The sequence below is a fragment of the Stenella coeruleoalba genome (genome assembly GCF_951394435.1).
Source record: "Stenella coeruleoalba genome assembly, chromosome: 14".
In the NCBI taxonomy this organism is placed as follows: domain Eukaryota; kingdom Metazoa; phylum Chordata; class Mammalia; order Artiodactyla; family Delphinidae; genus Stenella; species Stenella coeruleoalba.
Genome location: NC_137160.1, coordinates 81,820,540 through 81,942,435, shown reverse-complemented (window position 1 = coordinate 81,942,435; position 121,896 = coordinate 81,820,540). Strand labels below are relative to the sequence as shown.

Genomic DNA, 121,896 nt, shown 5'->3' with positions numbered 1-121,896 from the left:
TCTAATGATACTCCATATTTGTATAGAGGGTGCCCATACCTCCGCCAAGAAGCGCTGTAGGCTTAATCAAGGGGTGCCCAAAGTTCCCCGCGCCCCATCCCAGCGCCTTGCACCTTTCCACCGACATTTCTCCTGTAAACCGCCAATAAGGGCTTACCCTTCGCATGTTTGCCAGCTGCGTTAGGAGGCGCCAGATCCGATTCTCTCGGTAGTTCACTCCTGAGCATCTATTTCCTCCGCTTGGCGAGCGCAGGGACCTTTAAAAAATGTCCAACTTCTCTTGCAGGGTTTGTCGCCTAGTAAAGGACTCCACAGACGCGGGCAGAGTGAATGAATGAAAGGCAACGTCTTCCGGTCAGCTCGGGTCTTAAAAGGCTTTGGTCTGGCTGTATTTCCTGTACCTGTGTGTATGTGGATCCTTATCTTTGAGTCCAGGAGTTTAAAAGCTATGCAGTCCGTACAGGTATGGAGCTGCGCTAATTTCTTCCTGAGCCCCCAAATGCCTCCTCCGTATGGCAGGTCCGCTTATGGGGATCTAGAGAGGATCCCCCAAAAAAAGACGTAGTAGAAAAGAAAAAAAATTATATATACACAAAATGTTTTGAATTTGGGTCGGCCACGTAGGTAACGAGGTGGGGTGAGTGAAGGAAGAGGAAGAGGGGTAGCCCGTGGGGGCCGTGGGCAATGGGGGCAGGGATTGAGGTGGGAGGTCGTTTTTGGGGGGTGCCAGGCCCCGGGGGCTTTCACTCCAGCATGCTCGGCTTGCATTTCCGCGCCTCCCGCTGAGGCCAGCCGTGCAAATCTGCACCTCCCTCCCCACCCCCTCCCTCCTTCCCTTCCTCCCTGCCCCGCCATCTCCGGGATGCGCCCGCCGCCTGCAACTCAGCCCTTCCAAAAGTCAGCTCTGCACACAACTCCCGGGCGGCGGCGGCGCCTGCGTGCAGAGGCGCACTCGTGACCCAACAACAAAACAGCGATGCCAGGGCGCTAACGGCGCCCGGTGCCTCCCGGGCGCCCTCCCCGCCCCACACCTCCTCAGGCCACCGCCCCCGCCCACCCCCATCCCGGGCCGAGTGCCCCCCCCAAGCCGGGCCGCGGGCTCGGAGCGCGATCGGCAACAATGTTTACGTTCCGGGGATTATGACGTCGACGCCTCCCCCCACAACTGCTGAAAATGGTTTCCTAGGACTTTGCAAACGGATCTGCTTAAGTGTTGGTGCAAAACTTTGTAGATCTCGGCTCTGGCTAGCTTTATTTATTTATTTTTTGGTTTGTTTTCTTTGGTCTTCCCTCCTTCCCCCCTCCGCCAAAATGCAGGGGGCAGGAGTGTTGACAATTAATTGGTGAACTCTCCTAAAAAAATGGAGGCAGAGAAAGACTCTGGAAGAAGATTGGTGTGTAGCTTTTTTTTTTTTTTTCCAAATCTGTATCTGGTATATGATAGATCTATTTTTTTTGTTGTTGTTTCTTGCTGCCTTTTCTTTCCTTTTCTGTATTTTGCAAGAGGACCGGAAAAAAATATAATAAATTGCATGCAAAAGGAAGCAAGCAGCTTACTCCTCCAGTCCCTTGTGAGGCTCAGAGTCTCAGACACTTAAGTGGGGAGGTGGTAGCGGGGAAAGGCGTGGAGGGGGGGCTCAGCGGGCTCGGGTTCGCCCGGAATCTGGGGGGCTGCGGGGCTGGGCGCTCGGCGGTGGAGGGAGGAGGCAGGGGATGCGGGGAGTGGCGGGGGATTCTCCTTAGGAAGTGAGTGTGCGCGCGCGCTTGTGGGGAGATGAGACAGCTGCTGGTGCGTTTTGGGGTCTCCGATGGGAGCTTTGTGGCGGGCCGTCTGCCTCTCCCCCTCCCAAGCCCCGAACCCCCCCTCCCATCTCTTCTTCTTGCACTGGCGGTCGGTCGGCGGGGGCGGCTGGGGTCTCAGCCCTTCCATTTCAGCTTTCCAGCTTCCCCCGTAGCTCGGGGGCGGCTCCAGTCTTAGAAATGCCGCCGGCCCCCGGTTCCGGCTTCCCGGCTCTGCCGCTGCGGCCGCCAGGGCTGCTGTTAGCGCCGAGCCGGGCGCTGCGGCGGCTCCTCCCGGGGCCTACAAATGCCCCGCCAGCCCGTGCGCCGAGCCCCCCTCGCGGGTTACATAACCAGGCTCCCGGCCGAGTGGGCAAAACCTAACACCTCTCGGGGGTGGGGGGCAAGGGAGACTCCCCCAGATATCCCTTCCATGGCCTCCAAAGATGCAGGAGGGGAGTGCCCTGTTTAGGGCGCAGCTTGACCCTGGGGGCGCTGGCCCCTCTCATTATGCCCATTTTCAGCATCTTTGGCTTTTGCGCAAAGTTGCTCCGGTCGCAGTGGTGGGGTGCAGGGGGCGCGCGGCTCCTGCACCTGTTCGAGCTGGGCCCAGGGTGAGAGGCGACCCCCACTTCCCCCAGTAATGTCCCGGGCTCTCTGGTTTGGGTCCCTGCAGCGCCCGATTGACCGCCAGAGATACGACGAGAACGAGGACTTGTCGGACGTGGAGGAGATCGTCAGCGTCCGCGGCTTCAGCCTGGAGGAGAAGCTGCGCAGCCAGCTGTACCAGGGGGACTTCGTGCACGCCATGGAGGGCAAAGGTGAGGCGCCCCCTCCTCGGGCAGTCCTCCGCGGCGCGGCCCGAGCGCACGTGGGGAGGGAGCTGCCGGTGGCTGGGTTCGTATTTCGCGCCCGCGTCCCCCATTCCAGGGGATCCGGTGACGAAACGAGGCCGAGCACTGGGGGGGTGGGGTGGGCTGGGTGGCGAGGGAGGAGGGCAGGCGGGAACCGGGGCCGGGCGTGGGCCTAGGCCCGGCCCGCGCCCACCACCAGCCCCAGGGTGGGTAGAGCCAGGGGGCCGGCGGACTGAGGGACCTGGGGACCGACGGGCAGACAGATGGAGGGCGGGTGCGCCGCGTTCTACCCCTCCCGGAGCCGGCCCAGCTCCTTGCGCTGCACGAGGTGCAGCCGATGGGCTGGAGCGGGGCTGGGGCACCCCAAGGGTATTGGGGTGGGGGACCCCCAGGCCTGTAGTCTCTCAAACCCCGTGACATTTCGGGCCCTGCCAGTTAGGACCTGGCGCTGGGGACGCCCCCGGTCACTTAGTGACACCTCCTCAGGCCTGGGGTCTGCTGAGCTCCATCACCTTGTGAGCCCTGCTAGATGGGAGCAGGGTGGGTGACCTGGAGGTGTTGGCTGGATCCCGCTTAAGCCTGAGGTCTCTAGCCCTGCATCCTTGATGCTTGAAGTGGGGACTGTGGGTAAGGGGGTTATCGCCCCATCAGGCTTCAGGCTGCCCCCTGGCAGTTTGAGGTGAAGAGTTGGGGCACCCCCCTGGGAAACAGGGTCTCTTCCCAGGGCTGAGGCCTTGAGAGCTCTGTCCCTCTTGTGGGCCCTGCCAGTTTAGAGCAGAAGTTGGAGAAGCCTCTGGGGTTTGGGAATGTCACCCTAGCCTGAGACCTTCAGGGCCTACCTCCCTGACCCTGGTACTAGCAAAGTGTCTGGGAGTGTCTTCCAGACTTTGAGTTTATGCTCTGTCTGGCTTGGGTCTAAGGCCTGCAAGGCCCCCGGTTTGGCCTGTGGGATTGGGGTTTTGGATTTGCCCTGCCTACTTAGGCATCTCCCTATGCCCTTCTGGGGTTTGTAAGTTCATTTTTGCCCCTCAGACATTTGGGTTTCCTTTACATTACTCTGTTCCCATTTTGTTTATCCCCTTCCCCCTTGGAAAACCCTCCCATCCCTCAGTGAGCTGATAACTGGGAAGCTCCTCCCGCCTCCAGGTTCCGGTTGAGTGGCTAGGGCTATGGGGTTAGCTCCTAGGAGAGACCGCCTAGCTTTGCATTTTTGAAGTTTCTCTTTTGTGCCCATTGCTTCCTGGAGTGCCGGGCTTCGGTGGTAGGGGGTAGTTGTGCGAGGAGGGAAGAAGAAATTTCTTCCAGCCTGCCAGGTCTTAAGAGAGCCTTGCACCCAGAGGCCAGACAGTTCAGGGGTCTAGTCTCAACTACATTTAAATTTCCTTAGCACAAATGGGGTTTTAATTCCTCTCCTTCCCCATTTTTCTTGAGTTGTTTGGCGGATCGGAGGAGAAAGCAGTATGCAACTCTTCCTGGTCATTGGTGAGGAATTCTCTGCCCAGGATCTCAGTGTTTTCTCAGGCTCATTTGAGGAAGTTGAAGCTGACCCTGGGGGTGGACTCTGGGTGTGTGTGTATGGGGTGGGCTGGGGGTTTCCAGCGAGGGAGAGCCCTTAAATCTGCTGTCCAGGCTCCTTTCAAGAGAGAGGGCTCTAGGGTTTTTGGTTGTTAATTCAGATCTTGCCCCAAAACTCGAGGGAGGAGCTGAGAAACAGAAGGAGCCCTTAGCCTGGATTCAAAATAGAAGCTTCTTAAACTTCTCTGCCTTTAAATCCTTAGGAATCCCCATTCACTGGGAGCTCCTGGGGATCTGAGCTGCTAAGGTCAGGACTTTCCCCGGCTCTGGTTTTGTTCTCTCTCCTCTAAGCAGAGTTGCCTTGGCCTCTCCCTACCCCCACTCCCCCAAGCTGCCCTAGTGAACTGTTCCCTGGGGCAGGGGCTTCAGTGGCCTGGGATCTCCTCTATCTCCCTTCTGACTGGCCAGGGAGGGCTTGTGCCTTTGTGAATTGCTTCAGTTACCTGAGGATTTGGGGATATGAGGATTTATCTCCGCCTCCCTCACCTCCATATTTAGGGATATGGTTGGGTCAGATCCCCTACTTTTGGAACTCAGGAGGATGGAAGCTAAGGCTTCCTTCGTGCTCTAGGGCTTTGGATAAGGATGTTGGGGGTCTACACTAGACAAGCGTCAGTCAGACAGGAAAACTACGCGGTGAGTTTTCTTCAGGCCTCACTATGTCCCCTTCACACAGTCTTCACCTGGGGAGCATGCCTCTTGGTTATCCAGCTGAAGCAAGTGTTCTGATGGCTGCAGCAGAATTTCACTATTAAGGCAGCAAAGCTGTGCCCAGTTCCCTAGTTATTTTGGCACCAGATACACAGTTTCCAGGGAAACCGGCTTTTCCCCCCTCCCCTTCACCATGCAGGATATTACAATAAGATCTTCCCTGATGCTCGGCTACAATGAGAACCCTCCTCCCAGCCTCCTCTCTGGGGCTTCAGATCCTCCCAGGTGGCATTCTTCAATTTTGCAGTTCCTTTACTTTCTGAGCTCAGCTTGGGATGTGTTTCTCCATCCGTCCCTCTCTTGCAGTGATAACTGGGCTGTGTGGGGCTCTTTCATGAGGCTCCCTCCCCAGTTCTCTCCAGCCTTGGGCTGTTCATTGACAAGTTCTGACCCGTGGGGCATGCAGGCAGTGACTGAGTAGGCAGAGGAGCTGATAGTTGGCATGGCTTCTCTTGGGCTTTGCCTAATCCATTTCCTTGTCATTTTCTAGGGAGCTCTTGCCCTTTGGGCTGGTGTCTGCGTCTAGTATAACCCCTGCCCCTTCCTCCATCGTTTTTCTTCCCCTAACCAATGGATCATGGTTCATTTGCTCCTTCATGACTTAACCAACCTGTTTTAATTCCAATCTCCAAACAGATTTCAACTATGAGTACGTGCAGAGAGAAGCTCTCAGAGTTCCCCTGATATTTCGAGAAAAGGATGGCCTGGGAATTAAGTAAGTTGCTGAAACCAATTGCTTCTTCCCCTGTCTCTTTCCCTAACACAGTTTGTAGCTTGGGATGGATTTCTTCCACCCTTTTCTTTACCTCTCATCACTGAGAAGGATTTTTCTTCATTATTTGGGGATTGTATCTCCTTGTTCAAGGCCTGACAGAGGGGAAAAACTCTTTAAAGATGAGTCTGGATTTTCAGAGAATTTGGATGGAGAGGTCACAGGGTACTTAAACAGCGTGGACTTTTTTCCCCCGACCCACCCCAATTACACACAGTGACTTCCTGAAGAGAATTGTGTCCTCCCCCTGAATCAGGAAACTGAGGCAGGGCCTGAGCTGCAAAGGGATTGGCCAGCTTCTGGGCCCAGAGGCAGGACGCCTACATGCATATTTTCTACTCAGACTTGCACTATGTGGGAAACTGGCCCTTTTCTGTGGAGGGTGTGTTTCCTAGGATGCTAGGCCCTCGTCTCCCCTTTCGGCTTGGGCCCCAGCACCTGCCTCCCGTGGTGTCTTGTCTGGTTTACATTCTCTTCAGAGCTTCCATCCGGAGGCTGGCTGGAAGAACAGGTTTCCACCCCTTGGGCAGGGGTGGGGGAGGAAGCTAAGGGCTTCATCACAGCCTCCCTCCCTCCACAGCATCTACTGCCAGTCATTCCTACCAACAGAAATTAAACCTTTGGCATCACTATTAATTAATAGTGAACCTCATCACAGTCATCATAGCCAGTGTCACCAAATCCCTGGAATTGGTGCGATATTTTTTTTTTCCTCTAAACTTAAAAGGGGTCCCTCCCACCCTCCATACAACTCCTTATGGAGAGTATTTTCTAGAAGAGGAGCCACAGAGAGGGCTGCCCACCCTAAAAGAAAGCAAGCGTTTGAATGCCCAACTCTGGCGGCACACTTCAGTCTTCCCCGGACATGTGGCAGGGGGTCGGTGGATGTCCATCCTCTTCTCTGTAGCTGTGCTGAGTTCAGGTGTCAGGGAGAGTGAGGGTCTGGTTTGCCGTTGAGGTGAGGAAGCTGCTGACCGGTTTGGGGGGTGACCCTCCCGCTGAGTTATCCCATTTTGGACTCCCAGCATGAGAACCAGGCAACTCTCTTGGAAAAATGGCCTCCCTCTGCCCCCATTGTTGGGTCTAACCCTGTTATTTCTTCTCATCAAATGTCTGTGTTCCTCTTTTTCGAGGATGCCTGACCCTGATTTCACAGTCCGAGATGTCAAACTCCTAGTGGGTAAGTTGCTGTGTGTGTGCGTGGCCCAGAGATGCTGAATTGGGGGGGCGTGGTAGTGGCAGGGGACGAGGCTTATACCACCTGCCTCTTTGGATATTTAACTGCCTCTGCAAAGAAAGTTCCCATGCGAGGAGGCAGGAGCAGGTGTGAGCTGCAACCATCTCATTCTGGAGAACGGGTCAGATTGCAAAGCCGTAAGAAGCTGTTTTAGAGGGTGTTTGCCAGTGCAGTTGTATGAGGCTGATTTGGACCCTAGCCTCCAGCTTCGGTGTCATCAAGGCAATCTTAGCTCTCTCCTTTGCGTTTGTTTGTGGGTTGCTGGGTAAACACTGGGTGCTGTGTGACCCCTAAAAGACTTTCAGAACTTTCAAGGGGAGGGATCATTCTTCCTGCTTCTTCAGGGTTCCAGACAGGTCTAGGGCAGGGCTTGGCGCTGAGCACCTGCAGAGCTCGGCTGGACTCACTGAGTGCCCCGGACTCCTGACCAGGTAGTGGGCTGCCTTTCAGATTTTACAGGAAGTTGGTCGATACATCCATTCTTTCCAGAAGTGTTTCTCAAGTAGCTCCTACGTGGTACACTAATTCACAGCTGTGAGCAGGACAGACAAGATCCCTGCCCTCTTGGTTGGAGTGACAGGCAACAAAGAAATAAATAGTTTAAAAAAAATTTACGTCTTTTCAGAGGGTGATAAGGGATATGAAGAAGTAAAGCAGGGTAATGGGGTGGAGCTTGCTGGAGCTGTGTTTTGTTTTAGGTGGGGGGTGGTCAGGGAGGGCCTCTGGGTGGAGGTGATGAGGACGTTTGGACAGAGACCTGACTGATGAGAAGCCAGCTGTGGGAAAGAACATTCCAGATGGAGGAATGAACAAGGGCAAAGGGTGGAAGGAGTGAGGGGGGGAAGTAGTAGGAGAGGTGGGAGAAGTTGCAGGGCCAGGCCCACATAGGACCTTCTAGGCCCTGGTGGGGAATTTGGGGTTAACTGCTTGGGTGATGATGGGAGGCCACTGGGGAGTTTTAAAGTGTGGTGAGGTGGGTAGCTTTGTGATCTGATTATTTTCTTGGGGGGGGGGAATTAAAAATATTTTTTAAATTGAGATAGAATTCATATACCATAAAATTCACCATCTAACCATTTTAAAGTGTGCAATTCAGTGGTTCTTTTTTTCTTTTTGGCCACGTTGCATGGCTTGCAGGACCTTAGTTCCCTGACCAGGGATTGAACCTGGGCCACAGCAGTGAAAGTGCTGAGTCCTAACCACTGGACCGCCAGGGAATTCCCCAGTGGTTCCTAATATATTCACAGTGTTGTGCAACCATTACCACGAACTAATTCCAGAACATTTTCATCACCCCCAAAGTGAGCCTTGTACCTCCCAATTCCCCTCTCCTTCCATCCCCTGACAGCCAGTCTGCTTTTTGCCTCTGTGGGTTTGTCTCTTCTGGATTTTCCGTAAAAGTGGAATCATAATATGTGGTCCTTTGTGTGTGGCTTCTTTCACTTGGCCTCATGTTTTCGAGGTTCGTCTATGTTGTAACAAGTCTCAGTACTTTATTACTTTTTAAGGCCGAACAGTATCCCATTATATGGATAGACCACGTTTTGTTTACTCATTCGTCTGTTGATGTACATTTTAGTTGTTTCTACTTCTTGGGTATTATGAATAATGCTGCTATGACTATTCATGTACAAGTTTTAGTGTGAACATACATATTCACTTCTTTGGGGTATATACGTAGGAAGGTAATTGTTGGGTTATAGGGTAACTACATTTAATCTCCTCTGACAGTTACCAAAGTAGCTGCGCCATTTTAAATTCCCATTAGCAACATACGAGGGTTCTAATTTCTCTACATCTTTACCCACACTTGTTATTGTCTGTCTTGTGTGTGTGTGTGTGTGTGTGTGTGTGTGTGTGTGTCTGTCTTTTTTTTTTTGTTTTTTTTTTGCGGTACACAGGCCTCTCACTGTTGTGGCCTCTCATGTTGCGGAGCACAGGCTCCGGACGTGCAGGCTCAGCGGCCATGACTCACGGGCCCAGCCACTCCGCGGCATGTGGAATCCTCCTGGACCGGGGCCCGAACCCGTGTCCCCTGCATCGGCAGGTGGACTCCCAACCACTGCACCACCAGGGAAGTCCCCAGCCTGAATATTGACCCAGAGATGTGTTAACTCAGAAGGGAGAACCAGGGACTTCCTTGGCGGTCCAGTGATTAAGACTTAGCACTTCCACTGCAACGGGCGCGGGTTCCATCCCTGGTTTGGGGAACTAAGATCCCGCATGACATGTGGCGGAAAAAAAGAAAAAGAAGAAGGAGGACCAGTTGGCTATAAGGAGGTGCTGCTGTTGACAGAAGGATCTCAGTTAACTGGTGAGGGCTTGCTCAGGAGATAGATTTTTTTTTTTTAAGCTGGATTCTAGAAATGCTGAAGGAAGTGGACATCAGAACAGAAGGAGGCAGCCTTCCAGCAGTGAGCAGAAGATGGGGTGATGGACCCCGTAAATCAAATCTTGGCACAGGTGACTCTCTCTGGTGCCTCAACCCACCCCCAGCCTTTGTTGTTGGGACTCAGCTCTGCTACTTGGCTGAGTGATTTGGGGCAAGCTACTCCTCAGCTGCAGAATGGAGCTAAGAGCAGAACCTGCCTCAAAGAAGGATCCTGTAAGAGAATGAATGAATGCTTAGCATTATGGCGGATGACGAAATGGTCCCCATTATTATTCTAATGGCAGAATGTGGATCCGATGAAGTTCTCTTTATGGACAAGGATTAAAGCCAGATTCTCAAATCTGGGGATCAGGGAACATCACAGTCTCAGTAATGTTGCCCTCACGCTTTTGAAGAATTTTCAAGCCCTTTGTAGTTTTGTTATTCTCTGGTTGTATCCAGGCTGCCTCTTTCCTTGAGCCTCATTCTTCTCATTGTGAGAGCGAGAGGATTCAATTAGATGGTCCTGACGTCCTTGCCGGCTCTCAGAAAAGTCTAGGATGGCAAAGAAAGCGGGAATAGTGAGACTTCCCTGGTGGTCCAGTGGTTAAGACTCCTTGCTCCCAGTGCAGGGGGCATGGGTTCAATCCCTGGTCGGGGAACTAACTAAGATCCCGCATGTCGCACAATGCAGCCAAAAAATCCGCCCAAAAAGTGGGAATAGTAGTAATACCTGCAGCCTATGTCTCTTGGCATTTCTGTAATGATCGAACGGATTGGTGAATTTTGGTGCTTTGTAAAGGTATAGCACCGTGAGGGATGCCTGTAATGGCAGTTAGCAGCGGGTAGGATTATTCCCACTGAGAGTGCACACAGGCTTCTGGAGAGTGGTGAAGGGGAAGATTTGTCATAGTGACATAAGTGACAAATGTAACTCAATCTGTCCTAAGCAAAACAGAATTCAGCGGTTTACGTAATAGGTTCAGGATGTGACCTTAGGCATTTCTAGATCCAGGTGTGCCAAGAAGATCTCAAGATCTTGGCTCCTACTTTTCATTTTTGCTTCCCTTTTTTTGGCTTCCTCTTTCTGCTTCATTCTCCGGCAAGTTTCTCTCCACATGGCAGCTAAAATGGGGAGCAAAATCCCACACCCAGCCTAGCTGAACCATGTGGACTGAGAGTGGGGAAGGAGTGACTCCCCAGGGTTGCTGGGTGACGTAACCATGTCCCTAACACAAATGGGATTTCTTTTTTGGTTTTCGCCATGCCACATGTCTTGCGGAATCTTAGTTCCCCGACCAGGGATTGAACCCATGCCCTCGGCAGTGAGAGCGTGGAGTCCTAACCACTAGACCACCAGGGAATTCCCACAAATGAAAGTTCTGCTGTGGATGGCAGAGTATGGGGGAGGCTGGACCATCCCTCGTAGTTAGGGGGGGATCTCAGCCTGTCTTCTAGCCTCTTGTCCCCTCCCCAGGCCCTGTATCTTGGGAGGCGACTGTCTGAGAAGCGGGTGGTGCACAGCCAGCTATTAGGGCAGACTCTTCTCTAATCTCCTAAAATTGGGCTTTTTTCTGTCAGCCCTGTTTATCTGCCTGCTGGAAGACCGGCACCTAGCCTCTGTTTTTAGCTCCTCATCTCTAAAGAACCAAAACAAAAAGTGGTGGCACTGTGCGCTTAAAATGAAAGCTTTTTTCTTGAAGTCTAATATGCATACAGAAAAGTGCACATATAGTAATCCTGTTGTGAAAATTTGTATAATTTTAACAAATTGAACACACCAGGGTAATTGGAAGCCCAGGGTCAAACCCCCCTTGAATTCCCATCCAGTCACTCCCTCCACTGTTGTCCTGGCTTCTTCTAATAGTGTGGATGAATTTTGCCTGTTTTCATACTTTGTGTTAGTGGAATCATACAGGGTGTCTGTCCTCTTTTGGTTTTGGCGTTTTACCACTCAACCTTGTGTTTACGAGATTCATCCATATTGTTGTGTGCAGTTGTAGATGATTTATTTTCATTGCTATATAGTTTTCCATTATGTGATTATTTCACAATTGATTTATTCATTCTATTAGTGGGTACTTGGGTAACTGCCAGTTTAAGGTTGTATGCATAGTGCTGCTATGAACATTCTAGGCATGATTGGTGAACAAATGGATGCATTTCTGTTGGGCATATACTTAAGAGGAGAATTGCTTGGGTCAGAATTTACGTATATGTTCAGTTTTAGTAGATCCTGTCAAGTAATTGTCCAGCGGATTGTTCTGGTTCTGATTGCACCATATCCTTACCCAGAGTTGGTGTGTTCATCATGTTCATTGTAGTCATGCCTCCATGCTGATGGGAGTATAGTTCTATTTCACTGTGTTTCACTTGTCATTTTTCTAATGATTGACGAAATTGACCTCCATTTCATATGTTTATTTGCTATTTGGATATCTTCTTTTCTTTTTTTTAACGCGGGCCTCTCACTGTCGTGGCCTCTCCCATTGCGGAGCACAGGCTGCGGACGCACAGGCTCAGCGGCCATGGCTCACGGGCCCAGCCGCTCCGCGGCATGTGGGATCTTCCCGGACCAGGGCACGAACCCGTGTCCCCTGCATAGGCAGGTGGACTCTGAACCACTATGCCACCAGGGAAGCCCCTGGATATCTTCTTTTATGAAATGTTTGATCAAGTCTTTTCTTCATTATTTTAGAGGTTGTTTCTTATTTAAAAAAATTTTTTTTATTGAAGTATAGTTGATTTACGTTGTGTTAGTTTCATGTGTACAGCAAAGTGATTCTGTTATACCTATGTGTGTGTGTGTGTGTGTGTGTGTGTGTGTGTGTGTGTGTATCAGATTCTTTTCCATTATAGGCTATTATAAGATATTGAGTATAGTTCCCTGTGCTATACAGTGGGTTCTTGTTTATTTTATATATAGTACTGTGTATCTATTAATCCCAAATTCCTAATTTATCCCTTCCCCCACATTACCCTTTGATAAGCATAAGATTGTCTTCTATGTCTGTGAGTCTGTTTCTGTTTTGTAAATAAGTTCATTTGTATCATTTTTTTAAGATTCCATGTATAATTGATATAATAATATTTGTCTTTGACTTACTTCACTTACTATAATAATTTCTAGGTCCATCCATGTTGCTGCAAATGGCATTATTTCATTCTTTTTAATGGCTGAGTAATATTCCGTTGTGTGTGCGTATATATTATATATATATATATTACACACACACACACACACCCCCCACATTTTTATCCATTCATTAGCTGATGGACCCTGAGGTTATTTCCATGTCTTGGCTATTGTAAATAGTGCTCCTGTGAACATTGGGGTACATGTATCTTTTCTAAATAGAGCTTTCTGTCTTTCGGGATATATGCCTAGGAGTGGGATTGCTGGATCATATGGTAACTCTATTTTTAGTGTTTGGTTTTTTTTTAAATTAATTTATTTTTTGGCTGTGTTAGGTCTTCGTTGATGCGCGTGGGCTTTCTCTAGTTTCAGCAAGCGGGGCTACTCTTCGTTGCGGTGCACAGGCTTCTCATTCCAGTGACTTCTCTTGTTGCAGAGCATGGGCTCTAGAGCACGTGGGCTTCAGTAGTTGCAGCACGTGGACTCAGTAGTTGTGGCTCGTGGGCTCTAGAGCACAGGCTCAGTAGTTGTGGTGCACAGGCTTGTTGCTCCACGGCATGTGGGATCTTCCTGGACCAGGGCTCAAACCCGTGTCCCCTGCATTGGCAGGCGGATTCTTAACCACTGTGCCACCAGGGAAGTCCCTTTTTTTTTTTAAGATTTTTCTCTTTTTTAAAATAAATAAATAAATAAATAAATTGGCTGCATTGGGTCTTTGTTGCGTGCGGGCTTTCTCAATAGTTGCAGGGAGTGGGGGCTACTCTTCATTGTGGTGCACGGGCTTCTCATTGAGGTGGCTTCTTTTGTTCCGGAGCACGGGCTATAGGTATGCAGTCTTCAGTAGCTGTGGCATATGGGCTCAGTAGTCGTGGCTCCCGGGCTCTAGAGCACAGGCTCAGTAGTTGTGGCACATGGGCTTAGTTGCTCCGCGACATGTGCGGTCCTCCCGGACCAGGGATTGAAACCGTGTCCCCCACATTGGCAGGTGGATTCTTAACCACTGAGCCACCAGGGAAGTTCCTATTTTTAGTATTTTAAGGAACCTCCATATTGTTCTCCACAGTGACTACACCAATTTACATTCCTACCAATGGTGTAGGAGGGTTCCCTTTTCTGCACACCCTCTCCAGCATTTATTATTTATAGACTTTTCGATTCTGGCCATTCTTTCTTTGCAGTATGCGGGCCTCTCACTGTTGTGGCCTCTCCCGTTGCGGAGCACAGGCTCCGGACGCGTAGGCTCAGCGGCCATGGCTCACACAGGCCCAGCTGCTCTGCGGCATGTGGGATCTTCCCGGACCGGGGCACGAACCCGTGTCCCCTGCATAGGCAGGCGGACTCTCAACCACTGTGCCACCAGGGAAGCCCTAATCTCCTCTTCTTATGAGAACACCAGTCTTACTGGATTAGGGGCCACCCTAAAGACCTCATTTTAATTACCTCTTTAAAGACTTTATCTCCAAATACGGTTACTTACTGAGTTACTGGGGGTTAGAAGTTCAACATATAAATTTGGGGGGACACAATTCAGCCCATAACATAAAGGTTCTTTCTGTATTCTGGATGTTAGTACATATTCCAAAATCATCTCCTACTTTTCACACTCTTAAAGATGTCTTTGAACTAACAGACAGTCTTCATTTTAACATAGACCATTTAGCGCTTTCTGGTCCATTAGTTTGTTTTGTGTCTCATAAAATTAAGAAAATTTTGCATACTCTGAGATCACAAAGATATTCATATGTTTTTCTTGAAAAGCTTTGGTGTTTGAACTCTCACATGTACATATGTAGTTCATCTGGAATTGATTTTTGTGCTTGGTATGAGATAGGGGTCAAGATCCTTTCTTTTTCCTATATGGATATCCAGTTGATTAGTACCATTATTGAAGAAACACCCTCTCCCCATGGCACTGCATCAGGTGACTTTGTTGTGAATCAGGTGACTGCATCTGTGTGGGTCTGTTTGATGCTGTAATCTGTGCCCCCCACCCCCTGGATCGCTAGGAGAGTTCATGTAAAAAGACTGGGATATTTTCACATCTATGGGTTGGGAGTTGGGGGGATAGGGAGATTGGGGAAGAGATAATTCTTGCTGTCTCTGAAGGTGCTTTAAACCCTCTGAGAAAACGTATCCATAAAGTACAGTGTCCCCACTCATTGTCTGTTCTTATGTTACTGAGGGTTGGGAGGGCCCATGGCTATGGGGAGACTTGCATATTATCTCTTTACTGTATTTCTGTCTAATGAGGGTACCCAAGCCAACTGATGCTTTCTTTGGCCCCTTTTCTTAAAAAATCTTCATGACAAATCACCTCATTCAGTATTCATTTATTCATCCCATTAGAATAGTAATCACCTATCTTTTACTGTATGTTTACCATATGACCTCATTTTGTCCTCACCAATAATCATAAAGTAAGTGTTATGTTCTGTTTTCCAGATGGGGGATCTGAAGCTCAGAGGGAGCTGCTCACACAGCTAGTGGGCGGTGGAGACAGGATCCAAACCCAGCCCCGGGTGCTTCCGAAGCTCATGCTTTTGCTTTATGACTTCCTACTCTAATCCTAACCCTCCTCCATTCCTTTTTTTTTATAAATTATTTATTTATTTTTGGCACTGGGTCTTTGTTGCTGTGCGGGGGCTCTCTCTAGTTGTGGCAAGCGGGGGCTACTCTTCGTTGCGGTGCGCGGGCTTCTCATTGCGGTGGCTTCTCTTGTTGTGGAGCACGGGCTCTAGGCATGCGGGCTTCAGTAGTTGTGACACACGGGCTTAGTTGCTCTGTGGCATGTGGGATCTTCCCGGACCAGAGCTTGAACATGTGTCCCCTGCATTGGCAGGCGGATTCTTAACCACTGCGCCACCAGTCCATTCATTCTTCACTCACAAATTTACCAGATGTCTGTGTTGTGTCTGGCCCTGCAGGAGGTGCTAAGACTCGTCAGACATGGGCTCTGCCCTTGACTGGTGGTATTTAGGGAGAAGACTAAATTATTACTCCTTAGAAATCAAAGGTAGCTGATTTGTCCCCAGACCTTATTTTTATTTTATTTTTTGGACCCTTTTTTAAAAAAATTTTTATTGGAGTATAGTTGATTTACAAGGTTGTGTTAATTTCAGGTGTACAGCAAAGTGAATCAGTTATATGTATACATATATCCACTCTGTTTTAGATTCTTTTTCTCATATAGGCCATTACAGAGTATTGAGTAGAGTTTCCCTGTGCTATACAGTAGGTCCTTATTAGTTATCTATTTTATATAGAGTAGTGTATATATGCCAATCCCAGTCTCCCAATATATCCTTGCCCCCCCAGACCTTATTATTATTACTAATATTTATTTTTAGTATTTATTTATTTAGGTTGCTCTGGGTCTTAGTTGCAGCAGGCAGGCTCGATAGTTGTGGCATTCAAACTCTTAGTTGTGGCATGAATGTGGGATCTAGTTCCCTGACCAGGGATCAAACCAGGGACCCCTGCATGGGGAGCTCAGAGTCTTAACCACTGCGCCACCAGGGAAGTTCCTAATCTTTTTTTAAAAATTGAAGTATAGTTGACTTAACAATATTGTATTAGTTTCATGTATATAGCAAAGTGATTCATATATATATATACATTTTCCATTATAGGTTATTATAAGATATTGGATATATACACTACCAAATGTAAAATGGATGGCTAGCGGGAACCTGCTGCATATCACAGGGAGATCAGCTCCATGCTTTGTGACGACCTAGAGGGGTGGGATAGGGAGGGTGTGAGCGAGGCTCAAGAGGGAGGGAATATGAGGATATATGTATACTTATAGCTGATTCACTTTGTTGTACAGCAGAAACTAATACAGCATTGTAAAGCAATTACACTCCAATGAAGATTAAAAAAAAATAATAAAAAAACACAAAAAGCAAGATATTGGATATATTTCCCTTTGTTATACAGTAAATCCTTTTTGCTTACTATTTTATGTATAGTAGCTTATATCTGTTAATCCCATACTCCTAATTTGTCCCTCCCTCCGTCCTAGACCTTTTAAAGTTGGTTTAAAATCATAGACTTCAAAAAATTTTAGGGAATTCCCTGGAGGTCCAGTGGTTAGGACTCTGCGCTTTCACTGGCGAGGGTGCAGGTTCGATCCCTGGTTGGGGAACTAAGTCCCGCAAGCCGTGTGGTGCTGCCAAAAAAAAATAATAATAATAATAATAAAAAAATTTAAACTTTGGAAGAGTTTTTAGAACTCGCCTAGTCTTGCTTTCCCATTTCACAGGTGAGAAAAACTGAGGCCTGGAGAGAAGTTACTTGTAAGTTGCCCAGACAGTAGATGGCACATCAGATTCAAACATAGGTTTGAATGTCAGCAGTTGGGAAGTGAAGCTTGTAACAGAATCCAAGAGGAAATGTAGACTTGGGTGGGGTTAAAGATGAGTTCAGTTCTAGACACTTTGAATTTGAGCTCAGTAGTGATGTTAAGGTTGGACAGATATGTGGGGGAGGCATCCACCTGACAGGACAGATAGAAATGCTAGGAGGGGAAGGTACATGAGGTCAGGAGAGCTGAGAATCCCAAGGGAGGAGGGTTTCAGAGGGGTTCAGTTATGTTCTCAGGTATGTATTCTCTCTAAGAGAAATACCCGCCTCATTGATTTGTTCTGTTTCCCTTTTCCTAGAAATCTAGTGCTCTGTAATCAAAATCTTGATTTTGATTGTGCTAGGGGCCTAGGGAAACTGTATTTGCTTCTGTCCATTATTTGCCTAATAGGAATCACTCCCCTGTGGGGTAGCTCCTCAGAGTGTAAATAATAGCGTTAACTACTGTTTACTAAGATCTTGTTATAAGCTGAGAATCTGTCCTATATTTTTTTGTCCAATCACATAAAACCCTATTTATCACTAGCCCCATTAAAAAAAAATAAATTTATTTATTTATTTACTTTTGGCCACGTTGAGTCTTCGTTGCTGCTCATGGGCTTTTCTCTAGTTGCGGCGAGCAGGGGCTATTCTTCGTTACAGCTGAGGGCTTCTCGTCGCGGTGGCTTCTCTTGCTGCGGAGTGCGGGCTCTAGGCACATGGGCTTCAGTAGTTGCGGCGCATGGGCTTAGTTGCTCCGCAGCATGTGGGATCTTCCCAGACCAGGGATCAAACCCGTGCCCCCTGCATTAGGCAGGTGGATTCTTAACCACTGTGCCACCAGGGAAGTCCTTGTCTTGGGGATAATTTTAAAAGTTGAGGGGGTCAGAAGATATTAGTGCTTAGGGAAAGCCTGCAGACCTTTGCAAGCATCCTCTTATTTCACAAAGAGGAAACTGAGGCCTAGATCTGGGAAGCGATTTGTCTCAAGTTGTGCAGTGACTCAGCCCTGTGTCCTCTCTTTCCTGTACCCTTGCACCTTCAATTTGGGACAGCGTTTTCACTAGGATCCCCACTTTTAAGTTTACAAAGTGCTTCCAATAATTGTGTTAAGCCACTAGGGCGGGTCCTATTATCCCCACTTTGCAGGTGAGGAAACAGAGGCCCAGAGCGGTTCAGGGATGTACCTAAGGCCTCACTCCACTGAAGTAGTGGAGCAGTATTTGAACGATGGCCAGTGCTCTTGATAATAAACTCTGGCTCTATGAGGTGGTTGAGGAGATATTCCCAAGGAGCAGAAAAAAACCAGTCCAGAAGCTTGAAGATGATAGAGAACGTTCCAGAACTATGACGTGGGACACTTGTGTGCAGTCTCTGAAGAGCGGGCTCAGTGGGGGTTTGGAGTCAGTGCCCGTGCATGCTTTATGTTGGCCTTCAAGGTGACTTTCCACAGCCTCCTTCCGGCTCTGAGCCCGTGGCTCTTGGAACTGACTGATGGAGCCTTCAAAGCAAGGGCCATGGGGCCACGGATTAATTTCTGCAGCTGGAATTTGTTGGATGTGTGTGTAGCCTGTGAGCTCAGAGAACCCATGAGGAGGGGAGGGGCTGCTGCTGAGCAGGTGGCCTACTTAGGAACTCCAGGCACCGCTCTGATGTGGAAAATTTCTCCTGTAACCCCTTGACTTCAGGAGCCTGAGTTTCAGCGCTGTGGATCCCTTGCAGGCTCCAAAAGGCACCTTGTCCCGTCCCCTGCCCTAGGGGTGGCTGCTCCCCAGGACTTGGAGTACCACATTCCCTTCTTAGCACCCATCTGTCCCTTCTGTCCCTTTGGGCCACTTGCCTCCCGCTCGGAGACCCAGCGCTTATGCCCAGCTCCCCTTTGCCGCCAGTGGCAGACCGGACTGGAACCTGAGAAGATGGAGGCCCGGTGCTTAATCTCCCAGCTCAGCCTGGAAGGGACTGGCAGGCCTCAAGCGTCCCCAGTGACCCCTTGGGCGAGCGTCTCCATCTCTTCCCTCTTCCTTCCTTCTCCTCTGCCCAGTTCATATTTAAGGGATATGATCTGAGTGTTTAAGAACTAGACTACACAACATTGTAAAGCAACTATACGCCAATAAAAAGTACCTAGAAGAAAAACTAGGCTAAAAATCAGTGTGTTGGCCCTGGAAGAGGACCTAAAAATGACCTAACCCAGTGGTTTTCAAAGGGAAATCTCAGGAATCCAGTTCTGAACTCCTACCCCCTTCCCACTTCAGCCTGAGCTGCTTGTTTTTATTTATGTATTTGGCTCTCATCAAAGCTTCTGTTTGAAGGAAGAGATCTGCGGCAATGAAAAAAAAAATTATAAAGGCCGACTTCTTCCTGCCTTTTCATGTGAGGCAGCTGAGGCCTAGAGCAGGGGCAGTCAGGGTTGCTGGGACTAGGGCTCAGTCCAGGGCTCTTGGCGCTGTCCCAGGGCCCTTGAGGCTCCCACTGCTCATTCTGGGGTCTCCTGTGAGCCATCACTGATGGAGAAACAAGCCAGGCACCTGTGCCTCCAGCCTGGCTCTTCAAGTGAGCATAACGAGCCTGGTTGGGGCTGTGGCTTCAGAGCTGAAATTGGTCTCTCTGAGAAGTCCACATGGGGGAGAAAGAGCTCCCTTTCACTTTCTGTCTGATTGGGACCCTCTTCACTTTGTTTTTTGTTTTGTTTTTCTTGTGGTACGTGGGCCTCCCATTGCTGTGGCCTCTCCTGCCGCGGAACACAGGCTCCGGACGCGCAGGCCCAGCGGCCATGGCTCACGGGCCCAGCCGCTCCACAGCATGTGGGATCTTCCCGGCCCGGGGCACGAACCCATGTCCCTTGCATCGGCAGGCGGACTCTCAACCACTGCGCCACCAGGGAAGCCCCCCTCTTCACTTTGTATTCAGAGCCACATGGATATTTCCATACCTGCTTAGTAGCTGGTGGGTAAATGTGTTGCAGACCCTACCATGTGCCAGACATGGTGTTAGCCTCTCTTACATTGAAGGGCCCGTTTTACAACTAAAGACCGTCCAAGTCTAGAAAGGGTAAGTGAGTCCCTGAAGCCATAGAGCTAGTAACAGCTGGAATTTATAAAAATACTTCTGATTGGAGAGGATTTTGAAAAGTAACAAGAGTAGACAGACGGGGTGGAGTGGTGGTGGTGGGATGAATTGGGAGATTGGGATTGACATGTATACACTCATATGTATAAAGTAGATAACTAAGAGAAAAAAATTCTATTAGATCACAAAATCTAAAAAAAAAAGAATAGACAAAGTATAATGAACTTCTGTGTACCCATCATTCAGCCCCAATACCCATGAATCTGTGGTCTTGCCCCTTCCGTCCCCCCATCCCCTTCCTCTTTTTGTGCAATGTTTGAAGCGTATTGAGACATCATGCCATTTCATCCCCAAAGTTTTCAGTACATAGTTCTAAATGTATATAGTATAGTTGATTTACAAGAGCAGGGGTTTTTAAAAACGTAATCACAATAGCATTATCATACCTAGCCTTTTTTTTTTTTTTTTCCTCAAAAAGCTTCATTGTTCCCATTTGGCCCAAGGCTTGGGAGAGGGCTCCAAGGTGGTTAGAAAGCTGCCCACTGGCTGCATTGAGAGGCTTCAGGCAGAAGCCCTGACACCAGAGGGTCTCTTCAAAGGCTGCTTCAAAGTCTCCTAGTCCTGCTTGAGGGTGAGCGTGTCAAAGAGATCCTGGCCCGGACCAGCCAGCCTGCGGAGGTCAGTCAGGTGGTCACCCATCTTCTTGATGAGTTTCACCTCCTCACTTAGGGAGTGGCTCCGGGGAGTCACAGAGGTGGGGGGCTGCATGGCCAGAACTCAGGGCATACAAATCCAGAAGGGCCTGGTTCAGGTTCTCCATGAGAATGGTGGCTTCCGTAGCGTCCTGGGTTTTACCCCACTCATCTTGGGGTGGCTTCTGCACGCTGGTTTTGCGTTTTCAAGAGGTGCTTGGTGCCCTCGTGCTTTTCCTCTGCCAATTCGTGGAAAAAGTGGCCCACGCCCTCCAGAGTCACCCCCTGGCACATCGTCACCGTTGAAATAGAAGCCCAGAGAGAGGTAGGTGTAGGAGGCCCTCAGATGCATGTTTACCAGGCGGTTGATGGCAGCCTCCACTGCGGTGGAATATTTCTGACGCATCCGGGAGCTCACAGTTGATCGGTAATAAGGAGCTAAGCGCAAAAAATGATGTTGGCTGGTCCTGGAGGCCCCTGATGCCTGAGTGGTTCGTTCTGAAGGTTACCACTGGAAAAATGGCTGGAGGGTGGTTGGAGGCTGGGGAAATGGGCGTCCCTGGGTCTTTTCCTTCCAAACATTGTTGAAGCAAGAGACGGATGCTCAGGACCATGGAGTGCACTCTCACACCTAGTCTTTTAAAAACTAGGAACCTTAAAAACTAAGGAATTTAAAAAATTCCTTAAAATGAGTAAATATCCATATACATTGTTCAAATTTCCAGTTGTTTCATATATAGCATAAATGTTACTTTCTTTTTTAAAAATATTTATTTATTTATTTAGGCTGCACCAGGTTTTTAGTTGTGGCATGCGGACTTCTTAGTTGCATGCATGCTGTCTAGTTCCCCGACCAGGGATCCAGCCTGGGCCCCCTGCATTGGGAGTGCGGAGTCTTACTCACTGGACCACCAGGGAAGTCCCTACTTTGTTTTTAAAGTGGTCTTTATTTATTTATGGCTGCATTGGGTCTTCGTTGCTGCGCGCGGGCTTTTTCAGTTGCGGTGCGCGTGGGCTACTCTTGGTTGCGGTGCGCGGGCTTCTCACTGCGGTGGCTTCTCTTGTTGCGGAGCACGGGCTCTAGGCGCGCAGGCTTCAGTAGTTGTGGCTCATGGGCTCTAGAGCGCAGGCTCAGTAGTTGCGGCGCACGGGCTTAGTTGCTCCGCGGCATGTGGGATCTTCCTGGACCAGGGATCCAACCTATGTCCCCTGCGTTGGCAGGCGGATTCTTAACCACTCTGCCTCCAGGGATATCCCCCTACTTTTTTTTTTTTAACAGTTGTATGAGTCAGAGTGTAAATAAGGGTCTTGCATTGTGATTGGTTGAGGTGCCTTTTCAGTCTCTTATTAATAATCTCTGGGCTCTCCCTCTATCTCCCATTGGATTGTTTGACCTGTAGAATTTTTCATTGCCTGGATTTTGCCTTGGAGTAGCTTAACATGCTCTTCCATTCTCTGTTGTTTCTGTAAATTGGTAGTTGGATATAGATGCTTGATCAGATTCACAGTCTGTCTCTCTCACTCATTCATTCATTAGTTCATTCATTTTATTCTGACTGCCTCATAGATCCATCAGGAGGCACATGTTAGGTTCTCTCTCTCCCTCTCTCTCTCTCTCTCTCTCTCTCTGTTGTTAGCAGTCATTGATGTCTATTTCCATTATTTTATCAGGGGCTGCAAAGTGGTGATGGTCTAATTAATTCTGTCATTCCTCCCCCCGCCCACCCCCATTTTTGGGGGGGGGGGGCCATGCCATGCTGCATGCAGGAATCTTAGTTCCCCAGTCAGGGATCTGATTAAACTTGTGCTTCCTGCAGTGGAAGCACAGCGTAACCTTTTTTTAAAAAATATTTATTTATTTATTTATTTGGCTACTCTGGGTCTTAATTGCGGCACGCGGGATATTTAGTTGCGGCATGCAGGCTCTTAGTTGCCGCATGCAGGATCTAGTTCCCTGACTAGGGATCGAACCTGGGGCCCCAGTATTGGGAACGTGGAATCTTAACCACTGGACCGCCAGGGAAGTCCCTCCTTTGCCATTTATTGGCTGGAATATATTTATGGAGAGAAACTTTTCCTCAACTGCTGTTTGCTTCAGAGCTGGCCTTTATCTCAGATTCGTCAGACTCCTAAGCCAACGGTCACTTCAATCCGTATTGTTCTGCTTCCCTAGGAAGTGTGCTAATGTTCCTGCATTTCTCATCCTCACCTGTGGGCTGGAACCCAGTGGGGTTGAATCGGGTTACTGGTGCACTTGCGTTTCCCTGGAGGTTTATGGAGCCCAGGCACCCAGAAGAACCGACTTCCCTTCCTCCTCCCTCTATTCCCACTCCAACTCCTCCCACCAGCTGAGGCTTCCAGGACACCTGGGGAGCCGGATGGAGCTCCCTGCACACCGAGGAAGCTATTCTTAGAAGCGCTCCAGATACAGCCCCTCGGCCTCTCCCACCCCCAGGCCTCTGCCCTCCTGTCCTGCTCAGCCCCAGCTGCTCCTCACGGCTCTAACCACTCTAAGTCCTGACTTCCCTTTTTGGCTGAGGGTGGGGCAGGCCGAGGTGGGTCAACTGGGGACCTGTACCTGGCTAGGAGCAGAGTGGGGCGAGGGTGCACAGGGAGCCCTGGGGATTGTGTTGGGGAGAGGGGGTCTGGAAACCTTGTTAGTGCTCAAAAAAGTAAAAAACAGGCCTTTTCTACCCACATCCTTCTTCTGTTCAGGAGAAGAATTGCGTTAAAAAAAAATTTATTGAGGTGAAATTTACATAACATAAAATTAATCATTTTCCCGTTTTCTTTTTTTAAAAAAAATATTTATTTATTTTGGCTGCGCCAGGTCTTAGTTGCAGCATGTGGGATCTTCGTTGCGGCCTGCGGGATCTTTAGATGTGGGCATGTGGGATCTTTTAGTTGCGGCATGCAGACTCTTGGTTGCAGCACGTGGGTTCTTTTAGTTGCAGCATGCAGACTCTTAGTTGCGGCATGCAGGATCTAGTTCCCTGATCAAACCCGGGCCCCCTGCGTTGGGAGCGCAGAGTCTTACCCACTGGACCACCAAGGAAGTCCCAAAATTAATCATTTTAAAATGTACAGTTCAGTGGCATTTAATACATTCACAGTGTTATGCAACCATACCGTCTGCTGGTTCTAAAACATTTTCAACACCCCGAAAGGAGATTCACACCCCTTAGCAGTCACTCCCATTCCCTCACTCCCAGCCCCTGGCAACCACTCACTTACTTTCTGTCTCTGTGGATTTGCCTATTCTGGACATTTCATGTGAATGACATCATGCAACATGTGACCATTTGTGTCTGGCTTCTTTCCCTTAGCATCATGTTTTTGAGGTTTATCCATGTGGTAGCATGTATCGCTACGACAGATCTTCCTCGACTTATGATGGGATTACATCCCAATAAACCCATTGTAAATTGTAAGTTGAAAATGCACGTAATACACCTAAGCTACCAAACTTCATAGCCTCACCTCGCCTACCCTAAATGTGCACTTACATTAGCCTACAGTTGGACAAAATGATCTAACACAAAGCCTATTTTTTAATAAAGTGTTGAAAAGCTCATGCAATATATTGAATACTGTACTGAAAATTAAAAAACAAAATGGCTGTAAGTGTTTCGGTTGTTTGTGATTGTGGTTGACTGGGAGCTGCGGCTCCTTGCAGCTGCCCAGCATCACAAGAGAAGATCATATCACTAGCCCGGGAAAAGATCGAAATTCAGTATTCCAAGTACAGTTCTATTGCATGTGTACCGTTTTTGCACCATCTTAAAGTCAGAAAACCTAGGTTGAACCATGGTAAGTCGGGCTCCATCTGTACTCTCCTTTTTATGGCTGAATAATTTATATTTTTTATTAGGTATGTTTTAAGTGGATAGGAGACTTTTGAAAGAAAAAAATATTTTTTAGAAAAACCAACTTTGTTGGTCATTTAGTGCCTAGTGTTTTTGTTTAATAACAGCTTTACTGAGTTATAATCCACATACCATACAATTCACCCATTTAAAGTGTACAAGTCAATGGTTTTTCATTTGTTCACAGAGTTTGTGCAGTCATTGCCACAGTCAATTTTAGAACATTTCCATCGCCCCTCATAACCCGCCCCCCATCCCCCCCATTAGCCATCCTGATTATGTTTTAAGATGGTAAGTGGTCAGTCCTTTTGGACTGACTGGCAGAGATTTAACTGGCTCTGATTTCCCACCATGTCACTTTCTCCACCTGTAATTATAAATGAAATTGGCCAGTTAGGTAACACTTCCTACTTGCAGGCACTTCTCAAGAATGTTTCATGTACATTATCTCATTTAAGTCACAGGACAACCCCATAGGTTGGCTGCCATTTTTGTCCCATGTTACAGATGGGGGGAAACTGAGAGATGCTAAGAGGTCTGAGGTCCAGCTGGGGTTCAAACCCACAAAGTCTTAGCCTAACCACTGTATTGTACTGATGGGGCAGCTGAGCTCCAGGCCTTTAATGCCGACTTGCACCAGCCTCTAGGGCTGTGATTCCCATCACCTACCTGCTCAGCAAATCCCCTTCCTCAGGGGGCTTTGCAGATGGAACCCTGAGCAAGGTGAGGGAGGAGAGACAGGAGGAGAGGCAGGGGAGGTGGAAGGCTGGAGGCCAGCCAGAAAGCGGAGGGAGCTTGGGGGCTTGTTCTCTTCCCCTCCCCCACTCTAACATAGCAGGTTCTCTGACAGGTGGGCTTTCCAGAACAGCTGAGCAGAGCCCACCTGTTCCAGGAGGCCTGGTAAGGAAGGAGCCGGCCCTGCCCAGAGCATGACCAGAATTTCCAGGAAAGTTCAGGGATGCCCCCTGGTGGATTTGCACTCCTGACTCAAAAACAAAGCGGTTCTCCAAGGCTTCCCTGAATCTGTGGGGTGACGAGCCAGCCACTGAAGGCGGGGATCATTTTTCAACCTTAGCCTGTGATCAAGATTCAGTATTGCAGAGGGCAGAGGTGGGGGTTGGGGGTTAAGAATTAAGAACCTGGGTTCTAGCATAAGATGGAATTGGCTTCAAATCCCAGCTCTGCAGCTCGGTAACTGAGCATTTTGGGGCAAGTTAGTTGTGGTGGAGGGAAGCAGATGGACTGGGGAGGGATTCGTTTTAAGATTGGAGAGTGACTTGGTGAGGAAAACTGATAGGACCAGGTAACTGAGCAGACAGGGCGTAGGGTGAGGCATATGGGGGATGCTAGGGCGGGGCAGGTTTAGTTTTACGGGGCCTCCCAAGTAGGATCTGCACCCCCAGCTGGCTGGAGCCACCAGCCTGTGGATTCTGCCCCCAGGTAGCCGGCGGTTGGTGGATGTGATGGACGTGAACACCCAGAAAGGCACGGAGATGAGCATGTCCCAGTTTGTGCGGTACTATGAGACGCCCGAGGCCCAGCGGGACAAGCTGTACAACGTCATCAGCCTTGAGTTCAGCCACACCAAGCTGGAGCACTTGGTCAAGCGTCCCACCGTGGTAGGCGCCCCCCCACCCCCGCCCCGGCTGCAGTCCCCTCCCCGGCCAGCACTTGGTCAAGCGTCCCACCGTGGTAGGCGGCCCCCCCCACTCGGCTGCGGTCCCCTCCCCGGCCACCCTCCGCCTCCTCATCTTGCGCGAGCGAGCCAGCCTGCCAGCCTGCGCTGGCCCAGGGGGAGGGCGGGAGGCGTTTGGAAGCAGGGAGGAGGGTTGAGGTGTGGTGATGGGGTCCAGCTTAAGGGCACTCGGAGCCAGGAAGCGCTGACGGTGGCCTGGCTGGATTTCAGGTAGACCTGGTGGACTGGGTGGATAACATGTGGCCCCAGCACTTGAAGGAGAAGCAGACGGAAGCCACGAATGCCATTGCAGAGATGAAGTACCCGAAAGTGAAGAAGTAAGACTGCCTGGCTGGTGGCGGGACCTGGGAGGGGGTGGCTTTCAGCCTTGTGGGGGGCAGGGGCTGGAAGTGAGCCTGGGCTGAGACCACGGCCCTGCGGGGTCGCTGCTGGGACGTGAGGGCTGGGGGTCCTTGGTGTGGGCAGGTTGGCATCTTGCTTCCCTGGAATGCAGGGGCTCTGCATTCTGCTCCGGGTCTGGATTCTCCATCCAGATAGTTCTTTGGCCTCCCTGCCAGCTCTCCCTGGGGGGATGTGATCTGAAGAGGAGGAAGAGTAATGGGAACCATGTCTGTGTGCATCTGTGTGTGCGTGTGTGTGTGTGCACGTGCGTGTGTGTATGTGTACTTGTCAAACATTCGTTTTCTCCCTCCAAGTGACAGCGTGTCCTGGGAGTGGATTTTTAGGGGTCCGCCACGGACCCTTTACTTTTGACAAGGGCTGGGTAGGGGTCTGGTATTTTTTGCTTCCCGCTGTTGAGACCTGGGACCTCTGATTGAGAAGAACCTTTCCTGAAAAAAGCCAGGGGCCACTTCCTCACCAGACATTCCTTAGAGAGACGGTGCCCTCTAAGCGGGAGGTTGGTGGTGGGCTGGGAAGGTGGCCACATCTAATTGGAGGGACATCACTACATGTGGTGTGACCATCAAGTCCTGAGACTGATTATTTAACATGGGCAGAGGTAGCTACGAGCACCTTCCATGTTCTAGGACTTGCGTGGCGGACCCTTGGGATGAGAAAGTCACCTTGGGGCCCGTACCATCTCAGGCCCTCTGTGTTTCCATCTTCAAAATGAGAAGGAGATGCTGGTGGTCCAGGCAGAACTATTGCTTTGGGCTTCCTAGAAGAGTTGGCTCTGGTGACTCCAAATCCATTAGTACCTCTCTGCTCAGCCCCACTGCCAGGAGTGACCCCAGGAGCTTAAAGGCTGTGAACTTTTCATTCACTCAGCCCTTCATTCAGCGCATATTGAATGCAAACTCTGTGCCAGGCTTTGTAAGGGAGGCCAGCATGCTGGCCCTGGGCTTCTCAAGGTTTTGCTTTCAAGCTCTCTCTCTCTTTAATTACCTCTCAGACATTTTTTTCTACCCTCAAAGCTGAAGCTCCTTACACCCCTTGGATCTGGGCTGCCTCAAAGGGAAAGATTGGGCTCAAGGAGGGGTTGGTAGGAAGGTTTTCAATTCTGTTTTGTTCCGATCCGATCACATCAAAACTTATGGAGCCCTTGGAACAGGGAAGTAAAAGATGAACAGGACTAAAAGCCCCTACCTTCTGGAGAATGTGCCATTAACATGAGGGTAAGGTGCAGCTCTCATCCTAGGCAGAGGGAAACAGGTTCCCAGAAGGAAAATGGGGAGAGAAGGAATCCTTTTGGGCTGCTGGCATCAGGAAATCATCTTGGAGAGGATATTGACCTGGGCTTTAAAGGACAGAGGAGATGGGACGGGAGTTGGGGAGGGATGGCAGTAGGCAAGTGCCAAGGTCCTCGATGGAATCACGGAGGCAGAGCTTGAGGAAAGAGTGTGAGATTCAGATTAGTGAGAGGCAGATCCTGACCCTCGTTGACTGAGTGATTGATTGATTCAGCCTATAAACTGAACATCTGATTGGTGTTGGGCACCGGGAATAGAGCAGGGAGAAAACCAGATGAGCTCCCTGCCCTCATGGAGCTTACAGTCTATTCAGGAGACATGTTAATCCAACAGTCAGAGAAACAAATGGAAATTTGCAGCTGTGATGAGGCCACAAGGCGGAGACCCTCGGTGCTATGGGAGCGTGTACCAGGGGATTCACTGGGTTAGGGAGGGCAGGGCAGGCCACCCTGAGCTGCAGTCTAAAGGGGAGAAGAGCTACTTAAGTGAAGAGGCCTGGGAAGAGCTTTTCTGGCTGTGTGCAGAGAGCCTGGAATGGTGGGGAGGGCTGGGGACAGGACGGGGCTGAAGGACTTGCCAAAGAAAGGCCAGTGGGGCTGGAGCAGATCAAGGGAAGGTCAGTGGTGCAGGATGCGGGGTGGGTCAGGCTGACAGGGCCTGACAGTGTCATAGTAAGATGTCTGTATTTCTCCTAAGAGCAGTCGGAAACCTCTGAGATTTTAAGCAGAGAGAGGTATGTGTTCAGATTTGTATTCTGCAAATTCTGCAGCTGCCGTGTGGATTGAAGGAGGTGGGGGCAGACTGGTATGAGGAACCACTGCATCATCTAGATGAGGGTTAGAGGAGAGCACAGGACAAACAGGGCATGTATTTAGGAAGGTAAAATAGACAGCCTTGGGTGACAGATTTCAATTAATATCTACTTTGTCTCTCTGAGATATTCAGTATTCTACACTTTATTGAAAGATTCCTTTAAATAGTAAGTTCTGTTAATACGTTGAGAATTCTATCTAATTACCAGAAAAAGGCTCACACACAATTTTCTAGAACCACATGTCTTGGACATATTGGTTGGACTATGTGGCAAATAGATTTACAAACCCTGTCAGTGGCCGTGGGAACTTGTTATAGGATTTGAACCTTGTTAGGAAGGAAATTGTCACCTTGGAAGTGGTCCACTTTGTTCGGCTGAAAAGAATGCTGATTTCAGTTAATAAGCAAGGTAAAAATCCCATGATGATGAAGTCCTCTGGGATCATAGAATGGTTCTTTGGAATTTAATTAAAACGACACTTTCTAGAAATCACAGAGCCTCCATGCTGGAGGTGCCTGGAGAGTGGAGACAGCTGAAGGGCCACCTGAACTGAAGGTTTGCAGGGGGGACGAGAGGAGGGTTACAAACCCATGACTGACTTCTCCCTGGTTCCAGGATTTATGTCGTTTGATCATGGTGAGGGGGTTAGGAATTTTAATGGGTTTTGGTTCAGTTATTTAAGACAAGGGGTGGAGACAGTTGTCGAAGGGGTAGTTGCAACTTTGTGGGAGACAAAGATTTCTAAAGAGTATACTAGTGTGGGAATTCCCGGGCTGTCCAGTGGTTAGGGCTTGGTGCTTTCACTGCTGTGGCCCAGGTTCGATCCCTGGTTGGGGAACTGAGATCCCACAAGCCACATGGCGTGGCCGAAAAAAAAAAAAAACAAGAAAAAGAAAGAGAGTATACTAGTTACCTCTTGCTGCATTTACTTTGTATTTTGTGCAAGACACTCTTCTAAGTCGTTGGTAGAATACAGTGAATAAACAAAGTCCCTCTTCTCATGGAGCTTGTATTCTGGCTGGGAGAAGAGACAGGCCAGCAAACAAGTGAATAATATAATTTAGGAGGTGATAAGTGTCATGAAGAAGCAGGATAAAGGGAAAAGATGATGACAGGGTAGGCTGAATATCAGCTGTGCCAATGCATTTCTGCCACGGCCTCCCCCCAACCCTGCCCCTAATTGCTGCCCCACAGAAATGTTTTGGCTGTACAGAATTATTTGTCTTGGAAAATTCCATAATCGTACAAACAGTGACAATGATTTGGAAGTACCCCTGTATTAGTTGTTTACTGCTGCATAACAGATTACCCTAAAACTTCACAACTTAAACAAATTTATGTCTTAGCATCAGCTCACAGCTTCTGTAGGGCAGGAATCTGGGTGTGGCTTAGCTGGGTGATTCTGGCTCAGAGTCCTGAATGAGCTTGTGTCAGAACTTAGACCTGGGGAGTTCCCTGGCTGTCCAGTGGTTAAGACTGTGCTTTCACTGCCGAGGGCCCAGGTTCAATCCCTGGTCGGGAAACTAAGATCTCACAAGCTGTGCGGCACGACAAAACAAAACAAAACCCAAAACTTAGGCCTGGGCCTCAGTTCTTCACTATGTAGGCCTCTTCATAGGGCTGCTTGAGTGTCCTCATGACATGGCAGCTTCCTGCCCTCCGCCAGAAATGGTTTGAGAGAGAGCAAGGAGGAAGCCACAGTGCCTTTTATAACCTAATTTTGGAAGTCACATACTGTTTACTTCTGCCATATTATAGTAGTTAAAAGCAAGTCACGAAGTCTAGCCCACACTCAAGGGAGGGAAATTTGGCCCTGTCTCTGGAAGGGGTGGGGAGCTCTCAAAGACTTTGTGGACAGGTTTTAAAACCTCTGCAATCTCCTGGGTCTATGACATGGGCACACCTTTTTCACTTAGGACCGTTGGGTATTTTAACACATTCCAGAAAGAAATTAGTGAGTCTTTTCTGTTCTCACCTGCTCCTGTAGCCCACTGGGCTTGCAGAAATGAGGTTTGCTGGTGTATTAGAGATATACAGTGGACTGAAAGAGCTCAAAAGCCCAGCCAAAAGGGGATCCCGTGTAAAGCCTACATTTGGCCCCCCAAAATTGAAAATTGACTGCATTTTCTTCCCATGTGCTTTCTGGGGGTACGCAGCTGAACCAGGATGAAGACAGGCACTGGGATGAGCAAGTTTCGGGGCTGCCTCTGTCACTCCCTGAGCTATGGCAAAGCTTTTATCTCCTCTTAGAGACTCAGTTTTCCCTCCACAAAGCGGTGATCCTGTCATCCCTGCCCTGCCTCCCTCCATGATGTGGGGAAGATGGAGCCTGCAGTGGATGTGAAATGTGGTTGGGATAAGATGTTTGTCTACGTGGCCTCCTGTAGACACACAGGGGCTGCAGCTGCCATTGGAATCCTGGCATCCTCTGCTTTTTAATCTACCTTCCCTCGCGTTTGCATAGGGCATCTCTACAGCCGGTATTTAATATTTACCGGCTCACTCTCATCAACCGCGTTTGCTGGCATCATAAATGATCGTCCCTGTGTAATGTATCACATAGAGAAACTGACCTAGAGAGGCTGCTGATGTCACATGTGGGCCACGCCCCGGGCCCTGGTCTCTGGATTCCTGGCTTTTCCCTTCTACCTCGAAAAGAAGAACAAAGAGAGCCAGCCTTTCCTGTGGTGCCATGTATGGCCCCAGGTGCTGTGTTAGACCCTTAGCACCCAGATCTCAATGATACTGGAAGCAGGTTACTATCCCCATTTAACAGACAAGGAAGCTGGAAATCATAGTGGTTCAATGCAGTAATGGATAGAGCAGCTGAGTGTAAGACAGTAGGGGCTGGTGTGGCTCTGGATAACTGGAGAGGCAGCCTTTAAAAAACATTTTTTTTAAACGAGTGCTGGCCAGACCAAGCATATCTAGGGCAGGTGAGTATAAGACAGTAGGCAGACCAAGCATATCTAGGACCTGGTTTGGTCTGTAAGGGCCACCAGTTAGAGGGCCCTGACTAGTTTTAACAAATGAGATGCTGAGATCCAGAGGGGGGAAAGGATTTGGTCCCATGTCACATAGCTGGTTAGAATAATTATAGGGCTGTTGCTGGGCACTGCACTTACACAGATGAATCTGGTGTGGTCCCTACTCACAAGGATCTGGGCATTTGTGACTTAAAAAGTAATATGGGGGAGTTCCCTGGTGGTCTAGTGGTTAGGATTCGGTGCTTTCACTGCGGAGGCCCGGGGAACCAATCCCTGGTCGGGGAACCATCCTGCCTGCTGCGTGGTGCAGCCAAAATAAAAAATAAAAAAAAAAGAGAAAAGTAATATGTCTCCCATGTGGACAGCCTGATCCTGTTGTCAGGGCCTTCTCCTCTCTGAGTTCATTTAATTCAATGACTGGTGCTCAAATCCAAGGTCGGGGATTGTCTTTGTCATTACTATCTTTTCTTTTAAATAGGCAAAGCATACATAAGGTAAAAAATTCAACCAATTCCAGGGAGTTTACAGTTTAACCTCACAGCAGGCCATCAGGGAGGTACTAATGGGTGAGCCATCCAGTAAATGACACAAGGAAGCAACACCCTGGGCCAGGGCGTTGACCACCTTTAAATGGCTTAATGTTCAGTTCCCTAAAATGGAGATTATTAGGTTGTTTTAAGGATAAAATGGTATCATGCCTGTAAGCAGATATTATTATGAGCACTTGATAATTGGAACCTATTAATTAATAATGCTGGGTAGCCCAGGGAATGGGATTTGGCCAAAGAATCGAGAAGTTTGATTTCTGCCCCTGCAGACACCATACCACCATCTCCTGGCCCCCCTTGTGGTTTATGGGGGAAGGGTGGGATGGGAAGAGGGCTGTGGTCCTGATGAGCGTGCCCTGGAGGGGGGACTTCTGATGTGAGCTGGACTGACTTCTTCAGTTAGTGGTTGAGCTTTGGCTGTAACCTGCACACTCTGCTTCTTGAGATCTTGGGATTTACCAGGGACACCTGGGGAGAAGGGCTGAGAAACTCTGAGACAGGCTGCTTGGGTAAGCACCCCACTACGAGGGTAGTGATCAGGGTGAGTCACCACCTCTGAGCCTGTCTTGCTTTCTCATCTGTAAAATGGGTACAGTCCCGCAAATGACCTTACAGGGCTGTTGTGAAGATTGGATTAAGTAATCAAAGTGTTTATCTCAATGAATTGCCACAATAGTTCTATGATGTGGGGTTACACAGCTCCTAAGGGGGCAGGTAGGGGCAGGCGCAGGAAAGAGCATCTTAGATTGCAGAAGAACGTCAGGTCACCTCCCTGCCCCCAGGGCAAGGAAGCTGCTGAGAGAGGGGAAGTGGTTGTCCAAGGTCACAGCTAGTCTGTTTTAGGGCCAGAGCCGCATCCCTGATCTCTGGGCTGCCATACCCGGCATCAGACAAGCCCTCCACCCCCTGGCACTGGTCCTTTCTATAGCTTTGCCCCGAGGGGTGCGTTTCAGGAAGGTGGTTTTGCTGGGTCGTCGCCTTCAGCAGCAGGACGGCGTCCACCCTCCCTGAAAACGGGCGTGCGGGAGTCCCCGAGCGCCTGCCAGTAGAACGGAGGTGGGGAGAGCTACCCTCGTGCCCCCACCCAGCCCGGGCGAGGGGGCGGCCGTGGGCGGCGGCGTCCCCTGGCGCTGGTCGGGCGCGCTTCCCTGTCGCAGCCGCGGCCTCCCTCCGCCTCCCTGGCAGCCGCCGTGCCGCGCGGGTGTTCAGTTTCTGAGCGGGGATGAGCGCAGGCTGCGCCCGGCTCCCCGAGAAAAGAACGAAGCGAGCGAGGGCTCCGCGGTCCTCGACAGGGGCCTGGCAGCACCGTGGAGGGGGCTCGGCTCTGGTCGCCGGGGCCGGACGAGTGTCGAGCCTCAGCCGCCAAAGGGGACGCCCGGGAGCCGCGCTGCAGTCGAGAGTAACCGCGGGCGGGGCTGGGCGGGCGTTCCTGCGCTGCGCCCCGCGGGCCCCGGGCTGCCCGGGAGCCCCTCACTCCTTCGGGGCGCACCGGGGCGGGGTGTGGGTTGCCTCCCTCCCGCGGGCTGCACGGCCGGCGTCACGGAGCCGCTCTTTGTGTCTCCCGGGGCTGCGCGTAAGTGTGTAGCGTGTGTGCACGCGCGCTCGGCGCCTCCAGCCCGGTCACCCGGTGCCAGCTTTCCAGGTCCCCCCGCCAGACCTTTGCCCGAGGGGACGCCGCCTGGGCTGCCGGGGGAGTTTCGCTAAGTTGGAGGGAAAAGGGCGGGGTGGGGCTGCCCCGCCTCCCAGACCCGAGGCAGCGCCCCAAAGTTGGTGCTGCAGGTGCAGCGCCCCCTCCTACCACGCTCCTCCCCAGCCAGCCCCGGCCTTGGGAGGTGGGAAGCCCCCAAAAGCTTAGGTCGCGGGTGCGGGGTTTTCAGGCGCCAACTTGGAGGGTGTCCTACACAGATGCCGCCTGCGCCGTGAGTGGGGGTGTCGAGGGGCGCGGCTTTCCGGGCAGGGGGCGGCCGAGGCGGAAACCAGGCCGGCTGGCCGGCCGCGGTGAGAGCTTAGCGGCCGTGGCACCGAGCCGGGGTGCCCATGTGACTGCGGTGTGCTTTGGAAGAGGAAGCTGTTAGAGGTCAGTGCAAAGGCGTCACGCCAGAGCGAGCGAGAAGCAGGAGTGAGGGGGGAAACGCGGAATGAGTGCGGGGCAGGCGAGGAGGCAGGCGGGGTGACGGCTGCAGGGGCCCGGGACAAAAGCCGCCCCGTCCCAGCTCCCCTGGCCACCCTAAAGCGTGCACTTGCCCGGCAGGAGGGGCGGTCCAGGCCTGGCAGCCAGGAAATGAGGGACATGGGAGGAGGGGCCTTTCATGGAAAGGCGGGGCTGGAAGTGTCTCCCCCAAGCTCCGAGGGGCCTCGGAGGGTGCTGGAGGGTGACTGGGAGGGCAGAGCAGACGCAGGCTCAACTTGGAGAACTTTCCCTTGTACGCAGCAGCCGCAGCTCGCAGGGATTCCGTTTCCGCGTGTGCTGGGGAGGCTGGAACTGCGGCAGGAGATTGGCAGGTTGAAGGTGGACGACCTGTTTGGCCAGGACGACCTGTTTGGGGAGACTTGGGTCCTGGAGCCCAAGAACCCAAGAGCCAAGCTCCTCTCCTTTCTGCTTTGGGCCCCTGGGTGGGTATCCAGCTGCAGACTGAAGGAAGCACCTCGCCTTTCTCCACCCCACAAACACTTAAATTGTTTCCTCCAGACTGTGTTCTGCTCAGGCCTGGAGGAGGTGGAAACCAAGGTTAGATTAAAGAAAGAGAAGAAGAAAACCGAGAGGAAGAGTGGTTTTAGGAAAATGAGGACTAATATTTTGAAGTGGTGCTTGGAGAGAAGAGGCCGGCGTGGTCCATGGGGGTGGGGTGGACTAGGGCTTTAGCAGGCCCCCTACCCCTCCAGTTCCTTGGAGAGAAGAGAATCACCCAGGCCTTCAGAGTGGGGACCTGGCTTGGGTGGGCCGGGAGGAGGCAGCAGGGTGTGGAGGCGGAGCCGGAGCCGGAGCCGGAGCTGGGACTTTAACAACCCCAGCGCCAGCAGCACAGCCCGCGCCTGTCTTCGTGACAGGGCTGCGTCCTGTGCTGTCAACTACACCCCTCCGATGGGGTTGCTAGGCAGCGGGGCTCTGATGTGCAGGAAGGCCTTCTGATTTGTCAGCCTCCTGCAGACACATGGTTAAGGCTCCTTCCAGCCTATCCGGAGGAGGGACGCGGGGCACGCCGCGTGCATACTGCCGAGCCCCGGGTCCACCTGAATGTGAGGTGCAAAAGGCAACCAGAGGGAGGGGGCGCCTGGAACCCTCCAGCCTCCTAACCAGCTCAGCCCACGTCCCCCCTGGCCCCCACCATTATCTCCTCTCAGGCTGCTGGCTCCTCCCTGCCCGACCCCGCCCCATTCCTCTCCTCTTCCCAAACCATGGAAAAGCAAAGTGCAGCGGGGAAAAGCGGTCAGTGGGGTAAGCGTGTGTATGCGGGCCTCCGGAGGTGCGAAGGTGTGGGAGTATGAGCCGTGGGGGACTGCCCCAGCCGTGCTCTTGTGGCTTTTGGGGGAAGGGGTGGGTGAGAGGGAGGGGGCCCTGGCACTGCCGTCTGCCAGGCCGGGACCTGGAAGCCTGTCTGTCCCCCCTCCTCCTAAGCTCTGCTCACCCCTAGGAGGGCAGCAAGTGGAGGGAGGAGGGAGGGGACGGGTGAGTTCCTGTAAGGAAGGGTGGGTTGTCTGGCAGTTGCTAGAGCTTAGAAGGGGGGCTGCTGGCAGGTTTCTTCTCCCGAATGCCCTCCCTCTGTCCAAGCCGCTCAGGGCCGGGCTGTCCCTCTCTAACTCCTTCCCTCCCTGACTCCTTCCCTCCCTCTCTGCCACTCCACCCCCCCCCCCCACCCCGAGGGTCTTTATCGCTTTACTTTTTTTTTTAGCAGCTTTATTGAGGTACAGTTCACATACCATTCATCCACTTAAAGTGTACAATTCAATGTTTTTTAGTATGTTTACAGAGTTGTGCAACCACCATCAATTTTGGTACATTTTTGTCACCCCACAACGAAGACCTGTACCCATTAGCAGTCACTCCCCATTTCCTCCCAATACCCCCAGCCTCTGGCCACCACTAACCTACTCTCTGTCTCTGTAGATCTGCCTAGTCTGGACATTTCATACGTGGAATTATACACTGTGGTCTTTTACGGCTGGTACCCTTGTACTTCCAGCTGCATTGCTTACTTTGCAGTCATTTGCAGTTTGCCTTGCCATTTAACTTTCCCAGGGTCATGCTCCCTTAAGAGTGTTTCATCCTTAATGGCAGGGGTCTTATGCTTTTCTCTAAGTGCCATGCCTAGCTCTGGGCTGGACCACTGGTTGGCTCTCAGTACATGACTGTTGAATGAATGAGGAGATGAATGGGGACTAGTAATTGGCAAGCTATGCAGGTGGTTTACAGCTGAATTCCAGAGGGCCCAGTTGCTGCAGAGGGACCTGGCAGCTTGGGAGAACTGCAGGTATAGGAGCTGGAAGGAGCAGAAATGAAGCCTCTTGCTTGGGTAGGAGGCAGGGGTGGGGCAAGAGTAAAAACCGTCTTCGAGGAAGGAACCAAGTGGCCTGTGGGTTGCCAGCTCTCTCTCTCGGGAACCTGAAAACAAAAATGCCTCTCCCAGCCTTGGGGGCAGGTAGCCAATGCTTGAGATTCGCCACCTGATCACAGGGGCTTCCCCCATGGGGAACTCCGATTAGATTTGGGTCTAAAAAAAAAGAAAATTCCCCAGTGTCAGCGTTTATAAAAGGGCAGCAGGTCAGGCATCTCTGAAGCTGTTTGCTCGCCTCCTGTGATTCAGGCATTGAATTGTTTTTCTGCTTCCCCGCCTCTGTGCTGCAGGTACTGTCTGATGAGCGTGAAAGGTTGTTTCACTGACTTCCACATCGACTTCGGAGGCACTTCCGTTTGGTACCATGTTTTCCGGGGTGGGAAGGTGAGTTGAGTCTCTTCACATCTCTGTACACACCTGGCTGTTTGTGCATGGAGGGGCTTGCTCGCCTTTCTGCTTCTGCCCCCCGCCTCCAGCCAGACCCCACCCTGTGAGGACTTTCTCACTCTCTGTCTTCTTCTGGAGGGAAAGGTCAAGGTCAACTCTTTTGCATCACATCTGGTCACCCTTTCACACCTGCTTACCCAGTCCAGTGTCCTACGCATCTTGGGCCAGATTAGAACTCCAGATGTGGCTCCCAAGAACCTCCAGCATTTCATTTCCCCCAGCTGTAATTTCAGCTCCAGCACTGGGACCTTTTAACTTAAAAGTCTAGTTGCCTGCAAGAACAGTTTACATTAGGGACAGACATCACCCAGAGAAAGGGCGTGAGGCATGTGTTCAGGGTGCTCCTGCTGTGTCTGCTCCTGAGTGCATGCCCACGTGGGGACGTAGGGGTCCCTGCATGGAGGTGGGTGCTCCTTGAGAATACGTGTGTGCTGCCCTGCTCCTCTGGGTCTGCGTGTGCATTTGTCTTAACCGAATGTGTTGGAAGAAATTCCGGGTAGGAAGTCATCCCTCTTGGTTCCAGATGTTTTTCCTCCTTCTCCAGAGCCAGCACAAGCTGGTTTTATTTATTGGGCCATTTTATCCTACAACTTAGGAAATTCCCCTTCTTTTCCTTCCCCCACCTCCCTGACAAGCCCACGGCTCAGGAGAAAGAATGTTCCACTCAGTCCAGGAAGTCTTCCCACCCTGGTGTTTCAGCTGGAACGGAGATTCTCTAAAGGCGGGCAAGGGGTGTCCCAGAAGGGCGGTACAGCCTTCTCTGCCACCCCAGAGACCCTTTGGGCCTGGTCCTGGAAGGGTGTCCGGGGATGTGTCCTCCCCCATCCTCCCTGCTCCCAGGCAGGTGGGGCTGTCTTCTGGGTTGTGGCAGAGCCTGGAAGAAATCAGAGACTTTGGCCTGGATCTTTAACTGATTGCTTCTTTTTCCTTCTAAGATCTTTTGGCTGATTCCTCCAACCTTGCACAATTTGGCACTGTACGAGGAGTGGGTGCTGTCAGGCAAACAGAGCGACATCTTCCTGGGAGACCGTGTGGAGCGATGCCAAAGAATTGAGCTGAAACAGGGCTACACGTTTTTCATCCCTTCCGGTAGGTTCCCGCGAGGCTGGCGCTGGGCTCTTAGCAGCCTCCTGTTGGCCGGGTGGCCTCAGCCAGGCGTTTAGGCCAAGTGATGGGGTTTCTCTGGGCCTCCTTGCCCTTGGCAGTCCCTGAGAGAAGGAGAGAAGCAGGCCTCAGGCTGCAGGGAAAAATAGCCTCTCACATCTTACCTGTTTTTTCCTGCCTGTGGGCTAGAATTCTCTCTTGGGGAGAAAGCCTCCTGAGGGCCCTCCCTCAGGGGAAGTTTGAATGCCTTCCTCCAAGATGTCCTGCTGAGATTTCTGAGGGTGAGGATGAGGGTGGTCCTGTGGGGAGGGGAGGGGCAACTTTATCCTGACGGCTGGGGAGGGGGAAAGGGGGAGTTGGCCCAGGGGAAGAGGGTAGAGGGGAATGCACCCAGAGTGGCAGCTTCCTTCCTGCAGAACAAGATGAAATGTAATTGGGATCAAGGTCAATTTCTGTACTTGGACTTGCCCCTTTAAAAAAAAAAAAATTAACTACAACTATAGCAGAGGGCAATAATTAAGAGCATGGGCCCTGGGGCCAGAAAGCCCCGCCCTAATTCAAATTCCTGCTCTGCTGCTTACAAGCCTGACTTCCTGGAAATGACTTAATCTCAGTGCCTCAATGTTCTCATCTGTAAAATGGAAGACTTCCCAGGTGGTAGTGAGGACTGAGTGAACCGAGACCTATTGGCCTACAGCTCCTGGGAGATGGGCTGAGGGCTTTTGGCCAGTTACAGGCTGAGTCACTAGTGGATGTGGCAGATGACCTGAGAATCTTAGGCTGCATTTCAGTGGAAGTGTTTTACCCAGCATGAGGGAGGTGACAGTCCCACTGTATAGAGTGAGAGGGTCAGGCCACATGTAGGAGACTGTGTTCCTTGTGGGTTGTAATGACTTACCCTCATGGGTAAGTCAACCTCGAAAGAGAGAAGAGTCTGGATACCACATCAAGTGAGGTGAATTTGAAGGAGGAATTGGGTTGTTTTACCCAGGAAGTGAAGGTGTATGGTAATGGCCATCGGCCAGTTGAAGGATCATATCTTGGAAGACAAGGTATAGCCAAGTGGTATTGGAATGAGTTGCTCTGCTAGGCACTGAGCTCCCCATCACTGGAGGTACACAAGTAGAGGCCATATGCCAAGGAGCCTGCAGGGAAATTGCCACTGAGTGGAAGCTTGGATCTTAGGGTCCAAGGCCTCCTTTGAGGCCACTAAGATCCATTGGATGGAGAAACTGGTCACACTTAAGTTGGACTGGAGTTGGCCTTGGGTCTGGACATCGAGTCAGAGTCAACTGAAGGGGGAGCGGTTGTGGTAGCAGTTCCCACCATGGGGATGGGACCTGCACACGCGGGCTCTTCTAGAAAGTTGGGCAGAGATTTCACTATTGGGGAAGTTTGGGATTTGGAGGTGGCGGGGTTTAGTGGGGGTGACTTTGTTGTCAGGGCCCCAGGTGCATCCTTGGAGCTGCTTGACCCCGGGAGGGGAGGGACTGCTGCTTGGGACAGGAGGGAATTGTAGTTGGTGGACAGCATTTATGGAGCACAGCCTGGAAGGAGGTGGTATCCTGCAGCGTGTTCAAGGCCACTGCAGGTGTGGGAAGATTGGCCCTGGTAGATTCAAAGGGAGGCTGGCGTGCGCTTGGCCTTGCTGCCGTCTTTGTGACTTTGGGCTGATCTCTTCCCCTCTCTGGGCCTCAACTGTCCCATCTCTACAGTGGGGGCAGGGTGAGGCTGAACTCTGGGATCCTCAGGCTCCCTCCCAACTCTGTCCCGTGAGTGCAGGCCTCCTTAGCCTCCTTGGAGGACAGGCGTTTTTCTCGCAGGGCCTTTTTCAGAACCGAGAGGTGGCCCATTGCTTTCCCCCGATCTGGGATGGGAAGGGTGTTCATTTTGGTGCCTTAAGCAAGCTGGAAAAGGTCTCAAGAAGCAGCATCTAAGCCCCAGCAGGGGTGTGACTGTGTGTTGAAGGCAGGAAGAGGGGACGTGGATTTGAACTGCAGCTGGTAGGAGTCTATTTAGAATTCAGCAAAGACTTTTGGCCCTAACAGTCTTGAGTGAGACACCAGGATTTTTTTCCTGGATTTTGGGAAGCAAAAAAGGGACAGTTGGAATTTGTCACCTTCTCAAGGGCAGGGTGTACATGTGGTTCCCAGACATTGATTTCATGAAGTTAAAAAAAAAAGGTGGGAACTGATATCAATGTTATTATCTTGTAGTTTTGCTAAATATGGGCACTAATTTAAAAAAACAACCTGTCAGCTACTTTTGCTGATGTTTCATGAAAGGAGGACTATTCCTGACACTAAAAAAGATGGGAGTACATAATTCCAGAATAAAGGACAGTCACTACTTGAAATTTGATGGGTTTGAGTTTATGAGAATCTATGCCATCTTCATTTTTCTTATTTTGTTGTCAACCAGTGAAAAATAAAGGACCAGAGTTTTGGAGTCACTGAACTAGCTGAGCATCTTGGGTCCTCACACCCTCTGAACCAGACACACATCTGAGATTTGTGGTAGCTGGGATGTGGCTTTGGGGAGAGAGCCTTGGGGAATCCCGCCACTGCACATGAGCTTTTGGGTGTGGAAAGTGGAGAATCTAATTCTGGTATTTCCCACCTCTGATCTGGGTTTTCATCTCCACAGTGTGACCTTAGATGTGCCCTACCTCACGCTGGCCTCAAGCTTCCCCATCAGCTCTGTGAAAGCTCGTGGATGCCATTGGGTTAGAAAGATTTTAAGTGTCACAGTATCTTTGTGAGACTTGGTTTATCTTTTTCTTCTTTTGTCTGAGGGTGAAGGGGTTGGGTGCTAGCTATGCTTCAGAGGTGGTGGTTCTTCAGGCCTTGGGCAAGTCTGAGAAACAGTAACTCCTAGCTATTTAACAGTATAAATAGGACCTGATCTCTTGGACCTGAGATGATCTATCTGTGAAATGGGTACAGAGCAGAGATGGGCTGGCAGTGAAGCAGGCTGAGGTGGAGGTGCTCTGGGAAACTGGGGAATTGCTGCTCGGCTCCAGCCAGTTAGGGCTGGAGGGCCTGGTGGGCCCAGCTTCTCATTTTTCTGGAGAGGAAAGCACTTCAGATAGCCTTGTGAAATTTCCCCATTTTTTTTTTAAACTTTATTTATTGTTTTGTTTTTGTTTTTGGCCACATTGGGTCTTTGTTGCTGTGCGCAGGCCTTCTCTAGTTGCGGCGAGCAGGGGCTACAGTTTGTTGCGGTGCACGGGCTTCTCATTGCGGTGGCTTCTCTTGTTGCAGAGCATGGGCTCTAGGCACATGGGGTTCAGTAGTTGCAGCACATGGGATCAGTAGTTGTGGCTCGCTGGCTCAGTAGTTGTGGTGCACAGGCTTAGTTGCCCCGCGGCATGTGGGATCTTCTCGGACCAGGGCTTGAACCCGTGTCCCCTGCATTGGCAGGCAGATTCTTAACCACTGCGCCACCAGGGAAGCCCGAAATTTCCCCATTTTGATAACACAGGTGGGTCAAACTGTACATGCCCCTGGGTCTGATGCAGCCTGTGGCCTGGCAGTTTGGGCCCCTGGTACCAGCTATGAGGTCCCAGAGAGGAGAGGCCATCCTGGCTTCATCCTGGCAGCCACAGTGCCCAGCCCCGGGCCTGGGCCAGCACAGGGAGTTCATGGATGCTCCTGAGGGCCGTGGGCCTCTGTGAGGCACCCCTGAGTTCTGGGACCTTTGGGTTTATCCCTGCAGCAGCCACACAAATGTGGGTCAGGGGCCTTTTCATTCCGAACCCTGAGCGTTTGGGCGTGGGTCAGACACCATGTGCCCCCGCGGCCTTCTCGTCCCTTCATGTCCCAGAGAATACCCGTCAGTTGGTTTTGTGGGTCGCCTGATTTCCTTTTGTGGCTGGATCTGTCCCTTGTCGCGTGGCCTGATAGCCTTTGTTGTCGCCTTCATGTTGTTGGAGACTCTGGCCTGGAAGCAGGAGGCAGATGCCAGCATCCTCGGTGCAGTCACCAGTCTGGGAAAACTTGGCTCTCTCGTGCTTCCTGGGATGCAATGAACGAGTATTGGGAGGGTGGATTCAGATGGGGCTTCTGAATGCTTTATTTCCACTCCCTGGTTCTTCCGGAGGCAATTGTTTATTTAAAAAACTTTTTTTTAAAAAAATCTTTTTATTTTTTTTAATTTTTAAAATTTTTTGGCCGCACTGCACTGCATGTGGGATCTTAGTTCCCCGACCAGGAATGGAACCAGCGCCCCCTGCGGTGGAAGCGCTGAGTCTTAACCACTGCACCACTAGGGAAGTCCTAGAAGCAAGCGTTTAAGTAAGTAACGGAGCGGATGTGAGGAGGGCTGGGGGCAGGGGCTGGGCAGTGACTCTAATCCAGGCCAGGCTGCCTGACCTACCTGCGAGGCACTGGCCTGGGGAGGAGAGGAGAGTGGAGAGAAGCTTCTAGAACCCCTGGAATGTCAGTACAGATTCCCTGCCCCTCTCCTTGCAACAGCACCTCTCACATCAGGGGAATAGATGTAAGTCAAGTGAGTCTGCGTTTCCAGAAGGGAGAGTCCGGGGCTGATGAATGCAGATTCACGAGGGTGCCGTTCTTTCCAAAGCCCTTGTGATGGACGGGACTACCACGAATATCAGCGGCAGTTGCTTCCATGGTTTGAGTTCGTACAAGGGAAGCAGTGGTCTTCTTCATTTCACACGGGCACGTGGAGGCCAGGAGAGGGGACAGGCAGGTGCCCCAGGCCACGTGGTGAGTCAGCACTGGGGACAGTCTCCAACCCGGGCCCCCGGACGTGGGCGTTCATAGGTATTAGGTGGGCATGCGAGGAGCGTAGGAAAGGGACCCAGGAACCTTTGTCCCATTCAGGCTTCACCCCACCATGAGCATGTGCTTGAAACCCGGCTGTCCTAGGTCCCAGTCTTAGGAAATGTTGCTTGAATAATGCTGATGGTGGTAACAACAATAGTAACAGACAGTGTGGCTCCGCTTGGTAGAAACAAAAAAATGTACAGTTGAGAATATCAGCTGGTACACAGCTGAGGCGGAGAGGCTGAAGCAGATGTGGAAAACGGGACTTGTTTTTTTTTTTGGCCTCGCTGCGGGGCCTGCAGGATCTTGGTTCCTGGACCAGGGATAGAACTTGTGCCGCCTGCAGTGGAGGCGCGGAGTCTTAACCACTGGATCGCCAGGGAAGTCCCGGAAACCGGGAAACCGGGACTTTAGAGGCGCAGCCGCACTGCTGCACGGGGCGGGGCGGGGCGGGGGGCAGGGAGGTGGTGGGGAAGGAGCCCAGGTAGCTCCGCAAGGGCACACCTGGCGGGCAGAGCAGCGGCCAGAGCTGTGGGCGGGTAAACGCAGAAGCAGGTTACATAAAGCCTTCGCTCCTGTGCTCCTGGCTGGCGGGTTGCCCCTGCCCTCCCCTGAGCACCACCAGCTCTGTCCCACCGATCGTCCCCAGCAGGGGAGGGCCCGCCGCCCAGAGTGTTGACACAGATGCCAGCAGTGGCCTCGCAGCCTCCGAGCTCTCTTCCCAGGTGGCAGCCCGGCTCCCGGCAGCCGTGGCCACCCGTGGCTGCCCGTGACTCAGGGCTGGCGTGTTCGGCTCACCGAGGAAAGAGGCTGTAACTGCTCCCGCTCGGCGTGGGCGGGGAGGCCTCTATACTTTGCCTCCAAGCGAATGAATTAGCCTCAGGGTTGTGGAGAAGGCTTGGGATCTCAGGTTGCCCCTGTCTGTCCCCTTTCCCCTCTGCTGACCCTCTGTCTTTCACCGTGAGTCCCTTGGCCTCTGCCTGTCCTTGTCTTCGCTTCTGTCTTTCTTGGTTCCCTTTTTGCCTCCCCTCCGTGTTCGCAGGCCTGTCTCCCGGGACTCCCAGGCCTGTGCTAATAAGCCTGTGATGTAGCGGCAGTGCAGCGTGGCAGTTAAAAATGGAGCCGCTGTCACTCACCTGCTGCGACATCATTCAGCAAGTGACTTCCTTCTCGGAGTCTCGGTTTCAGCATCTGTAAATGGGAGTGGGTTATAATGCCACCCCTCCCCTCGCTCTGCACTGTCCAGTATGGTAGCCAGGAGCTGCACGGAGGACTGTTGAGCACTGGACACACACGTTCAATCCATCATTGAAGGAATTAGGCGGCTTGCTTTGTCTCTAGCCTTCATGGACCAAGCGGAGGCCAACTCCCTGGGTCCCAGTCCTTACAAGTGACTTCACTTTTCTGTGGCTCAGCCTTCTCGTCCGTAATTTGGGGGTGAATGTCGCGTGTACCTTGGAGGGATCTTGTGAAGATTAAATGAGAGCAGCCCTGTAAAGCCGTCAGACCAGTGCCTGGCACAGAGGTAGTCCTCGGTTATCCTTCTCATGATTGCAGTGCCAGCCTTCGGGCCAGGAGCTCAGGGAGGTGAAAAAGCCGTGCTCCAAGGTGCTAATAAGCTGCAGTCAGCAGGAGAGAGACTTGGGGCAGAGCAGGAGCAGAGCTTCTGCAGGTGTCATGTGGCAGAGGAGACCTCCTGGAAGTGGGCCTTGGAGGATTTTGATGGCAGGGGGTGGCTTCGGGCAGAGGAGGCATCTGGGTTCTGGCGGGATGTCACGACCCTTAGTTGTGGCCCCGAGCAATCCTTGACACCTCCTGAGATGGACGGTCGCTGGGATGATGAGGAAAAGGCTTAAGGACACATGAGTAGCCTGAGTGAGGGGTTTTCAGCTCCCTGGCCTGCAGGGGAGAGGGACAGGGCCTGCCTCTCTGTTGGCTGCTGCAGCCAGGTCCATTGTAACACTTCATCACCAAGGTCTTCAGGACAAGGGGGTTGGTCTGCAGCTGCCCAGGACCGACTTGAGCTAGCCAGGGGTCACTGCCAGCAGCAGTCAGTGGGGCTGCGGGTCTGGGTCCTCTAGGCCAACCAGGACCTCAGCCCTCTGCGTCAGGCAGCCCGAGCATCCTCCCTCTGGCCCTGGGTGCTCACCTGGGCCTCCTGCGCCCTCCTGCATGTGGGCATAATGGGGGCCCCCAAAGGGCCGGTGGCTGACCCTCTCTGTGCCCTCCCCACCCCAGGCTGGATCCATGCAGTCTACACCCCCGTAGACTCTCTGGTGTTCGGCGGAAACATTCTGCACAGCTTCAACGTGCCCATGCAGCTGCGGATCTACGAGATCGAGGACAGAACGCGGGTGAGGCGGCTTCCTTTTCTTCTCGTGGCCACACCGGCCCCCGAGCTCTGCCTGGTGCTTGGGGCGCATGGGACGGTCATTCCGAAGTCCTTCCTGGTCCCTTGTCCCTCCTGCTCCCTGCCTCAAGCTGGGTCTTGGTCCTGGTTCTGCAGGGCAGGGGGTGCCCGCAAGAGCCCCACCCAGAGCCCCGGGAGTTTCTGTTCACCTCCAGGCTGGTGACAGCCGAAACCCCCTGTTGAAGAGGAAGTATCTCTTGAGAAAGCACCGTGAGGTGTCAGGAACCGTGCCTCTTCCTTCTTCCCACGTGTATGAAGGGATGTGAGGGAGTGGGGGGATTTCATGGTTGTTGTGGTGGTGGTTTGGAGCGGGGGGCGGGGGCTGGACCTTGGAAGGTAGATCAGGTCTTGACCATGTGGGGGCCCCAAATGTGATGTAGGACCCCGAGGGAGCCAGTGTCTGTGAGTCCCCCAGGGACTATCTGAGTTCTGCCTCAATGTCTGCTTGTGGCTGGCAGGGGGGCGGTCCCCTTTTCTCCTTGATGGTTTCTCAGACACTGCATCCCACCCCCAGCCCCATGCCCTAGGAGCAGGGGCCAAGGCTCAGATACCTGACAATGGGCCCTCTGCCGTGCTCTGTTCCGTTCCATGAGGTTCCTCTGAAAAGCACTGGCTCTTCCTTGCTGGAACTTGACCCAGCGTCCCCAGGCATTTGAGACAGGTCTGAGAGTGGGAAACTGGCGAAAACAGGGCCTACTTCTTCTTTTCTCTTATAGTTCTTCAAATATTTCTTCTCTTTCTTTTTTTTTATTGAGATATAATCCACATACACAAAGTGCACAATTCAGTGGCATTGAGCACATTCACGGTGTTGTGCAGCCATCATTTCTAATTCTAAGACATTCTCATCACCCCAAAAAGAAACCCCATACTCAGTAGCAGTCGCTCCCCATTCCCCCCTCCCCAGCCTCTGGCAGTCACTGGTCTGCTTTCTGTCTCTGTGGATTTGCCTGTTCTGGATATTTTATGTAAATGGAATCATATAAAATGTCCTTTTGGTCTGGCTTCTTTCACTTAACATCGTGTCTTCAAGTTCATCTACGTTGTGGTATTTGTCAGTGCTTTGTTCCTTTTTATGGCTTAATCATATTCCATTGTATGGATAGACCACACCTGGTCTTCTTGGGCTTTGCCTTGGAGTTGACTTTTTTCCCAGAGAGGGTTGTCATGCCCGGACCCTAAGGAAACATCTCATAGAAGCAGATGCTCTGTGCCCAGGGTTCATGGCTTTCTTGGTCTTGTTTCCAGGCCTTGGTCTGCATGGAATCACATACATGAGTCAAAGTCTTAGCCAGTGTGTATGCATCTGACCTTTTTAATAGCCCCAGTGTTGAGGGACCTCTTCCAAGAGTTTCCTGGGGACCACTTTGAACCATATTCAGTGGGCAGGTAGGTGTGTTAACAAGGTCAAATGCACATTCTTCAGATAGGCTAGTTTGCTGCTGGGATGCCCAGATCCGCGGAGACTGGGTCTTGCTTTGTGGATTTTTGTGCCTCTCTTTTCTGTTGCCTGCCTACCATCCCTTTCCCTGTCTGGTGGGGAGGCCAATCCCTGCCCTGGTCTGGGGGATGCTGCCCTGTGGCGTTCTAGAGAAAGGCACCATTTGGGTATGAGTGGTCATCTTATCATCTGGGTCAAGTGTTGTCTGGGACTCTGGCCAACTGTTCTTTGGCCAGCCCTGAAGAATGGGCCAGTTTGTGTGTGAGCAGACAAGTAGGTGTGGGATAGAAAAGGAGAAAAAAGTCAAGCCCACAACTTTCCAGGCAATTCCTGAAAGCCAGAGTCAGGCTGGGATTTCTAAAGGCTTCAGCAACTCACTTGGCAGCCGTCCCCCTCCCCCAGGGAATCTGGATCATACATCTCAGTGGATTTGGGCCCCATCATTCCGTTAGGAGCCCGGATCCCCTCCCCTGTCTGTGGGAGGTGGGAGGGAGGGTAATGGAGTAGAACCCCGAGCACCATGCTGAGCTGCCATGGAATATCACACCCACGTGGAGATGAGTGTGGCAGCTCCCCCTCCCCCAAGGCCCACTGTCCCTGTTGTCTCAGTGGGCACCCCATCTGGTTTCCTGAAGCAGGTGGACGGGCGGGGGGCAGGCGGGCAGGCAGGCTGGGCAGGAACCAGCGGCAGGCTGTTTAATCTGCTTTGATTTCTGGTCTTTGGAGAGGGCTTGGCTACAAGGCCCAATTGTTTATGTCTTAGGAGCCAAGGCAGACAAAAGATGCTGGGAAGAGAGAGCACTGGAAGCCAGATAAAATGCCAGGGCTCCATGTCAGCTCGCTACAACTTAATTCTTTATATCCCTGCGAGCTTTCTTAAGAAGGTTATGGCCATTTAAAAATAGCTTTTCAAGAGTCCTAAAACATGGCTTTGCTTGGAAACCAAATGCTGAGGGTGGGACAGAGGAAACTGTCAGTCTCTAAGCCCCATGGTGTGGGTTTGTTTTAGAAAGATAATTTGCTTTTGTGGCCCAAGGTGGGGGACCTCCCCATAGAGACCAGGGGAACCCCAGTGTTCTCCTATGTGTAGGAAGCATGTCTTGCTCTCATGATTTGAATTTTTCTGGGCTGCATGATAGGTGACTTTACCCTGCTGTCCATAAGGCAAGCACGCACAGGTGCAGGCATTCTGGGACTGGGGGGTTTTTCATTTCCTGACCCCCTTTTGTAGATTAAATCTTTCCCCTCTCATTCTAAAGATAAGCAGAGGGGTGAAGAGCTACACCAGAGAATGGTTGTGTTGCATGTTTATTATTTGAAGATAACATCTCGACAACTCTCACTACCTATTTTTAACTCCAGTTAGCTTGATAAGGGATAGGAATGGTCCAATTGATCATTAAACTGCCATCTCTCTTATATTTATCTTTTTTTTTTTTTTTTCCTAATGGCTCTAGTGAAAGCAGCCTTCTCAGGAAAGGTAATGCCAACATGCCCTATTCCCTCTCAGCCAGTGAATCTATTTGGAAATTGCAAATAATTTACCCTTCCTCTCACCTTTCCCCTACCATTGGATTTTTTTTTCTTCCATTGACTTTTTTTTTTTTTTTTCCAGGAGAAAAACAAATTTTAAGACACTTCCCACCCACCCTGATATTTTAGTTTTTCAAGTCCTTGAGACCTGGGAGTTGTAGATGCACCAAAACATCTTTGGTTCTGATCTCCTAAGGTCACTCAGCTCCAAGAGGAAGGGCTTAGGCCAGGTGCCACTCCAATGAACCTTGGGGAACTCAAACTGACCCCTTGAGACCCACTGATAGATTGATTACCCACCCCCAGGCTGGGAGCATGGCCTGCTTTCTGACTGCCTTGCCTTTCGGTGAACAACTCAATTTGATGAGGCTCTGAAGCTGTCAACAAATAATGTTGAGCAATCGTGTGTTTAATGTTCCCAGGCATGTGGCTGAAACCTTTTGAAGGCGAAGGGTGGAAGGCGACAACCTGTTTGTAAGTCAATTCTTTGCAAGTTTTGTTCCCTGTGGTGCTCTCTTGGAAAAAAAAAAAAATTAAAAAAAATAAAACGAAAAAGAATTTGAATTCCTTCATCAGCATTTGTTTTCACCCAGCTGGTTTCCCTTGGGTTCAGCAACAATGAGGGGAGACTTATCTTCCTCTCCTGAACTACAGCCAAAAAAAAAAAAATTTTTTTTTTTCCTAACCTAGAAAGATTCTCAGGCGCCATGGTGCCCATCAGGGCAGATTGGCTCAGACGGTTTCCCAAATTTGAAAAGTCAAAAGTAACTTGAGTGTTTTACCAATCAAGTCGGGAGATGTGAGTGAGGGTCTGAGAAGAGGCAGGCCTGCCTGTCCTCAGCCTGCTCTGTAGGTTTTGATGATTTGTTTCAAAATTGCTTGGCCCTTGTTCTGGAGTGGGGGTGGGGCTGAGAACTGCCCCCTCCCCAAACTCTCTGCCTCAGGCCAAAGAGCCTTTTTCTCCTTTTCAAACTCTGGAGGACCCTGATTCAATGACTGGAAAAAGATGAATACTCTCCCAGCGATAAAACTGGGGTTCTCGGGAAAGTAGCTGGAGCCAAGGAAACCGCTCGATGATGTTCCCAACTCCATGCATCCCCCCGAGGAGCTCAAAAGCATGTGGCGGCCAGGATCTCATTCCAAAGCGCACCATCCACCAGAGGCAGGGAGGTCAAATGGACCCGGGACGCAGATGGGAGACGCGAGGCACCCCCAGTGTGGGAAAAAGGACTCGCAGCTGGAAACTGAGTCAGTGGGGCCTGGGGTGGATGGGGAACTGGAGCTGAGACTCTCAGAGGGCAGGTTGGGGGTCTTTTCCAGGTGGGCACTGAGAGACACAGGAAAATAGTATTTTAGGGCAGATGGAGCACCTCGGTGAGCTTGTATTCAATTCGCCTTCCTCCCAGATGTAGAATGTCACCTGTTGGTTGTGAGCAAAGCAAGGTGGGAGAGTGTGCTTCCTTGACATCCAACTCCCTGAGTTCCTGGAGGACAGGAGAGGTGAGGAGGGGTATCTGGCTCCTGCACAGGTCCCTCAAGGCAGACCCACCCTTGGTGAGAGGGTCCAGGAGTGAGTGTGGACATGTGGGATCCATGTGTGGCCTCGCAGAAGAGGGCCCAGACATGGGAGACAGGGACCACCTCCCACCACCCGTGCCTGCTTGGGATGTAGTTTCTGAAAGGCTGTTCCTGTGCCAGGGCCATCAGTGGTATTTCTTCCTCCCCATGTCTTGCTGCCATCTCATCGGTGTAGACCCCGTGCTGCCACCCATCAGAATCCCCCTGGGGCTGGGCCTTTTCACAGCTCTGATGCACAAAGCTCTCTGCACCTATACCTCCTCCCCTGTAAGAAACAGCCAGAAGGGGATCTCCAGCTGGACTGCTGCTCCAGACCCGGGGTTGTGTTCCCCAGTGTTAGGATGGTCCAGAGTCACACCAGGAACTTGTGTCAGAGGGAGTCATCTGTGGAGATACAGGCTGGAAGTGCCAGGTGTTGTGGGGGAGGAGCAGGAGGTGGACCCCTCTGAGGCCCCACCCCTGTGGTAGGAGAGGCCACGCCCCTCCATCCTCATTGGTCCGCCTCCTGTGGCCTCCCTCTTTGGGTACTGGATATGCTTGACTGCCTGTCTCTGCAAATGGGTAAGGTTTGGGGTTTGATTTCTGTTTTTCAAGGTGGGAGGGAGGGGTAGTAGAGTCAATGCAAGAATTTTGGAGAACCAGCAAGGAGCCTGTACCTGTTGTAGCTAGAATCAGGCAGGGGCTCGCATCCGCAGGTACCGCACCCTCTGTCAGCAGGTCAGGGGACAACTCTTTTTCTCTGCATCTCACAGAAGCACAAAGTGGACCCCGTACAGCTTTCCCTGTGCAAAGCTCAGGGACCTTTGAAATGATGCTCTTACATAGGCCTCTTCACCCGCTCTTCCTCCTCATTTGTGCATGCTGGTATCTTGCCCCTTCCAGCACTTCCCTCCAGCCCACCCCCCATTTTTCCTTCCCATCATTTGTGCTCTTGCTAAGATTATGAAAATAACTCCCACCCCCAGGAACTTTCCCCTCCCCCAACCCCAGTGCCGTTCTCTCCCTCCTTTCCCCTCTGCCGTCCAGAAACTGACCTGTGCACCTGGATCTTTGCTTTCAGGTGCAGCCCAAATTCCGTTACCCCTTCTACTATGAGATGTGCTGGTATGTCTTGGAGAGATACGTGTACTGTGTGACCCAGCGGTCCTACCTCACTCAGGAATACCAGAGAGAATCAATGCTTATTGGTGAGTGAGTCTTGCAGTCCGACTGCCTTGACGGCTCAGCTGGGGCAGGAATAATTCTTTTCAGTGGGGCTTTGGGAGTCCTGGGTTCTGGGAATTCTTTTGAGCCTGAGTGTCAGCAGATTCCTAGAGACCCTTGAGGAGGAGAGAGGAAGCCATCCTTGTCAGTTTCCCACTTGGAATACAGAGTCCAAGAGAAGGAAATTGTGACCCCAACAGAGTCATCTTGGGGGCCCCCAGGTCTTGCTAGTTGACTATGCAGATGTGGGGTGGGGCCAGTCCTGGGCATGGTTGCTGAGACAGGCTCCCTACAGAGCAAAGAATCCTGGTTCTTTTTTTGAATCCCTCCCTGGACACCAGCTGATTCTTTTTTCTCCCTGTGTTGGGGGTTAGGTTTTTGTCTATATAGAAGCAGGCCTAAGAGATGCAGCCAGTCCCTCAAAACCCAGGCCAGCTATAAGCCAGAGGGAGGGGTGACCAGGGCTGGGGATGCAAGCTTGGCAGAGCAGTGGGTGGTTTTGACAGAGGCAGGGAGAGAGCGTTTATAAGCCACAGCTGCAACGCCCTGCCCTGCTGCCATTACTTAAAGGGACATCACCCCCCCAAAATGGCTCAGTCCTTGAGTCTTGACTCACAGGCACCCGCCCTAAAGTTACATCTAGCTGTGACAGCCCCGAAGAGCGATCTGTAGGAAGAACATGCTTCTTCCCCTCTGCCTCTGCGCTGTTACTGCCGAAGGGTTTTCCTGGATGCTAGAGTTACGGTGCCTCATTCACTGCATCTTTCTCATCATGGGATAGAAAAACGTGACTGGTCTGCCTCCGTTAGGGTCTGCACGATTTTTCCTGCAATCTCCAAGAGTTTTAGATTCTTTTTTTTTTTTTTCTCACTCTAAGCCTCTTCCTTCCTTCCCTTGACTCCCCTCCTGACTTTAGGGGTTTCAGGGCAGACATGTGATGGGGAAATGTTTCTCCTGGGGTCTTTACTGGGGAGTGCCTCCTGGAAATTCAGTTCTGTTGGCTGGGGGTGGGGTGGGGTGGGGGTGGTTCTCTTGTGAGTTTCATTCCTGTTAGATGATTCAGGCGTTGAAAAATACCAAAATCCTACAGCTGGCTCTTCTGAAGTTTCCAGCCGATAGGAGATGGGAAATGACTGTGAAGTAGTGTGACAACCTCTGTTGTTGCAGTAGCTACACGTTCCCGTGGGGACCAGAGGCTTGATTTTGTGGCAGTCCCCAGGACCAGGAAACTGAGGGTCACTTCTCTCATTTGGAAATTTAGGGCCATAGAAGAAAGTTCCCGATTTCATTCCAGGCTAGAGAGGAAATGTTGAGGCAATGCTTGGGTCATTGGTGCCCACTTTTTTCTTAAATTTTCTTGCCACTGTTTCCCCCTGCCTCTCCAGTCCATCTGCCAAAGAGAAGGGGGGACGTTTGGGAGACACCTCACTTTTTTTGAGTGCTAGTTGTGTGCCAGGAACTGTGCTCTGTGATGCCTTATTTAATCTTCACCACAAGCCTTCAGGGGAAGTATTCTTTGCCTATATTTTGAAACAGCATTCTTGGGATATAGTTTATATATCATACAATTCACCCATTTAATGTGTACCATTCAGTGGTTTTTAGTCTATTCCCAGGGTTGTGCAAACATCAGCGCGGTTTTTAGAACGTTTTCATCGTCCCAGAAGGAACTCTGTACTCTTGAGCTGCCACCTCCTCCTCTCACCCCACGCCCATGCCCTCGGCCCTAAGCAACCCCTCATCTACTTTCATTCTCTATAGATTTCCTCCTGTTCTGGACATTTCATATGAATGGAATCATACAATATGTGCTCTTTTTGCCTTATTTTTACACACTGAAAGGTACAATGCCAGGTGTGTTCAGAGAGGTGAGGCAACCTGTCAGGGTACACACGGCTGGGGAAAAGCAGAGCTCTGACTGACCCTAGCCTTTCTAGAGCCTGAGGGAGGCAGAGGCCATTAGAATTGTCAAAAGAGCTGATCTGCAGGGTAAAGGGGAGGGGTAGTGCGTGGGGGTCCCGGTTACTTCCAACAGGGAGTTTGGGGTGTTCATCTCAGTCTTTCTTGTGACATTCTCCCCCCCTTCCCACCCTGTAGATGCCCCAAGAAAGCCCAGCATAGACGGCTTCTCATCTGATTCCTGGCTGGAGATGGAGGAGGAGTCCTGTGAGCAGCAGCCCCAGGAGGAGGAGAAGGAGGGGGAGGGGGAGGAAGAGGAGGAGGGTGCAGATAAGACGCCCAAAGCTCCCACCGATGGCCCTGCCTCGCCCAGCAGCACCCCCTCCGAGGACCCGGAGGCCCCCGGGAAGAAGCCCAAAGCCCCTGCCATGCGGTTCCTCAAAAGGACTTTGTCGAATGAGTCAGAAGACAGCGTGAAGTCCACCACGGTGCCCATAGACTACCCCAAGACGCCCACCGGCTCTCCCGCCACCGAGGTCTCTGCCAAATGGACCCACCTCACCGAGTTTGAACTGAAGGGCCTGAAAGCTCTGGTGGAGAAACTTGAATCCCTCCCGGAGAACAAGAAGTGTGTTCCTGAGGGCATCGAGGACCCCCAGGCACTCCTGGAGGGTGTGAAGGTGGGCAGGGGGTCACCTCGGGCTGGGCAGCTGAGGAGGGCCGGGCAGGTTCCTGAGGGCAGCTCAGCTCCGGGGGGCTTGGTGCAGACTGTCCTGGGGGTACGTCCATGTGCGGAGAGGGGCCTTTGGTCTAAGCAAGCCCATCTAGGGTGTCCCAGCAGAGGCCACTGTTGAGACTTGCAGGGGGATCTCATGGTGGAAGCTGGCTCTGCAGTTGACAACGAACTTTCTCTCAGGACTTGTTGAAAATCTGAGGCTTCAAGGGAAGTAGGCGTTACTGCCGACAGTGCACCAGTGGTGCTGTTGTTGGGCCTGGGGACAGACTCCTCCATCCTGGTCAGGAAGACTTGCTGCTCTGGGCTGGCTTCCCCCGGAGCATGCTTCTGTTTCATGTGAGCAGGTTGTACATCCTGATCGTCTTGTAGGTAGCCAGTTAAGAGCCACCTGGCCACCCAGGATTCAGAGGTCTCCAAGTAGAGCCTAATTATTGAGCAAACTCATTGAGCACCAGCTGTGTTGGCCATGGGGGAACGGGAAGCAGGCAGATAAAGAAATCAGGAGGGAATTCCTTGGTGGTCCAGTGGTTAGGAATTGGTGCTTTCACTGCTGTGGCCCGGGTTCAATTCCTGGTTAAGAACTAAGATCCTGCAAGCCGTGCAGTGTGGCCAAAAACAAACAAACAAAAGAGGAATTAGGAGACAGGGAATTGAGTGCCACCGTGTGTACCCAGGGCATGGGAGTGGTGTGAGGGGACACTTATTGGCCACACCAGGGGCCAGGGCTCTGGGACAGTTATGCAGTGAGGATTTGAGTTGGGCCTTAGAGACTGCGTAGGAGTCCTCCAGATGGGGAAGGATGTTCTAGGCAGAGTGCAAATGTGCAATGTATTTAAGAAACAGAAAATACATTGGGAGGCCTTGTCTTGTGGTAATCATAACATTTGTTGAAAGCTTAGCACCTGCCAGGTACCAGTGCTAGGGAAGTGGTAGGTACCCATATCATCTGCACTTAACCAATGATGAAGTAGACTTAGGGAGGTTAAGGGACATGCCTGAGGTGACAGAGCAGGTAGATAGTAGGGCTGGGATGAAGCCTCCAGAGTGCCTGTGTGGATATCACTACTTGAAACTAACTGTCTCCTGTCTCAGCATTGGTAAGGCTTTTTGATGTGAGGCCTCAGAGACATTTGGGCTTCCTTCTCCAATGTCTGATTCTCAAGACATTGGAATCCAGCTGCCTGTTGTGGTTGGAAACTGAATTTGTCTCTTCTTTAATGGCTGCAGACTCAACCGAGGACTTAATTAGTTCATTTGTATATTTGTTTGTTTAGAAAACATTGTGTCAGGCCCTGGAATCTAGAAATATTAAGACTGTTCTGCTGCCCTTGAGGTGTTCAGTGATCAGGCACTGAACTCCTGGGGTCTAGTGGAGGGGAGACCTGGGGCCCAATCAGGTAGCTTAACAGGTACCACCAGCAGAGGGAACTGGTGTACAGGATCTTTAATCCAGGTTATGTCTTACTTTATATAGCAGGTGTACCCACTATAGGTACCACAAAATTAAAATCTTATAATCTGGGAAATTGCCAGGTACAAGAACAATGTCCCGACAAAACAAATCTTTACTTTCAAATAGGTCTTTTTCATTGACTGTTTTGGAGGTTGCTGACCTCTCTTGAGAGTTTTGTGAAAATACGCTTATACACACAAAATTTTGTGTGCAATATCAGGGGGTCTTGGACTCCTGAGCCTATTCCTGGACCTCAGAATAAGAACCTCTAATCTTGTGGCATGGAGTTTTTGGGTTTCCTAAAGGAAATATTGGGTTTCCTAAAGGAAACCTTAGACTTCTGTCATGTGGCTACTTTTTTCTTCCAAGATCCTATAAAGTGAAAGCAAGCTATTTTCATCAATAATAAAATCACTAATAGCATTAAGTTTCCAAAATGTTGTAAATGAGTTAAAAAAAAACTTTCATCTGAAGAGGAAATGTTGTTCTGTGCTTGTGAAGAGCCTTTTTTACTTTGTTATGTTTATGTGCAGTGTTCCTGGTTGGTCAGATTTCTTTCTAGGGATAGGACTCAGACCCTTGTATCCCTCACCTGTACCCACCTGATCGACCTCTGAGACTGGATTCAGCCTAGGCCCCGTGATGGTGTGAAGGAGGCCTAGGGTAGGGGCTTAGACAAATTTCAAGGATCCCAGTCTGCATCCTCCCCAACCGCCACCATGGGGTTCAGTGGCAGCTCATGATAATATGTGGTAATGAATCTCAATTACTGTCTGTTGTTGTAGATCTTTTTCATATATAAACTCATTTAAACCTCCTAGCAATCCTCTGTGGTACTTTTGTTACCCCCATTTTACAGATGAGAAAATTGAGGTACAGATAGGTTAAGTAACTTGCCCAAGGCCACACATACTGGTCGATGGGGGAGTCCACGCGCTCACACACTAGACTGCTTTTTTGGCCGCTATAGAGAAAGTGATTTTCTCTCTTCTCAGAGGTGACTCTGAATTTAGGGGGAAGGTAATAAGGTGACTGTTTGGACTTCCTTTACAGAACAAGCAACAGATCTGTTTGGTCCTGGGACTAAAGTTGTAAATTGGCAGTCCCAGGGCCAAATCCAGCCTCTAGGCATTGCATTTGGCCTGTATAGTATTGAACATATTTTTGTAATTACTTGCTAACATTAAAAAATCAGGAGAATAAATTAAAGAAAAGTCAAGAAAGTTATATAAAATATCCTGGCTATCCTGGCTCATGTTCCTGACTGGCTACAAGCAGCAGGAAGTGAGTAGCAGGTGATCTCATACACCCCAGTCCCCACCACTCCCTATTGTCTCCCTAATGTCTACTTACCATTTGGCTTACACATCTCTTTTTAGTATAATCTAACCATTTAGCTTACTTATTGAACTTACCTGTCTCCAGAGATATCTATGGTCTTGAGCCTTGTCTGAGGAGGGCCTTTTTCAGGCTAAAGAGCTTGTAAGCTGGGTGGACAGGTCTCCTTAGAGCCCCATGAAAATTGGAGCCTCTGCTAGCACCTCTGAGTGCTGTGTGGCCTGTATGGGGGAAGTGGACAACTCGTCTTTTCCAGAGTAGGTAGATAGAGCTACTTCCTTGCTCCCTGGCCAGGCCATTAGCCCCAGTCCCTCCCAGTCCCTGGAGACCCAGAGGAGATTTTGAACCCAAGACTGGCCTCTAGAGTGAGTGTTGTCCCAGAAGGCGAGCAGCTTCCTCCTGGCTGCACGCTTAGGTCCCTTCGTTCACTCTTCTCAGATGTTGGGGTTTCTTTTACACTGGCTAAGAACTAAAAGTCAGCTCAGGAATGTGGGTCCAAGACAGAATTCTTAGCCGATGCCCACTGCCTCCACTACCGTTGAGTGATTTGTGTTTCTCACCAGTGGTGGTTCACCCTTGACGGTTGATCAGTTATGATCTTTGGCTTGTGTTGCAAAAAGATGATGTCTTTTTTCCTTCTCTCTCTTTCTCTGGGACCTGAGAGATTGCTGCTAATGGTGGCTCACGGTAACCAGAGCCCCTGGGATTAGAGACAGTCCCCAAAGTAAGTCAGTCTCCAGATGGCTAGGTTTTAGGTTTCATCAGAAACCTATTTTTTCCTTTCATTTGTAATGTATGGTTTTGGTTTTTTAAAAAAAATTATTTATTTATTTTTGGTTGCGTTGTGTCTTCATTGCTACGTGGGCTGTCTCTAGTTTTGGTGAGCGGAGGCTACTCTTCGTTGTGGTGCGCGGGCGTCTCATTGTGGAGGCTTCTCTTTGTTGCAGAGCACGGGCTCTAGGCATGCGGGCTCAGTAGTTGTGGCTCGCGGGCTCTAGAACGCAGGCTCAGTAGTCGTGGTGCACGGGCTTAGTTGCTCTGCGGCATGTGGGGTCTTCCCGGACCAGGGCTCGAACCTGTGTCCCCTGCATTGTCAGGCGGATTCTTTTGTTTTGTTTTGCGGTACGCGGGCCTCTCACTGCTGTGGCCTCTCCCGTTGCGGAGCACAGGCTCCGGACGCAGAGGCTCAGCGGCCGTGGCTCACGGGCCCAGCCGCTCCGCGGCATGTGCCCAGGGGACCGGGGCATGAACCCGTGTCTCCTGCCTCGGCAAGCGGACTCTCAACCACTGCGCCACTAGGGAAGCCCCTGTCAGGCGGATTCTTAACCACTGTACCACCAGGGAAATCCCTATGTTTTTTAATTGCGGTAAATTATATACAACATTTATCGTATTCATTAGTTAATTAATTATAATTACCAGATCACCAGTTTAGAATCTTGAAGGAAGAAACATTTACCATTTTAACCATTTTAAAGTGTACAGTTTAGTGGTATTAAGTACATTCACAATACTGTGCAACCACCACCTCTATCTAGTTCAGAACTTTTTCATCACCTGAGGCAGAACCTTGTACCCATCAGCAGTCTCCATTTCCCCCTCCCCCACAGTCTGCTTTCTGTCTTTATGGATTTACTGATTCTGGATATTTCATCTATTTAAGAGTTTTAAGTGTAGGGAGTTACCTGGTGGTCCAGTAGTTAGGATTCAGGGCTTTCACTGCTGTGGCCTGCGTTCAGTCCCTGTTGGGGAACTGAGATCCTGCAAGCTGCGTGATGTGGCCAAAAGAAAAAAAAAGAGTTTTAAGTGCAATGTTGTTAAATGATCAGTGTAAAAAAAAAAATAAATAAATAAACATTATAGGCTAGAGGATAGAAAATGTCCCCTTCCTCAATTCTCACATCCTGGAAAATAACCTTTGTTAATCACTTACTGAATGTACTTCTGGAGCTTTCCCCTCACTCCCATGTACACAAACATATATAAATTTGTTTTTAATTAGTTCATACTTGCTTTTGTCCCTTAAAGCTTGCTTTTTTGTGTCTGTTTCTATAGGTCTAGTTTACTCTTTTTTGTGGGCAGGACTTTTGAAAGTTGAGTTTTTCCTTGCAGCCATGCTAATGAGAATACCTCAGTGACCCTATGGTTTAAGCAAGACCAAGTGAGCTCAGTCGGACCTTGAAAACTTGACTGGGAGTGGGGGGGGTCTTGATTTAGATTCAAGTCAAAATGACCATCTACTTTTTTGCTTTTTGACAGGAAAGGAGATGCCAGCATCCTGTAAAAATCTAAGAAAGCCATTTCCTTCCCCATCTTTGTGAAACCCTTTGGGATTTGGCATTAAGGTGCCTTAAGTGACTCCCTTCTTTTAAGACAATTATTCTGTGGAGAGTGCAGGATACTGGCTTGTGCGTAATGGCAAAAACAAGAAATCAGGACACGAGAGATGCTTGAATTCAATTTCAGTTTCTGTTCTTAGCTATTTGCTGTGTGGCCTTGGGCAAGTCATACCACCTTTCTGTTTACCTGTATGTAAATCTAAGATATTAGACTAAACGTGCTTTGTCCTTTCAGGGATCAGATTCTGTTGGTTCCTTGGCCATTCTTAAGTGTATAACTGATTGAAATCTGAGTATTCTCACTGTAAAATGGGGATAATAACAGGGACCTAGGTCACTGAATTATTTTGTGGGACAATGAGGTAATGAACACTTAGCTCTCCTAGTAAGTCCTTGGAGAAAAATTAGGTATGCTTAGGTAATGGGCAAAGGAGAGTCAGACTGGCTTTGATCAGCTCCCCACCCTTCCCATGCTCTTTCACCACCTTTCAGCTTCCCCCATCCCTGTTTTAGGTTAGCGATTACCGTCTGTATTAGTTTCCTAAAGCTGCTGTAACAAAGTACCACAAACTGGCTTAAAACAACAGAAGTTTATTGTCTCACAGTTCTGGAAGTCGGAAGTCTGAAATCAAGGCAATGCTCACTCTGAAGGCTCTGGGGGAGGATCTTTCCTTGTCTCTTCCAGTTTTTCTTGGTTGCTGGCAATCCTTGGAGCTCCTTGGCTTGTAGCTACAACCCTCCAGTCTCTGCCACAGTCTTTACATTGGCACTCTGTGTTGTCTGTGTGTTTCTGTGTGTCTTCTCTTCTCATAAGGATAATGTCTGGATTAGGGCCCACTCTAATCCAGTATGACCCATTTCCCAATAAGGTCACATTATGAGGTTTTAGATGCACTTGAATTTTGAGGGGCTTACTATTCAGTTCATTTTTTTCCCCTTTTATCTCTTGGATTGGCAATCATTAATCGGTGGACAAAGTAATTCCTAGTGAGATGGGAGTTACCCTGCATGCTGTCCCTCCTAGAGGAGTCTATACTTTCAGCTAGAACTCCAGAGAGCTGAGGCTCCTGATGGGAGGGTAGGAGGGCATGAGGCCATTTCTCTAATCATTTGTACATGACTTGAAAATAACCAGATGCATTACAAGGTTGTGAAGGCTTGGGCCTAAGTGCGCAGTGACCACCGAGATAGGAAGTGGGAGGGTCTTTGTCAGATATACATTTGCAAGGTGATTCTGCAGCTGTCCTTGTTAATTAAGATAATGCCAGGCTCTCTTTCCTATCATTCCATGCTCTTCTGGCTGCCAGAGTGTCAGCCAGGGGTGGAAATGCCAGCTCACTATAGACAGCCACCTTTCTTATTGCATGGAATTATGGGGCCTCACAGAATTATGGGACTGATGGAATTGTGAGGCCACATGGAATTGTGGGCCTGCATGGAATTATGGGGCTGCATGGAATTATGGGACTGCATAGAATTATGGGGCCACATAGGATTGTGGGTCTACATGGAATTATGGGGCTGTATGGAATTATGGGACTGCATAGAATTATAAGCCACATAGAATTGTGGGGCAGAATGGAATTAGGGGGCTGGAAGAGACAGTGAGGGACCACTGCTTTCAGATGTTACTTAAAAAAAAACACAAAACCCACTAAAAAAGAGATCAATTGTATTGTTCTTTCATTAAAACCCAAATAGGAAAGAAAATAATGCTAAATTAAGAGTACATCACCCAAACAAGTGTTATCTTTTAAGACTAAAGGTTGTGGAGCCAGGCTGACTCCCCTGTACCATCCATTAACCAGCTGACTGCTCTGGGGGAATGCAGTAAAATGGGGATAGTAAGAATCATGCCTCATCGAATTAGTGAGGGGACGTGGATAAAGAAAGAAAGCCTTAGCACAGGGCCTTTAAGTGCTCAGTGAGTTAGAGCTGATATTATTTCAGACACCGTGGAGTGAGAACAGGCCCATTTAGGGTCAAGTGTGAGAGTCTGTGAAACCCATGACTGTGAAAGGAAGGTGTGTACAGCTTTTCTCCCTTGGGATCATCAGGTCTGGACCCCAGAACACACCTGCTTATCTAAGTTGACCTTTCTGGGTCTTGCTCTTTTGCAAAACAGTGAGGCGTAGAGCCCAGACCTCCAGCACTGTCAGCTTTTTAAAAATCTTCACACCCCTCCTGCTTCAGAGGAGCCAAAAGGCGGGAAGCCAGTGGGAGGGCTGCAGCCTGGCTTTCTCACACCCTGAGGATGACCCAGAGCATAGAAAACAGGGAGCAACCAGATTCAGCCTGGCCAGGGGGGTCAGGCCTCCAGAATTCACCAAGGCTCTTCTACTGGGGGCTGCATGTAATATTGAGCCCTGTGTTTGGTATTTTTGCTGGGCTGTGAGTGGATAGAGGGTTGATACAGGGGTGAATCCTGTCACCTAAGGAGCCAAACAAGGTACGTGTTATTCTGAGTCTGCTGCTGGTACCACCTCAGGAGAACGAAGGAGAGCAGTGAGGGGCCAGAGATCTGAGTTCTAGACACCTGTGCAAACTCTAGACTTGAAAAGTGGGTGGGTTGATCCATGCCACTTGGGGTTCCTTTTAGCCTAAAACTGACTTCTGGGTCCCTGAATCACATTTTTATCCCCACTAGTTATATAGCTAAATCAGCTTTTAAACTGCCCTTCAAAATTAAATAAACTTAAAATTTTTTCCCTATGCTTAGAACTTGTTAAATGGATGAATTCTGCAAACAGAGGATGGGGACTGTGTATCCCAACAGGAAATATGGCATAAGCCAAAAGGGATCGGCTGACATTTGTTGAGCATTTTCCACATGCCAAACACCTTCCATGTATTATGTTGCTGGCAAGGTGGGGACTGTTATTATTCCATTTCTTAGATGGGAAACTGAGACTCAGAGAGATGTGACTCGCCCAAATCATGTAGCTAATAAGCTTTTTTTTTTAAAAAAATTTTTTATTTATTTTATTATTTCTTTTGGCTGCACCAGGTCTTAGTTGTGGCATGCGGGATCTTTAGTTGCAGCTTGCGAACCCTTAGTTGCAGCATGCATGCGAGATCTAGTTCCCTGACCAGGGATTGAACCCAGGCCCCCTGCATTGGGAGTGCGGAGTCTTACCCACTGGCCCACCTGGGGAATCCCGTTAATAAGCTTTTGATCATGATGCACTATGGCAAGTGTGGTCTGTTAGTTTCCCGTGACTGCCATAACAAATGACCACAAACTTGGTGGACTGAAACAACAGAAATTTATTCTCTAACAGTTCCAGAGGCCAGAAGTCAGAAGTCAAGGTGTTGGCAGGGCTGTCCTCCCTTGGAAGGCTCTGGGGAGGATCCTCCCTTGTTCTTCCAGCTGCTGGGGGTTCCTGGTGTTCCTTAGCTTGTGGCTGTGTCACTCCAGTCTCTGCCTCTGTCTTCCCATGGCCTTCTTCCTTATGTCTGTTTGAATCTCCCTCTCCGTTCTCTTATAAAGACACCAGTCGTTGGATTTAGGGTGGACCCTAAATCCAGGATTATTTCATCTCGAGATTCTTAACTAATTATATCTGCAAAGCCTTTTTTCCCCCCCGGAGTAAGGTCACATTCACAGGTACCAGGGATTAGGACTTGAACATAGCTTTTTTTTTTTTTAATCTTTTTTTTTTTTTCTTGGCCACACCATGAGGCTTGTGGGTTCTTAGTTCCCCGACCAGGGGTTGAACCCGCAGTGAAAGCACGGAGTCCTAACCACTGGACTGCCAGGGAATTCCCTGAACATAGCTTTTTGCGAGACACAGTTCAGCCCAGTACAGATGGGTTTTTACAGGCAGGCACAAGATGGTTGGGCTGGAGTGGAGGCAGGGATCTTGGGAGACCTAAGGTGCATTGATGCCTGGTTGCAGGGGTCCTTACCTCTGGCCAGGAGGGACCCCTGAGACTGCTGGGTTCCCTACAACAGCAGCGCGAGCTGCTCTATGCCATGTTACTCTCCCTCTACTGGCCTGTGGTTGGTGATTCTTTCCTGATACCTGCTTCTGCTTTATTGTCACAGTGTTGGTATTTTTAGTCACAGTTATAGATGGAGTTTCTAATTATTAATGCCCCATTCTGGGGAGCAGTGGGGCCTGAATCCAGTGTTAACTGATAAAGCTCTTTGAGAGAAGTTGGCATAAGGAGGAGCAGAGGCCCAGCACATCCATTGTCTGTGGTTATCTTGTTAAGTCAAAAGCAGGGCAGTTTGCATCAGAAAGGGCCTGGTGGCCCCAGTCTTTCTCTTATAGAAAGCCTGCCCTATTCATTCCTACTCAGAAGGGTTGTATGGTATAACCCAGAGTGCTGGGCTGTTACAGGCACCCAGGCTTCCTAGTCTCTGCTTCCAAGAGCCCCAGGGAGTGTATAAATGCTAGCAGAGCCCAGGGAAGACAGTGACAAGATTCCCTCCCTTCAGCACAATTTATTTCTCAGAGAGAAAATCTCCAATTAGAATAATCTCCTCTTCCTGCAGCCTGTCACATACAGAAGAAAAATACTTCCCTGTGGGCCAGAGGCCAGAGTGCCCCCTGGTGGCCACTGACAGCCACACATGGAGAGGAACTCTGCTTCCTTCAGGAAGTGTGTGTATGAGCTCCGAGACTCAAGGATACTTGGCGAGGTCTCTTTATTAATTTTAATTATTATTTATCATTATGTATTAATTATTAATAATACTTATGCCTTCAGTAATAGTTTTTTAAGGGTTTTTTAAAAATTTAATTAATTTATTTTGGCTGTGTTGGGTCTTCGTTGCTGTGCACGGGTTTTTTATTGCGGTGGCTTCTCTTGTTGTGGGGCACAGGCTCTAGGCACGCGGGCTTCAGTAGTTGTGGTGCACGGGCTTAGTTGCTCCGCGGCATGTGGGATCTTCCCAGACCAGGGCTTGAACCCGTGTCCCCTGCATTGGCAGGCGGATTCTTAACCACTGCACCACCAGGGAAGTCCCCAGTAATAGCTTTTTTAACCAGCCATTCCTCTAAAGAGGCCTTACTTCAATGCTTGTGAGTTACTGACACCAACTCTGATACTGAAATGACAGGAAATCTTGAGACAATTCAGAAGGAAACTCAAAGCAAACCAAGGCAAGTGGGCATTATTTTCAGTCACATGCAGAGCAGTGTTTGTAAACTGGTCACCCATGGCCCAGGCCAGCCCACAGATATATGTGGCTCACAGTGTTTTTTTTTGAAATTTTCAGTCAGTTGCCAACATTTGAAATTGGAGAGATTTTGTTTTATTTTATTTTTAAGATTTTTTTTTTTTTGATGTGGACCATTTTTAAAGTCTTTATTGAATTTGTTACAATATTGCTTCTGGTTTTTTTTTATGTTTTGGTGTTTTGGCTGCGTGGCATGTGGGATCTTAGCTCCCCGACCAGGGATCGAACTTGCACTTCCTGCATTGGAAGGTGAAGTCTTAACCACTGGACCACCAGGGAAGTCCTGAAATTGGAGAGATTTTAAATAAAACTCTGTATCTTTGATTTCTTCTGAAAAACCAGAGATCTGGTAGGGTTCATTTCCACAGGAGATTAATAAGTTGAAATTGAGAAGCATTTGCCGTCTTTAAACTGGGCACGTGGTCTCTAGTTTGCCATACGCTGCACTACTGTCTATCACTCTAAGAGTCCATTTATATTTTCCTGCTTGGTTCCTGGAGGCATTTGAGTTTGTTACCCCCCAGCATAGAGTTTGAGATTGGGATAAGGGGGCAGAAAATCCTGTGGAAGTCCTCTGCCCCCCAACCATAGGGTAAGATATATGTATATAGCTTTGGCTAGACATGGAGCATCTTCCTGAAAAGCTTTTTTCTTAATGATTGGTGTGTGTCGGGGGCAGGAAACATTATTTTTAGAAGAAAACAAACCCTGATGTATTGTGGAGGAGGGTGTGAAATTCATATGGGTTATTAAGAACTATGAAATGTCAACAAAATTTCATTCCTGTGCAGGCCCACTTTGGTCACACGAGCCTCTTCTGTGATGGGGGGGATGTTTCAGAAAGGCTTTATAAAGGTGTTAGTGGCTGAAATGGTGTTAGTTAGTCCCTCTGTCTGTTTTGCAAGGAATAGGTGGGGATGATTCACTTCTGTATTTGTGAGTCGAATGGTAAATATGAGCCCAGATTGTCTCTTGGGTGTCTTTTTTTTTTTTTTAAATTATTTATTTATCATTTTTGGCTGCATCGGGTCTTAGTTTCGGCAAGTGGGCTCTTTGTTGTGGCGCGGGCTCTTCGTTGCAGCACACGGGCTTCTCTCTAGTTGTGACGCGCGGATTCCAGAGCACATGGGCTCTGTAGTTGGGCACGCAGGCTCTCTAGTTGAGGCACGCAGGCTTAGTCGCCATGCAGCATGTGAGATCTTAGTTCCCTGACCAGGGAGCGAACCTGCGTCCCTTGCACTGGAAGCCAGATTCTTTTTTTTTTTTTTTTAAATAAATTTATTTTATTTATTTATTTTTGGTTGTGTTGGGTCTTCGCTGGGCGTGGGGGCTTTCTCTAGTTGCAGCGAACGGGGGCTACTCTTTGATGCGGTGCGCGAGCTTCTCATTGCGGTGGCTTCTCTTGTTGCAGAGCACGGGCTCTAGGCACTCGGGCTTCAGTACTTGTGGCACACGGGCTCAGTAGTTGTGGCACGCGGGCTCTAGAGCGCAGGCTCAGTAGTTGTGGTGCGTGGGCTTAGTTGCTCCATGGCATGTGGGATCTTCCTGGACCAGGGCTCGGACCGTGTCCCCTGCACTGGCAGGCGGATTCTTAACCACTCTGCCACCAGGGAAGCCCAAGGAAGGCGAATTCTTTACCACTGGACCACCTGGGAAGTCTCCTAGGTATCTTTTTAATAGTCGGGTAGGGATCAGTTGGAGACATTGCTGACATGGTTTCCTGAGGCTTTATCACTCAGTGTTACTGGTTAGGTTCGTTGTCAGATGGACCAGGTCAATGCCAGTTTTCACCCACCTCTCAGCTGTGTGACCTTGGACTATATCACTGAACCTCTCTGAATTTTACTTTCTGCTTTTGTGAAATGGGGAGAATCAGCCCTACCCCACAGATAGGATTATTTTAATGTCTAGAGCAAGCACTCAACAAATGTTCCTAAGAATGGTCATAAAATCACATCCAGCTTCATAGCCTACAATCAAGGTGTAGATGTCACTGTTCTACTCCCAGGACACACAATAGGAAGCTGTGGCTTACCCGAGGTGACGCCGGTTGTAAGTTGTAGAACCTGAACCCAGATCTTCTGAGTCTAGAACTAGTGTTGTCCCAGGCAAAACAGCAGAAGTTTAACTAGTGAGATAGTATGTCCCCAATCTGTACTTTCTGGAACCTCTGAATCCATTCCTTAGGGAGGGACTGCCTTGCCCCACTCCTTTCTCCCCTTTTTAAAAATTGTGGTAAGATATACATAACATAACATTTATCATTTTAACCACCTTTAAGTGTTCAGTTCAGTGTCATTAAGTACATTTACATTGTTGTAGAACCATCACCATCCATCTCCAGAACTTTTTCATCTTCCCAAACTAAAACTCTGTATTCAGAAAAAAAATAAAATAAAAAAGTAAAAACACAAACAAGAAAAGCCCCTCTATATCCATTAAATAATAACTCCCCATTTCTCCCCTCCTCCAGCCCAGCAGGCACCCTTCTACTTTCTGCTTGTATGAATATACTGCTTTAGGGACCTCATATAAGTGGAATCATATGGTACTTGTCCTTTTGTGTCAGGCTTATTTCACTGAGCGTAATGTCCTCTAGGTTTATCCACGTTATAGCATGTGACAGAATTTCCTTCCTTTTTCAGGCTAAATAATATTCCATGGTATGTATATTATACATATTATTTATCCATTCATCCATCGGTGGACACTTGAGTTGTTTCTATCGTTTGGCTGGTTTTTGTTTTTCTTTTAATTTTTTTTTGATGTGGACCATTTTTAACGTCTTTATTGAACTTGTTACATTATTGCTTCTGTTTTATGTTTTGGTCTTTTGGCCATGAGGCATGTGGGATCTTAGCTCCTTGACCAGGGATCGAACCCACACCCCCTGCACTGGAAGGTGAAGTCTTAACCGCTGGACCACCAGGGAAGTGCCCTGTTTTGCTGCTGTGAACAGTGTTGATATGAACATGGCTCCCTTCCCTTTTTCAGAGATGGGCCGAATGATGCAGTCGTTAAAGAGTCTTCACCCCTTACTGGCTGAGTGGTCTTGGACAATTCCCTTCATCCCTTAAGCCCTGCTTTTCTCATCTGCACTGTGGAAATGATGATACTTCATCCCACAGGGTGGTCAGGAGGATTGGGTGAGAGCGTAGATATGAAACATTTAGTACGGTACCGGCCACAAAGCAAGCACTCAGTACTTCTTACTCTCATACGTTCATTCAACAGAACATGTGCCTGCTCTCCTCTTGACGTTGACAGTTACCCCTCACCTGGCTAGTCTCACCTACCCCAAGTGTTGACCAGGTGGGTAGAAGGCCGTGGGAATGACCCACTCAAGTGCAAGTTGTGAGAGGTACAATGTCCGCAGTGCATGTGAAAACCATAATGAAAGAACAAAGCTGATAAAAAGTTGGTTTGATTTTGTCATCATCAGGAACTGGCAATTCTAAACAATGTCAGTGATGAAATACTTCTTCCTCCAGGCACGATCCAGGGAGCGATCGTTGCCAATGCTCCCAGCCTTTGGTTGCCTCATACACTCCATGTGAATTCCACACCTGAGTTGCATTTTGTCTGTATACTTGTTTCCTTTCTGTTGTATTTCTTTTTTTTTTTTGCGGTACGCGGACCTCTCACTGTTGTGGCCTCTCTCATTGCGGAGCATAGGCTCTGGACGCGCAGGCTCAGTGGCCATGGCTCATGGGCCCAACCGCTCCGCGGCACGTGGGAGCTTCCCGGACCAGGGCACGAACCCGCGTCCCCTGCATCAGCAGGCGGACTCTCAACCACTGCGCCACCAGGGAAGCCCTGTATTTCTTTTAAAATATGCTGCATAGGTGTTAGAAAAATTGGCAACCTAACAATCCTGTTTTCCTTTATTGTAGCTGTTTCTACTGTCTGATAGGCATTTTAAAAATTATTTTTTATTAATAGACTTTATGTTTTAAAACAGTTTTATATTTTCAGAAAAATTCTGCAGATAGTACAGAGTTTCCACATAACCCCCACACTCAGTTTCCCCTGTTATTAACATCCTATGATAACAGCGTGCATTTATTACCTTTTTAATATATATATATAAATTTATTTATTTATTTATTTTTCGCTGCGTTGGGTCTTCGTTACTCTGCACGGGCTTTATCTAGTTGTGGTGAGTGGGGGCTACTCTTCGTTGTGGTGCGCGGGCTTCTCATTGCGGTGGCTTCTCTTACTGCGGAGCACGGGCTCTAGAGCGCAAGCTTCAGTAGTTGTGGCACTTGAGCTCAGTAGTTGTGGCTCACGGGCTTAGTTGCTCTGCGGCATGTGGGATCTTCCCAGACCAGGGCTCGAACCCGTGTCCCCTGCATTGGCAGGCGGATTCGTAACCACTGCACCATCAGGGAAGGCCCTGCGTTTGTTACTTCTAATGAACCAATACTGATACATTATTGTTAACTAAAGGCTATCGTTTATTCACATTTCCTCAATTTTTACCTAATGTCCTTTCTTCCTCCTTTTGTCTGCGATAGTTTCTCAGAGTTTGCTTGTTTTTGTCTCCCTGGACAGATTTAAGATGTACGGGTTAGGCATTTTGTAGAGTCCGTCTTCGGGGATTTGTGGCTTTATTTAAGTTATTTACTGGAGACTTACTGTAGGTTAGTCATTGTGGGAAGCTGGGGATATAGCAGTGAACCAAGACATTTTATAGATAGCATTTATAAATCATTGACATTGACTCTGGGACTTGGAGAAGGTTGTACATGCTGAGAATTGAACCCAGGCACCCCCAGATGCCAAACTGTTGACCACGGTGTTGTTGGCCCCCTTCTGTGGGGAGAGGAAGGAGTTGTTCAGGTGGGTTTGAGGTAATAGGCACATTTTAAAAATTTTTATTTATTCATTTAAAAAAATTATTTATTTTACTTTTTATTTTTACTTACTTTTTTATTTTTTTGCTGCCGCACAGCTTGTGGGATCTTAGTTCCCTGACCAGGGATCAAGCCCGTGCCACCTGCAGTGGAAGTGTGGAGTCTTAACCACTGGACCGCCAGGGAAGTCCCAACATTTTGAAAAATCGGGCAACCAAATGATGATCATAAAAGTAGGAAAATAAGTAGATAAGTTAGAAGTGAGTTAGAGTCTTTCTGGTGAAGATTTGGGAAAGTGAGTTAAAATCATCTTCACCTACATTTATCTTCTGAGCTCTTCTGCTCTTCCTGTTAAGTGCTACTGTGCAACTTACTCTGTTCTTAAATGTCTCTGCAGGAATGTTTTGTACAATCCAAAAATTAATGGTCGAGGTAGGCCAGTAACGAATAGGCCAGTAACATATCTGTGTCCATCCCTAAACACCTTTTTATGGCATGCTGTGGGTGCAGCCAAAAAACCCATGTGTGACATGGTCGCGCGGCAGGTAGTCTGGTGCCAGAGAGCAGGGTTCAGGGGCTCTGTCCTCCTGGTCTGGGGCGGCATCAAAGTCCTTTGAGCATTTCTGAACCTTGGTTGCCTCACCAATAAGTTAGGGATGATTCAGTGGAGTGACATCTTACACCTTGATGAGATTCTAAAGTTAGCAGCACACAAGGCCAAAATCTGGTAGAGTCAGGATTACCCTGAAAAACCTTGAAACCACCCACAAAGGAGTGAACACAAAGTGCCTGTGTGGGAGACCCTCACACAGTCTGGCAGTATGTCCATCACAGCCCATTTTTCTGCCAGCACATGGCTAGCAGACTCCAAGCTTAGTCAGACCAGATTGAGTATCTACTTGTGTTTAGGGCCCTTGATACAAAAAACAATGACATGTCTTTACACACCAGGGTGAGAATACACATGGCCTGCCGACTGATGGAAAACCAGAGGCAGGGTTCATGGGTGAGACCTCGTGGTTGCTTTTGTTTCTCTGAGTACGTAGCTGAATTGTGTACATTAGAGGATCAGTTGGGTCACTGCCCAGCCCCCTCCGAGAGGACTTGGAAAGGATTAAATGAGGTTGGGTCCATGAGAGTCCCTGGAGCTCTGGACCAATGTTTGGTGTCAAAAGTATGATCAGTGAGTGATACATTCATGCAAGTCATAGGGAGGTATGTGATTTGCTTTTAAAAATTTTTTTGGAGAAGGGAATGTTCTGTGTTTTGTGGATGCTGGGGAAGCCTGGCTGCTTGGTTTCTATTGAGTGTGTGGGTATTGGTGGAGTTGGGGGGACAGGCCGTGACTCTGCAGAGACTCTGCTGGGTAAGGTGCAGCCTCCAGCCCCCTTCAGAGACATCCCCTCTACCCTAGGCTAATATGGCTGCTTTGTTTTACCACAGAATGTCCTGAAGGAGCACGCGGATGACGACCCCAGTCTGGCCATCACTGGGGTTCCCGTAGTCACTTGGCCAAAGAAGACTCCAAAGGTAAGACACAGATCGCTCACAGCTGGGAGACCATAAATCCACTGCTTTTTCACATCTCCTGTAAGATGAATGTTGGCAGCCTTTCAGGGGAAATTCCTGGGAGAGGGCACCCCATTTAAGATGAATGGTGTTGATGAGTTGTTCATTGCAACTTTTTTTTTTTAAAACGGATCATTTTCCCTAGCTGTGGAAACTGCAGGCACTGCCCCCTGGTGGTCACTCAGAAAACTGGGGAAGTGATGCCTCACCTTTCTTCCTTTCCTCCCCTCCTTTATTCTATATTTCCTTCCCTTGACCTCTAGCTGCTTTTTGGGCTGTTTTCTCCTCTTCTGAAAGTAGTTTTTTTCTCTTTCTAAATGGGTTGATGCTGGGGAATTCCCTGGCGGTCCAGTGGTTAGGACTCCGCGCTTCCACTGCAGGGGGCACGGGTTCGATCCCTGGTAGGGGAACTAAGATCCCACATGCCTTGCAGTGTGGCCAAAAAAAGAAAACAGGGTTGATGCTCACCATGAAAAATTTGATCAAACAGGAAAGGACAAAGATGCTGGGAAGAATAGTAGTGACGTCACTGAGAACTTACCAGGGGCAGGTTGCCTTGCCTAGTGCTCTGCATCCCCTGTCTTATTTAGACTCCAGCAATCCTGTGGGATAGACACTTGTGATTTCTTTTACAGATGAGGAAACTGAAGCTTAAAAAGACGAAGTTACTTGTTAGGTTACTTGGCAGAGCCAAGGATGCAAAGGTCAGTCTAACAGCAGAGACCAAACTTTCAACCAGTGCCCTACCTCGGCTGCACCACTTTCTTGAGCAAGTTATATAAGCTCCCAGAACCTTACTTTCCTCATTTGTAAAAAGGGGTTATACCAGTACGTACTTCAAATGGTCATTGTGAGGACTAAACAAGATAAGGCATGCAGAGTCCGTAGGACAAGGGCTGATTCATGGTAAGTGCTCTAAGTGTCCGTTGTAACCTAAGCAGCCTTCCTGTTGATGGGTATTTTGCTAATTTCTGATTTTTTTACTATTATAAAAAACACTGAGAGGAACTTTCTAGATCTCTACTGTCCAAAAGGGTAGCCACTAGTCATATGTTGCTATTGAGCACTTGAAATAAGGCAAGCCCAAATTGAGAGGTGCTGTCAGTATAATATACACAATAGATTTCAAAGACTTAGTACAAAAAAGAACAGTGCACAATACCAGTTTAATTTATTTTTTATATTGATTGCCTGTTGAAATTAGGGTTGCCAGATTTGAAAAGGAAGCCCATTTAAATTTGAATTTCAGGGCTTCCCTGGTCTTGCAGTGGTTAAGAATCCGCCTGCCAATGCAGGGGACACGGTTTGAGCCCTGGTCCGGGAAGATCCCACATGCTGCAGAGCAACTGAACTCGTGCACCACAACTACTGAGCCTGCGCTCTAGAGCCCATGAGCCACAACTACTGAACCCACGTGCCACAACTACTGAAGTCCGTTTGCCTAGAGCCTGTGCTCCGCAACAAGAGAAGCCACGACAGTGAGAAGTCTGCGCACTACAACGAAGAGTAGCCCCCACTCGCTGTAACTAGAGAAAGCCCCCGCGCGGCAACGAAGACCCAACACAGGCATAAAATAAATAAATAATAAATAAATTTATTAATTAATTTGAATTTCAGATAAACAGCAGATACCTTTTTTTACTATAAGTATATCCCATATAGTGCACGTGATATACTTATGCTAAAAAGAGTTTTTGTTCTTTATCTGAAATGTAATGGTGCATGCTGTATTTTTATTTGCTAAATCTGGCAACCCTAGTTGAAATGATCAACTTTTGGATATATTAAACAAAATGGATTATTAATATTCACTTCACCTGTTTCTTTTTACCTAGTAAAATGTGGCTTCAAAAAAATTTTCAAGTACATATGTGGCTCACATATTTCTATAGGACAGTGGTGTTCTGGGTTATTCATTTCACTTTTGTTTGATTATCTTCTTAGGGTATATTCTTTTTCTTGGCCACGCTGTGCGGCTTGTGGGATCTTAGTTCTCTGACAAGGGATTGAACCCGGGGCCACGGCAGTGACAGCACCGAGTCCTAACCACTGGACCGCCAGGGAACTCCCATTAGGGTATATTCCTAAATGTGGGATTGTTAATGGGGAAAGTATTTGTGGGTATTGAATCTAATTCTCTTTGAAGCTTAGTGGGAACTGAGGTGGCCATAGGAATGAAAAGGAGTTGCCTGCACATCTGCCTTTAGCTCCCCAATCTGTGGATGTTGAGTGGGGTTCTAGAGTTGACTTTCCCCTACATGGGCCATAAATAAATGTCATTTATCAGACCACAAACCATGCTTGCAGACACAGCAACTTGAAATAGCCCAGCCAGGTCCCATGGCTGCTTTGAACCTGCAGAGGAAACGGTGGCTTTGCCTTGCTACCGCCTGCTTCCCTCCTAGCTGAGGAATTGCTCCACAGGACGGATTAGGGTTTATAGAGGGCATGGGCTTGGCTTTTTTTTTTTTAATTTAAATTTTATTTATTTTTTTATACAGCAGGTTCTTCTTAGTTATCCATTTTATACATATTAGTATATACATGTCAATCCCAGTGTCCCAGTTCATCCCCCTACCCTTCCCCCCGCCACTTTCCCCACTTGGTGTCCATACGTTTGTTCTCTACATCTGAGAGCATGGGCTTTTAAAGAAACACACTTGCCACTACTCACTGTAGTCTCAGAATTAATGGAGGGGTCCAAACCAGCCTCTGGGGGAAATCACTTCAGGACCACAAATGTGCCCTGTCTGGAGTCACTTAGCCCACTCCTCAGGGGCTTCTAGGCATTTTTTTTAAAAAAAGAAAGCTCTGCCCCTTCTCCTCCCAAGGCCTGGAAACAGGAAGCTGACTTCTGGTGGGAGTAGCCCTTATTTAAGATTCCCTTGGAGGACTGGTTTATAAGCACTGGTCTGTACATAAGTTGGGCGTGGATGGTATCAACACTGGTGGGAGAAACTGGAGGCCTTAGGCTGGTTGGGAGAGAGTGGGGGAGGGAGAAGTAAGAGCCTTTGACGTTTAACAGTGCTTGTGGGGTGCCAGGCTTTTTTTTTAGACACCTTATAATGAAACAAATAGAACTCACATACCTTACAGTTCTCCCACTTAAAGTGTACAATGAAATGTTTTTAGTATGTTGAAAATATTGAGAGTTGTGCAACCGACACCACAGTCTAATTTTGGAACGTTTTCATACCCCCTTAAAAGAAGCCCCATTAGCGGTCAGTTCCCACTCCCCCAAGCCGCGCCTCCCCCAGCTGCTGGAAACTTTGTCTCCATGGATTTGCCTATTCTGGACATTTCATATAAATAGAATTGTACAGTATGTGGCCTTTTGTGACTGACTTCTTTTACTTAGAAGAACGTTTTCAAGGTTCATCCAAGTTATATATCTTTCAGTATTTCATGCCTTTATAGGGTTGAATAATATTCCACTGTATGGATACACCACAGTCTGTTTAGTCATTCATCTGTCAATGGGCATTTGGGCTGTTTCTACCTTTTGGCTATTGTGATTGATGATGCTATGAACATTCATGTACAGGTTTTTATGTGAACATATGTTTTCACTTCTCTTGGGTAGAAACCTAGGCATAGAATTGACTAGTCAGATGGTAGCTCTACATTGAAGTTTTTGAGGAACTGCCTGTTTCTCAAAGTGGCTGCAGCATTTTCTATTTCTCCCAGCAATTATAAGAGTTCCAGACTTCTCCACATCTTTGCCAACACCTATTATCTGTCTTTCTTTTTTTTTTCAAAAGCACATTCTCTGCATTCAAATACCTTATTCTTTTTTTTAAAATTACTAATTAATTTATTTTTGCTGTGTTGGGTCTTTGTTTCTGTGCGAGGGCTTTCTCCAGCTGTGGCAAGTGGGGGCTACTCTTCACTATTGCGGCCTCTCTCGCTGGGGAGCACAGGCTCCAGACGTGCAGGCTCAGTACTTGTGGCTCACAGGCCCAGCCGCTCCGGGGCATGCGGGATCCTCCTAGACCAGGGCTTGAACCTGTGTCTCCTGCATTAGCAGGCAGATTCTCAACCACTGCGCCACCAGGGAAGCCCTATCTGTCTTTTTGATTAGAGCCATGCAAGCACAATCATTTTCTTTTTAATTTAGTTAGTTTTCTATAAATTATTTGAAGTTTATTGTATGAGTTTGCAAGGGCCGCTGTGACAACGTATCTCAGACTGAGTGGCTTAAATGACAGAATATTAATTTTCTCACCGGTCTGGAGGCCAAAAGTCTGAGATCACGGTGTTAGTTGGCAGGATGTATTTCTTTCTTTCTTTCTTTCTTTCTTTCTTTCTTTCCTTCTTTCTTTCTTTCTCTCTTTCTCTCTTTCTTTCTTTCTTTCTTTCTTTCTTTCTTTCTTTCTTTCTTTCTTTCTTCCTCCCTCCCTCCCTTCCTTCCTTCCTTCCTTCCTTTCCTCCCTCCCTCCCTCCCTCCCTTCCTCCCTACCTCCCTTCCTTCTTTCTTTTTTTCTTTCATAGAGCTGAAGAGTCTTTTTTTAAAAAAATTATTTATTTATTTATTTATGGCTGTGTTGGGTCTTCGTTGCTGTGCGTGGGCTTTCTCTAGTTGTGGCAAGCGGAGGCTACTCTTCGTTGCGGTGTGCAGGCTTCTCATTGTGGTGGCTTCTCTTGTTGAGGAGCATGGGCTCTAGACACATGGGCTTCAGTAGTTGTGGCACGTGGGCTCAGTAGTTGTGGCACGTGGGCTCAGTAGTTGTGGCTTGTGGGCTCTAGAGCTCAGGCTCCGTAGTTGTGGCACATGGGCTTAGTTGCTCTGTGGCATGTGGTATCTTCCCGGACCAGAGCTCGAACCCATGTCCCCTGAATTGGCAGGCAGATTCTTAACCACTGCGCCACCAGGGAAGCCCGGCAGGTTGTATTTCTTCTGAGGACTCTTTCCTTGGCTTGTAGATGGCTGTTGTCTCTGTGTCTTCACACGGTCTTCCCTTTGTGTGTGTCCTAATCTCCCCTTCTTATAAGGACACCAGTCATACTGAATTTGGGCTCACCCTAACGACCCCATTTTAACTTAGTTACCTCATTAAAGACCTGTCTCCAAATACAGTCACATTCTGAGGTGCTGGGGGTTCAGACTTCAACATATGGATTTTGGGAGGACACAATTTAAGCCCATAACATGTATTATAAATTATACAAAAAGGAATAAATAACATAATAATGAATACCATGACTCCCCCCTGCCCCGACTCAGCTCTAGAAATAAATTATTGCCAGTATAACCAAAACCCCCCTGGGTATTCCTTCTAAATGTATGCAACAGTTTTTAGATTTTATTTAATTCTTACATCGAGGCTGGGAGGGGGTTAGGATTGTCTTCATGATACAGCTGAAACTGGGGACTCAGAGAGGTAGCCTGGTAAGCCTGGGGCCACACAGCTTGTGAATCTAAGGTGTTCATCCCCAGATGTGTCCCTGCGCCTGAGGAACTCAATGAAACGTGGTGGAGGGCAGGGGGAGGGGAGGCTGGCTGCTATATTTATGCATTTCCTGGCTGGTGGGGTTAAAAAGTTAACAGGAAGGGAAGAAGTAAGTAAACGACTGACTGCCTGGGCCGCCCGGGGTCTCTTGATTCCCAGGTTTGCAGTCGGCTTCCTCCCAATTTGATGCAGGTTGGGTTGAAAGATCAAGGGTGCTCATTGAGGCTGTCAGGATGCAAAGTCGGGATCGGTACTGGGTCTGGCTCAGGTTACTTAAGCAATTAATGCTAAATGATGATTAGCAAGAAATGCTTTGATCTCCCACCTTGCCTCCCGGAGAAGAAAGTCCCTTTCTGGAACTGATTAGGTGCCGTTAGGTCATTTCTGATGTGGTGTCTTTCAAATCAAAGATGCTACTGAATCACCCTCTGTCACAGTTCCCCTGATTGGCCGTTTTCCCCAGTAGTGATGGATTTGTTTTGATCCGTCTGTACTCTGGCCCCTTCCTTTTATGACCAAGTGGTAGGATTTGGGGGCCTGTCTGTGACCTTAGAACCAAGCTGAGGGAACTGAACTTCTTTGAGGCCCGACTTCTGACCTCAGCCTTATTAGCAAGTTGACCTTCTGCCCACCAGCCAGACGCTTGTACTCAGCCAGCTTGTGGGTTGGTTCCCAGAGAAGGGAACCGAGGAAGGAGGTGAGATGAAGCTTTCCTGGAAAGCGAGCATGTTGATGCATTTGCTTCTTAATCTCTAGTGGCCAAACCAGGCTGCCTCTTGAATTTCAATTATTGGCAGTTTTTCCTGAGTGGAAGAGCGGAGAGGCTGGAGAGTATACCAGTAAGAACCCTGACGGGGACATGGGGACAGCCCTCTTCAGCAGTTAGTGGATCAGCTCCCTCACGGGGACGTCACAGGAACCACAGGAGGAAGTCACACACACACACCTGATGTCTGTGTCACCCTCAGTTCTGCTTTGTTTCTCTTCCCCTTCCTCCACACTTGGTCATTCAGATCTGGGAGGCCTGAGAAGTCTGGGGTCCCCTGGGAGTGACACGCAGCCTTTCCCTGAAGGACAGGCACATAAGTCTGTAAAAGAGGCCCCCATGTACTTCCTGTTCCCACTCTGCCCTGCTCCCAGCTCCTGTCTCCCCCGAGTAATTCAGCTGATGATGTACAGTTGAGGAGGGAGGATGACTGCCATTTATAGTTGCCTCCTCAAGGCCAGATAATTTTCTAGAAAGGCAGTGTGGCCTAGCGAGGACCAGTCCTCAGGATGGTGGCATCTGCTTCACCTGGGGAATGTTTCTGGTTTTTTTTTTTTTTTTTTTTTTGCGGTATGCGGGCCTCTCACTGTTGTGGCATCTCCCGTTGCAGAGCACAGCCTCCGGACGCTCAGGCTCAGTGGCCATGGCTCACGGGCCCAGCCGCTCCGCGGCATGTGGGTCTTCCCGGACCAGGGCACGAACCCGTGTCCCCTGCATCGGCAGGCGGACTCTCAACCACTGCGCCACCAGGGAAGCCCCTGTTTTTTTTTTTTAATACAGTTTCCTGGGCCCTACTGAGACACTCTGATTCAGTAGGGGTGGGTGGGACCTGGGAATCTGCACTTTCTAAATGCTTCACAGGTAATTCTCATGCACAACTAGGGTGAACTCTGGGGTCAGATGCACCTGGAGATTGACTCTTGGCTCGGCCACTTACTAGTTGTGTGGTCGTGGGCAAGTCTGAGGCTTAGTTTATTCATCTGTAAAAAGGGCCGATAGTGCCTTTCTTACAAGTTCGCTGTGAGAGGCTCTGTAAAATACCTCTATAGTAGCCTATCAGTCAGTGATAGCAATTATACTTTTTCATAATTATGGTTTATAAGTAACACTAATCCTGAATCTGCTCACCCAGAAGGCAGAAATAGAAGACACTGAAGGAGGAGATGGATCAGAAGGAGGTGATTGGTTTAGAGTCATTTCCTATCCCTAAATTATTATTGGCTGGGACAAACACTGAATCTCAAGTAAGGGCCTCCTGAATGGCTTAATTTCACGGAAGTAGTCACAGCTGGCGTTTCCTGCGATGGGGCTGGTTTAAGAAAGTGTTTCTCCTTTAGGTCCTCCACACTCTATCCGAGGGAGAAGTCCTAGGCCTGTGAGCGGGAGGGTAACTGTTGTCTTAGAATGTGCTGAAAGAGGCCTCGTGAGAGGCTGGTGGGAGAACGGGAACAGGAGATGCTCAACAGGTTGGGGGAGGCCGACAGCAGGGACCACAGGGCCAGGATAGCAGAGAGTGGACAGCGGGGAGGGTGTAGTGAGGGAAGCAGACAACAGTCTGGGACCCTGTCTGGAATCCCCAGGGCTTCCTGAAGTGACAGCTAAGTCATTTGTGGAGTTTGGAAGCCGGCAGTTTCCCAGGAGTGTAGGCAGCAGAAACCCCTGATCAAAGAATACCCACAAAAGATGGTCTGCTCAATTCTGGATAATGTTCTCTCCAACATCAGCAACAGAAAAATCCCATTGAAAGAAGATTGTTGGCGGTCAAGGGATGCCACGGTTTCTTACAAGCTGAGACCCAGGTCTGACCAGTTATTTGAGCTTGGATTCCAAAATCCTTAGTGTCTGAACCATATGACAAGGATCCCATCAGGGCCCCCCTTTTTTCAGTGGTGTGAACTGAAGCCAGAAAGTGGAAGTTTGTAGAGTCACCACACATGAGATCCAGGCAGGAGAGAACAGTAACCCTCCCTGATGGCTTTTTTTTAAATAAATTCATTTATTTATTTTTGGCTGCATTGGGTCTTTGTTGCTGTGCGCAGGATTTCTCTAGTTGTGGTGAGCAGGGGCTACTCTTTGTTGTGGTGCGAGGGCTTCTCATTGCGGTGGCTTCTCTTGTTGCGGAACATGGACTCTAAGTGCGTGGGCTTCAGTAGTTGTGGCACATGGGCTCAGTAGTTGTGGCACGCTGGCTCAGTAGTTGTGGCACATGGGCTTAGTTGCTCCGTGGCATGTGGGATCTTCCCGGACCAGGGCTCGAACCCGTGTCCCCTGTGTTGGCAGGCAGATTCTTAACCACTGCACCACCAGGGAAGTCCTCTGATGGCTTTTTGTAGATAGAGTCTTAACCGTCTTCTCCCTGTGTCTTTGCATTGTCTTCCTTCTGTATGTGCCTGTGTCCAAATTTCCCCTTTTTATAAGGACACCAGTCATATTGGATTAGGGCCCTAATGACGTCATTTTGACTTGATCATCTCTGTAAAGACCCTATGTGTAGGGCCTTCCTTAGTGGTGCAGTGGTTAGAAATCCACCTGCCAATGCAGGAGACACGGGTTCGAGCCCTGGTCCAGGAAGATCCCACATGCTGTGGAGCAACTAAGCCCGTGCGCCACAACTACTGAGCCTGAGCGCCACAACTACTGAACCCTAGGTGCCTGGAGCCCATGCTCCGCAACCAGAGAAGCCATTGCAGTGTGAAACCCATGCAATGCACCGAAGAGTAGCTCCCGCTCGCCGCAACTAGAGAAAGCCTGCGCGCAGCAACGAAGACCCAATGCAAAAAAAAAAAAGAAAAAAAAGACCCTGTGTCTAAATATGGTCACGTTCCGAGGTGTTGGGGGGGGTAGGACTTCATGTGAATTTTGGGGCAGACACAATTCAGCCTATAAACTTGTCACACCTTCAGTGACTCTCCATCTTCTTTATTTTTTAAAAAAATTATTTATTTTTATTTTTGGCTGGGTTGGGTCTTCATTGCTGTGCACGGGCTTTCTCTAGTTGCAGCGAGCGGGGGCTGCTCTTCGTTGTGGTGCGTGGGCATCTCTTTGCGGTGGCTTCTCTTGTTGCGGAGCACGGGCTCTAGATGCACGGGCTTCAGTAGTTGCAGCACGTGGGCTCAGTAGTTGTGGTGCACAGGCTTAGTTGCTCTGCAACATGTGGGATCTTCCTGGACCAGGGCACAAACGCTTGTACACTGCATTGTCAGGCGGATTCTTAACTGCTGCGCCACCAGGGAAGTCCCTCCATCTTCTTTAAAGTCATCTCCCAAATACTTACCCTGGCCTTGAGGTCCCATGACCCCAGTTGTTGCTCTGCCTTAGAATCTCGTGCTGGCTTCTCTTCTCTACATTGCAGGGGAACTGAATTACTCCATATTTTCCATCTTCTTGACAGTCTTGGCCTTAGCTTATACTGTTCTCCTTCTGGGAATGCCCATCTTATTTTGCCACATACGAATTCTCTCCGTCTCGAGGCCCAACCTAGTTCCTTCTTTGCCAGGAAGCCTCCTGAGCTGGATCTCTTCTAGCTGTGCCTCCAGATCCTCTCCAGCCTCCTCAAGCCTTCTGTGCGGGCTGCATCAAAGAGGTTCCTTGCATCTCTGGCTTTTGGTTGGGCTCAGCCTAGGGAGGGAGGTACTAGCAGGAGATGGGAAGACAGGAGGAGAGAGAGGCTGGGGTATTTATTCCCCCAGCTTTCTCCCTATGGGATCATTGCAGGTTGGCTGTCTCCTTCCATTGGGGACCACGGCTCCTATTTCTTGTCCTTCTCCAGCTTTTCTCTCTGAATTTCTGGTAACAGAGGGAGGTAATGGCTCATCACTGTCCTCAGGCTTGGGATGCATCACCATGCCTTGCTGGCTTCCGTTAACCCCACTTGTACTCTGCAAATTGAGCCTCTGTTAAACTCCCCTCCATGACCTGGTGTGAGGGTGCCAGGATGCCACCCATTTCCTGTCAAGATCCTGACTGGTAGATAGACTTACCCCATTTCTCCCTCTGCTGGACATCCACATTCTACTCTGCATTTTGTTGCATATCTGTGTTAAGCTTCCGTTATCTTCTTGAGACGGCAGCTCATCTTATTAATTTTTTCTTTATCCATTTTTGTATCCTGTCATGCAAGATTGCTCCCAGAAAATGTTTATTGAATGAATGAACTTGATAGCAAAGTTTCCCCAGAGCTTCTAAAAGATGAAGTTGTATTCATCAGTTCATTCTGTTTGTCCTCTTTCACCTGCTCTGCAAATGCCTCTGAGTCATCTCGTTGGTGAGAATAAGTTTCTCTCCTTACTTTAATTTGTGTGTCCCAGTCCCAGCCAACTGTTAAAAGAACGGTAAATAGAAGAGAACTAAGAAGGGCTCTTGGTAGTCCCTGGACCCTTTTGTCCCTCACACTTAGGCATCTCCCTTTATCCTCCTGACTTGAAAAGATCTTATCTCTCACGTGGAATTTTTCAGCCATCATCTGTATCATTTTAGAACCACTTTATTGGAACTTTAAGACAGCGTTCAGCTGAAATAACCTGTAATTAAAGTCTGCAGCCCAGGATTTCTTTCTTAGTCTGATAACCTGCTCGGCTGTCTGTGTTAATAATGCCAAAGACAAATTTTTGGAAAGCAGTTGAGATATTGAGGGCTCCTGCCTTTGGTGCAGTAATTAGAAAGCCAAGCAGGCACTGTAAGTGATTGCTTGCCATTATCATGGTTATATTTCTGGAACAATGGTCTATCCTTCAAAATTTTCTTTTTGTCAAATGCCATTGTATATTTCCTATTTTAAAGGAGAATACTTGATCATTGACATTGGGAATAAGTTGTCATGTTCTCCCCGCCACACTCACTACCCTGCCTCTCTAATTTGGCTTTGTTAGGACAGTGGATATGTGTGCAACCAAATGATGTTGTGAGATAATCTGCTGCTTCCCATATTTGGGTGATCTAGAGAAAAAAGGGGCACAATTATGTGAACACAGGTGAAACATTTGCATTATTTAAGTTTTATTCTTGTTTGCAAAGGTGGGAAGGGGAAGTATATTTATTGGGACAAGGGGAACTTTATACGCAAAGAAAGTAGGTGGGAAGTGAAAGCAATAGTAAAACCTGCTCTAAACCACTGAACTTCACCAATGAATGTAAAGGACTAAACAGCAAAGCACTTTGCAGGAGTGAAGAGATAGTCTCACTTATAAGATTGATTTTGTTGTTGTTGTTATTTAGATTCATTTCTCTCCTAGTTAATGTTTATGGTACAAGATGGCAGGAGGGGCTGGGTTGGGGACTGCCCTGAGGAAGCTTGTTGATTTGAATGTTCCCAATTGATTGATTCTTCTGCGGGAGGGTGTTGTTTCTTTGATTTCTTTATTATTTGTTATTTATTTATTTATTTAAATGGCAGTATAGTTGATTTACAGTGTTGTGTTAGTTTCTGTTGTGCAGCAAAGGGATTCAGTTTTATATATATAAATATTATATAATTTTCAGATTCTTTCCCATTATAGGTTATTATAAGATATTGAATATAGTTCTCTGTGCTATACAGTAGGACCTTGTTTTTTGTTTATATATAGTAGTTTGTATCTGCTTATCCCAAACTCCTCTCCTAATTTATCTCTCCACCCTCCTTTCCCCTTTGGTAAACATAAGTTTGTTATCTATGTCTGTGAGTCTGTTTCTGTTTTGTAAATAAGTTCATTTGTATCATTTTTTAGATTCCACATATAAGTGATATCATGTGATATTTGTCTTTCTGTTTGACTTACTTCACTTAGTATGGTAATCTTTAGGTCCATTCCCCCCCTCCCACCACCACCCCGTACGCGGGCCTCTCACTGTTGTGGCCTCTCCCACTGCGGAGCACAGGCTCCGGACACGCAGGCTCAGTGGCCATGGCTCACGGGCCCAGCCGCTCCGCGGCACGTGGGATCTTCCCGGACCGGGGCACGAACCCGTGTCCCCTGCATCGGCAGGCGGACTCTCAACCACTGCGCCACCAGGGAAGCCTAGGTCCATCTTTTTATTTTATCTTTTATCACATCTTTTTAAATTGTGGGGAAAGATATATAACATAAAATTGACTATTTTAACCATTCAGTGGCATTGAGTACATTCACATTGTTGTACAACCATCACCACCATCAGTCTCCAGAACTTTTTCATCATCTGAAACTGGAACTCTTAATCCCTTAAACACTAACTCCCCATTCCCCCTTTTTCCAGCCCCTGGTAACTTCTATTCTACTGTTTGTCTCTGTGAATTTGACTCTTCTAGGTACCTCATATAAGTGGGATCATACAGTATTTGTCTTTTTGTGACTGGCTCATTTCACTTAATATAACGTCCTCAAGGTTCATCCATATTGTAGCTTGCGCCAGAATCTCCTTCCTTTTTACTTTTTTTTTTTTTTAAAGAAGATGTTGGGGGTAGGAGTTTATTAATTAATTAATTAATTTTTGCTGTGTTGGGTCTTCGTTTCTGTGCGAGGGCGTTCTCTAGTTGTGGCAAGCAGGGGCCACCCTTCATCACGGTGCGCGGGCCTCTCACTATCGCGGCCTCTCTTGTTGCGGAGCACAGGCTCCAGACGCGCAGGCTCAGTAGCTGTGGCTCACGGGCCCAGTTGCTCCACGGCATGTGGGATCCTCCCAGACCAGGGCTCGAACCCGTGTCCCCTGCATTAGGAGGCAGATTCTCCACCACTGCGTCACCAGGAAAACCTCTCCTTCCTTTTTAAAGCTGAATGGTATTCCATTGTATGTATACACCACATTTTATTTAACCATTCATCTGTCATTGGACACTTCGGTTGCTTCCACCTTTGGCTATTATAAATAATGCTGCTGTGAACATGGGTGTATAAAACTCTTTTCAAGTCCTCATTTTCAATTCTTTTGGGTACATACCCAGAAATGAAATTGCTGGAATCATAGAATAATTATATGTTTAATTATTTGAGGAGCTGCCATACTGTTTTCCACAGCGGCTGTATCAATTTATATTCCCATCAATAATACACAAGGGTTCCAGTTTCTCCACATGCTTGCTATTGTTATTTTCTGTTTTTTGTTTGTTTGTTTGTTTTCTGATCATAGCCATCCTAATGGGTATGTTATTTCTTTTTAACTAACTTAATTTTTTATGCTGAAGTATTCTTTAGAGAATTACAGACGTCATGACAATTCCACCCCTAAATGCTTAGGTTTGCATCTCAGAAAAAGAAGAATATTTTTCTCCATACCTGAAATAACATTATTACACCTAGCAAAACTGACAATTCCTCCTAATGCTGGGTCATATAAATTATCTTTTACAGCTACTTTGTCCCAACCAGGATCCAATCCAGGTTCTTCATTCTCTCTTTTAATCTTGACCTTTTCAGGATATTGATTGGTAGGGAAGATGGAACCATGTCCTGAAGAATATCTCACTTTATGCATTTGTCTGATTGCTTTCTTGTGGTGTCATTTAGCTTTTTCGCTGTCTCTTGTAATTTCTGTAAATTGGAAACTAGGTCTAAAGGCTTGGTTAGATTGAAGTTAAATATCATGGATTAAGGTGATGGTGGTCTGATTATTCCCCCATTATTCAGTTATGTTCATCCCTCTTTTCCTCCAGAGCATAATCTGGAAGGGAATACGTGGCGCCCGTGCTTCCCTCTACCATTCAGTTTCAATACCAGTTATCATTCTTTCCTGTATGAATAATTTTATCAGGAGATGAAAATGAAGCTTGGGACTTCCCTGGCGGTCCATTGGTTAAGACTCCCCACTTCTATTGCAGGGTGCGCGGGTTCAATCCCTGGTGGGGGAACTAAGATCCCACAGACAAAAAAAAAAAAAAGAAGAAGAAGAAGAAGAAAATGAAGCTTTGAAGTTTTTTCTGTAGAGCTTTCCCTCATCAATTGGAGCTACCCTTAAATACAGTTCCTCCTGATAAGGCAGCACACAGGCTTAATTCTTTCCCTTTAAATACCAATTTTCAAACTAAGGAGTTGGTATAATGGCTGCTTAAAATGGTGACAGATGAGTTTTGTCAGACTTTTTCTATTTTGAGTGTCATGGTAAACTCGTGAATTTTCATAGACCCAGGGGGCTTTTAGAGGCAAATTGGCCTGCTGGAGATGAGCCATTTTTAAAGGAAAGCAAGAATGTAAATGAAGAGAGTTCCTTGGGAACAGCCAAAGTGTGTATGAGTGTGTGTGTGTCTGTTCCCCCCATCCCTACTGCTGACCATACCAACCTGTGTGTATTTGCATTTGTCAGGTGTCCCTAAGTGAAAGGCTTTCAAGTGCAGTCAGAGCCCATCAGATCCCCACAGTGACTGTTAGCAGCTCATTTAAGAGGTGATTCAACTATCACTTTGGTTTGGTTAATTTCAACCTGCTCCAGGACTTAGGGGCTACATTTCCTAACCAGGTTACCTTTTAGGAATAGGAACTAAGATCACTCTTAAAGGATGACTGATGAAAAGAAAAAAAAAAGTATATATATGTGTATATATACACACACACATACACACTTTTTAAAAATTGAAGTAAAATTCACCTAGCATAAAACTAACCATTTTGAAGTATGAATTCAGTGATATTTAGTATATTCAGAATGTTGTGCAAGCATCACCTCTTTCTAAATTCCAAGATATTTTTATCACTCCCAAAAGAAACCCCATTCCCATTAGGGGTCACTCCCCATTCCCCCTCCCCCCACCCAGCCCCTGGCAACCACTAATCAGCTTTCTGTCCCTATGGATTTGTCTATTCTGGATATTTTATATAAAGGTAATTATACAGTATATGGCCTTTTGTGTCTGGCTTGTTCCACTTAGCATCATGTTTTCAAGATTCATCACATTGTAGCTTGTGTCAGCACTCCATTCCTTTTTATGGCTGAATAATATTCCATTTTATGGATAGAAACCATATTTTGTTTACCTATTCATCAATGCACAGAATTTGATTTGTTTCCACCATTTGATCATTGTGAACAGAGCTGCTAACTTTAATCCTCTTTCGCCTCTTTACTGTATGCTTTATCATCCCATTTTGAGTAAGCTTTGGATTTGGTCTTTTGGGTGCTCTGGTAAGGAAGGAAACCAAGGGGGAGAGTTGGTCTTGTTAAGAGAAATATTTTTAAATTACAAAAGTCCTGGTTGTAGGCCCGAATTATACTGGCATTTTATGTGTTTTTAGCCCCTATTTTCTGGGGGTGGGGGGTGGGATTGTAAAGTGCATCCATTAATCTTGTCTGAATTGTCTGAGGGCTCAGCCTTAGCCTGGATTTTTGTAGGGAAATGAATGGAGAAGGGAAGTAACTTTCTAAGGTCAGTGATTGAGTTGGAAATGGGGTGGATGGCGGGAAGCATTTCTCAGATCTATGCCAGTCACCTGTTAAATTAGCTAATTAAAAAAAATCCTGCGCACAGTCACAAATCTTCCAGAGAACGTAAATATTCATTGGTTGATCTTGGTAATTTAAGGAGACAGTATTAGGAGAGGAACCCTATTTAATGGAAAGCTTGGTCTCTTTAAAGGACCCATGTGACAGATATATGTGGGTTTTAAATGCTTGTGGAATGATTCTTCAGGGGGAAAATAAAAAGCAATTAAATAACATTAGTAATTTCCTTAAGAGAAATCACTGTAGCCCTTGGTCTGTCATACGGTCACTCTTTGAACCATAGTTTTATCCAGGCAACCCTGGAATTAGTTCTAAATTGCTGTGTGACACGATGCAAAAATTTCTCTTATTTATGTTTTATTAGAAAAATAACTCTGCAAAAGACCTTGTCCTTGTGCTGTTAATGGGGAAAAACCTATTGAAGAACAGACAAATGGTAAAATAGCTGAAGCATGCATTCTCTATTGCTTGTTAAACATACATTATTACGTGTATTAGGAAGCAACCCTTTGTATCATTTCTGTTCCTTCCTTAGGGACACGTTTACAAATGGTGTCCCTTGGTTCAGGAGCGTGCCAGCCAGTTACTGGTCTGGACACAGAGAATTCATTCTCTTTCCCTGACCCGATCCTCTGGAAAATAATGTTCCCAAGCTTTAGCCATGCCCTTTGTGACATGGGCACAAGGAAAAGGGCCACGTGCCAGGGAAACCCTCCCCTATGGATCCCAGATTTCCAGGGGGCACTTATCCAGTCTGTCCCTTTGCATTCCTGTTCCTGGATGTGGGGATGGAGAGGACTGGAGGGGATGGCTGCCCTCTTCCTTTTACCTTAGGTCACTACCTGTCCCTGCCCTGGGACAGCCTGCAGTGCCCTTTGGTGGCTAAGTCTGGGCAAAATCTCTGGGCAGACTGGGATCACTCCCGGTGTCATGATCTGATAGGCAGACCAGAACATTAGATGACACTCAGAGAGAAAGCAGGGAAATGGGTGATGGCTGTGACCGAGGCTGACTTGGCTTCCATCTGTTTTTGTTTTATTTCCTCACCACTTGATGAGACTTCTGGATCCTCCTGGTTCAGGACAAGCACCAGTGCCCTGGTGGCATCAGCTTTGGGGAACTCTTTCTAAGAATGTAAGCCTTGGCTAAGTGGAGCTGGGAGACCATTCAGTTCTTAGGGTCACTTGAAAAGGAGGTCAGAAGGGAGAAAGCACGAGCCTAAGGCACAATATAAATGCTAAATTTTAAGGTAGCAGTTCTACTGTGCAAATGCTGGCATAATGTATTTTATATACAGTCCAGCACGCTATTAATACAAAACAAACGTTGGATAGTTGTGTGTACCAGTTAGCTAAAGGAAGCTTGATCGAGGAAGTAGAGATGTTAAGAGGCCCTTTGCAAGTGTCAGAAAAGGAATTTCTTTAAAGGTGTTAGAATGGTGACTGCTGGCAGGAGCCTTGTTAGAGTCTGGAGAGGACCCACCTCCTTCCCCATCAGCCCCCACAGATCCATCAGACAGCAGACTGGTTACCAAAACCATGCCTACCCGTCCTGAAATATCTGAACTAAGAACACAGAATTTGCAAAATTTAGTAAGGGACAGTTAATTTTCTGTGTAAGTCTGAGTATTTCACTTGGATGATTACACTGGTTTCACTTGGCATCCTCCTCCAGTCTCTGGCACGAGGCATTGGTGCGATGTGATTAACAGCCCAGGCTGCAGACTCCAGCTGCTTATGGGTTCAGATCCAGGTCCTTTCACTTCCTAGCAGCGATGTGCCTCAGTTTCCTCATATGTAAAATGGGTGAACAATGGAACACTCCTCACGGGGTTGTGTAAAAGAATAAATGAGATGTATCTACACCACACTTCACATGGGGTCTAGCCCTTCAATCATGCTTAGTAAACATTAGCTGCTGTTATTGTCCGGACCCCTGGAGGGGGTCTCTGGATGGTGTTATGTAAGGAACCCTGGGCTTCAGAGCTACCTCCTAATTTTCTTTGAGCCTCAGTTTCCTGACCTGTAAAGTGAGAGGGTCTGGTGAGGCCCCTTCTAGCTCAGAAATGATGTGACGGAAGGAAGTTTTGTGTTAGCTGCAGCTTCTGTTTATCAACACTTTCCCTTTCTCTTCTTTGAACTATCATAAATAAGAACTTTTTAATTCCTTAAATACAGAAGTGAGCCTTTGAGAATTCTCAGAAGAAATCAGCCCAAAGACAAGTCTAAATATTCTTGCACTCCTGATACGGAATGAGAAAGACCTTTGAGAAAAAGTCCTGTTTCCATACCTCTCTTGAGGTATTATGATATTTGTGTATCTCCGTACCCTTGCAGTTTTGACCAATTACAGTGAAGCGAAAGCATGATTAGCATTTTTTTCAGCCTCTCTTTCTTTAAGGGACTTCCTTCTGGGTGGAGTGGCCCCTAAGAGATCACGGGATACATCAGATACAGACTTCAGTCCAGACAAGGTAGTTTTATAAAGGCTGAGACTTTGGGGGGTGGACTGAGATGGAGGGGGGTGTATTCTTTTCAAAACCACAAGTTTTTGTTAACCTTGAGTGAATTGTGAAAAATGTAAGAAGGGAGAAAGGAAACTCAGAACAGGTAAAGAGCAGGTCTGCTGGGATTTTTTCCCCGTAGTGGGTGTATACATTTCAGAGGGACTTTAGATCCACTCAGTAAAACTGACATCCCTATTTATTCACTTCTGTAGACTCCCTGCTAGAAGCCTTCTGAGTTTTATGTCCACTACACATTCTGCCTTCCTTGAAAGCCCAGGCCATGACCTGCCTGTGGGTCCCTTCTGTTCTCAGAGTGGATTTCATGGCCAGTGGCCTGGGCATGACTAACAGTTGGACGACACTGCACAATTGGTCACCAGATTTCACAGCTAATGAGCTTTTTCTTGGGAAAGCCTCTGATCCTTTGGTTGGGCAAACCTTCCCATTTTACAGATGAAGAAACTGGTGCATGTATGCATGTTTAGTGTCACCTTGGACGTTCCTAGTTAGATGATGAGTATGCCAGCTACCTAGCTAAGTCGCTCTGCTCCTTAGCTTGAGTTTACCTGTGGTTTTGATGCTTATAACAGCATTGATCACTCTACCTAATGGTCACTGAGCTCCTCCTTCAGAGTAAGGGCTGCTGGCATAAGTGCCCCCTAGACTTTTTTTTTTTCCAGTTAAGAGTTTTCTGCAAGGGTGGGCTGCTTTAGGAGTAAGCATTAGGAATGTTTCCAGTTTAAGAATTTAGAAACCCACACCTTCTGGGCCAGCTTCAGGCACTTGCCAGTCTTCTGGTAGACTGGGTTCTGGCCTGCCCTCACCCCTTCCGAGATCGACCCCTGGGCACCTCAGGAAGCGGGGGTTCCTGTCCAAGAGAGTGGGGCGCCCACCTCAGGGAAGAGTGCATTCATGGTGTTCTGTCTGGCAGCCTCCAAGGCAGGCAGCTCGATTGGAACTCCTGTCTGTACCACCCCACGTTTTACGCTGATTCCCTCGCGACCTGAAAAGGCAAACCTGAGGGTAGAAGAGGGCAACGTTAGGGGACCAGCCCAACACAACTGCCGGCGTCCTGGGGAACTGGCTCCCTAGACTGTACCTGGGCCAGCGGGCCTGCAGGGGCTACGGGACTCCCGGGTTCGCAGGCATACCAGGTCCTGGTCCCAGAGCTTGTGCAAACCCGAGAGCCCGTGTGCCCGCAGCTGGGGGGCACAGGGACCCGTGCCTGGTGTCTCGTGCAGGGCCACTCCCCATGACCGTGCACCCCGGGGCTCCTGCGAGACGCCCCGCAGGACCACACAAAAGACCCCACCCCAGGTCGGGCGTGCATTTCCTGTTAGAGCAGCGGCGGCGTGCAGCCACCCATGTGCACCCCGCGGCGCGCGGGCCGGGCGGGGCGCGGGGCACGCCCCCACGCAGCCCCAGTCCCAGAGCTCCGGCCGCGAGGGGCCGCCCTCGGCGGTCCCGCCCCCGTGTCACCGCAGGCCGGGCTCCCTTTGTGTGCGGCCCGAGCGCCGCGGCCGCGCCATTGGCCCGCCGGTCCGGGGGGCCAGCCCCTTCCTGGATCGCCTCATGCATATGCATGAGCCCCCCGGCCCTCCCCCCGCCGGCCCCTCTCCGCCCCCTCCCGCGCGGGCGTGTGAGGCGCGCGGCGCGGCTCCCTCCTCGCGGCAGCGGGAGCCCGAGCCCGAGCCCGAGCCCGAGCCAGGGCGAGCCGAGCCTGCTCCGGGCGGGTGGCGGCGGCGGCGGCGGCGGCGGCGCCGCTCCAGCCATGTCAGCGCGCGCGAGCCTGGGCCCACCATGAGCCATGGCCATGTCCGTAAGCGCCGAGGACGACGACTATGAATCGGAGCCGGACCAGGTCGGTGGCCCGGGGTGGGGCTGAGGGAGGGACCCGCCGCCCGCCTGCCCGACCTCCCGGACCGAGTGACTGACGCGCCCGGGCGGCCGCGACGCCTCCGCCGCTGCCACGATGAGGAGAAAGTTTTGCAGCCGCCGCCGGCGGGGCTGCCAGGGCCGGGCCCGAGCGGGGCTTGGAGGAGCGCGGCAGGCCGGCGGTCGCCCGAGCGCCGCGGGCCCCGCAGCCGGCCGGGGCAGGGGGCGTGTGCGAGCGTCTGTGCGCGAGGGTGACCGGCTGTGTCGCGGGGACAATGTGGGCCTCGCCGTCGGGCGGGCCCTGCGGGGCGCGGGCCACGGCCGGCGGGCAAGTTGCGGGCGCCGGCGCCGGCGGCCGGGCGCGCCTCGCCCTCCCCTCGCGCCCTCGCCTGCGGCCCACGCGCGTGCCGGCCGCCTTGGGCGCACCCGGACCTGCGGGCGCCGGCGCCTCCTTCCTTTCTGTTTCCGAAGTTGCACCGGGACCCTCGGCCTCTGGGCTGGAGGACGCCCGCGGCCCGGAGGGTGGGCGGCCCGGGGCCGGTGGGCCCGACGGCCCGAGCTTTTGTCTGGGCGCCGCGCGCCCGCCGCCCACCGTGGGCAGACGGAGACAGGAAGGGGTGCGAGGCTCGGGCCGGCGCGGGGAATCCGGAACCCAGCGAGTCCGCTCCACGGCGGCAGCGGCGAGAGGAAGCCGTGACCCCAGATGGCAGTATTTGGCCTCGGTTGGATCTAGAAGGGAAAGCAACCTCTCTTGGGACCAGGGGGGGGAGAAATCTGTATAAAACAAAGCCTTCGGTGTGTTTACAGCGTGAATTTACTCCGGAAAGATTCGTGTTTAGGAAGCAGGGGAAGAAAGTTGATTTACGAAGTAGAATCTGCACGATATTTGAAACAGGGTACGGGCTAGGTAGACTTGTCTGAGGAATAAAGCATTAGACGGGTTGAGTTATCGTGTGGACATGACTAGATGAATAAGATGCTTACTTATAAGCTCGGGTGCATTTCCTCAGTGGAATGAAGATGTTTTGGAATGTTGAGGCCGAGATGTAGAACGTTTTTTCCTTCCGTCAGGCGTCGTTGAGGAAGTACTATATATGCTGCATTTAAATCGTAACACACATATTATTAAGTGGTTTTATATGACAGAGACAAAGTTAAAGTGTATTTTCTCAGTTTTGTTGGACGTTTTTCAGACTTATGTATATTACGAGGTGATCCTGAATCTCACTTGTCTTATGGATCGGGGGAACCCAGAGACAGCCCAAACGGTTTTGGCTTGGAACTTTCATCAAGTCAGTAGGACAGCATGCGAACGGTTCTCAGTTTTTGCTGCTCAGTTCATACCTCAACTCTTGGTCTGAAAATTTTCAGTTCAGTTTGGATCTGCCTAATCCCTGCCAACAGTGTACGCTTTCTGCAACTGGTCATTCGTGAGACCCTTGTTTCAGTGTTGACTGCACTTTGGTGTTTCATGGGTGAGGTTCCTGTTACCTGTTTTGTTTTGCGGTACGCGGGCCTCTCACTGCCGTGGCCTCTCCCGTTGCGGAGCACAGGCTCCGGACGCGCAGGCCCAGCGGCCATGGCTCACGGGCCCAGCCGCTCCGCGGCACGTGGGATCCTCCCGGACCAGGGCACGAACCCGTGTCCCCTGCATCGGCAGGCGGACTCTCAACCCCTGCGCCACCAGGGAAGCCCTTGTTTTGGTTTTTTAATTCGACCACACCCTGTGGCCTATGATAGATATCTTTGACACTACATCAGATAGGACTCCTTATGTCTCCTTTTCACTTACTGCCACTCCTGAGAGAGACTTCCATCACGTGAGGACCCGTACTTCCTGTAGCTGGATTTGTTCCCTCCTCCTCTCATCAGTCAGCTCGATCGCGGCACTTCTGGAGTTGTTAGCAACTTAAGTTCTTCTGGTTGCCTTGTTCACTTTATTTATTTATTTTATTTATATTTTTGGCTGCGTTGGGTCTTCATTGCTGCGCACTGACTTTCTCTAGTTGCGGTGAGCGGGGGCTCCTCTTCGTTGAGATGTGTGGGCTTCTCATTGTGGTGGCGTCTTTTGTTGCAGAGCACGGGCTCTAGGCGCACGGGCTTTCAGTAGTTGTGGCTCACGGGCTCTACAGTGCAGGCTCCGTAGCTGTGGCTCACGGGCTTAGTTGCTCCGTGGCATGTGGGATCTTCCCGGACCAGGGCTCGAACTCGTGTCCCCTGCATTGGCAGCCGGATTCTTAACCACTGCGCCACCAGGGAAGCCCGCCTGTTCACTTTAAGATGATGCTACCACTCAGGTACATTGAGGGAGATGACCTCTAAGCCAGGCCACTGGGCAGCAGGTTTTCCCCATAGTCGCAATAGAGAAGTTGGCTGTCAGCCATGGACCCTGCATTTGCCGACCCTCCGGGCGGCGGCTCACTGCCGCTTGTCTCCCCTAACCTTTCCTCAACTTTTATTAGCCCCACAATTTCTTGGGCCTGAGAAGAGTGGCTTCCTCTAAGGACCTCTAAGGCATCTGTGTCTTTGAAATTGGAGCCAGGGTCTCTGGAGTCTGTAGCTCGCAGGCTGTAGACCCCACTCTTCTCTAAAGAAGTCTCCTTCGGGCTTCCCTGGTGGTGCAGTGGTTAGGAATCCGCCTGCCAATGCAGGGGACACGGGTTCGAGCCCTGGTCCGGGAAGATTGCACATGCTGCGGAGCAACTAAGCCGCTGTGCCATAACTACTGAGCCTGCGCTCTAGAGCCCACGAGCCACAACTACTGAGTCCACATGCCACAACTACTGAGCCTGCACGCCTGGAGCCCGTGTTCCACAACAAGAGAAGCCACCACAATAAGAAACCCGCACACCGCAATGAAGAGTAGCCCCCGCTCGGTGCAACTAGCGAAAGCCTGTGCACAACAACGAAGACCCAACGCAGCCAAAAATAAAAATAAATAAATAAATAAAAATTAAAAAAAAAAAAGAAGTCGTCTCCTTCAAGGAGGGGTGGAAGTCTTGTAGTGTAGGCATGCAGGTATGCTCAGCCACCTACTGTGTGAAAGGTCCCAGCGGAGACCCTGTTGGGACATATCTGTTGCCCAGTCTGTCCCTGCAGCTGAGCCTAGCCCCTCACCCTTCATCAGAATTTTGCCTGCTCTGTCTTAAAAGTCTGTGTCCTTCCCTCGTCCCCTCTCGAGGCTGGTGTTCAGTCCTGGGCGGTATCAGGCTCCCTTATGCCTGTCCTGCTAGGCTGGCCTGTCTGCCCCATGCCTTCCCACAGCAGCTTGGGTTTCCACTGCTCCAGATGTTGGGCCCGGGGCAGGAGAGACCCTTGGCTGGGCCTTCTCCCATGGACTTCCTTTGCTTCTCCAGTGCAGAACATGCTGGAAAATTCTTCAGCTCTGCTTTTTAGTTTGAGGAGATGCCACTCAAAGAAGGACTCTTAGTAAGGAGAATTCCATCTTGTGTTTTTTTAACCCCTGAAATGAAAATAGAATTATTTCTTTTTTTTTTTTATTTTTTACTAAAAATGATTACTGCCTGTTTGTTAAAAAAAATAATTAGAGGGAATTCCCTGGCAGTCCAGTGGTTATGACTCCGCACTTCCATTGCAGGGGATATGGGTTCTATCCCTGATCAGGGAACTAAGATCCTGCATGCCGTGTGGTGTGGCCAAAATAAAAAAGAAAATTAGGAAATTATGCTGAAGAAGATCTCAGAAATTTATATGGCTATAATCACTGTGTTACTCATTATAATTGCTTAAAGAGTGAAATTTTCATATGGGTCCCTGAAGCTTCCCAAAATTACATACGAAAGTTTTGTGACTTTGTGCGCAGGGGCATTTTTCTAGGGAAAAGGTCCTTAGCTTTCCTCAGATTCTCCAGAGGTCTGCCCATCCCCTGGGTTTCTGGTAGCTCCTGTGTTTTCATTCTCTTGCTCCTTACTCTGAGGATGTAAACAAACCAAAGCCCTCCCTGGAGTCTGCAGGTGTGTGTTAAGGGCCCTGCAGCGCAGCTAAAATCCAGCTTTTCCTGGGATATCCATTATACTTGAAGATTTGGGAACAGACATGATGTTGAAACAAATTTGTTGTACAGTTGAAGGCAACGTTAGCACGACAAGGAATTCCACGCTGTTTGGGGCTCTGGCTACCCTTCATGGGGCTAAGCGTCAGTGTGCTCCTGTTAGCAGCAGTTTGGTGAGGAACAAAGAACTGTCTGAATTGTAAAAACAGACAGCCACGTTTACTGTTCTTCTGACTCCTCTTGACAGTTGAAACTCTAGCCCGCTGCCTTCTTGAAACTCTTCCCTGGCTCCAGTGATGCCACAGGCTCCTGCTGCTTTTCCTGCCTTTCTGGCCATTCCTTAGCAGGTTGCTCTTTTTCACCCGGCCCTTGGATGTTTTCAGTCTTGAAGGTACTGCCCAGGACCCTCTTTTCACTCTGCCCGTTCTCCCTGAACAACCTCGCGGACTTAAGTATTAAGTAGTTCAGCACTACGCGATGCTGATCCCCAGCTGTGTATCTCAGCGCTGGTCCCTCCTGGCTGCTGCTGGCCACCTTCCTTGGACGTCCCGTGGGTCCTTCAGATTCCATGTGTGCATGGTGGTTTCTAGTTCTCTCTCCTGAGCCCCTTGTTCTTCTGTCGCTCAAGCCCGAAACCTCAGAGTCTTCCAGGACTCTTCCTGCTTGCATGCTCCCTGTGCAGTCAGTCTCCTGGGTCTTCTAAACCGGCTCTGCTTCTAAAACATCCCTGAATCATCCCCTCGTCCTCATTCCTTCTATGACTTCTACTCAAGCCTTCATAACTCTCATCCCGGACTGCTGTAGCATCCTCAGCTCATCTCCCTGTCTTTCATCTTGCCCACCACCAAAAAAATTCACTCCCCCCAGTGTTGCCAAAATACGATCATGTTGCCCCTGCATGTAAGTCCTTTAACTGCTCTTACAGGGGCCACTATTTCTGTAATGTGACGTACGGGGCCTGCAGGTTTAGGCTCCTGCCACTTCAGGGCAGTTTTCCAGCAGTCATATCAAGCTATTCCTTGAATGTGTTATCTGGTTTCACATCTCTATCTTACTCTTCCTTCTGCCTAGAATATTCACTCCCTAACCCCACCCCTACTCCTGGCCTGCAGTGTCCTATCCTCCCTCTAAGACTCGTTTTAGTCACCACCCCCTGTGTCTGACACTTTTCCCAGCCTCCCTTCCCAGTGAAATGAGGCATTCCTTCTGGGTCAGCATTGCCAGAGCCCAGGCTTTAGAGCCATCACCTGGGTATCTCGGCTTCTCATTTATTGGCAGTATGACACTGGGGAGACTACTTAACTGCACTGCGCCTCAGTTTCCTTATTTCTAAATGGAGATGATAATAGTTCCTACCTCATAGGTTATCGATATAAATATTGAAAAGAGTGTTGCTTCAGCACATGTTAGCTTTTGATATTATCATCACTGTGTTGCAGTGTGTTTATGTGGTAACATGTCTTTCTTCCCCCAGACTGTAGTGCCTTTGAGAGTATGGAACAAACACATCTTACTCATCTTTGTAGTCCCAGCACCTAGCATTGAGTCTGTACATAATTCACAGCCAGAAAACAGTTGGGTGGGTAGGTGGGTGAAAGTGTGAGTGAGGGGGGTGAATGAATGAGTCTAGCATAGATCACATGCTCTATTGGCTAGTGATGTCGCACATTTTTTCATGTGCTTATTGCCTATTTGTATATCTTTTTTTCGGGGGGGGAATTATCTGCTTAAATCCTTTGCTCATTTTATTTAATTTATTTATTTTGGGCTGCATTGGGTCTTTCTTGCTGCGCGCAGGGTTTCTCTAGTTGCAGCGAGTGAGGGCTACTCTTCGTTGTGGTGTGCGGGCTTCTCTTGTTGCAGAGCACGGGATCTAGGTGCACAGGCTTCAGTCGTTGTAGCACATGGGCTCAGTAGTTGTGGCGCACGAGCTTAGTTGCTCTGTGGCATGTGGGATCTTCCCGGACCAGGGCTCGAACTCATGTCCCCTGCATTGGCAGGTGGATTCTTAACCACTGTGCCACCAGGGAAGTCCTCCTTTGCTCATTTTAAAATTGGGATATTTGTCTTTCTATTGTTGAGTTGTTTTATACCTTAAGGATACAACCCTTACCAGGTGTATAATTTGCATATAATTTCTCCCATTCTTCTTCATACTTTTTTTTTTTTTTTTTATAAATTTATTTATTTTTTGGCTGCGTTGGGTCTTCATTGCTGTGCACGGACTTTCTCTAGTTGTGGCGAGCGGGGCCTACTCTTCGTTGCGGTGCGCGGGCTTCTCATTGCGGTGGCTTCTCTTGTTGCGGAGCATGGGCTCGGCGCGTGGGCTTCAGTAGTTGCAGCACGTGGGCTCAGTAGTTGTGGCTCGCGGGCTCTAGAGCGCAGGCTCAGTAGTTTTGGCACACGGGCTTAGTTGCTCCGCAGTATGTGGGATCTTCCCTGGCCAGGGCTTGAACCCATGTCTCCTACATTGGCAGGAGGATTCTTAACCACTGCGCCACCAGGGAAGTCCCTTCTTCATACTTGATAGTGCTCTTTTAAGCACAAAAGTTTAAAATTTTTTTTATACTTACAATTGTGTCTTTTTTTAAACATTTTTATTGGGGTATAATTGCTTTACAATGGTGTGTTAGTTTCTGCTTTATAAAAGTTTAAAATTTTGAAGTCCAGTTTATCTTCTTTTGTCACCTGTGCTTTTGATGTCATATCCAAAAAATCATTGCCTCATCCAAGGTCATGAAGAGTTACCCTTATGCTTTCTTCTTAGAGTTTATGTTTTAGCCCTTACATTTAGGTCTTCTATCCATTTTGGGGTTAATTTTTTATATTGTGTGATGTAAGGGTCCAACTTCATCCTTTTGTATGTGGATATCCATTTATCCCCACACTGTTTGTTGAAAAGTCTGTTCTTTCCCCGCTGAATTGTCTTGACAACCCTGTCGAAAATCAGTTGGTCATAAATATTGTGAGGCTTTATTTCTGAACTCTCAATTGTAGTTCACTGATCTGTATATCCATCCTTATGCCACTACCACACTGTTTCGTTTACTGTAGTTTCATAGTAAGTTTTGAAATCAGGAAGTGTAAGTCCTCCAACTTTGTTCTTCATTTGCAAGATTGTTTTGGTTATTTCAGGTCCCTTGCATTTCCACATGAATTTCATCTTAATTTTTAAATTTTATTTTATTTTTGGCCATGCCACACGGCTTGCGGGATCTTAGTTCCCTGACCAGGGATTGAACCCAGGCCCCCTGCAATAGAAGTGTGGAGTCCTAACCACTGGACCACTAGGGAATTCCCTCCACATGAATTTTAGGATCAGCCTATCAATTTCTGCAGATGAGCCAGCTGTGACTTTCGTCGGGGTTGCATTGAATTTGTGGACCACTTTGTTTCCACTTTATTTGGAAACTTCTCTGTTGTTTCCTTTAACAGTATTATCTTTCAGTCCATTAACATGGGATATCTTTTCATTAATTCAGGTTAATCCAAGTAATGTTAATTCCAGTATTTTAGAAATTAGGGATTGAAGGTTCTGCCCATGAATATTCTGGAGAATAGGATCTGATAGGAGGCACTTAGTTAATATTTGTGGAATGAAATGAACTACCTCAATAGTATTCCTTTTTGTTTTTTCTAGTTTTTATTTTTGGCTGCGTTGGGTCTTCGTTTCCGCTCACAGGCTTTTCTCTATCTCTAGTTGCAGCAAGCAGGGGCTACTCTTCGTTGCAGTGCACGGGCTTCTCATTGGGTGGCTTCTCTTGTTGTGGAGCATGGGCTCTAGGTGCACGGGCTTCAGTAGTTATGGCACTCGGGCTCAGTAGTTGTGGCTCGCAGGCTCTAGAGCGCAGGCTCAGTAGTAGGTGGTGCACAGGCTTAGTTGCTCCGCGGCATGTGGGATCTTCCCGGATCAGGGCTCGAACCTGTGTCCCCTGCATTGGCAGGCGGATTCTCAACTACTGCACCACCAGGGAAGCCCAATAGTATTCCTTTTTAAATTTTATTTTTAAAAATATTTACCAATAGTATTCCTTTTAAGGACGATACTTGTGAGATGTTGATGGAGAAGAAGTGTTGGAATACTAAGATTTGTGTGTATGGGTGTGTGGACTCAATTTTCCTAACCAGATGGAGCTGAGGATATGAGTTCTGGGCTGATAAAATCAACAAACGGCTTTGGGAGGCTGGTTTGTATGTGAAGTCAGTGGATGCCATCGTTCCCTTTTGCTGAGAAGAACATTTCAGGCTGAAGTTAACAAAGGGGCATTCTGGGTTACTTGAATGAATAGATGCACAGGTAGGATAGAGCAGAATTGAGTATTGGTTTGTGAACCTTTAGATGTCACCGAAAAGAGGTTAGGGCAGAAGCCAAAACGAGGCATGTTTCACCTTCCCTAATAGAGACCCTTCGATGTCTTTCTTACCTGTTGATTTTCTCAGTGGTCTTTAGGAGGATCCTGCATTACAAGTGTTGCTCAGTTGACTCCTGACCAGCAAGCTGGCCCGCGAAGCTGCAGGCAGCATCAGCTTTTCTAGCTTGTTTGGCAACCTGGCAGAGAGGGCCTGAAACAAGGTCTTTGGAAACAGCCACCCTTATACCTCTTCCTTCAAGACGTTGTCATTTTCCAGGATGTTTCAGCTGCCATCGAGATTGGGGCGGATTTGGTTTTTTTCATCGTTTGGAAAAGTGCCTCTTCAGATGAGAATGAACTTTGGAAAGCACAGGAAGGTGGGCTTGTTTCACAGTCAAGTACAAGCTTTGTGACTGTGGCCGGATCGACCCAACTCTCTTACTTTTGAGTGGCCAGAGAGGCTGGAGGTGCTCAGCTGCTATGTATACCTGACGCTCCTGAGTGGGAGGCAAGAGCCATGTTTGGACTCCTGAAATTTTTTCTTTTTCTCAGTCCTTCACCAAAGAAACTAGTTCTTACACTCTCCTGCTCCAGGGTCAGAGTGTGAGCCCTTCACCTCTGGTTTTGTCCTTGGAGCCTGAACCATGGGCTGCCTTCTCTGTACCTGACTCAAGGCTTTGAATCGCCCACCCCTTGGCCCATGTTTCAGGGATTTGAGGAGTGGGTTGCTAACAGGATGTGTGCTCTTTACCAGAGAGTCTTCCAGGCTGTGAAGAGAGGGAGAAACCTTCCTGGTCTCCATTTCTCTGGAAATTGATGTGCTTCTCTGCACCTCCTGTTGGCACCTGTCCTACTAAGGGCATCAAGGCACTAGCTGTGGGCCCCTTCCAGGGCGTGTGGTCAGTTCCCATGGACTCTGGCGTCTCTTGTCCTACTTGGCCTGTGCATCACTGTGGTTTATAGTGTTTAGATGTGGTTTTAGTGTTTAGACGCACATCCTCTGCTGGCTCCGTGACCTTGAGCCGGTCTCTTAACCTCTAGCTCCAGTTTCCTCATCTGAAAAATGGCATCTCTCGTAGGGTTATTATTGGGAAATTAGGTAATATCATATGTAAAATGAAGAGCAGGATGACAGGCACTTGAAAGTACCCACTGGCACTGCTGTCACCGTCCGTGTCATCCCTGCTTCTACTCAGCACTCCTTGCTGCTTAGTTTTCAGGTCCACAGTCCCTTACGTGCTGTTCTCAAATCTAAAGTCTCTGAAAACTGATTTTTTTTTTTTTTTCCCCATTACTCATCTGGCAGCAAGACCTGACCTGAATTGACAGGCGGTGCCACGGCTGCAGAACTGCCCATGTCCATGACTAGGGGCCCCAGACCTCCCTGGGCTGTGGTGCGTGGGGAGGCCCTCCACTGCTTACAGGAGGAGTAACTTGCATTGGGGCAGCCCCTCACCCCACCGGGTGGGGTGGCTTGTGGGAGGGGCAGGGTCAGGGCACAGGGAGGTGAGGACACGTGGGCCAGTGGAGCTGGGTCTCCTTTCCTCTTTGGGGTTCAGAGCAAGTTGAGAGGGATGAAGATCCAGAGCCGCAGCGCTTCCTGACGTGGGTGCCTCACCACCAGAGGCTTCGCAGTTTCCTTGAATGCTGCAGGCTTTTGGGGAAAAAATCTGAGGGAAGGGATCCACTTGAGGTGTCAATACCAAAAGGTGTATGTGGGACCTTCGGGTCTGCACAGGGACCATGGCTCTGCAGGATAAGATGATGGGGGTCAAGGCTTGATTCTCGGAGAACCATGGACTGTTTCCCTTGCTGATGTGGTTGTAAGTTTCTAAGCAGCCCCAGTAGTTTGGGGGTGGGGAGCTGTATGCATTGTGGGAGAGGGGGTCCCTGGAAGGAAGATCCTCTGCACTGTGGTACATCGTAACAACACTTCGGGGCCCAGGAGCTAGCGAGCGATGGGATTTTGTTTAGGGATCCACATATGACAAGCAATTAAAATGAAAAGCCTGAGATGGACTGAAGCTTGTTTAATTGGCTGAGATGGGCTTTAAGCTTTCGATGCCAATTAGATCAGATAGTTTTGGGGTGAGAGTGTGTCTCTCTGACGGAGGGATGAACCATTTTTCAGCAAACTCAGAAAGGTGCTTTAGGTGAGACACTCTCCCGACCATCCTGGTCCTGCCTACTTCTGATCCTGGGTGGACAGTGTCCCAGCGGCTGGTCTCTGATCCTGGTTTGCAAGAGGCTCTGGGGCTGGTGGCCAGGTTGTAAGGACCTCAGAGCAGGACATGTGGCTGGCTTGTGCCCTGTTCAGCATTTAGTACCACTTTCTGTTCATCTGCCTGTGTTTCCCTGAGTCACAGGGAGAAGTTCTCAGAAATCAGTTCCTTAGGGTTTACTGTCTCATTCTCTTGGGGTCTGGTTTATTGAGCACATGCTAGGTGCCAGCCATCTTGTCGAGGGACAGTGGTGACAAGACACCCTCCATAACTGCCTTTCTGAGTCCCTGTCTCAAAGGGAAGACCCATGAGAGAACAGACAGTTATGCTGTGACAGGGGCCCAGTGCAGGGCGGTCAGGAAGGGCTGCCAGGAGAAGGCAGTGTTTGAACTGGGTCCTGCAGCCTGAGCAGGCATTAGTCTAGTGGGGCGGGGAGGGGTGGGTGTCCCTGGCAGAGGGAACAGAGGCGGATTGTGTGGCCTCCCTGCGGAAGCACAGGTAGCCCGAGGAGCCTGGCCTGATGTGGGGCGGGGTGGGGGGGGCGCAGAAGGCTCTAGAGCCAGGTGTACTGCTCTCCAAAGCGGGGTGTCCCTGTCAGCTTCCCAGGGCTGCCATAGTGGAGCACCACAAACGGGGTGGCTTAACGTACGGATGCCAAGGGAGGAAGGGGTGTTGGTGGGATGACTTGGGAGATTGGGATTGACATATATACACTATTGATACTATGTATAAAATAGGCAATCAATGAGAACCTACCGTATAGCACAGGGAACTCTACTCAGGGTGACCTAGATGGGAAGGAAATCTAAAAAAGAGGGGATATATTTGTACATAAAGCTGATTTACTTGGCTGTACAGCAGAAACTAACACAACATTGTAAGGCAACTATACTCCAATGAAAATTTAAACAAACAAACAAAAATTTAAACAAACAAAAATTTAAACCCAGAAAAACTGGGTGGCTTAAACAAACGTATTCTCTCACAGTTCTGGAGCCTAGAAGTCAGAAGTCAAGGTGTTGCAGGGCGGTGCTTTCTGTGACGGCTCTAGGCAAGGACCCTTCCTTGCCTCTTCCAGCTTCTGGCTTTTGCTGGCTTCCTTGACGTTTCTTGGCTTGTAGATGGCGGCATCCCTCCAGGCACATGGCCGTCTTCTCTCTGTGTCTTCACATAAGACTTCTCTGTGCTTGTGTCCAAATTTACCCCTTTCACAAGGACACCAGTCCTATTGGATTAGGGCCACCCTCGTGACCATATTTTAAAAGTTTCGTCTGTAAAGACCCAATTTCCAAGTAAGGTCACGTTCTGAGTTTGTGGGGTTAGGACTTCAACATATCTTTTGGGTGAACACACTTCAACCCATAACCCCCCGGACTCGGGGCCTGGCCGGCCCTGCGGGCCCCCATCTCACCAGTCCTGTGTGTGCTCCCACAGAACCGGGCCGTAGGTCGGCCCAAGGGGAAGCTGGGCCCTGCCTCTGCGGTGAAGTTGGCCGCCAACCGGACCACGGCGGGAGCTCGCCGGCGCCGGACGCGATGCCGCAAGTGCGAGGCCTGCCTGCGGACGGAGTGTGGAGAGTGCCATTTCTGCAAGGACATGAAGAAGTTCGGGGGCCCCGGGCGGATGAAGCAGAGCTGCATCATGCGGCAGTGCATCGCGGTGAGTGCCCCCAGGGGCGCCCCTCCCAGTGGCTGCGGTGCTTCTCCCCCGGGAGTGGAGGTGGCAGCCCTTCCTTGGCTCCTGAATGCAGGCCCCACCTGTGCCTCAGGCCAGTCTGTTCCTCTGCTCGTTGGTCTGTCCAGTCCCTCCGCTTGAAGAGAACGTGGCCGCAGCAGAAACCCCGGAGGGGTGCTCCCTCCTGGGAAGAAAGGGGAGACTAATGCTGTTTTCAGATTCCACACTGCAGGACTCTGGGGTCCTGCCATGTGCTCAGGCTCCCTTTCCTTCATAGTCTGCTGGTCTTATAACTCCTTCCTTCCCTAGATGACTGAGTACTTTGACGTCTCTGCCATTAAAGATGTCAGGGCAGCCTGTCCTGTCTGTGACCCTGTTGCCAACATTTATGGTCCAGTTCATGATGGTTCTGGGCCCTCCCTTCCTTCCTGTCCTGCCTTCGAAGTCAGAGGTCTGGGTGGAAGGTCAGTGCCCCTCCTGAGGGGGCCGTCCCAGAGAAGGAGGACTGATTTATGGTGTCCAGGAGGAGCTGGGCCGCTGGAAAGCTTGGCCTGCCCCTCCAGGCCATCTCGCCTGGCCTCCAGCCTTGCCCCAGGACAGGGCAGTGGTCTCAGGCTCTGGCAACTCAGCAAGGTCCTGGCTCTGCTCGTGTATCCCCCCTGCACACTCTCAGGCATTCTGCCTTCCTTGGGGCACGGCTCCAGGCCCCGGGGTCCTCCCTGAGGGAGCAGTGATCTCCGTGCTCCCACAGGAAAGCAGGCTCAGCAGGAGGGACAGGATCCTTGGCCCTGGGCAAGACCCTCACAGGCCCAGCCTGGCATCAGGCGAGGCTTCCTGCCTGGCTGCTGATGCCCCTCCAAGCTTGGGGCACCTTCCCCTTCTCCCTCCAACACATACTGCTTGTGTTTTCTTTATGTCTGTCTTTCTTTTTAAAATTGTGGTCCAAAACTTAGACACTTTACCATCTTGACCATTTTTAAGTGTACAGTTCAGTGATATTACCTATATGCTCGTTGTTGTGCAAACTGATCTCTAGAACTTTTTCATCTTGCCAAATGGAAACTCTATATCCATTGAACAGCAACTCCTCCCCCAGCCCTGGGCAACCACCTTTCTACTTTGTTTCTAATTGTGACTACTTTGGACACCTCATGTAAGTGGATTCAGGCAGGATGTCTCCCTCTGTGAGCTTATTTCACTTAGCTTTAATGTTTTCAGGGTTCATCCACATTGTAGCATGTGTCAGGATTTCCTTCTTTTTAAAGGCTGAATAGCGTTCGCTTGTATGGATGTGCTGCATTTTCTTTATCTGTTTATCTACTCATGGACATTTAAGTTGCTTCCACCTCTTGGCTATTGTGAATAATGCTGCAGTGAACATGGGTGTGCCAGTATCTCTTTGAGATCCTGCTTTGCATTCTTTTGGATATATTGCTATATCCAAAAGCATATTGTTATATATATATATATATATATATATATATATATCAATCAGAAGTAGGATTATTGGATCATATGGTCATTTTGTTTTTAATTGAGTAATCTCCATACTGTTTGCCACAGTGGTTGCTCTATTTCACATTCCCACCAATAGTGCACAAGGGTTTCAGCTTTTCCACATCCTTGCCAACACTTGTTATTTTTTTCTTCTTTTCTTTTTTTTTTTTTAAAGATGATGTTGGGGGTAGGAGTTTTAATTAATTAATTAATTTTTGCTGTTGGGTCTTCGTTTCTGTGCGAGGGCTTTCTCTAGTTGTGGCAAGCGGGGGCCACTCTTCATCGTGGTGCGCGGGCCTCTCTTGTTGCAGAGCACAGGCTCCAGACGTGCAGGCTCAGTAGTTGTGGCTCATGGGCCTAGTTGCTCCGCGGCATGTGGGATCCTCACAGACCAGGGCTCGAACCCGTGTCCCCTGCATTAGCAGACAGATTCTCAACCACTGCGCCACCAGGGACGTCCCTATTTTTTTCTTTTTTGATAGTGGCCATCCTAATGAGTGTGAGGTGATACCTCACTGTGGTTTTGATTTACATTTCTCTGATGATTAGTGATGTTGAGCATCTTTTCATGTGATTGTTGGTCATTTATAGGCCTTCTTTGTACAAAGGTCTGTTGAAGTCCTTTGCCTATTTTAAAATTGGATTGTTTGTATTTTGTTGTTGAGTTATAGAATTCTTCATATATTCTGGATATTAACCCCTTATCAGATAACATGGTTTGTAAATATTTTCTCTCATTATGTACGTTGCCTTTTCACTCTCTTGTTTCCTTTGCTGTGTAGACGTTTTGCAGTTTCGTTGCTTGTGTTTTTGTCACCTGTACCAGGTCATTTGAATGGATTTCAGGGAGTTTGAGCGCCCCCTTGAAATTAAATACAGATTTTTATATGTGTGCCTGTGTGTATGTGCATTTTTCTGGAGTGAGGGTCCATGACTTATTGCATTCTGTCATGGTTTAAGAGAAGTTGTCCATAGGGACTCTCGGTTTTGAGAACAGTGTCACCTAAAACTTGGCATGTTAGCAGTGCCCCAGGACCCTCTCTTCCTCTTATTTTTTTTTTTTAATTAATATTTTTGGCTGTGTTAGGTCTTCATTGCTGCGCGTGGGCTTTCTCTAGTTGTGGCGAGCAGGGTCTACTCTGTTATGGTGGGTGGGCTTCTCATTGCAGTGGCTTCTCTTGTTGCGGAGCACGGTCTCTAGAGCACAGGCTCAGTAGTTGTGGCACCCGAGCTTAGTTGCTCCACCGCATGTGGGATCTTTCTGGACCAGGGCTTGAACCCATGTCCCCTGCATTGGCAGGCGAATTCTTAACCACTGCGCCACCAGGGAAGTCCCCGTCTCTTCCTCTTTAGCCATACTTTCTCTTTCACCCTCACCTTCCCTCCAGTGACCCAGGTCCAGTTACAGGAAGCTGTCTCTGCTGTCACCTGTTCTTTGCAGCCCTGGTGTCTGGCCCAGTGCCTGACACAGGGATTGTCGGTTGAAGGAAACCTCACTTTTGTGTGTGTCTTCCTCTCCAACCTGGGACTGATGGCAAATGCAACCTTAGCCCGACCCTCACTTGAGGTCCTTGCTCTTCTTCCAGGCTTCGCACTTTGTTGGGGCACTTCCTGCCATGTTCTACCCACCTCTGACCCAGGCAGGCCCACCTCTACTACTCTTCCAGGCCCTTTTTCCTGATGAGTGAGTCTCTCTCTTCCCATGGCGGAGGCTTCCTCCACAGACTTTATCCCTTCCCACTGCCCAGCACCCTCTCCCTGTAGCCCTGGGTGGGTTTCCCCTCCTGCAGTAACTTTGCAAAGACTGGTTCTGTCTCTCCTCACCTACTTCAGAGTCTGAACGAATGATGACTCTTTTGCCTTCAGTGTTCTATCCATTTTACAGACTTTTCCAGTTATTGGTGGAGTGTATATCCCAGCTTATTTGAAGCTATTCTAACTCAGTTTAATAAAAATTGGTTGTGTGTTTCTTCTGGATCCCAAGTACTGGGAGGTGGACGTTTATAAGGAGGAGAGAGTGAGAGCTTGTCCGCAGGGGTTTATAGTCTAATACATCAGCGCTCAAACTTTGTGGTCTTGGGACCCCTTTGCTCTCTTAAAAGTTATGAAAACCCCAAAGAGCTTTCATTTATGTGGGTTATTTATTTATTAATATTACTGTAATAAAAATTTTTAAATATTTTGAATTCATTTAAAAATTATAAGAAACCCACTACATGTTAACATAAATAACATTTTTAGGAGAAATAACATCTTCCGAAACAAAAATGATTAGTAGGAAAAATAGCATTGTTATATGTTTTTGTAAATCTTTTTTATGCCAGGTTCAGTAGAAAAGACCTAGATTTTCATATATGCTTCTATATTCATTCTGTGATGTTGTTTTGAGGCACTATATGAGGAAAACCTGGCCTCATAAATATGTAGTTGAAAAAGGGAGGAGTCTTTTTTGGTGGGTGGGTCTGCGCTGCTCAGCTTATGACTGTGAAAGCGTGGAGTCCGAACCGCTGGAAACCGCTGGACTGCCAGGGAATTCCTGGGAGGAGTCTTTTTTTGTTTATTTGTTTGTTTGTTTTATTGTTTTTTGTGGTATGCGGGCCTCTCACTGCTGTGGCCTCTCTCGTTGCGGGGCACAGGCTCCGGACACGCAGGCTCAGCGGCCATGGCTCACGGGCCCAGCCGCTCCGCGGCACGTGGGATCCTCCCGGGCCAGGGCACGAACCCGTGTCCCCTGCATCGACAGGCGGACTCTCAACCACTGCGCCACCAGGGAAGCCCATGGGAGGAGTCTTTTAATAGCCTTTTCAGATAATCATGGATATACTTCTCATCCACCACCAGAGCTCAACAGGTGGCAAGTGCTTAAAGGTTAGTTGCAATGTGGAATCTGAATCTGTATCAGTGAACTTTTCCTACTGTTACATTAAAATTCATTAGTCGTTCTTGCCCCTCATTTGCTTATGCCTAATGTTATAACATCAGATATTGGTCATTTGGAAAACACTGGCTCACTGAGTTTTACAGATTTTCCAAATAGGGGTACATAGTGTTATACAGTGTTTAAAAAAAAAAACACACATTTGTTAACACCAGCACCAGTGTCCTCAGAAAAGTCTTTAAGTATCAGGAAACTGTCTAGTTCACAGTGGCTGATGTAAGTTTTCCAAAATTCTGATTTTTGTTTGAAAATTCAAATTTCATCATCTGCAACAAATGTTTTAAGTGATATTTCTGAAAGTGACAGACTTACTTATTTCATCTTTGAGAAGATGTGCCAATACCCTTTTTTTTTTTTTTTTTAAATAATCAGTCATTCTTTCAAGTAAAATGGTGTTCTATGGAGAAAGTGACCAGTTCAGTTCACGGCTTGATCACAAGAGCTTTTCCTTTAGATAACCGTCATCCTTTGGTGTTCAGCTGAAGTAGTTGATGCATACTTCCTATTTTGTCACGCAGAATATTAAAAGAATGTGTACTCGGAGGTCAGAGTTTTAATAAAATTAATAATTCTTACTGCTTTATCAAAGATATCCTTAAATGGAACTGGTGAGCTTTTTAAGGAGCATGTGGCCAGGAACGGCCCAGCGACTGCCTGGGCACATTGGAGCCTCTGCCCTGACAGGTGCCAGCAGTCGCACCCATCAGTGCAAGTGTCAACACAGTGAAAAAGGCAGATGATGTCTTAGTGGTATTCTGAAGATAGTTTGACCTCTCTGTAAAGTCTTGAGGACCCGGAGTTCTTAGACTGTGCTTTGATAGCCGCTGGAGAGATGCGGCCTCAGCCCCTACAGATCTGGGCTCGGTTCATGCCCCACCTCCTCCTGCAGGTCTTTTCTCAGAGGTCAGGCTGTCCCTGACCTCTGCGTTTCAGATTAGCCCTCCTTTCTCCCACCTCACTGCTGACCTGGCCCTCCTTGCTTTATTTTTCTCCATTTCCCTTGTCACCATCTAACAGACTCTTCTTCATTTTGCTCACCTCCCTCCACTAAAATGTAAGCTCAGGATGGCAGAGACTTTTATCTGTCTGGTTCAGTGCTATAGCCAGCACTTGGAGTGGTACCTGGCACGTGGAGGTAGTAGCCAGATAAGAATTTGAATGAATGAATGAATGATGGGCAGTGCCTGGGCTGGTTCTCCCCCAGCTCCTGGAAGGCCCAAGGCGAGTACCTCATTGCCTTTGATGTGTTTCCCATGGGGTCCCGGCCGTGCTGACCCCTGTGTGTTCTCCCCGCTCTTCAGCCAGTGCTGCCCCACACCGCCGTGTGTCTAGTGTGTGGCGAGGCAGGAAAAGAGGACACAGTGGAAGAGGAAGAAGGCAAGTTTAACCTCATGCTCATGGAGTGCTCCATCTGCAACGAAATCATCCACCCTGGATGCCTTAAGGTGAGCAGCCTCGGGGGCATCTGGCTGTGCCGCCTGGCGCCTCACCCTGGGCCTCTGGTGGTGCTGATGCTGCAGGGGTTTGGGGGGTGGAGGGGAGTGAGACTAGGTTCCCTCCCTGGAGGACTCTGAGTCTGGGGGATTCTCTGTGTCCGATGATAAGCTGAGGGCGAGAAGGTTCTGGAGTCGCTCAGACCTTGCACCCATGTCTTTGAGGGAGTGAAGACACACACAGACACACACATTCCACCTCCTGGGACCTCAGAACCACAGAGAGTTCCCAGAGTCTTGCACCTGGGCCAGAGGGAGAGAGTGGGTAGTTGGGCTGCTCTCAGGCTTCTGGGAAAAAAGGCCTGGGCCAGGGGAGGGCAGGTCCTGTAACAACAGGTGGTTGCATTCCTGTCCCATGTGCCAGGAACCTGTTCCCTTGGTGTGCCCAGGGCAGGACTGCCTCCTGGGGACCATCGTGCTGTGCCTGCCTGTCTTGGGCAGCAGGTTCCACCTTTGAAAGGAAGAGACTGCTCTGGGCTGACACATACCTCATACCTCTGCCTCAAGAGAATGTCAGCCTACTTGGCACCTCCCATCAGCCCAGCTCTATCTGTGTTCAGAGAGATGAGAGTGGGCCTGCCCCAAAGGGTGCTTCAGCTCTGAGGTGTCCGTCCCCTTTCCCTCGGTGCTGGTAGTGGGGTTTGTCGTGACACTCCCCTCTCCCCAGCACACACACCTCCCCCTCTGAAAAGGGGGAGGTGCTTTTCCCCTGGCCCCTGGTTACTTCTCTCTCTCCCGGATCAGAAGCTCCAGGGAAAGCACATCTCACTTGCTGATAACCACGCACCCAGTTCGGTGCTGTTAAATGACTGAATGGTTTGTGGGTCCTTGCTGGGTGCCAGGCCCTGAGCTAATTGCTTTCACTAGGTTAACTCATTGAATTCTCACATAACTCCAGTGAGATAGGCACACTCCATTTTATGGCTGAGGGCACTGGCCCACAGAGATGGAGTGATTTGCCCAGGGTCATTGAGCTAGGAAGAGGCACTATCAGGATTTGAACCCTGACCTGAATGCAGAGCCACCCATCTTAACCACTCTTGTTTTCTCTTGGCCAGAGGTGGTATGGAAATGGCTTTTGGGAGGGGGTGTTGATGCTTTTGGAGGAGCTGGCCCTGTCCACCCCCTCCCTGCTTGCTGACTGGTGTGTGTCCCTCCCAGATTAAGGAGTCAGAGGGCGTGGTCAACGATGAGCTTCCAAACTGCTGGGAGTGTCCAAAGTGTAACCACGCCGGCAAGACCGGGAAAGTGAGTGCCGGGCTCCAAGTCCCAGGGGTCAGCCCGGGAGGGGGTAGACCTTGGCCTTGCCAGACCCAGCCTGTCTCCCCGCCCACGGTGATGTCGGCTTGAGGGGTACCGCGGACTCGGGGGCAAGGGCACGTCCAAAGATATACAGTTCGTGTGTTCCTTCTCTGTTTTTGGCCTACAAGCAAAAGCGTGGCCCTGGCTTTAAGTATGCCTCAAACCTGCCCGGCTCCCTGCTCAAGGAGCAGAAGATGAACCGGGACAGCAAGGAGGGGCAGGAGCCTGCCAAGCGGAGGAGTGAGTGTGAAGAGGCGCCCCGGCGCAGGCCAGACGAGCACCCCAAGAAGGTGCCCCCTGACGGCATCCTGCGCCGAAAGTCAGACGATGTGCACCTGAGGAGGAAGCGGAAATACGAGAAGCCCCAGGAGCTGAGTGGACGCAAGCGAGTACGACCGGGAGGGACGGGCAGCGAGGGGTGGCCTGGCTGGTCCCGGGTGCAGGGGCGCGTGGGCGGGGGCGGGGATGGGCAGCGGGGAGAGCCGAAGTCACGGAAGTCCTGAGAGCCCGGCCCGAGAGAAAGGAGGGGAAAACCAGCGAGTCACTCCTCTTCCCACCCCTTTAGGCCTCGACGCTTCAAACGTCCCCCGGTTCCTCCTCTCACCTCTCGCCGAGGCCCCCTCTAGGCAGCAGCCTCAGCCCCTGGTGGAGATCCAGTCTCACTTACTTCCAGCAGCAGGTGCTCCCACGTCGCCCCGCCCTCCCCAGGCCCCGGGGACTCGCGAGTCCCGGGCCGCCCCCGCCCCACTGGTCCTCGAACCCAGTGCCGCAGACCTCCAAGGCACCTGTTCACCGTAGCTTCCCAGGCCTCAGCCCCGAGGCTCTGGCTCGTGGTTCCGGCGTGGGGCCTGGGAAGCTGAAGCTGCCGCGGGGAAGCCCTGTGGATCTGGGGAACCTCGGAGGATCCTGGCGGCCCCTCTTCGCCCACCGGCCCTTCCAGCATCAGCCACGAGGTGGCGCCTGGTTGTCTTCTCCTCGTTCTAGCCATTAAGGCTCGGCCGGGAATCCTGCAGACCCTGCCTCTGGGACAGGCTCCCTGAGCCAAGTCCGACGTGAATGGGCGACTGCATATCTCTGGGTCTGTCCAGGGGTGGGAGGTCAGTTGGGTGGGGACAGCTCTATCACTCTCCGCCAGTTCCAGCTTCTTCCTTAAAACCAGCAGGCAGGGCCCACCCGTCTGTCAGAGCAGAGAAGATGGGATTTGTTGGGAAGGTGACCCTCCAGCCTCTGTTGGTGGGGCTGGGTGTAGAGGGGACCAAATCCCATGAACGCTGGGAGCAAGCTCTGCATCCTTTCTTTTCTGTGACAGCTAAAACCCGGCAAAGAAGATAAGCTTTTCAGGAAAAAGGTACCATCTTACGCCCTCGCCCCAGGCCTGCTCCTGGGGCAATGGGTCCTGGGGTGGAGGGTGGGAGGCCTGGGTGGGCGCAGCCCCGGGTCTAGGGGCTCATCCCCCCACGCTCCCCCTCCTCCCTCAGCGGCGGTCCTGGAAGAACGCTGAGGACCGAATGGCTCTGGCCAACAAGCCTCTCAGGCGCTTCAAGCAGGAGCCAGAGGATGACCTGCCCGAGGCGCCCCCCAAGACAAGGGAGAGCGACCACTCCCGCTCCAGCTCCCCCACCGCCGGCCCCAGCACGGAGGGGGCGGAGGGCCCCGAGGAGAAGAGGAAGGTGAAGATGCGCCGGAAGCGGCGACTCCCCAACAAGGAGCTGAGCAAGGAGCTGAGCAAGGAGCTCAACCAGGAGATCCAGAAGACGGAGAGCAGCCTGGCCCACGAGAACCACCAGCCCATCAAGTCGGAGCCTGAGAGCGAGAACGAGGAGCCCAAGCGGCCCCTGGGCCTCTGTGAGCGCCCTCACCGCTTCAGCAAGGGGCCCAACGGCACCCCCCGGGAGCTGCGGCACCAGCTGGGGCCCAGCCTGCGCAGCCCGCCCCGAGTCATCTCCCGGCCCCCTCCCTCCGTGTCCCCGCCCAAGTGCATCCAGATGGAGCGACATGTGATCCGGCCGCCCCCCATCAGCCCCCCGCCCGACTCGCTGCCCCTGGATGATGGGGCGGCCCACGTTATGCACAGGGAGGTGTGGATGGCCGTCTTCAGCTACCTCAGCCACCAAGACCTGTGTGTCTGCATGCGGGTCTGCAGGACCTGGAACCGCTGGTGAGGGGCACCGGCTGAGTTTGGATGGGGGCACCAGGGGGTCAGGCTGAGGCTTAGACTAGGCCAGGGATGGCGCGTGCGTCCCCACTGGAGTCACTCGTGATGCTCTTTCTTTCTAAGCCCCGTCCAGCTTAAATATCCTCCTCAAAGAGGTCTAGCAGCTACAGTCAGTGTGGTCTTGTCAAAAGAGGTGAACCCTATTTGCTTTCCTGATTTAGCTTCTTGGAAGATGAACTGAGGACCAGGGGGAGCCCTTGTCCTTAAAGAGCTAGCCCAGGTCACGAGTGCCGCGCCAGTTCCTCATCTTAATCCCTGCTTTGATAGTTCCCAGCTGGAACGGTCTCTGACCTTGGCCAAGTTACTTACCTTCATCTGTGAACAGGCATGATGCAGGGTTGTTTTGAGATATGGCCTGTGGAGGGTGTAATTAAACCCCCAGTAAATACTTTACAGCTTCTGGTACTTTCCATGGGGGTGGGGGGGAAGGGCTGTGACAATCAGAGCAGAGGCTCTCAGGTGCCAACGAGACGGAAACTAAACAGAAGGGTCCAGGAGACGAAGTTAAGGAGCCTCCCCCTGGGCTTGGTAGGTGGGGGACTGACCACAGCTATGCATGGGGCTCCCCAAGAGAGCTCCCAACTCTGACGTTGCCCCCTCTGCTGGGCCTGGCCCCCAGGTGCTGTGATAAGCGGTTATGGACCCGCATCGACCTGAACCACTGCAAGTCCATCACACCCCTGATGCTGAGCGGCATCATCCGGCGACAGCCTGTCTCCCTGGACCTCAGCTGGACCAATATCTCCAAGAAACAGCTGAGCTGGCTCATCAACCGCTTGCCTGGTGAGCACTGGGCCAGGGACCCTCAATGTGCAGTAGCAGGGGCTGGGGTGTATCACCTGACCTGCCACCCCCTCTCTGTCCCCCGCCAGGGCTCCGAGACCTGGTGCTGTCAGGCTGCTCATGGATCGCAGTCTCAGCCCTCTGTAGCTCCAGTTGTCCGCTGCTCCGGACCCTGGATGTCCAGTGGGTAGAAGGACTAAAGGACGCCCAGATGCGGGATCTCCTGTCCCCGCCTACAGATAACAGGCCAGGTGAGTGTCCGGGACAGGGGTGTACCCAAGGCATGGTCACAAGAAGGTGGTATGACCAAGCTGTGCCGTTGGATCTGGTTTTCACCACAGACCCCATCTGGTACTCATGTCTTCAAGACTTTTCTGGCTTCAGCCCTTCTCGACGCAGAGCTGAGTCCCAGCTGCTGTTCTCAGTCAGCTTTGGGTACAAGAGGGGACCCGTGAGAGGGCAGAGGCTCCCAGGATGCCACTTTGGGAACTCTGCATCTCACTGCTTCTATGTTAATTGGTCCTTCGTTGGCTTTAAGCCTCAGGCATCGGGGTCAGTGTGGCCGGACAGGGCCTCACGGGATGAAGCCCTCCTAGGTCGGGTTGCAGGACTCACTGCTCCCCACCAGTACCTTAAATGAGGAATCTGTGGTGACCCAGAGATGCTGTGCTGTCTGTACTCCAATTGGCTGAGCACTGTTGGGTGGAATGCAGGCTCTGTGTTTCTAGGTCTTCTGACTTTTAAAGAATCTACAAGGGTAAAACTTGATGTGGAATATTCCGATTTTTAAATGTTGGAACCAGTTTTGATCTTTTGGAGGAGACACTCAATGGCTAAATGAGACCCAGGTGTTCCACCTGGCTGGTAGGCCTTGTAAAGTGTCATGTCAGGGTGACATGTTGCCTCTCTGTCCTGCCCCCTCAGGTCAGATGGACAATCGGAGTAAGCTCCGGAACATTGTGGAGCTGCGTCTGGCCGGTCTGGACATCACAGACGCCTCCCTGCGGCTTATCATTCGCCACATGCCCCTGCTCTCCAAGCTCCACCTTAGTTACTGTAACCATGTGACTGACCAGTCCATCAACCTGCTCACCGCTGTGGGCACCACCACCCGAGACTCCTTAACCGAAATCAACCTGTCAGGTCAGTGCGGGGCACCCATCGGGGTCTGCCCAGGACCCCGGGGGACAGGCTGGGCATTCTTCATTCGAAAGGAAATACTTGTGGGCCTGTTGCTATAGGGTCACAGTGTTAGACGCTACGACACACCAGTGAACAAGACAGACCCACGGCCTAGTCTAGAGGGGAAACACACATTAAACAAATAAGCGTTATTAGATTTTAAATAATTGCTCCAAAAAATAGTGCTAGTAGCAGTGAGAGCACATGAGCACATAGCAGTGGGTCTTGACCCAAAATATGGGCTAGAAAAGCTTCCCTTGGGTGCTGTGGACGACCTGGCGCCTGGCAGCAGGGGGTGTGGGAGAGTAGCCGGCAGTGAGGCCAGGCTGGGCCAATGGAGTAATAAGCAGCTTGATTTCTGCCATGGTGGTTGTCGCTTATGTGTCCCCCTCCTGACCCTGCTATCAACGGGCCTGTTGTTGACAAGAAAAAAAACCCACAGTGGAGTCCTCACTCCCCCCACTTACTGATGGGGCTGGAGTTGGTTCCTAAGGACTTGGGGCACAACCAACGGGAAGGTGGACAGAGGCAACGCTGCCTGTTCTCAGCCCAGTTAACCCAGTTCTCATCTCATCGCTCAGGATGGTCAGATTGGGCGTGTAAGATTTGGACCAGACCAAAAAAAAAAGGAGAAAAGAAACTTTTTTCTTCTAGAAATTACCAAGTAATAAATGATACCCTCACCTCATTTAAATTACATTTTGACACAGTCCAATCTGATGTCTGGCTTGGTCAGGATTCACATATTGTTTAGCTGTTTCCCTCTCTCCATCCCACATTCATGCCTGAGAAACGCCTTCCTGTTACCAGTACCACATCCGCGTGGGAGCTGATGCTGTACCTTAGTGCCTAGGGAGCCCACCCTCCTCCTTGGGGAGTATTGGTGGCGAGGTGAGGGGGGAGGGGGGGTGTTGCATTCCATGGAGGCAGAGAACAGAGAGCCACACTGAGGTGAGCTTTCACCAAGACCCCAGCTCCAGGCTCAGCTCGTGGTCTTGAATTGATGCTGGGGCCGCCCCGTGGAGGAGGGCCTGGGGAGCATCTTGTTCTAAAGCGCTCGGTAGTAATGAACTCTTTTCACTTATTCTAATTTAATTACTATGCATGTGTAGCAGAGATCCCAGTATAAATCCCCCTCCCCTGCAGCACAGTCCATGATGTGTTTGTATAAATCATCTTTTTCCATTTTGTTTTCCACCACAGTCCTTTGAGGTCATCTTTTTGTCTCAGGATCTACATGCAGATCTCTGCGTTTGCATTAAGAGCTGTGATGTATATGAAGCCCAGTCTCTCTCATACCCAGTCTCTTCTAGATTCAGTTCTTTTTAAAATGTTTTCCCCTCCTGTCAGTATAACTAGTTCATGATAAAATAAGTCTCTTCCACAAAATGGATGGCACTTGACATGTTTCCAGATCCTTCATTGTGGTTGGAGGATCAGGTCTAGTGGCAGAGTGAAGCCGTGGTTGCTCGAGGTGGCCCTTTGGCTTCCCCTTCCCTGCCCCTGATTCTCACCTTGAGGCAACCACCTTCAACTCTTGAGCTCTTTGTTTCGGTTTACCTCCATTTTTTCCAAACAGCAAGCCTACATTGCTTTCTTATTGTTTTTTGTTTTTCCTTTTCAGATGCTCTGTGTTTGTTAACTTGCTACGCAGAGAACAAGGATTACTATTCTTACATTCTCTTACCCTGCTTCCTTTTCTCCCTTCATCTTCCCAATTTGTGGTTAAGTCACTATTACTTACCTTATTATGGCCATGTTAGTATTGTCCACTGTTGAACCAGTGTGTATTATGGGTATGTTTCCTTTCTTGCACATGTTTTTGGTTTGTTTTCCCTAGAGTTAATAATTGTCTCATTTTTGTTTGGTTAGTTTCTATAACAGACTTGAGTACTGTTCTTTCCCCACGTGAACTCGTCAGGCCCTCAACCAGTCTGTGTAGAAACCACCCTCCTGGACTTCTCTTCCTCCTGCCCCCACTTGAACTTGGCTGTCTCTGCCTGCTGCACAGCTCCTGTCCTGGGACTTCCTTGGTTTCTGTCTTGTGCAGGGACCCTTCTTTCCTTGGTCCCGTTATCTTCTTTCTTGGTTTATCTGTTCGTTTGGTAGAGGACATCTTCCAGACCTTATATGTCTGAAAATGGCTGTATTATACCTTCATGTTTAATTGATAGCTCAGCTGGTTATATAGTTCTAGTTTGGGAACCATATTGTTTCAGAAAGTGGGAGGCACTGCTCCTTTGGCTTCTGCCTTCCAGAGTTGATGTCCAAAACGATTTGATTCTCCATCCTTCAGTGAATATTTTCTCTCATTGGAAGTTTGTAGAACACGATCTTTTTATTTATTTATTTAAAAAATTATTTTTTAAAAAAATTTAATTAATTTGGCTGTGCCGGGTCTTAGTTGCAGGATACAGGATCTTCGTTGCAGCATGTGGGCTCTAGTTCCCTGACCAGGGATCGAACCTGGGCCCCCTGCATTGGGAGCGCGAGTCTTAGCCACTGGAGCACCAGGGAAGTCCCGTGTAGGACATGAGTTTATCTCAAAGTTTTTTGCAGTTTTGGTTGGTGAGCCTTGGTTTGAGTCCATTTTCAGGGATTGTATTGAGCATTCATGAGTGCTTTCAGTCTCTCAATTTGGTTCTGGAAAATTGCCTTGAATTATTTAATTTCCTTCCCTTCTGTTTTCTTTCTTTAGTAGTCCTCTGATACCTTTAGTTTTTTTTTCCTTTTTCCCATCTCTGTATCTGGTTTTCCTCCACTTATCACAGAATTCATATACAGCTGACCCTTGAACTAGTTAGGGGCTAGGGGTACAGCCCTCCTTGCAGTAGAAAATCCAAATATAACTTAACAGTTGGCCCTTGGTATCCACACTTCCTCCAAAAACTCAGATTCAACCACTAATTTGTAGCCTGTAGTATTTACTATTGAAAAAAATCAGCATATAAGTGGACCCGCACAGTTCAAACCCGTGTTGCTCAAGGGTCAACTGCCATGAGTTTTTCATTTCTGCTTTTTGTTAGGTTCAAACATATGAAGCTGCTTTTTATGTAGGTCAGAAAACAGTCAAATATTGGCAGTTTTCATATGGTTTAGCCTATATTTTTAATTTTACAGCTATAGTTTGTTCTCTGAACTTTCGGAGAGTGGCATGTTCTTGTTTCTTGCATCCAGATATTGTCCATCCTGAGGATACTGATGGTTTTTTCTTTTCTACATAGACCATACATTCCTTCAGATGCAGTCAGTGGGCCTGCCTAAGGGGCCCTTCTCAGATTTAGTGTCAACATGAGGTTGTCGGCTCAGGTGATCGGAGGCTCTGGGGACACGGCGGGAGCTGGTCTGCTGTGGGTATCATTGGGTGGTCAGCATGGGTTGTTTTCTTTGGGGAAACCCAGACGTGACATCTGTCAGTCTTTCCTCTTAAGCTGGTCAAGGTTGCCAAAGGACACTCTCTTCCTTGACCTCCCAACCGAAGGGCTCAGGCCGGGCTGCCAGGGTTCTAGGGCTTGGCAGGGAAGGAGTCTGGAGGTCTCGACAGTCAGCAGGTAAATTTCCCTGTAACCCCCATTTTTCAGGGGTGCCCCTGCCTTCCACAGTGCCTGGTGGTGCCTGGTCTAGAGACTTTCTCTTGCCCATCAGAGACAAACTCCCCTCTTTTGCTGGGGAAGGGAGTTTCAGCCTCTTACTGCTCCTTAAGTAGATTTTCAACCAGTCCTTCTGTCTCTAACCCCATCTTTAGCCCCACTTTCGTTGTACTTGTTGCTTCCAGTACCTGTACCTTTGAGGTCTTCTGTAGAAGAAATCTGCTTCTCTGCTTTTCCTTCAGCCAGTTTGGGGTTAAGCTTTCTCAAGTCTAGTGAATGTTACCTTTTCTCCAGCTTTCTAAATTAACAAAATTTTTTTTATTGTGGTAAGATACACATAACATAAAATTTACCATTTTAACAATTCTTAAGTGTCCAGTTCACTAGCATTAAGTACAGACATGTAGTTGTGCAGCCGCCACCACCCGTCTTCAGAACCTCTTCTTCACCCTGTCAGAAACTCTGTACCCACTAAATACTAACTCCTCACTCCCTTTCCTCTCCTGCCCTCAGCAACCACCATTCTACTGTCTGTCCCTGAATTTGACTCTTCTAGGTACCCCACATAAGTGGAACCATACAGTAGTTGTTTCCTTCAGGACTGGCTTATTATATATACACCACATTTTATTTATCCATTCATCTGCTAATGGACACTTGGGTTGCTTCTGTCTTTTGGCTATTGTCAGTAATGTTGCTGTGAACATGGGTGTATAAATTCATTGTTCTTTGGGTATATAACCAGAAATGGACTGCCTGAATCACATGGTAATTCTGTGTTTACTTTTTTTTGAGAAACTACTATATTGTTTCTCAGAGCAGCTGCACTGTTTTACATTCCTACTAACAGTGCAAAGGGTTCCAACTTCTCCACATCCTTACTAACACTTTCTGGGGTTTGGGGTTTTTTGTTTGTTTAAGCAAAAACCATGCTAATGCATATGAAGATCTCAGTGGGGTCTTGACTTGCATTTCCTTAATGATTCGTGATACTAAGCATCTTTTCGTTTGCTTATTTACCATTTGTGTATCTTCTTTGAACAAATGTCTATTCCCGCCTTTTGCCCATTTTTTAATCAGGTTGTTTGTGTTGTTGTTGAATTGTAGGATTTCTTTATATATTCTGGATATTAATTCCTTAACAGATACATGACTTGCAAATATTTTCTCCCATTCTCTGTTGTTTTTTCACTCTCTTGATAGTGTCCTTTGTACAAAAGTTTTTAATTTTGATGAAGTTCAGTCTTTTCCCTTTTGTGGCCTGTGCTTTTGGTATCATGTTTAAGAAACCATTGACAAATCCAAGGTCACGAAGATTTCCCATGTTTTCTTCTAAGAGTTTCATAGTTTTAGCTCTTACGTTAAGTCTTTGAATAATCTTAATTTTTGTATATGGTGTGATGGGGGAGGGTGGTCTAGCTTCATCCTGTTGCATGTGGATATCCAGTTTTCCCAGCACCATTTGTTGAAAAGTCTGTCTTTTCGCCCACTGAATTGTTTTGGCATCTCGTCAAAAATCATTTGACCATTTGAGGGTTTATTTTTGGGGCTCTCAATTCTGTTCCATTGGTGTATATGTTTGTCCTTATGCCGGTAACACATGCTGTGGCTTTGTAGTATTGAAATCAGGAAGTGCGAGTCCTCTGACTTTCTCTTTTTCAAGGTTGCTTTGGCAATTCAGGGTCCCTTAAATTTCTACATGATTAAGATGCATTTTTCTTTTTCTACAAAAAAACCGCTTTTGGTATTTTATAGCAATTTCATTGAGTCTGTAGACTGCTTTGGGGTAATACTGGCATTTTAATAATATTAAGTTTTCTAATCTGAACATCGGCTGTCTTTCCATTTATATCTTTTAATTTCTTTCAGCGTTGTTTTTTAGTTTTCAGTGTACAAGTCTTTCTTCGTTAAATTTATTACTAAATGTTTTCTTTTTGATGCTATTGTAAATGAAATTTTCGTGATTTTCTTTCAGATTGTTCATTGTTAGTGTATAGAAATGCTAATTTTTGCCTGTTGATTTTATATCCTGCAGTTTTGCTGAATTAGGGGTGTGTGTGTAGGGGTGGGGTGGGGTGTATGTGTGGGTGTGTGGGGGGGGTGGGGGGGTGTGGTGTGCGTGTGTGGGGGGGTGGGTGTGGACTCCTTAGAGTTATCACATTAAGGTCATGTCATCTGCAAGCAGATATTTTTATTCTTTTCCGTATCATTTTAAAAATTTTATGCTTTGATCTGCCTAGAATTTATTTTGTTGTGAGGTATAGGCCACATTGTTTGAGGTTTGTAATTCTTAACCCAGATTGTCCTTTCATCGGACATCTATTTTTCACTCTTAAACAGACTTTGTTTAACCCATCATGGGCCTATCCATAATATTCCCCACACAACCAATTTTAGTGATGATGAGGAAAGGTCTCCAGCTTAATATACCACTGAGATGAAGGAATCATTGGGCTCAGGGTGGGGACTCAGCCTCAGTTGGATGCGAGCTGGCGTTGCAGCCCGTTGACTGAGGATCAGTTCTAAAAGAAAACAGTGCTACAGAAGCAAAGTCCAAATTGAGAGAATTACTCGGTTGAAGAGCACATCTACCGGTGAGGGTGCGGTGGAGGGTTCTGAATTCTGGTTTTGCTCCCTGTGGACAGAATCTTTCCGGCCCCTTCTAGCACATTGGTCTCCTGCATAGGTTTGAGGCAAACGTCCCACGGTGGGCGGGCAAGCACATGGGGCCTCTGTCTAAAGGGCTGGTGCCCAGGGGAGTGGGAGGATCCCAGGATGACCTTACAGGTGTCCTCACTCCCCCAGCACTTCTCCCCTGGGAATAGGCAGACTGCGCACAAGAACCTGCAGAGAGGTGTTTCTCAGCAGTAGAGTAGAAGTGAAAAGCAAGCTATTTTCATATATTGTGTGATCCTATCTTTATAAAACAACATAGACAGGACGTACTGATGTGAGAATATATACATATAAGGGGCGGCCATGGGGTAGGAGTCTAAGCAGTTTCACTTGGAATGTGTGGATGCTTTTCGAGCATATATGAAACTTCTATAAGTGGTAGATGAAACCATTCTGCATTTGAAGAGAGCTTTCCAGCAAGGGCAGTTGCTGCTCTGTTGCTGAGTGCCTGGGGGTTGGGGAGGGCCCTCGGCTGCACGCTTCCTCCACCTCACCGTGTGTCCTCTTCCCTGCAGACTGCAATAAGGTCACTGACCAGTGCCTGTCCTTCTTCAAACGGTGTGGGAATATCTGTCATATTGACCTGAGGTACTGCAAGCAAGTTACCAAGGAAGGCTGTGAGCAGTTCATAGCCGAAATGTCTGTTAGTGTCCAGTTCGGGCAAGTGGAAGAAAAACTCCTGCAAAAACTGAGTTAGTCCATGGACAAGTATGTAAATATGGGGTGGGTGAGGGGAGGGGACGTGGCAGGGGAGGGTAAAAGACTTTACAAAAACTAGGGCTTTTATTTTCAATTTGAAACTTGGAACAACAGACCACAGAACGATTCCATTTTGCAAGTCTCGCTGAGGGAGAAGCCAGTCCGCCACCGTTTTGGGGTTGAGTGAGTCAGGCGCTTTCCTTTGGTCTTTCTGAATCAAAACTGCACTGCTTTCTGGACCGTCTCTAAGGCAGCCTTTATCAAGAAGACATTCCTGTCGGAGAGGAGGATGGACTTGGGAGAAATTCTCTTACTGGAAGCATGAGCTTAGGAATTTTTTTTTTTTGGTGGTGGTGTTTTTTGTTTTGGACACCTTTTTCCTGGCAACTTTGGGGTTTTTGGTGTCAACATAAAATGGACCACACACCACAGCTGCCGTCTTGACATGTTTGTTTGTTTGGTTTTGTTACATCTTACATTATGCAGAACTATTTTTGTACAAATTGTTCAAAAGTTATTTATGCAAGGTTTGAATGCATACCAGTGTTTTTATTGTTTTGAGATTGCCAACTTTCCTGGTTTCCTTCAGGTAGGAGAGAACTTAACCTGTACGTCATACGACTCCGTCTACACACGTGCCCAGATCTGGCAAAACAGGCTAAGACCTTCCAGTTAAAAGCATGTCTAACTGGAAGTTG

The 121,896-nt window shown here is 49.1% G+C and overlaps 1 protein-coding gene across 7 annotated transcripts; it reads left to right on the top strand.

Moving 5' to 3' along the window:
- Positions 1 to 222: 222 nt before the first annotated feature.
- Positions 223 to 121,438, top strand: KDM2B (lysine demethylase 2B). 7 transcript variants are annotated; one of them, XM_079941766.1, is made up of 24 exons: positions 223 to 463; positions 2,456 to 2,600; positions 5,556 to 5,634; positions 6,825 to 6,871; positions 25,847 to 26,025; positions 26,313 to 26,419; positions 36,986 to 37,079; positions 38,078 to 38,231; positions 45,275 to 45,390; positions 51,059 to 51,185; positions 53,299 to 53,780; positions 70,454 to 70,540; positions 102,584 to 102,808; positions 108,560 to 108,703; positions 109,913 to 109,999; positions 110,182 to 110,442; positions 110,619 to 110,732; positions 111,363 to 111,401; positions 111,532 to 112,211; positions 112,888 to 113,051; positions 113,141 to 113,302; positions 113,976 to 114,194; positions 121,015 to 121,207; positions 121,313 to 121,438. In XM_079941766.1, the coding sequence occupies exons 1-23, from the start codon at positions 335 to 337 to the stop codon at positions 121,194 to 121,196; spliced, it is 4,023 nt and encodes a 1,340-aa protein (XP_079797892.1). In that variant the 5' UTR covers positions 223 to 334; the 3' UTR covers positions 121,197 to 121,207; positions 121,313 to 121,438. The 7 variants fall into 7 exon arrangements, with proteins under 7 accessions (XP_079797892.1, XP_079797891.1, XP_079797894.1 ...); XM_079941765.1 differs by having other exon boundaries at positions 109,913 to 110,000; positions 110,174 to 110,442; XM_079941768.1 differs by lacking the exon at positions 223 to 463 and adding an exon at positions 894 to 1,394.
- Positions 121,439 to 121,896: the final 458 nt, after the last annotated feature.

Excerpts from the sequence above, each read along its gene's own strand:
- KDM2B (XM_079941765.1), top strand. The coding sequence starts at position 335 with ATGAAAGGCAACGTCTTCCGGTCAGCTCGGGTCTTAAAAGGCTTTGGT. Across the intron at positions 464-2,455 it reads AAGCTATGCAGTCCGTACAG|CGCCCGATTGACCGCCAGAG; the intron begins GTATGGAGCTGC and ends GGGTCCCTGCAG. Across the intron at positions 113,052-113,140 it reads GCTCATCAACCGCTTGCCTG|GGCTCCGAGACCTGGTGCTG; the intron begins GTGAGCACTGGG and ends GTCCCCCGCCAG.